The sequence below is a fragment of the Tamandua tetradactyla genome, chromosome 20, assembly GCF_023851605.1.
Source record: "Tamandua tetradactyla isolate mTamTet1 chromosome 20, mTamTet1.pri, whole genome shotgun sequence".
NCBI lineage: Eukaryota > Metazoa > Chordata > Mammalia > Pilosa > Myrmecophagidae > Tamandua > Tamandua tetradactyla.
This window is the reverse complement of record NC_135346.1, coordinates 55,953,446-56,097,624: the sequence shown is the minus strand read 5'-3', so window position 1 is coordinate 56,097,624 and position 144,179 is coordinate 55,953,446. Positions and strand designations below refer to the sequence as shown.

Here is a 144,179-nt window from a genome sequence, read left to right as displayed (position 1 = left end):
TCGTTGGCTTAGTATGAGGATTTAAGAAGATGACACAGGCAAAGGGTTTGATGTTCAGCGAGCCCTGTATAAAAAATGTTCACTCTCTTACTGATGGAAAACACACAATAAGCTAGACTTTCCAAAGTCTTCAGCATGCTTCTCTGCTTTCCTTTTCCCTCTCTGCCCTGCCCTGGTTCTGGAATGCCCACCTGCACCTACTTCTCTTCCCTTGCTGCAATGGTAGACAACGTAGGTGGTTTTGTTGTTGTTGTTGTGTTTTGTTTTGTTTTGTTTTAAATCAGGGTGAAATGGTTATATTTAACTGAGTCTAATTTATTAAAATAATTGCCCTAATGAAAACTAACTATTAAATGTTTGTTGAGTTATGTGCTTCCCTTTGCTCGTACATGTACTTCATATTAGTCATTGTGAAACAAGACGTGCAGCAAACTGTGTAATTACAGACAAAGCATTTGAGACACAAACCAATAAAAATCAAAGGTAGGAGAAAAATGCTTTGAAGAGAGCTGGGGAATAGCTGGAACTTCCTGTGTCCTGCCAAGGACCTGCGGCAGAAGGCGGGGGCCGGGGGTGGGTGTTGGGCGATGGTCCCACAATCCGTGGCTGGGCCCTCCATCCGTCCCAGAGAGGAAATGAGCAGATGTTTATAGAAAAGACCAAGGCGCCACCATGTCACGTCTTCAAACAAGTCGAAAGAGATGAAACCCAGGCCCGACCGAGCCCTTCTGGCAGGAAGAGCTCACTGGGGTGCAGCATGGAGGCAAGTCAGGGGTGGGATAGGCTCCTGCCTTCTCCAAGCTAATAATTTGCTGGGTATCCTTGAGCAAGTGTCTTGCCTCTCCTGAGCTCAGTCGATCTGTCTGCGGCGAAATGTGATGTGGTTAGATACCCACAAAGGCTTTTGCAGTCCTTAGGTACTGGGATACAGGTAGGCCAAACAGATCCCAGCCCCTTGTCCCAAATGTTGTAGAAAACATTCAAATAATATGCAAAGTATGCAATGATTCCCCAAATCTGGGTGACCAAGGACTCGGCAGAGATGGGCAGAATGGACCAGGAGCTGGTCACCCAATCACCAGGGTGACATAGGCTGAGCAGGAGCCTCTGGGAAGTGGAATTAGGTCACCTCCCTTTCCACTGAGGTCATCAAAAAGGCCTTGGATGGACAATAGCTTTAATCACTGGCACTCAGAGGGACACAATTCAAGCCAGAGGCCAAAGGGGGAGGAAGGGAGGTCCTATCTGTGCTGCAATTCCTTGATTCATTCAGTTTCACCCGCACTGATTCCCATCATATTGTCCTGGTAACAACCATAATCTTATCTCAGATGCTGAACTCCTGCAAACATGATGGGAGACGGGAGAAGCCTGGTGCCAAGCTTACAAAGGTTTGCACACCAAGCTCACATGTGCACATGAAAAATGCAGCAACTCCGATGGATAAAAATACGAGACATTTTGTGTGAGCAGGAGCAGTAGGATATGCAGGTAAACTGAGGGGGTGCATTTTAAGTATAGGATGTTTCTTTTCAAAGATGGAGAGTGTAGAGTTAGCTGGGCACAGAGTCTGTGCCTGGGGAAGCCACTGGGCTCGGTCAAGCCAGGTCATTGGTGAGGGTCCTTCGTGCAGCAGCAGCACATCTCAAGGTCAAGTCCATGCCTTTCAGCCCAAACATCGCAGTCCAGTACCACCTGTGCTGCCTCCCTATCCTGCCTGTTGACACATAATGACCTGCTCCTACACTAGGGCGAGAAACTTGTCCTGATTTGCCAGGGACATTCATTGGTTTTAGCACTGAGAATCCCCTTTTCAGAGAACCCCCTTCTCCCACTCAGTCCCAAGCAAATCCTATTCCTAGCCCTAGCCTGTAGCAGTCCTGGACAAACCCTGCCCCTAGCCTCGTCCACACACAAACACATACACGCACACACACACCAAGTCTTTCAAAGCAAGTCTAAAAAGCCACCTGTGGTTTTTAAAACTGCCTGATTCCAAGATTTTGCACCTTGTTTCCCTGCCTGAACAACCCTCAGCCATCCTTTAATAAGATGCTCCCTCTGGGAAGAACCCCTCCCCACTCCCTACCCCAGGGCCTTGCTCTGAAGATTCCCCTTTATCTGCTTTATCTGCTCTCCGGATCCTAAACTGCTCGCCAAATTCAAAGTTCCTCCAGGGCAGGGGTCTGAACAAGACTGGATGCCGGGACTGCTGGATGAAGGAAGGAACCGGGAGGGACGGATGCCAAGGCAGCAGGGACAGACCCACCTTAGAGCTATCTGCCAGTTTGGCTTGCAGAGACAGGGCAAGCATTAAGCAAAAGGTTTGCATTGAATGCACGTGGTAAAAAGCAACTCAAATGGCACCTAAGAAAATATTAAGTACCCCTTCTACTCCTTTATCTATTTCCAAGACATAGCCCCTGTTAGCCAGTTTCTTATTCGTCCTTCCAGAAATAGACTGTACACATATAAACATGAACTAAAAACCACAAACCAGAACATAATGTATGCATTCTTCTGTACTTTACTTTTTTTTTTCTTAGCCATATATCTTGGCTGCTATGTGCTATCAGTGCATACAGAGCCTTATCTTTCTTTTTTATTAATCTCGTTTCCTAAGGGTCACTTGTCTGGAAAGTCCTGCTCCATTCACCTTACCCAGGGACTCCCCCAACCCCCTGTACCTTCTGCCTGCCTTTATCACCATTTCAATTAATTAAATAATGTGTGGGGATGTTTAATTAGGCGAGTCTCCCACTAGATCAATGGAGTGTGCTTCAGAAGCATCTGGAAGTCTTCTTAAAATACAGATTGCCTGCCCCAGCCACAGATTTCCTGATTCAGTAAATCTGAAGAATGGACCCAGGAATTTGCTTTTCTAACATGCTCTCAGGCAATGCTGATGTTTCTGGTCTGGAGAATCCACTGTGAAAACGACTAGAAAGTATGCTATATAAGGGAAGAAATGGGGATGATTTATTCCCTAAACTATATCCTTGGTGCCTGACATATTATAGATGGGCATTCAATAACTATTTATGGGATGAAAGAATAAATGAACGAATGCCTGAATCCTGGATGTGACACCTCCTAGGAAAGCATAGGTTGTCTTCCCAAAGGGAATCTGAAAAAATTCTGCAGAGTTCATCAGAGACAGGGCCTCTGGTTCAGCTGGTGGGTCAGGTTAGTCCGGGCTAACTTCTCCCCAGCCTGGGGGTCTAACCTCTGGTTCTACAAGGTCTATTCTTTATACTCTTAGATCATTGTTCGTAGAGCTGGAAAGAGTGTCAGACGTGACCCTGCTTTCTTCTTCATCGTATCTGTGAGCAAACAGCTTCCCGAGAGGCTGAGTAGCATGGTCCCACAGATGGCAGAACAAAGCAAACCTCACCATCCAGCAGGAGAAACTTAGAGTACCAGGACAATTCATCCCAGGGACAAAGCCTGAATGAGACTCTCCCTCCTGAAACTTTTCGTTCTTACGTGAGGTTTCATACAATTTCGTCATTCGCTCATTCATTCAAGAAGAATGTATTGAACAAGTATGTCAAGAATTGTTTTGGGTATTGGGGATACTGGAATGAAGAAAACGTAGTTCCTGTCTCCACAGAACTTCCACTTGGGGTGGGGGTATGGAGAGGCCAGCAATAAACATGTAAAGAAATAAATCACTTCAGATCATCATGATAAAGGCAAAGAAAGTAAAACAACCCCAAATTACAATGTTCATGACCATCTCATGGTGAACAGAGCTGTAGAGCTTTTACCCTGGTGAGTAGGGCAAAAAAGAGCTTCTGGAAAGCTCCTAAGTAGAGAAGTTTCCTCATGTGGAAGGAACAAGCTTCCACTTCACCAGGTATATGCCATTAGGTGTTGGACTTTGAGCCATGCCTTTGGAGCCACATGACTCTGGATTTAAATTCTGATCATTCATTGCCCAGCTGTGTGGCTTTGAGCTAGTCATTTCACCTCTCTGAGCTTAAATTTCCCCATGTGCAAAATGGGCAGTGATTACCATAACTATTTCATTGGGCAGTTATGAGGACGGAGGTGATGATACATGTGAAATGCTGAGCACAGTAACCTAAGCATGACAAAATCAATGCATTTTAGTTATCAGAACTATGATGCATCAGAGAAGCAGCGTTCGAATCCGAGTTTTGCTACATTCAAATAGTGAGTCTGGGAAAATGACTTGGTTTTTTTTGAATCTTCCCAAAATTTGCTCTTTCATTCACTCAAATCAGAAAAATTGATCCTAAAAATAGATATTTCATTGGGATGATGTAAAGATAACCCAAATCCGTATATGGGAACTTTATTTCCCATATATGCCCATAAGCTAGCTGTTCTTGTATTTAAAATTATCAAAAGGAGGAAGCAGTCCCATACCCCAAATTTCTCAAATCTTTTACTTCTTCACATGTCCCTCTTCTGGCTTCTGCTCAAAGCCACTCAGGCAGCTGGATCCCAAAGTAAAAAAAAATTCATGTGAGAGGGGAAAGTGACAAGGCCAAGGGCCCTTAGAAGTCAAAAGAGAAATGGTAGCTGTCAGCATCCAAGACTGAGATAGTGGAAATATCACCAACCTTGGCGGTGGACACCCCTGACAGGAGATCCCGGGTCTCCCGTCAAGAGCCATGTGGCCTTGGGAGAGGACTGTCACCCTCTGAGCCTCCATTTCCTCATCTGAAAAACAGAAAACCCAATCCCCAAATCCTAACTAGCATGATCATCATGCTGATTTTAGGAGTTAATGAAGGCTTTGATAATAACCAATGCTAATTATTACCCACATTTATCAAACGTTGGTTCTGCACCAGGCCCTGAGCTGCTTAATTTATGCTGCCTTATTCTCATAATGACCTCATGAGCTAGTAAGTAGTATGGCCCCATTTACAGGCGAGGAAACAGATAAAGAGAGGTCTCTAAGCTGGCCAAAGCTCCAAGCTGGGCAGGGCAGAGTCTAGAGATCTTGGGTTCTGGAGCCCATTCATTGCACCACGACACTGCATTGGGGAACACACTCGAAAACATCCAGAACCAAAGCCTGGCACATCTAAGGTGCCCTGGACCAGGTAGCTGGGATTAAGATTATCACGATTATCACTTCTCAGCCCACAGATAAGGCTCTCCCTTCCTTCGTTGCCAAGGCATGCTGACAGGAGACTGGGAACACCGTGTGGGGTGGCCCCAGTACCGGCGACCAGCAGCGGAATTTGGTCCTATCTGCTTGGCCTTAGAGGTCAGCCTTCACATTTACTTGGGGACCTAGATTTTTTTTTCTTAATGTAATTTTATCAAGATAAACTCAAGTACCATACAATCCCTCCAAAGTATACCATCAGTGGTTCACAGTATCAACATATAGTTGTACTCATCACCATGATCATTTTTAGAACATTTGCATTACTCCAGAAAAAGAAATAAAAGGAAAAAAAGAAAAACCCAACCATCCCATACTCATTATCCCTCCTTCTTATTGACTACTAGTATTTGTAATCTACCCATTTTTAAGACTTTCAATAGAGGTAGATTAATTAAGACAGTGTAGTATTTTTATATATATATGTATATGTATATCAGTGGGACCTAGATTTTAAAGGCAAGCTTGGGTAGCAGGATTTTCTTAGGTGTGCAGTTTACAGCTTCAACTTGCTTTATTAAACAGGGAAGCTCATTCTATGAATCAAGAAGGCACTATGGGTTTTCTGACTAATTGTAAACTCTCCCTTGTTTTCAGTTTCTGGAAGGACAGGGTAAGTTGGTTAGGTGAACGAATGCTGTGGTTATCTGCTGCTGATGTTGTCTCCTCTATAGACTATAGTTTCCAAATTGTTTGTATTAAATAAAATGTTTTTAGCACAGAAATGGATATAAATATAGCTATATATTTTTCTTTTTCTTTTCTTATGCATATTTTCCAGGAAAATATTTCAGCATCTCAGGCATCAAGAAACCTTGAATCCTCAGTGGGCAGAGCTGTGCCAGGTAAAAATGTTGAACTGCTGTGTGGTCTCTGCCAGCCACTTTATTCACCCAGGAAGATAGTTTGGGGGAAGTTCATGAGTGGGATAAGAAGGTCACTTTGGAGTCCGACATGCTTCATTCATTACATCCTTAGTCTCATTCATTTTCTCCATGCTCATTCATCATCCCTCATTCATTACATGCTTATTGACTTTGAACCTCAGTATCCTTGCATTAGTTATCTACTGCTGAGTAACAAAGTATCCCAAAACTTAGTCTCTTGAAACATTGACATTTATTATCTCTCAGTTTCTGTGGGTCAGAAATTGGTGCCCAGCTTGTTTCTGTTTTCTGCTTGAGGGTCAGTTTTCTCAGACTCTCTCTCTCTCTCCTGCATTCATGGTGCTGGACAGAACTGTAGTCATTTCAAGGCTTGAATGGGGGAAGGATCTGCTTCCAAGTTCCCTTCTGTGACTGTCGGCACATTGAGTTCTTAGTGGGTTGTTAGCCTGGAGTTCCAGTTTCTTGGTCTCTGTTGTCTGGAGCCCACCCCCAGTTCCTTAGCACGTGGCCTCTGTATGGCAGCTGGCTTCCCCAGAGCAAGCAAGCGAGAAGGCAAGAGAAAGACAGAGAGAGCCTATGAGTAAGAAGGAAGTCATAGGTTTTTATAACCTAACCTTGCAACTGACATCCCATCACTTTTGCCATGTTCAGTTGGTTAGGGGTAAGTCACCAGACCTGACCCATGTTTACGAGGAGAGGATCAGCAAGAAGTATGAATACCAGGGGGAGGGGTGATGGGGACCATTTCTGAAGGCTCCCTAACATGGCCCTTCTCTGAAAAATGGGGCTATTTCCCATCCACAGATTAAACAAGGTGATGTGTAAAGCTCCCACCGTGTGCCTGGGACCTCAGAGGTACTTGGTGAAAGGACTGGCCCTCCATCTTGGCTTGTACCATGGTGTGTGTGCCTTTTGACTCTTCTGACAGTCTAGACTGCTGGCCAGTGGGAACTTTTTTGGCATCTTTGTACATGATTTCCACTTCGATGCAAGATCCCAGTTCCCTCAGCTCAATGCAATTTCAGAGAAATTTCAGCTGTACTCAAGTGTTTATGTTCTCGGTCTCAAGCAATTAACAGGATAAACATCCCGGCCATGGTTTATGATTGTGATTTTCCTGTCAGCTGTCATCTCTGACCCTTTAAACCTGGGTAGATCCCCTCTTACAGGGTCCCTATTAAGGTGAGCTTCTTCTCATATTTCATTTGTCAAACAGCGCTGGATTTGCCTGTCCCACTCTCTTTTGCTGGATGGAAAAAATGTTCGTGGTGGTGTTGGGCACAACATACACCCTCAAGAGAGATTTGATACATGGTAAAAATGAAAGAAGGAAGAAGTGGTTGCTGCAGCTGCCTCTGCATGCACCTGTCTCCCCTACTGGCCTGGAAGCCTCTGATTCACTCTGCATGCCCATTGCCCAGTCCAGCACCGGCCTCAGCACAGAAGCTCAATGAACATCATGGACTGAAGAAGAGAATAGCATGTCAGCATCTCCTTGCCTTGGCCACGGTCAGCTGTTGTAACCATGGGACAAAAATGGAAACACCATTTTTAGTCTATTCAAAGGAGCGACATCCTTGAGATAGCATCCCTCTAATCTTTTTGCAAGGGAGTGAGAATCTCAAAGCAAGGGACTCCTTCAATCATTTTAGCATAATTTTTTTTAAAAAGTTGTTTTTAGCAGACCCCAAGAAAAGGATTTGGGTGTAAATAGCTTTTTTTGAGAGAGGACACCAGTTGGGGAGTGGAGAAAAGAGCCAAAGAAGGGAAGAAATCCAGAACGGATGCCTCAATGCACAGGTGACTGCAGTGGGCAGGGAACCTCTGGGAGAGACTGTAGAACGTGCCTCAGATGCTTCTGTGCTATTCCCATCCTCTTTGCTTTAGGTCTGCACTCCCTGGCACCTCTGATCCACCCTATGAGTAGACCGCCATGTTTCTGCATGCAGGAACACCAGAGGAAGAGGGTCCTATGTGCTTGAAGAAGAAGTTATCTCAAGGTGCTGCTGAGTGCCGAGGGGATTTGGGAGGGATACTGAAAGCACCTACTGTAAATGTAGGGAATTAAGTTTAAATATGGGGACCTGACAGCAGTGTTTGTGATTCGCAATGGATGGAGGTGGCCTGAGAGTACAATGACTGAGGAATGGAAGGGGAAACTGTGGCGTTCATGTACAATGAACTATTGATAGGCAGCAAGAAAGAATGAAGCTGTGAGGCGTGCAACTAGGTGAATGAACATTAAGGACAGCATGCTGAATAAAATGTCAGAAACAAGAGGACAAATATTATCATGCCTCATTCATATGGATTAAATATACTATACAAACTCAGAGAACTGAAGTCATGAATATGGGTTATCAGTTTGGGGCCTTTTGTAAAGGGTCTTAAATTGTAAGCTCTTACAGCAGCCACATATATTTCAGAGTTATCATTGATATTTCTCAATTCTGAGGTACTGAGCTATATGTATATAACCTGGTCGTTCCCTGAATCTTCTGGTATTTATGTGACACCTGAGACTCAAAGTTAGAACACTGAAGCTATGAAAGTCAACATTACCCCACTCAGCAACTGTTTAAAAAACTGAAAAAGTGATCAGACTTTTTGTTTAGAGTTATGAATAAAACTGATACAAATAAGACTAAGGTAAATCAGAATACTGGGTAAAGGATGCTATGGCCCATGTTTTCAAATTTCAACCTCTGTGCGAGACTAAAGGGATGTTTATTTGGTACAAAATTTGTATTTTGGGTACTGCATTATCTAATTTAACTTGCATGGTCAATTTATGTGCGCACCATAATTACATGGAATCTTGCACAGGATATGAGATATTGTTGCTTTGTACATGTCAGTGTGATGTCCTGATATATCCCGGAGTTATTTGGGCACAGAATAAAAAAGCATTTGCAAAGTCCCCTTGGGGGACTGGGGAGAAAGGAGGAAATATTCAACTTCCCTATTTTGGAGAATTCTTGATATTCTTCAAGCAATGGGGACAACCAAATTAATAGGTTGAGCCCTCAGTTCTGGTGCTCGCCCCTATGAAACTTAATCCTACAAAGGAGAAGCTAAGCCTACTTATAATTATGTCTAAGAGTCACCCCCAGAGAGCCTCTTTTACTGCTCAGATATGGCCTCTGTCTCTAAGTCAACTTGGCAGATGAACTCACTGCCCTCCCCCCTACGTGAAACATGATCAAGGGTGTAAATCTCCCTGGCAATGTAGGAAATGATTCTCTGGGATGAGTTGGGGCCCGGCATCATGGGATTGAGAAAGCCTACTTGACCAAATAGGGGAAGAGAGAAATGAGACAAATAAAGTCTCAGTGGCTGAGAGATTTCAAGCAGAGCCAAGAGGCTATCCTGGAGGTTATTCTTATCCATCATATAAATATTCCTTTTAAGCTTAAAGTGTATTGGAGTGGCTAGAGGGAACTACCGGAAGCTGTTGAACTGTGTTCCAGTAGCCTTGATTCTTGAAGAAGACTTGTAACTGCATAGCTTTTACAATGTGATGTGACTGTGTGATTGTGAAAACCTTGTGTCTGATCCTTCTTTTATCTAAAGTATGGACAGATAGGTTAAAAAAAAAACAAAAAACAAATAAACAGACAAAAAAAACAGAGCACAAAAATAAATAAATAAATAATAGGAGGAATAAAGAGTAAAAATTGGGTAGATTCAAATACTGCATGTCAATCAGAGGGAAGGGTAAAGGGTATGGGATGTATGAGTTCTTTTTTCTTCTTTTTATTTCTTTTTCTGGAGTGATGCAAATGTTCTAAAAATGATCATGGTGATGAATACACAGCTATGTGATGATATCGTGAGCCACTGATTGTATAATATGGTTGCACTGTATGTGTGTGGAGATTGCTCAATAAAAGTATTTTTTGAAAAATGAGGACCTGAGATCTGGTTTTGTCCGTTACTAGCAAAGTGAGACCCTTCAAATCCCTCAAGCCTCAGCTGGCCTATCTAGAATGCCCTCTTCTGCTCTGAAAGCTCCAAGATTTCATTTTTCTAAGAAGATGGATGACTTGGGATTGCTGACCAATATTCTTCTGCTTTAAAGCTGTTTGTAGAACTCCCGTGAAGGCGGGTTTGCTTCCATTTTTCTGTCCACGTTTCACATCAGTCATTCTAACTGACATTTCGTGGTATCAGGCTGTCCTTTGCAGGTGATCTCTGTATGTCTAAGCACAAGTCTGATTCACACACTTGATTGTTGGATGACTTTGTTCAATGTGACATCATTTGTTTACGAGTATTTAAAACACCAGCCCTGCCGAAGTCTCTCCTATCCTAATCTGTGGTCTATTAACCCTGTGGACAGAGTTAAATCCCCTGTTACTGGGATAATCTAGAGTGGCTAAAATAAGAATCTTATCAACGAGTCAGTAATTTGTTCTTTTGAACACACACCCAGAATATAAGACAGGCATAAACAAAAGAAAAACTATCCTTATTAGTAATTACTGATACGGATTTAGGTCTACAGAGACTCTGCTTTACAACAATAATCTTTGTCTTCTGGCTGTTATCTCATGTCCCTCTGTCCACTGCTTCATCTCCACTGTTTTAGGACCAGACAACTGCCTCCTAAATGTTCCTTGGGATGTGAATAAGTGTATCAGTAAAAATAGAGTTCCCTAATCACATGAATTTTGAGGATGTCCGGATTCACCAAAGTAAAAAGGTGTTTTTGCTGCTGGACTTCTCAGAGCCTTGAAAATTCTCTGTGCTAAAGTACTCTGTGACCCTTAGGACAGAGTGAACAGCATTTTCCAAACTAATGTGACCACAGAACACTCTCTGAAAGCTGGAGAACATTCTGCAGGACAACATTCTTGAAATGCACTCCTGCATCACACGTTTGTGATCAGAGCTAAAAAAGACTGGTCATTCATATAACAGCTACGGCAATCTGCAGTGGTTTCATGGGTGCACAAGGAGGCTGACACAACTACCAGAGTCCCCTTGTCTCCTCTCATTTACTGAGTAGCTACTATGTGCTGGCTGCTGTTCCAGAGGAAAACAGCTTTGCCAGGGAAGATGGAAGTGAAGATGCTCTTCCCCAAGGAAAACAAGCCTTCCTGGCAGGGCATTTGGTGAATCAAGGAAGAGTAGGGTCAACCCTGGGGCATCCTTTATCGGAGCTGGATAATACTGGCACCCTCAGCACCAGGACCAGCTACATAATTTGTGGGGCCCAGTGCAAAATGAAAATGCAGCTCCCTTGTTTGAAAATTAAGAATTTCAAGATGGCAGCAGTACCAAGGGCAGGACCTTTCTAAGGACAGGTTGCACAGTCCTGAAGTTGCCCCCACTCAGCATGTACTTGTGGAAGGAGCAGCTGCCCTGCCCGCACCCCCTCCCCCATCACACTGCAAATCCAATCAGGTTGGCTTACCAGCCACCTTCCCCTCCCTTTCCTGCAGTGAGCTGCTCCAAGGCAGAGTTTCTCGCTCTCTCCACCTCTGCAGAATGCTAGTCCTGTCAGCTCTTGATGATTCAGCCACTGACAACGTAATGTGCTTTACCCAGAGGCAGCATGAAATCATGGCAAGAAATTTGGGGGGTTGAATCTGGACTTTGCTTTTAATGTTGAGCTATTCCTTTCCTGAACCTCAGATCCCTCTTTTGAAAAAAAATGCCTGCTCAAGAGAATGGATGGTGAGGACACAGTCAGTGTCGTTAAATGCCTGTAAACCTTTTGCAAAGGGGGTCAGCACTTCCCAAGCATCAAGATGCTAGATTTACCGTTCTGGAGACTCCTGGCCATTTCTCTTTTGGACTTTTTTGGTCACCGTTTGGAGAATGGATAGAATGAACTAGGTGCAGGGGAAACCATTCCAACAGGGGAAACAGTGTTTGCTCACAGCAGGGAAATGAGCCAGGTTCTATAGCAAGCCAGCTTCCCACGCATCTCGCCGCCTCACCTGTCTGGAGCAGCTTGGCTGACTGAGAAGACAGAAGCTAATGGTAAACAAGGACCATTTGGTTGTCTGCAGAATTGAATCATCCTTGGCTCCTCATTGAGCAGTAGCCCAAATAATTGACGACTGACCACCACCCAGCTTCAGAAGCCCCCATCCTCCCAGCACCGCCGTCAGCTATCACCAGCAATTAGGCTCAGCGTGACAGTTGTTTCTGAAACAACTGAGAAGCCGAATGAATGGAATTACTCTCCCTGATTTAAATCCATTAGTGCCTGTGATATACTGGCGCAGGCATTTGAGAGTAACTTGGCTTCACTAGGTCATGCCCACAGGGTCACAGGCTGACTCATAGCTAATACTACGAGAGACTTTAATGGAGGGGGAGGCTTTGAAGAAGGGCAGGGCGTGCTCAGAAGCTTGGAGGTTTAATGCATTTTTAATTAAATGCGCTTTAATAGGATTCAGCACCAACTATCATGTCAGCGCAGATAGATTCATTATATTTGTTCAGTTAATTACACACATGTGCGATTACTCAAGTGTAAACTTTGATGACCTGGAAAGAAGTTTGAGTTTCAGGGACACCCAAGAGCTCTGCTAGCATGCCCCGCCCCCACCCTCCCCGCAGCCCTCCCATCCCCGTCTGTACTCTAGGGCACCCATCCACACAGCCACACGTACGCACGCATGTGCACACACCCAGGGGTGCTAGAAGACGTTGGAGTCAGGGAAAGAGTTCCAGAATGGGCTCTATCCATTTTTTTTTTTTTTTCATCTGGATGTTCTTCAGACAGACAAGGCACCGAATGTTCTCGTGCCTCATCTATAAAATAATAAGAGTAATGATATTTCCCAGGGGTGTTACAGGCTCCAATGAGCCAATACCTGGGAAGCACTCTGAAATGCCAAGACCCCCAGACAGCGGGTGGCTGTAGCCGAGCCACTGAGAAGACACCCAGTTGGGACAGTTGTAAACTCTCAGGGAGCAAGATCCTTGCTCTACCCTGAGTGTTTGCATGCTGGAGCAGGACGTCCCTGTCTCGCTTAGCAACACTCACTGAACACGTTCAAAACAACTTCTCGTGCACCCCTCAAGTGTCCCACTCAGACCCTGGGCTTCTGTGTGGTTCTCATTTGTTCACCAGGAACCACCAGGTGAGAATCTACTCATTACAGATGGGAAACAGAGGCCTAGGTATTCAATTAGTTCCGTTAACTGTCTACTGAATTCTTATTGTGTGTCTGGCCTTAGGCCAGGAGTGGGGGTAAAGAGGAAAATGAAACAGGTGTGGTCTCTGCTGCCATCAACTTGATCTTCTTGTGGGGAGTTTTAGAGAGCTCATGAGCGAGGGCTCAATGTCCCTGGGTCTTTAGTGCTGTGTTGGGCACATCACTATTGTCCCTTCCCCAACTGGTCTGATCCAACTTTGGGACACAGGGTGGGGATGTGGGGGCTTGGGAAGGGAATACATCATATTCAGAGGTGGATCATCAGAGATATCTTGGATGAGCCTTAAAGGAAGTACTTTTCAGACTTTAAGCATGCTTGCATAGCTCCTGGGGAGCTTGTTAAAATGAAGATTCGGATTCAATAGGATCGTGGTGGGCGGGCAAATTCCAAGATTCTGAATGTCTTACAAGCCCCCAGGAGATGTGAATTCTGCTGATCTGTGAGCCACACTCCGAGTAAGGATGACAGAAAAAAGGTGATGTTTACAAATAGAATTTGAATCATATGAAAATCCAGAGCAAATCTTTAAGATTGATTTAGAAAAGACCTTCAGAGGCTGCTAGCAGGCTAGTTTTGGTTGGAAACACTTTTACTCTGTTCCCTCCAGCAATTCCTTTCTACCTGCTCATCTGAATGCAACAGCTTGTCCAAGCTGGCCAGCCACCAGAGTCTCTAAAAACATGCCTCCGACTACTTTCAAAATCTCATGTTTTTCAGTTGTATAAACACAACTTCTATCACACACTCTCAAGTAAGCAAAGGCAGCGAGTACCCAGTGCCAAACAGCTGGCTGGGAGCTGAAAAGAGAAGAAGTCAGAGTTGTCGCAAATGTTTTCCAGCAGCCCAGATGTCTGGCATCTTGCAAACACCAACACAGGCCTTCAACTTTCCTGCCTGCCTTTCCTGACACCTTTTGAAGGTCAGCCCGAGTTGGGTGTCCGCGAGAGTGCAAGATAAAAATAATGAGAGCATAATTGGCAGGCACTGCATGTGTAATAGGGGGAAACAGGGGGTTGTAAGTGCGCTTCTCGGCTTGGGAGTGGAGGCACACCAGCAAACCCAAATTAAAAAGGGAGGTGATGATGGGGAAGGAAGAAGGATCTCATTGGCCAATGACCTTTCTCTTCTTCTCCCTCAGCTCTGACTGTAGCAAAGTGAGGTGTGGAGGAGGATGAGGGGAGGGGAAGGGGAAGGAGCTGCCCAGGGCTTTGCTTTGCCGTGAATCTGGTGGAAGAAGGAAGCGGTGATGATATGGGCCGTGGCAGCACTGTCTGGTAGAAGCAGAAGACAAGACCCATGTGCAAGTGTCAATTTTCTAGTAGCCCTGTTAAGAGAGTAAAAAGAAGTAGATGAGCTTAATTGCAGTAATATGTTTTAATTTAATAGAAACATCTAAATAGTTGTTATTTCAATGTGTCATCACTACAGAAACTTGTGAATGAGATTGTTTAGTCCTTTTGTTTTTGTACGGAGTCTTTGAAGTCCGGAGTGCTCACCGCACATCTCAATTGGAACGAGCCACATTTCAAGCGCTCAACAGCCACGCGTGGCTGGCTAGTGGCTCCCATATTGGAAAGGGCACTGTAGGACCTTTGATGACCAGCACAGAGCTGGGGAAGGTCCTTAAATTGGTATTTGCCCAAAAACAGAAAAAAGAGAAGTATGGGGGGGGGGGGATGACCTTTCAATAATTAAAGAAGCCAAACTAATCCTGTCAACTTGGCAGTCAAGTAAATTAAGAACAGCAGTTCCACTCTAGTAGGCACCAAATAAGCGGACATTCTTTAAATAAACAGAAATTGAGTATATTTCAGGAATGTATTTACTCTCTGGGTCACAGAGGAGGTTAAACAAAAATTTGTTTTAAAGACTTCTCCTATGGGACACCTCTGCTGAGCTCCTGCCTTGGGTTATTGGAATTGGGCAAGGAGTGGGGCTTGGTGGGCGCCATGGCCTTGGGACTCCTCCATTGACCATCGTGAGCCTGGCATTTCCAGATCCTTTAGTCAAGTGCCAACCCTGTGGGAGAGTGAGATTCCCTACTTCAGGAGGCTATAGGAGTCAGGCGGTTTCTGATGGGGGTTTCTGGCAGACACTGTGCAAACCTTCAGGGTGCAGATTCGAAGGGGGGCTGTGTCCCACCCATGAGAGTTGTGCCTTTATTCACTGTGTTACTCATTCATTCATTCAGTTTTCATCCATCCATTTTGTGTATTCATTCATTCATCCATTCTGTGCAGGTACGCATTCATTTCTTTCAGACAGGAAGTTCATTGGGGAATTTGATTTGCTTTGATTTCTCACCTATGGAAAGGAAGCAAGATTGGGCTAAAGGAGAAGTCAAACTGCAATATAGGCTCCATGGAGCCCTCAGCTGACCCTGGGGGAGTTGTAAAGGTGGGATGATCCTCAGAGTTCTCCAAGCAAGGTGGGAGGGCCAGATCGGTCATCAGAGGTGGGTCACCTTGGGAAGGGGCTGTGATGGTGGTGGTGGGGGTGGTTTGCTTCAGTCTACATGGTACAGAAGGGTACTGAGGGCTGAGGGCAGTTTGCCAGCAACCCTGCCGGCAGTGGAGGGCATAAGTCCTTTATCCATGAAGGGGGATCTGGGCACAAAAGTATATGATCGCTCATTTATGCACTTTTGACATGGGGCTTCACTTAAGGAGTCCCTCATTCATTCACTTATTTCATTCATTCACTCATTTACTTAATTTGTTCATGCCATTTCTCTACCCAGTACCCTCCAGGAACTTCTCTTGGCACTTTGAGCCCCACACAAACTGGCTCTTGGTTCCCCTGAGCTCTTACTGGAAGTTATCTCACCCTCTCTTACTGTACTGGAATTCAGGGAATGGGAAGGGGTCCTTTCCTTCGAACACACCAAGTTTAGTCCTCCTTTAGTAACCATCACCCGTATTTTTGTCTCAATCTGAAATCCTACCACCTTGGATTTCTGCATAACTAGTTCCCTTTCAGCTAAAAGGTCTCTTCCTTAGAGAATCTTTTGCAAACCACCTCGTTCACAGATATTCACTTTCTGCCACCAACTCACACTCTTTACTTCTCTTCCCTGGTTGATTTTTCTTTACACTGTGTATTGCTATCTGAAATCATCTTGTTCATTTATCTATTTGTTCATTCTCACCCCCAACTCCATTGGAATATAAGCTCTATGAAGACAGGGTCCTTGTCTGAGTGTTTTTTCTTATATCCCTAGGGTCTCCCAAATGCCTAGAACACAGTAGATGCTTGAATATTTGTAGAAAGATATTTCTGCAATCGTTGATTAATTCATTTCATTCATTCATTTATTTAAACACTGATTCTCATTCATCTGTTAATCTGTTCATTCATTCATTTATTCATTCACCAAGTAAGCATAGATAGACAGACAGACAAACAGACAGATAGATAGATAAATAGATAGAGAAATAGGTAGATAAGAGACATACAACACCTACTGGGGGTTCAATAAAGATAGTCCTTGGCAACATTATTGAAAACAGCAAAACCAAAATTACACTTAAAAATAAACAAACTTGAGATTGTCCAATTTGAGGGGATGGCCATGGAATTTGCAGTACATCACGAGGGGAAATGAAGAACACTTTGGGAACAATGCTTTATTTTGACTTCATAGAAGTGCAACACTGAATAGGGCTGACATGGCTGTGAGAAGAGGGGAACAAAGAAATTTTGATGAAAAAACACGTAAGATGTGTTTGCAGCTGCGTAAAAAAATACCTGTTCTTGGGTGCGGACTAGAAGAGTGCAGGTAACAGTACACTGAGTTACTGTCTTTCAGGTAGTAAGATGTGTGCGCGTGTGTGTGCGTGTGTGTGGCCCACCAGGCTGGGCAAGATGCATAATCGTGAAGTCTGTTAATACATCCTATTTCTAAAGTTTTTACCGCATGCTTCGTGCAGAACATGTATTTTTCTCATCTAACACTCCCAAAGATCCTATGAGGCAGGTGATTATATATATATATTCCATAGTCGGTTAACTCAATTCCATAAATTGAAGCTCAGAAGGATACAATAGCTTGTCCAAGGTATGGCACAGTTTGTACTCAATTCACATGTCATAACATTTTAACCCTTTGATGCCTCCCATCCCCACCTCTCTACAGGGTATAACTGAAGCTGGAATACTTTGAAATGAATTATCCACAAGGTTTTAGATCCTTGCAGATACCGAGTTGCTGCCTTAATCTTTAAGAGTTTAATTCTAAAGATTTGGCAAACACACATGTAAATTTCCCTTCCTACTTCCTTCATTCCTTCCTCTTTACTTTCTTTCTTTTCTCATATTTATTAAGCACTTGCTATGTTCCAGGCTCTGTACCAGGCTCTAAGAATACATTAGGAGAAAGATGGACCAAGCACCTCCCCTTCGGTGTTAATGTTGAAATTTTGCCCAGATTCTGAAAATATCAAGAATTTTGTAGGTAATTTGTACTAAGGTTTCCAATTTCATCTTCAGTCCCATAGAGAGATAAGGAAGTATTAACAGGTTCAAGGGGAGAATCCTGGAGAATAATGAAACTGTGCTTCAAGGCCATCTAGATTTTTCCTTCAACTTCTTTCCAAGCACTGCTGCCTTTCAGTCTCTCCAAGGAGGTTTCTGTCTTGGTTTGAGAATGACTCTAGGCTCATCTGCTCAGGATGTCCCAGGGGAACAAGCACAGGAAAGAAAAGAAGCAAACCCTTCATGTCAGGAAGTGGGAAAACATGAACACAGAGTGGCATGGGAGAAAGAGCACTGGACCGGGAGTCTGGAGTTTGAATTCTGTCTCTACCTCTCATTTCCCATTTGACCTTGAGTTGGTCAGTGTACCACTTTGAACCTCAGGCTCCTCTTCTGTCCAATGGGGAGAACTATATTACATAAATCCTTCCTGTTCCAAGGTTAAGGATACAAATGAACCAATGTATGTAAAGGAGCCTGGTGCAGTGGAGAAGTTTCCACTTTTGTGGTGAAAGTGAGCAGACACATGGAAATACTTATAGCCAGTTGCAGCTTTAGAGATTATGTGGATAAAGATCACTCTCTACTATGCACAGCTGTAAATATGAGTATGTAGAGCATTGGTTCTTTATTGGATTGTACCACCTTCACATACACACACACACATACTACACACATATACACGCACAGTGGTATAATGGAAAAAAAATACACAATATAGGAAACCCAAGACCTAAGTTCTAATTCTTCTCTCTGGACCTCAGTGTTCCCATCAATAAAATGATCAGTGCTTATGAGCTGGAAGCTATTTTACAACATCAAAATTTTTTTTTTTAAAATACTGGCTTACATTAAAAAAAGGAGAGATTTTGCCTGGAATATTTGGTTTGCTGGATGCTCTTGAAATTCCTTTCCACATCTGCTTGGAGTCAAGTAGCAGCTGTCCCCTCGCGACCTAGCATGCTGTTGCCAGCAAACCACAGTTCCTGCCACTCCCAAATACAGCACACCCCACTGGCTTCTCTGCTTTCCTGTGCATTCTACCTGCCTGGCCCCTGCCACTGACTTGTAACCCCCAACCCCATATGAGAAAACATTTCAATTCTCAGAAGCCTCGGTTCAGGCAGAGCTGTTGGATCTGATGGACAAACAGATCTACAGGGAGAGAGAAAAGTTGCCATAACTCTAGATTAAAAGTGGCAGGTGAATAATGCCAGAAAAGTCTCCCTCCTTTCTAAGACTAAGGAACAGACCTCAGAGGAGCCAGATCCAGGGCAGGTCCTGTATTTCATTTTGGTCCTCAATTTTCCCATCTGTAAAACAAGGTGGGTAAACTAGATGATCCCCAAGATTCTTTTCAGTTCTTGTGTCCTTTGGCTCCTCTTGTCCCCCCTACCCCCCATACATTAGAATGTACACAGTCTGTTGTCTCAGTACAACCAGACACATTTATATACAGCTCACTGAATTTTTTTCCATCTACCCATTGGAAAACCCTGATCTCAACTTCAATTTCTCCCACTCTGACATCAATCGCTCTGCAGGGCTCCTTCATGATGAAACCAGCCATTAAGCTTCAAATGAGTTAGCTGCTGGCATTGCATAAGGGTAGGATACAGAATTAGTCACCTAATCTCCTCTCTTATCAGTGTTCTCTCCTGGCAGTAGACAACAACTCCAGATGGTTCAGCAGGACCCTGGAGCTGAGCTGGAGGTGAGGGCTGGCGGCGGGGCAGGGTGCCTGGGCCAGGCTTTGATCTCTTCTCTGTCTGGATTCGCTGAAGTTTAAGTAAGAGATCTCAAGATGGTTGGAATGATGGAAGGGAGGGTAAGTTCCAATCCTGGACCTCGATCAGCTCTCTGACCCGGGATGAGCCTCTTTCCATTTGGGTCTCTGCTCCTCCCTCTGTAAAATGCATCCTGGTTTCCCACTCCAAGACTCAGAAGGGCTGGAAGCTGGCATCCTGAATGACTTCATATTCAGCATTGCCTTTTTCCTTTGAGTCTCTCAAAATGGAGCAAGGCTCAGGTCATCCATGATTTTTGAGAGTAAAATGTAGAGAAAATGCTAAATCAGGGTGACAAATAAGATGGCATTTATTTACCTTGAACTATTCACACTGCTAGCCAAGGATGTTGTGGTGTGATATAAGTGTGTGGTTCATATGAGGATGAGTGGATTTATTGAAGAAATATTGGGTGGTCCAGAAATGGACCAGAAGTTTGAAGCTGTGAAATGAGCATTGTCTTCTTACATTCCCACCAGGTTTAGGGACGGGACGGTACCTTGTTTGCTGATGAGTCTAAATTGGAGTCCCTTGGTAAATAAGCAGCCAACATTTCACTGCCCCAACCATGGGCATGAATGGAGTAAACCTCAGTGGCCTCCAGGTAATCATGTCCTTTTTGGAGTCTGCTTCATTCAGGCCAGGCTTACACTGGATGGTGGCAGGCAAGGAGAGCATCGGCTTGTATTGGTGTCTGTGCTGCTTCTCTCACCATTTGCTAAAATGCAAGGACCGCTGGCGAGGGCCATAGAAAAGTGGTCACCAGTCAGTCAATCACCTTTTAGTGTAAATTTGTCAGTCAGCTCTATTGCAATGTGACAATTAGTTGAAAGGTTCTCCATGAAACAGAAGCCCAGGGCACAAGACAATGGACACCCAGGAGGCTTGGTTCTGTTGAGTGGAAAAGGCTACATGTTTAGTAACCTGAAGCTCATGTGTATTCTTCTTGTTTTACTAGGTATTAGCCCTGGGATCATGGGTGAGCCACCTCACTACTCTTTCTTCACAAATAAGAATGATGATAATGTCACCCTCAAAGGGAGATAGTCTAATGAGATATTCTAAGCTTTGGATTTAGAAGACAAATAGGTCTCTAATCTCACAGTTTCCTCGGGAAGGGAGACAATCAAGAAGTAAATTATTAACAGTAAACAATGGTGCATGCAATAAAGATAATAAACACTCACTTGAATAGACAGAGGTTGGAGGTGGAAAAGCAACATAATTTTGGGGGCAAGGAAACTTGGAAGAAACAAACGTAGTTGGAATAAGGATTATAGGCATAAGGAACTGCATAGCCAAAGGCTCTGAGGTGTACAAGGGGCTGGTGTGAGAAACAGCAAGGCTGCCAGCATGTGGGGGGAGCAGCGTGAGTATTGGGGTAGGGAGGAGAGAGGGGAAGAAGGAGACGGGGAGGAGGGAGAGGTGTTAGATGAGTGGAGCCTGCATCCTACAGACCTCATCTGTTCTGATGAGAAATTACATTTTATTCTGAATGAGCCAGGATGCTGCTGGAGAGTTTTTAATATATGTGAAGCATTTTAATATGGGTGAAAGTGTTTTGACAGTGCTAAAGTGCAAAAGCAAAGTATTATTATCATATGTGTGTCTGACAACTTTCCATTGTAGTTAAAAATATGAAAGTGGCAGCTTGATCCTTCACTTTCCCTGGTAAAACCTTGAAGGCTCAGGGGGGTCAGGACTCAGGCCATGAGAGGCTGGGGTGTCCAGGGCCCATAACCAGGAAGTCTGTTTTCCTGATCACCAGGCCAGATGCTGCCCTTGCTGCTACCTTGTTTCCTCACTCTAGGGGGAGGGAGATCCAGAAGTGTGTGGGACATGGGAGAAAGGCTTTGAATGGAGGTTTGAAGTCTTAGGTGTTGCTGCCAAAGGAGAACCTACCATCTCTTTTGGGAGCTTTTGCTCAAATTTTACTGTTTTGATTCCTCAATAGCAGCACAGTAGCCCCTCTTGTTTACTATGAAGATACTACGTGTTTATTACAGTTTGTAACTCCCCAGTTTTTGTTTTTTGATCATCTCACTAATATCTGACTTCCCCATTTGGTGGTCCATTCTGTAAGCTTTGCAACCACGTTTGAGTCTGCTTATCTTTTCAGACAGTCAGGATTAGGCCAAGCTATGCTGCAACAACAAACAACCCCAGTTCCAGGTGACTTAAAGCAATGAGGGTATGTTTCTTGTTCAAGTATTTTCATCCCAAGCTGGTGGGGTGTTCTGCTCAGTGTAATCAATGGCTGATGGATGTGCCTTCATCTTGCATGGCTTTTTGACATGAGGCTCCAGGCTCACCAAGGCATGGGAGGAGAGGGCTGGAGAGTACAGCCCCGGCAATGACATGCTTTGGAGTGAAGTAACAAATGTCACTCCTGCTGGCATTTTATTGGCCAGAACCAGTCATGTGCCCATGCCAAATTTCAAGGGCTGGCTGTATAACGTTGACCGTTGGCCACGTCCTTTTGTCCTGGCCCAGGCCTCAGGCAGTCAGTAAATGACTTTTTAAGGTGCTGTGAACTGGCGGAAGGGAAGCTAATTTGATGACTCACCAGTTGTCAGTTTCTTTTGTTAATCCTGGTAGGGGTTCAGGGGAGGAGCTATAGAGGTAGGAGCTATATTTATCTTCCTCCACAATGTCACTCCTGGGTAGATGATAGAATGAAAAAAAAGAGTTATTTTGTTGTATGCACATCTTTCTTCAGTAATTGGGGTGGGGTGGGGTGAGGAGTCATCTGATGGCAAACAAAAACAGATAGCCAGTTCCCATAAAAGAAGTGAAGTGTTAGCTCTCTGTCCTTAAATATTCTGACAAGTACTTTTCAGGCAGAATCTCACTCCAAGGCAGATTCTGCAATTTGCTCGTGGTAGAGTTAGGCAAGCTTCTATTTGAATCAAGTGGCAGAGCCCATGCTCAAGAGGCGGGACACAAGATCAAAGAGAACCTCAGTGCCTCTATGACCTCTAGCTCTCCAAGTTTCCTGAGCAGCACTCATTGTTTTTTTCACCAAAAGAAAAATTATCTCCAACATCTCTTAATTCTAAATTCTAAATCTGGTGCATGTATTGATAAGAATATTTAAAGCAACTCTGGAGTGTAATTCCTGATAAAAGTTGCTCAATTATCAACTATCTTCCCTTGGGTGTAGACAAAAATTAACTCACCTATCATAGACAGGCGGAATGTGAAATATTCACAAAATAAATTGTATTCAGTAATAAAAAGGAATAAATTACCAGCACATACTATGACATGGATGAAACTCAAAAACATCATGTGCAGTGAAAGAAATCAGACACAAGAGACCACTCCATTTAAATGGGATGCCCCCAAAAGGCAAATTTATCTGGGGCGGGGGGAGACAAAATTAGTGGTTGTCTGGGAGGAGGGAGGCAGGCAGGAGGCACAGATCAACAGTAAATGGACATGTGAGATCTTACTGAAGTGAAGAAAATGCTCTAAAACTGATTTATGGTGAGAGTGGTGCAAACATGTAGATTTACTTAAACATCACTGAAATGTATATTTGAGCTAATTATGGGATATGTAAAACATGCTTGAAAAAGATATTTTAAAAAATCAACTCACATGTATACTCATCACACTCTTTACAGCACATTTAGAAATAAGTTATGAAGACCTAAATAAATGGAAGGACATACCGTGTTCATGGATTGGAAGACTAAATATAGTTAAGATGTTTATTCTGCCTAAATTGGTTAATGCAATACCAATTAAAATCCCAAAAGCTTACATTGCAGAAATAGAAACACCAATAGCCAAATCTATCTGGAAGGGCAGGGTGCCCCGAATAGCTAAAAATATCCTGAGAAAGAAAAAAGATGTTGGAGGTCTCACACTACTTGACTTTAAGGTGTATTACAAAGCTACAGTGGGCAAAACAGCATGGTACTTGGCATAAAGATAGTTATATTGGCCAATGGAATAGAATAGAGTGTTCAGATATAGACCTTCTCATCTATGGACAAGTGATCTTTGATAAGGCCATCAAGCCAACTCACCTGGGAGAGAACAGTCTTTCAATAAATGGTGCTTTGGGAACTGGATATCCACATGTAAAAGAATGAAAGAGGATCCATATCTCATACCCTATACAAAGATTAACTCAAAATGGATCAAAGCACCTAAACATTAGATTTAAGATCATAAAACTTTTAGAAGAAAATGTAGGGAAATATCTTATGAATCTTATAATAGGAGGCAGTTTCCTAGGTCTTACACCTAAAGCATGAGCATTGAAGAAAGAAATAGATAAATGGGAACTCCTCAAAATTAAACACTTTTGTGCATCAAAGAACTTTGTCAAGAAAGTAGAAAGACAGCCTACATTATGGGAGACAACATTTGGAAACAACATATCAGAAAGGGGTCTAGTATCCAGAATATATAAAGAGATTATTCAACTCAGAAACAAAAAGACAAACAACCCATTCACAAATGGGCAAAAGACATGAATAGACACTTCTCAAAAGAAGAAATACAAATGACTAAAAGGCACATGAAAAGATGCTCAACTTCTTTGGCTATTAGGGAAATGCAAATCAAAACCACAATGAAATATCATTTCACACCCACCAGAATGGCCATTATCAATAAAACAGAAAACAACAAGTGCTGGAGAGGATGTGGAGAAAGAGGCACACATCCACTGTTGGTGGAAATGTAAAATGGTACAACCACTGTGGAAGGCAGTATGGCAATTCTTCAGGAAGCTAAATATAGAATTGTCATATGATCCGGCAATACCATTGCCAAGTATCTATTCAGAGGACATGAGGGCAAGGACACAAACAGACATTTGCACACCAATGTTTGCAGGAGAATTATTTAGTTGCCAAGGGATGGAAACAGCTCAAATGTCCATCAACAGACAAGTGGCTAAAAAGTTGTGGTATATACATACAATAGAATATTATGCAGCCATTAAGACAGAATAAAGTCACAAAGCATGTAACAACATGGATGGACCTTGAAGACATTGTACTGAATGAGATTAGCCAGAAACAAAAGGACAAGTACTATGTGGTCTCACTGATATGAACTAACAATTAATGAAATTGGAGAATTTCAGTTAAGAACAGAGGTCATCAGGAGATGGAGGTAGAGATTGGGTAATTGGAGCTGAAGGGATACAGATTGTGCAACAGTACTGATTGTAAAAATTCAGAAATGGATAGCACAATACTACTTGATCATAGTGCAATAATGTAAGTACACTGAATGAAGCTGAATACACAGAGGGAGGAAGGCTGGGGGCACAAGTGAAAGCAGAAAGAAAGATAGACAATAAAGACTGAGATGGTATAATCTAGGAATGCCTATAGAGTGTACAATGGAAATGGCTAAATGTACAAATTAAAAAAATGTTTTTGCATGAGGAAGAAAAAAGGAATGTCAACACTGCAGGGTCTTGAAAATAGATGGTCGTTCATATTTTAAAACTTCAACTTTTGTGTGAGACTAAAGCAAAAAATCTTTATTTGGTACAAAATTTATATTTTGGCTAGTGCGTACCTTAATATAACTTATATGGACATGCTGATTGAACACCATAAGTACATGGAACCTTGAATAGGGCATGAGATTTTGTAGGTGTGTCCAGTGTGATGTCCCAATAAATTCCAGAGTGATTTGAACAATGAATAAAAAAGTATTTGCAAAGTCCTCTTGGGGGAATGGTGAGAAAGGGGGAAAATTCAACTTCCCAATTTGGAGAATTCCTGATATTCTCACAAGCAGTGGGGACAACCAAATCAATAAGGGGAGCCATCAATGTTGGGGTTTGTTCCTATGAAACTTATCCCCACAAAGGATAGGCTAATCCTACTTAAAATTAGTCCTAAGAGTCATCCCAGAGAACCTCTTTTGTTGCTCAAATATGGCCTATCTCTCTCTCAGCCAACATGGCAAGCAAACTCACCACCCTCCCCCTCTCTACATGGGAAATGACTCCCAGGAGTGTAAACCTCCCTGGAAATGTGGGACAGAAATCCTAGAATGAGCTGGGACTCAACATCAAGGGATTGAGAAAATCTTCTCGACTGAAAGGGGGAAGAGAGAAATGAGACAAAGTAAAGTGTCAATGACTGAGAGATTCCAAACAGAGTCGAGAGGTTATCCTGGAGGTTATTCTTATGCATTATATACATATCACCTTTTTAGTTTAAGGTGTAATGGAGAGGCTGGAGGGAACTGCCTGAAAATGTGGAGCTGTGTTCCAGTAGCCATGTTTCTTGAAGATGATTGTATAATGATATAGCTTTCACAATGTGACTGTGTGATTGTGAAAACCTTGTGTCTGATGCTCCCTTTATCTACAGTATGGACAGATGAGTTAAAAATATGGATTAAAAAAATAAAATTAATAAAGTAAAAATAAGTTATGGACCCCTGCTCCAAGGAACAGCTTGTCCTTGACACCCTACTCCCACGTTCACACACTCCATGCGCCCACCCACATCCTGCCCATGTACCCCCCCCAGCACATCTGTTCAGCCCCCTGTTCACCTCCTGCTGCGACCTACCTCCGTGTCCCCCATGCCTCACCCTGCTTCTGCACTCCAAGGCCTGCCTGAGCTGAACCTAACTCCCAGGGCCCCCACACTTCACCTCCACAACCCTGTGACCTGCACCCCACACTCACAAGTACCAGCGTAGCATCCATGACCTATGACCCTACTTGCACTGCAACCTATCACTGCTCTGTGGTGTCCTGCCCTATGCCATGCATCCTGCTCCACACCCATCCTGCAAATACAGAGCTTTAGACTACCAAAGGAATTCAACTTCCAAAGTAACCCTATCGAGATATTTACATGACATAAAGAAAGCAGAAGATCACTAACTGTATGAAGATGCAGACAGATATAGACTGGTCTAATGACCAAATTATAACACCAGAGAACAGACTTTGGAAAAACTAATCATAGATGTTCATACAACTCTACGAAACAAAGTCAGTGGGGTGGCTAATGACTTAACAGAGATCAAGAAGCCACTAGAAGAGCATAAAGAGGAATTTGAGAGAATAAATAGAAAAATAGCAGATATCACAGAGATTAAACAAGCTGTAGACCAAATAAAAAATATACTGAAGACGCACAAGAGCATATGTGAAGAGGCAAAAGAAAGAATAAGCAAGCTAGAGGACAGGACAACTGATTTTGAACACAGAAAAGGGAAAATGGCAAAAAAGATGGAAAAATTTGAATTGGATCTCAGGGAAATGATTTACAAAACAAAGCACACAAATATAAGAGTGATCGTTGTCCCAGAAGGAGAAGAAAAGAGCAAAGGGCTAGGAAGATTAGTGGAAGATAAAATGGAGGGAAACTTGCCAACTTTTACAAAAGATATAAATATGCAAATCAAAGAAGACCAATGAACTCTAAATAGAGTAAGTCCAAATAAGCCTTCCCCAAGACACATACTAATCAGTCTGCCAAATGTTGAAGGGAAGCAGAAAATCCTGAAAGTGGCAAGAGAAAAACAATCTACTGAGTACAAGGTAAACTATATAAGACTGTTTGGACTACTCAACTGGCACTATGGAGGCAAGAAGGCAGTGGTATGATATATTTAAGATCCTGAAAGAGAAAGACTTCCAGCCAAGAATTCTATACCCAGCCAAATTATCCTTCAAAACTGAGGGAGAGGGTGGTGCAATGGTGGTTCAGTGGCAGAAATCTCGCCGGCCATGCCAGAGACCCGGGTTTGATTCCTGGTACCTGTCCATGCAAAAAAAAAAAAAAAACCAGAGAGGATTAAAATTTTCATAGACAAACAAAAGCTGAGAGAATATGTCAACAAGAGATCAGCTCTACATGAAACACTAAATGGAATTCTGCCAGCTGAAAAAAAAGACAGAAGAGGGAGGTCTAGAGGAGAACAAAGAATTGAAGAGTACTAATAAGAGTAACTTGAAGGATAAAAAGTGAAAGAGCAAAAAGAATATATAGATCTGACAAATAAATTCAAGCCATAAGATGGCGGATTCAAGAAATGCCTTTACAGTAATAACTCTGAATGTTAATGGACTCAATTTCCCAATTAAAAGATACAGACTGACTTTTGGAAGATCAAATTCATTCAGAACTGATATCCAAGGGGTCTGGGGTGCTCCTTGAAAGGCTTCAGAACAAATCAGCTGGAAAATACAACAATTTATAGCTGAGATTTCACATGACCATCTCCTATATATACACATGCCATAGGGAAAGGGATTGTGGAGGCCTTGATTTGAATTTTCTAGTCATTTTTCCAGCCTCAGTTTCCCCAATGGTAAAATGGGGATAATCTCACCTTCATATAGGGCAAAGCACCCCCCATGGAAGTTGACTTATGGCAGAAGCTGCTACTACTCAAGTTCTCTGCAGAAAGCCATGGTTTATCTAAAATGGCAGAATCAATGATATCTTCAGACACAAACTTGGGGCTACATTGAGAGTATCATCTAGCAATTATTCTCAAATTGGGGGTCATGGTATAATGCAGGTTCTGATTCCGCAGGCCCCAGGCAAGGCAGTAGTTGCTGGGCTGTGCCCACACTTTGAGTTGCAAGGAGAAATAGCAACCTTTGTCCCCCAAGGACTTTAAACTTTCTACCAGCTCTGACTTGTCCCACGTGTAGTTCCCCATATCTAGGTGATCATTGGAATTACTTGGAAAGCACAGATCCCTCAGTTTGAGGGACTGAGAAAGGATCACGGAATCTGAGTTTTCAAAGTTTCTACAGAGTTGCGAATCTCTGGCTGGGAGGTCTACACAGAAACTGAGGAAACCTATTGGATGAGGAGACAGGAACCTGGGTTCTGATCCCTTCTCTGCCACTGTATGACCTTGGGAGAGCCTTTTTCATTCTCTGGGCCTCAATTTCCCCAATGGACTAAAGGGACATGGTTACCTGGACCATAGTTACCTGGTCCGCCCAGGCCAGCCCTGTCCACCCACCTCTTGCTCAGTGTGAGCCTGGGCTTCTGGCCTGTTCCTAGTTTCCGGCTGGCATTTCTGGGGTTCGGGGTGGGGCACAGAGGGCGGGATGCCAGGCTTTCTGCCCCGCTGCCCCTGGAGCCAGGCGCCCAGCTCCAGCTATTGTACTCATGGGAGGTCTTAGCTGGCGAGGCCGCCGACCCGACTGCTCAGGCGCCAGGGCTATTTCATTATTTCATCAGAGTTCATTATGCTGGGGGAGAGAGCAGTAATAAAACATGATTACAAGTGTCTCCAACGAGCACTTAAAGACATAATTTGGGGTGTACCGTCTGCCGCATCCCTGTTTGTGGTCACAGAAGGCACGGAGATTTGCACCTCTGATATACACCCGGCTTCACTTTAACTCAAGGGAGAGCCTCCCTGAGAACTTGGTTTGGTTTGTCTTGGGACCGAGTTTATTGTTTTATTCAGGGGCATAATTTACCATTCTGGAAACACACAGTCAATTATGTGTGTAAAAGGCAGGTACAGTGACACAGGAGACACCCAGGAAGTTAATTTCAGCCAAGCGTATCAGATGTCAATGGCAAAGCACCAAGGGGAAAAATTGCTTTTCTTTCTCTCCCTTCACCCTCCCGCCCCCGGGGCCCCTCCTCCCCACCCCCACCTTTCTTGCAGTGAAATCGCTGCCCGTGATGAATGCAAAGTTAATAACAGATCAGACTTCACATACCAGATCTTCTGCTCAGTCCCATGTTATCTGGGGTGATTGCCAGGGGTTCCTGTGACCCAGCCATCAGCTGGGAATAAAGTCTTAATTAATTAAGCATTATGTCTTAATTGATAGTGGCTCGGGGGTTTAAGCCCGGTTGCTGAGGATGTGGGGTGGAGACCAAGGGGTGAAGCAGTGTGGAGAAGCCCTCTTGTGGGGGCTCCATTGGATGGGAGAATTCCCCTGTGCCCTGGCCCTGTGGGTCCGGCTGGCTCTGAACTCTTTTTGGGTCTCAGTTCCCATTTCTAGGCCACACCTGGGCTCTCTGCCTGTCCCAGAAGGAGTGGGAGTCCTGCTTCTTTTCTCACCTTGCCCTTAACACACCATGTGCCCTGGAGTGGAAACCATCTTCCTTGTTGGGCCTTTCTTTTTAGTCCTTGTAAAAGAGGAAGGCTGGGTACGTGGTGCCACCCAAATTCGCCCAATCTTAAGAATCCTCCAGGAAACTTGTTAAAGACAGATTTTCCCCAGACTTGCACTAAGGATGTTAATGCAGAATCTCCCCAGGGAGAAGTCTGGGAGTCAGTATTGAATAACTTTCCTGGGTAATCCATTATATTTTTTCACCTTAATTTTTTTGCATGTATAAGACATTCTCATTAGTGATTATTGTTTTGGTATACATAGCAATAGGCATGTGAAGATGGCAGCTCTGGCCGTGGACCACCCTTTCCTGTTGCTACCATGACTCTTGGCCATCAAAAATAAGGATTGGGTGGGCCACTGTGGTTCAGCAGGTAGAGTTTTTGCCTGCCATGCTGGGGACCCAGGTTCAGTTCCCAGTGCCTGCTGGGAATGCAAAAAAAGAAAGAAAGAAAAAAATATAAGGATTAATTTATAAGATAGTGTACAATACATATCTGTGAGAAAAGCTCTAAAAGTAAAGAGACCTTGCTTTGATGCATCACTAGTTTATTTAACTCAAAAGTGTATGGATCTTATCAGATCTGCTCCTGGGTTTTATTTTTTTTTTTTTCAGTGCATGGTTCTTAATTTGAACCTGGGTTTTCTGTCTGGTGGGTGAGCACTCTACCACTGAGCTTGCAAGAAAGCCAGGAGTGCAAAAACAAAGAGTACATGACAGCAACAATGTCTTAGATGGAATCAACCTGTTCTTAAAAAAACAGGTCTGAGACTTATATTCAATGGATAGAATCTGAGCTCAGTGATTTTGGAGCAATAACCTAGCAAAAGTAGCTACGGGAGGAACTTTCTGCCTTATAAGCAGTGGAAGATGCCTTGGATGAGTTAAAGAATGTGCTCAGCAGTTGTTTGAATTGACCTATGACAAGGAAAATGAAAGCAGTGTATGTGACGTGTCAAGATATCTGTCAATTCAAGCCTTCACGAACAGCTTGGTATTGCAACTGAAGCTCCAGTAGAAACCAGAGTAGATGTCCTGGGTCCCAGGGAAGACTGCAACAGTGCATAGAAGGAGCATCACCGTGAGGTTTATGTGTGTGAAACGGAGCACAGGTCACAAAATACCTGAAGATGGGGAGGGCTCCTTCATCTCAAAGCACATCTCCAAAACGTTCTGAAGGAGAAAATCCTCCTCAGCAAAGTGAAGAATTACTTGAAGGGAGCACCCAACTGCCTGTAGCATTCGAGAATTCATATATTAATATTTGGGGAGGAGAGGCCACCCTAAGTGCATCCCATTTGATTCTCAGAGCAATAAATCATTTCTGAAGTTGTCTTGTTCCCAGTTAGTAGCATCGTTAAGGACGGTAGTGCCTCCTTCCTAGCTTAGATTAATGGATAATTATGGCTTATGCCTTTGCAAGCAACTCTTTATAATTATTCACTGCTTTTTTGTCAGTGTAATAGATACTTTGCCTACTGAAATAACTTCATTGCAAAGAGTATCACTGAAACGGTGATCAAACATGAAATGTATAGCTCTTGGTGGGATCTACCCTTTTTCTTCAAGGATTATGTGCAGCATACTAAAAAAAAAAATTTTTGTACAGTACTTTTTTCCTATAGCACCTAGGATAATTTCTATCTCCTTTACTTTCACTTGTAAATGAATATTTTGACTTAATTTTTAATACATTTGGGCTAGCTTAGTTTAAATCATTGAAGTCTCCCAGGTATAAATAGGGTGGAAAAAAATAAATTAAAAAAAAATTGGTCTGACACTAGCTCATGTTTACATTTAAGACTTTTAAAAAAATTTTTTGGGCACATGGTCTGGGAATACAAACTAGGGTCTCTCACATGGAAGGTGGGTATTCTAACCACTGACCCACCAGAGCACCCTCGCGTTTACATTTAATGATTGTGAATTGAATAGGTGTACACAATGACTCTGAATGTGATGTCTTTGTGTATATTTGTATGATGTTTAGATTACTTACGAAAATGTCTAAGTGGAACGTCACCATTCTACAGTCAAAACAACGTATATAGAGAAAGTAACTGACCAGTTCTCTAATTTCCAGGGTGTGTGTAATTTACTTGAATCCTCTGAATAAGGGTCAGAGGAGACTTTTCAAACTCCTACATGTAGAAGTATTGTAAATGTGCTACACATTTAAAGCTTATGAATATAATTACAGTATTTTAATATGATTCCCAGTGCTAAAATTGGAGTCTGATACTTTTGGGTTGCAAGCTGCCTACAGATTATGGTGTCCTACCAGACTGATGTCATGTCCCAAGGCTTTACAGCCAAGTACAGAAACGTCATTAGGTAATGACTTAACTAGGTAATGACTCATTGAGAGAAATGAATTCAATGATGTTGAAAATTGGAGACTATTTTACAACTCTTCCCAAGCAGATTTTTGCAGTGTATTTCTGTAAGCTTGCAACTTTGTTCTTCAATTCAAGAGATTTTACTTATCATGAGCTGTACCCTGCCCTCCTCCTGGCTCTGTTCCCACATTTCCAGGTGTCTACCTATTTTTACATCATTTACCACCCCATGCCTCAGTTTACTCAGTAGTTTTCCATTAGACTGTGAGCTGCTTGAGGGACTTTGTTATGTCCCAGTGTCTTCTACCAGGTGTGAAACATAAAATGTGCCCAATAAATATTTGAAAAATAACAACAAAATAGTAATAGGGAAGAGTTTCCTTTCACTCTGTCCCTCAACCACTGGGGTCCTGCTCCCAGTTGTAATTCAAGTTAAGGATTCTGTATGTATGTGAGTGTGTGTGAGAAAGAGATTGTGTGTGTGTGTGAAAATGTGTAGCCTTCCAGAGAAATCTGTGATATACAAGCTGATATGTACATATGTCTATACTCTTTAGTCTCTTCCTTTAAAAACACACACACATATTGATAGCCTAAAGCATACCATGCACACAGTTCTGCATCATGCATTTTCCATTGAATTCATCCAGGAGATCTTTTCATATCGGTTGATAAAGGCAATGGTGTGCCACAGACTACAAGCACCTGCTCCCTAAATCTCTTCCCAGCTCTGAGCTCTGAGAGCTCATGTTGATGGTTTGAAATTGACTATGGTGGAAAGGTTTACATCGTGGAAATCGATAAATGCTGCCATCAGAGTTTTGCTTTCCTTCCCCCAGCTGGAAAACTGGTTGGTATACATTTACCAGCACAGCACTGGATAACGTGCACTCTTATTTTTTCTTTCAGTGGCTGCATAATAATTTAGTGCATGGATGAACTACAGTTTATTTAACCAATCTCTTGTGGATGGTCACTTAGGTTGTTTCTGATCATCTGCCAATGCAAGCAATGCTGAAGTAAATGACTTTGTACATACATCATTCAAACATATAGAAGATTAGGAAACATTCCTAGGCATGACCTTCCTGGTTTAAAACTGTGAGCCTTTGCTGTACCTGTAAATGTTGCCACACTGCCCCAAGAAGCTGTGGCAGTCTTCCTTCTGTCAGTAATATATGAGGACCCCATTTCTTCACACCTTCCACATCTGCACCTTTTAAATAGTTCCATGTTGGATTATTGCGTATACCCTCATGATGAGTGTGATTGAGCATCTTTCACATATTTCAGAACTATTTGTACCAGCGATCCTTTTGATCAGGAAGGCTTGGAAAGATCAGTCTAGTCCACTCTTTCTTCACAAATGGGGACCCTGAGGTCCTGAGGGGAATGAGAACCTACCCAAGACCCCACAATGAGTAATGACAGAACAGGGTTTAGAATGAGAAGTCATGGTCCCTTATAATCAAATGGTGGCACTAGCAATAAGCAAGCAATCCAATGGATGTGTAATTGCAAATTGGGTAAGTGCTATGAAGTCAATCAGGGATTGCAAACTGGTGTCCCATAGGCTAGAACCAGCTGGCCGATGGGCATTATTTATTTTGGCCTGCATAGTACTTTCTTTTCCTCTTTAATTTTTAATTTAAAATAGTTGTCAAATTGGAAACACTTGTCAAACAGGGACACTTGACATAAAACTTTTATTTCAGGTTTCTCTTGAGAAGAAACAAAAACAAAACAAAAGCCCTGGCACTCCTGGACTGAATATTCCAGCAGCACCAATCATCTCCATGAGGATAACAGCTGCCTCTCTCGAGCGGACGCACAAGTTCAGTTTACCACTGTCCTCACCACTCCTTAGTGTTCCCCAGTGCTGCCACCACATATCATTTGTCACGTGTCATCATACTCCTGTTATCTTTTTCTTATGATGAGGAGAGAAGTGACATTTTTCTTATATCCATTTCCCTATCAAAATGCAATGGTGAAAGGGTTCATATTAAAAGACAAATATGAGGAGTATGTTTTTAATTGAAGAATATCCCTACATGTTTAACATGTGGAAATGAATGAAATAAGCATATGTTTAGACTATACCTTAGGAGCATGTGAAATAACTATGTTAATAACCTATCAGCTTTCCCATTAATACAATCTGCCGGATCATGGAAATATTTGGTTTTGGGCAGGGGCGGGGGTTGTATGCTGGTCTCAAAAACCATCAAAGGTCTTTCCACAGAGATGGACTTAAAATTTCTACCCAGGAGGGTTCAGAGATAACCCGTTCATTGGAAGTGGGTCCTTGGGGAATTGTCTTGTGCTTGATGATTTTATTTAGATTTTCTTTCTCTGAAAGATGGCTTGGAGAAGATTTAAGAGCTGGTAGAGGGGGTCTTATAACTGAGCATCCCATGTATTAAATGGGGTTTTCCTCCAAAATCTATGAACCCATGTCCTTGACCAGACTCTTGCAGAGAGAGACCTTTCACAGACCGGATGCTTCAAAGCTGCCCTCTCAGTTCTCCAGGGAGTCCCAAATGCTCTCTCACCAGCTGTCTGTGCTGGTTTGAATCTATTATATACCCCAGAAAAGCTCCTATTCTTTTAATCCATCCCTGTGGGTACAGGTCTGTTGTGGGTGAGATCTTCTGCTTGGGTTATTTCCATGGAGACGTGACCCAGCCCATTTAAGGTGAGTCTTAACCCCCTTGTTGGAGTTCTTTATGAGATAAAGGATAAAAGGCAGGAACATTTTGGAGAGAGCTCAGAGAAGCTAAGGGAGAAACACCCAGAGATATTTTGGAGAGAAGGACCAACAGACATCACCATGTGCCTTCCCATGTGACAGAGGAACCCCAGATGCCGGCAACCTTTGCTCAGAGAAGGTGTCTTCCTCTTGAGGCCTTAATTTGGACATTTTCATGGCCTTAGAACTGTCAATTTGTAACCCAATAAATCCCCTTTGTAAAAGTCAACCCATTTCTGATATATTGCATTCTGGCAGCTTTAGCAAACCAAAATACTGTCAACACCGAGCCTATAATCATGCATGGCAAATATAGGTCGAGTTTAGTAGGAGAGAGCCATGGCCCAGTTCACCACAAACCCCACTATTCCTTGCTGTCTCACCCAAGGGTTCCTAATTCACCTTTCTTCCCAACATTATGAATATTTTCAAACATATGGAGAAGTTGAAATACTGCACAGTGAACACCCCAAGTATAACCAAAACATAGAGTCTACCATTAACATTTTACTCTTTCTTTATCACGTATCTACCCGTCTATCCATCCCTCATTCCTTCATCAGTCCATTCTCTCTTTGATGCATTTCAGAGTAAGTTGCAGGCATCAGTATACTCCTAAACTTGTCAGCAGGCAAATCATTAACTAGAGTTCAATATTTATTTATACTTCTTTATTTAAAAAGCATTTTATAGCGGTATCTTCATATGTCATACATGTCCATCCATAGTATACAGTCAATGGCTCACAATGCCATCACATAGTTGTGATTTCGTCACCATGATCATTTTTACAACATTTGCTTCACTCCAGAAAAAAAGAAATAAAAAGAAAAGAGAAAAAATCCATACATCCCATACCCCTTACCTCTCCCTTTCATTGACGCTAATATTGCAATTTACCCAATGTTTTTTCACCCCTTATCACCCCCCTTATTATTTATTTAATTTTTGTATTTATTTTTGTACTTATCTGTCCATACCTTGGATAAAAGAAGTGTCAGCCACAAGGGCACACTGTAAAAGCTGTAATTGCTTTCAAGAATCAAGGCAACTGCTTCAGGTACTTCCTTCAAGCCACTCCAACACAACCAAAAGGGATATCTATATATTGCTAAAAGAATAACCTCCAAAATAACCTCTCAACTCTGAAATCTCTCAGCCACTGAAACTTTATTTTGTCTCATTTCTCTTTCCTCTTTTGGTCAAGAAGGCTTTCTCAAGCTCACGATGCCAGGTTCGGCTCATCCCTAGGAGTCCTGTCCCACATTGCCAGGGAGATTTACAACCCTGGGAATCATGTCCCATGCAGGGCAATGAGTTCATCTGCTGAGTTGACAGGTCCCTTTTTTTTGAGGTAAGATTTATATGCACAAATCTCAACTGCACTATTCTGTAAGTGTCAACAAGTGTATATGCCCATAAACCCAAACCCTACAAGACGCAGAACATTTTTATCTCCCCTGGAATTTCCTCATATCCCTTCTTCTTCTTCACTTTGAATATTACCAGCCTGCAGGCATTTTGATTTGGGGGTCTTGGCATATAACAAAGAAAGAAGAGGAAGGGAGAGAGGATACCCTTAGGAGTGAAAAGGGACAAAGGAAAACTTCCCTCATGGACCCATCTTTCCCAACCCAATCCTTAACTGCCCTCTATATGCTGCTCCCTGAAACCCAAGGATACCCTCCTACTGCTTTATCCCACCACGCTTTTGTACTCGTGGCCATTTCTTTGCTTTCTTTAAGGTCAAATTCTTGGCTTCTTGAATCATGAAAAGAAGTGGCGCTGAACTTGAAATTAAACAGAACTACGTCTGCATTCCAGATATGACTCTTCTTTGCTCTCTGTGAACTTGGATAATCCATTTCCCCTTCTGAACCCTCAGTTTCCTCATCTGCAGATGGGGACAATGAGACCTCAAGGACTTAATGTGATCCAGTGAAAGCATGGATGTGAAAATTGGAGTGGTTGTTAAAGTAACCTGTCCAAGATATGCTTTATCTGTTTGTTTGTTTAAAAGCAGATCATTAAAGGAGCCACCATTTGTTATGTTACTTTAGCAAGCCATCTTCTGAGCCTATAGTTAGAATAAGACATTCTACATTTGAAGCTTAACTCAGGTGTGAGCCATGGGCGTCTCTTAACCCCCATGCACCTAAACTTCCTCTCTAGCAAATGAGGCATAATAATCCTTTCTTTACAGAGTTAACACAGAAATTAATAGGATAATGTGTTTGAAAGCACACTGTGTACCAAAAAGTATATCGATATAAGGGATTATTAAAACAGCTATTTCCTCCCCTTCATTGCTTTGCCTTAGTTCAAGCCACCTTTGTCTCTTATCTGGGTTCCTGCAACAGCCCCTTCCTGCTCTTTCTACCTCCACTTTTATCCCTTTCTAATCTGTCCTCCCATTTGAGCCAGAAGGATCCAAGGATGTTACCTCCATGCTGAAAAGCCTTCAGAGGCTCCCTTGGCTTTCAGGAAAGGCTCTAACTTCATACCATGTTTTGAAAGGCGACTCTAACTTGAAACTCTCCCTAGCCTGGAGAACCAGGACTGTGTCTTGTGACTGCTGTATGGCCCCACCCAAAGCCTAGCACTGTGCCTACCATGTAGAAACCTTTCAATAAACTTTCATTCAGTGAATGACTTGAAGGTTGATTTATCATTTACAATGGGTCAGGCTCAGTGCTAAGGACATTCCACACGGCATCTCAATGAATAGATGTGTCCATTGTCTTCTTTCTCATTTTTATTTGCAACATAAAAAACTAACAAACTCTCTTTGGCTGTAAGAAACAAGCACTTTTTTCATTTCATTTTATAGAAGTCTGACACGTCTACCAATATTTCCCTTGTGATTGGATGGAAAATTATATGAAAAAATTTTTGATAGTTCTGTCATCTGTTTTACAAACAGGCATGAATGCAGTCACCATTTTTGTATGTTTTCTTTTTGAGAGGAGAGGGGGCTGCACCTCTGAGCCAATGTGTCTTTGTGAATTGCATGCCACACACCTACCAGAAACCTACCAGGAAGAAGTCAAAACTTTAGGTCAGTGGAATAAAGCTCCAGAACCCTGTTGACCAATTCAGAGAAAGTGCTTCCAATTTCACTGCTTCTCTCCCCACCCAAATAACTTGCAAGTTCATTCTTTGGATGAGGAAACATATATATACTAAGTTCATCCTAGGTAACATATCAGCAAGCTAATTAACATAATTTTCAAAGCATTTCTTCCTTTCCTTCCATGCAGAGGGTTAAACTGATTACCACAGAGCATCCCACTCTTATACAGACCCTTCTAAGATATCTTAGGGGAGGGATGGTTGGTATCTGTGCATTTAAAGCAATATTAGATTGACACATGAATTCCATCTCTCTCATTTGCTGCCTGTGTGATCTCAAGCAAGTCATTTTGACCTCTATATGTTTCTGGTTCCTGATGTACAAAGCAGGGTACATTTCATCTTTGGGGGCACTATGAGGGATGGATGCAGTAACATGTTCCAAATGTCTAAAATTGTGCCAGGGATGGGGCAGGTGTTTGGGGCTTTTGTGCATCTCCTGGCTTCTGGAAGTGGTGGGAAGGAGGATGCACCCCAAGGCCCAACTCTGGTGGATTGAGGGTTTTTGCTTGAAACACTCTCCTGAGTTTTCTGAGATCACATCTGGGCTTATGAGGAAGGAGGGCTGTGAGCTCTCTGCCAAGATGGAGAAGAAGGACTGGCAACAAGTGCTAAGTATATACTGTTTCCAACTTTCTGACAAGTCACCATTTGAAGACCTTTCATGATGCCTTTAGAGAAGGCATTTTTCTCATTTTGAATTCCTTTAAGGGTCTGGGATGAGTGACGGTCACTTCTTGAAAGAATGTTCCTTAGTCAAAGGCCAAGCAGCAATGGTGGGTCAAGGAGACTGGCTACCAGGGCAAACCAACGTGCCAAGTTGCCGATCAAGATGGAACTAGAAATGATATAGCTTTCACAATGTGACCGTGTGATTGTGAAAACCTTGTGTCTGATGCTCCTTTTATCTACCTTGTCAACAGATGAGTAGAACATACGGAATAAAAATAAATAATAGGGGGAACAAATGTTAAAGTAAATTCAGTTTGAAATGCTAGTGATCAATGAAAGGGAGGGGCAAGGGGTACGGTATGTAAAATTTTTTTTTCTTTTTCTGTTTTTGTTTTATTTTTCTGTTGTTTTTTAATTTCTTTTTCTGAATTGATGCAAATGTTCTAAGAAATGATCATGATGATGAACACGCAACTATCTGATGATATTGTGAATTACTGATTATAGATGTAGAACGGAATGAGCATATATTAAGCATGTTTGCGTTTCTTTCTTGTAATTTTTTTTAATTAATAAAAAATTATAAAAAGAAAAAAAGATGGAACTAGATGGAGGAGCCAGATCATGTCTTCACTGGGCAAGTTCCACGCATGGGGCCTGTGGCTTACCTGAATTTCATGGCCACTGACACCATTTTCCCAGGTGTCCTGTGGCTTACCTTGTCCAGATGTGAGTCTTGTGGGGTGGGGGTGGGGTGTTGTCCCAGACTTCGTGGGTGCTCTTCTAGATGAGATGAGATCACTTCCAGGAGAGAGGACGAAAAACTGATGCCTCATTAAGCCTCTATCATAGCATTCCCCACCTTGAGTTCAGCAGAGACATGGGTATTCTTTTCACTCCTAACTTCCTCTGAGATTATAGACCACAAGTTCTAGATGTTTCTGATTCATGTACCGTTGAGTCAGTTAAATGGGCACTGGTTGGGAGGAGACCTTAGGATGTTATATAAGCCTCCTTATGGAACCAGGTTTCTTCATTTTGACCAAGTATAACTAAATCAGCTAGGCTGCACTTTGATCCTAAAGATAGAGAAAGTAATAAGGGTCTAGGGGATCCCTTCTCCATACCCACATCAACCTTTCTGGCCTTAATTACACAGATCCTACCCCTTACTCCTGCATTCCGGAAACAGAAATTTTCCAATTAATAGTAACTGAAGGAAGACCACAAGAGATATTCCAGTATGCTTTATCTTGGTAATTTCAGAAGACAAGTGAAAAAATATGGATTCTGAACAAGTATTTGTCTAACAAACAGCCCTTCCCTCCCCCTCTTCATTTCCTGTAAAGAAAGCTCTGTTGCAGCTAATCCATCTTGGCTCCATTCGGAGCACGTTATCATCTTTATCAGCCTCGTAAATCGCCTTTCCAGATTACACAAAAATATACATTGCTCGACTATAATTATTCCAGACCTCCTCCCCATTCTCCTTTTCCGTTTTGATCCCAGGTAAACCCCTTCATTACCCAGCCTCAGTGTGGCTTCCCAAAACATCAAGATTAAAACGGGCTACGGAGACTTAGGCAAGAGTGAGTCAGCCGAGCAATTTGAACCAATAAATATCAAAGTCGTGTCTAAGCAAAGAACAATTCATTTGATACCACATCTGTCAACAAGCCTGTGGAGGATTTTCCTTCCTGGGGCTCTGCCCTGGCGGCCCCCCTCACTTGCGCTCCATCCTGGAGCGGTAGAGAAGCTGAATTTGGCCTCCCCACCTGGTGCTTGGACTGGGGCGGTGGGGGTCAGAGGCTGAGCTGCCTGGATTCCACCCCCCCCCCATCAAAAAGGCCCATTCCAATGCCTCAGCTGGACTAGTGCATTCTGCAATTAGCAATCCTTTTTTATTGGTTGATATGGGCCTCTGGCCAAGAGGAGCTGGGATTGAATCAATATTCCTTTTATTATGTCATCGTAGGCAAATGAATTATGAAAACAAAAGCTCCATATGAAGCTGCCAATGCTAAATACTAGGTAGGTTGTGGAGGCACAATCCACAAAAATGGCTCTGTCCAGGTGGGCATCGGGGAACAGCTGTCTTGCTCGGTCTAGGGCCTCTGAGGCATGCTGTCCTCTCTCCCTTCAAGTCTTGGGCTTCCAGAGGGGAGCTGGAAAGGATCTAGCCCAATCCCCATGGGCCGAGCCATCTCCAATGCCAATGTTTAAACCAACTGTGTCCAATTCAATGCAAGAAGCATTTATTGAGCAACTGCTGAATACCAGGCACTGTGCTTTTCACACACAACCACTGTCTCTAGAGTCTGGGAATAGAATGGGCATGTTTAGAAGTAGACATACCTGGCTTGCAATCTTGGCTCAGATGTTATTTTCTGTGAAACTTGACCTCTCTGAGCTTCATTTTCCTCACTGTAAAATTGAGATAATAATATTCATGTCACAGAGTTCCAGGAGGATCACCTGAGGAAATATGTGCCAAATGGTTGGCACTAAGTAGATACTCAATAAATATTCGCTCCTTTTCCTCCTCCACCTCTTCCTCCTCATTGCCTCTTTCTTCTCCTTGTCCTTCTTCTTTTCCTTCATATCTCCTCCTCCTTCTCTTTCTTCTTCTTCTTTTCATCTCCCTCCTCCTCCTCCTCTTTCTCCTTCTTCCTATCGTTGTCATCACCATTATTATTGTTCAATGAGCAGCCCTGGTGCCCCAAGAAGGGTTCATATAAATCCATTAGTTGATCCTATAAATGAATGATAGAAGGAAGGCAATTGGTCCTGGCAATGGGGAGTTGATAAAAACAGTTCACATCAGGATCTCGGATTCCAGAGCTCACAGCCCAATGGGGAGGCAGACAGTCATCCGGTTAAGTGCAGTACGGAGTGGAGGGAAGCATGTGTTGTGTTGTAATGGTGAAGCCCGAACCCACCCACCCCCTGCTTGGATCTTTGAGGACAAAGTGGACTAAATCAAAGCCCTCCCTTTCTGAGAAAGCCCCTGCCTTCTCCTTAAGTGTGGAATCGCAGTAGCATCTTGCAGTTCGGCCTGCTATCTCCGAGTTGAATATCAGATGGTAGCAGATGGGGTGGCAGATAGGGGTCCAGAGGGTGGGGAATAAACCATGGGGGTTGCCCTGTGCCAAGCACATTGTTCACACCACCTCACAAGACCTTTGTGCAGTTCTGTAAGGTCCCTCGCTGCATCCTAGGCTACAGAGAGTTAAAGGGACTCCCCAGGATCATACAACACAAGATAGGGCCTGGGCACAGTCCCTGCTCAGCCATGTGCCACCTGCATGAGTTTAGAACTTCATCTACCTTCTCAAAGACACAGCCTCCTTGGCTGGAAGATGGGGGTGTAACAGTGCCACATGCCAGCACTCATGAATTCTTAATAGAGTGTGTGCATTGAGATTAGATCACAATGTGATAGAAGAGGTGGGTTTTGATGGCAAAACCCATACTCTTTATGCATTTTTCCAGTGGCATCTAGAATCCAAGATTATTACCCATCTATATGTACTATTATACCTGATGACTCCTCAGGGCTGGGTACAGCAAAGGCAGTGCTGAGGGGACATTTATAGGGAAGGCCGTGGTGGCTCAGCAGGCAGAGTGCTCGCCTGCCATGTTGGAGATCCGGGTTCGATTCCTAGTGCCTGCCCATGCAAAGAAAAAAAGGGGCCTAATCTTACATATGGAGGGAACTAGAAAATAAAAGAACAAACTAAAGGCAACGTGAGCAGAAGGAAGGAAATAACAAAGATTACTGCAGGGATGACAGAAATTAAAATAAAAAACAATGGTGAGATTCATCAAAACCAAAGTTGATTCTTTGAAAAGATCAATAAAATCCACAAAACTTTAGCTAGACTTCTAGACGGACAAAGAAAAAAAAAAGAGAGGACTCAAATAACTAATCCTGCAGAAATAAATAGGATTTATTTATTTATTTATTATTTATTAAAATAATAGGATTTTAAGAAGATGCTATGAACAATTGTATGCCTACAAATCAGATAACCTAGATGATATAACAAATTCCTAAAAACACACAGGCTACTTCCACTGACTTAAGATTAAACAGAAGATCTCTATGGACCAATAATAAGTAAAGAGATTGACTCAGTTATTAAAATCCAATAAAGAAAAAAATCTAGGGCCAGATGGCTTAATTTGTCAATTTTAACAGACATTCCAAGAAGAATTAACACCAGTCTTGCTCAAACGCTTCCAAAAAATTTAAGAGTCTGTGGGGGTGGGGAGAACTCTTTTTCTTTTTAATGAGTTAGATATCATCCTAAAACCAAAGCCAGATAACAATATCAGAAGAAAAGAAAATTATCAACCAACATCCTACGAATATAAATGCAAATATCGTCAATAAAATTCTAACAAACCAAATCCAACAACGCATTAAAAGAATTATACACCATGATCAAGTCGCATTTATCCCAGGGATGCAAAGGTAGTTTAACATAAGAAAATCAATTCCAATTAACACAATATACCACATTAGGAGAATGAAGGAAAAAAGCACATGATCATTTCAATTGAGACAAAAAAAGGCTTTGACAAAATATGGCACCCTTTCATGATAAAAGCACTCATAAAACTAAGAATAGAAGGAAACGGTCTCAACACAATAAATGGCACATATGGGAGACCCAGAGCTAACATCATCTCAGTGGCGAAAGATTGAAATCCTTCCCCCAAAGACCAGGAACAAGACTGTCACCACTGGTAGTCAATATTATACTGATCGTTCTAGCCAGAGCAATTAGACAAGAAAAAGATAAAAAAAAAAAAAAGCATCAAAATTGGAAAGGAAGATGTAAAACTTTCCCTATTTGCATATGGCAAGATCCTACATAGAGAAAATCCTGAAAAATCTACAGCAAAGCTACTTGAGTTAATAAACGAAGTCAGCAAAGTGGCTGAGTGTAAAGTCAGCTTGTACAATCTGAAGAGGAAATCAAGTAAAACATTCCATTTACAATAGCAATGGAAAGAATAAAATAAAATAATAACCAAATTATTATTATTGTTAAAGAACTTGTACATGGAAAACCAGAAAACATTGCTGTTATAAATTGTAACAAAGATACCACACTAATGCAAAAGATTAATAATAGGAAAACAGTGAGGTGGGGGGAGTGTATGTGGATACTTTGTACTTCCTGCATGATTTTTCTGTGAATGTACAACTTCTTTAATTTAAAACAAAATGTGGAAATCATTAACATGTAAAGGATCTGAGAAGTCCTTTAAATTTTCAATTGCTGAGAAGCAATTGAAAGCAGAATGTTTAATGTTACTAAACCCAAGATTTTCAAAATTTCTTTGATCATTGGTCCTTTTTCCATGTAACATCCTCTGACCACTTCTGGGGAATTGCTAGTCTTGAGGCATCCAAAGGCGAAACTAGTTCTCTCTGTTCCTAAGGACCCCAAAGCATGGAAACAGACGCACCCACAGTTCCATAGTTTCTTGCCTTCACCTACTGCATCAGTCTAAGTCCAGTTAAGTTTCCTGTATACAACCAACTTATTGATTTTATTTATTCAGTTACTCATGCATGCAGCAAAACTTTATTGTGGGCCTGCTCAGTCCAGGCTCTGGTAAAAAGAGAGGGCACCAAGACCACAGCTTTCATGGCACTCACGGCCCAAGAGGAAAATCAGAGCAGGCCAGCCTTTGAGTTCCAGGATACAAGGGACTATTCTGGAAACTGGTACACACGGGATTGCAGGAATCCAAAACGGGGAGCATCTGGAGTAGAGTACCCTTTCTGCCAAGATCCAATAGAGCAGGAAAAAAAATACATGAGGCATTCCAGCCACTAGAAATATGATTGCTTCTTGTATATTTATTTCCCCTGGGACCTATGGAAGTGGTGCCCCCAGATGGAACTTCTAGGTTTTGAGAGCCAATGCCTCAAACCTGCAAACCTCAGGTCACTTTTTAAAAAAACGTACACATCTAAAAAAAAAAAAATTAGTCATTTTAATAAAGAATGGAAATTTTCACATTAAAATTTGGATTTTTCTTTTTGAAGGGCTAGATGATGTGACATCTCTGTACCCACATAGCAAATGCTACAATTGTTTGGGACTTGCTGGTTCTCCTCAGTTCCCCCCAGTTTCCATCAGTCTGCTTCACTTATCAATGCTTTAATCATAACATTTTTTATCTGGATTAGGTAGGCATTTTGTGTTGACAGTCCCTGTTAAAGATACGGCCCCTCTCCCAAACTGATTTTACAACATTACAACGATGTCCTTGTTGATTTTTCTCTGTTCTGATTTCAAAGAGTAACATGTGCTTCTGATAAAAAATTGAAACAGTACAAAAATTTACATTGTAGAATGTCATCCTTAATTCCTGGGTTCCCAATTTCCTTGCCATTGTCTCCAGTTTGTTGTATAGTTTTCTCCGCCTCTAATACAGCCAATTATTTTGAAAACAACCAGTTACTGCTACCAAATGTTTTTTATAAAATCTGGTGGTAATTTGTACAGAAGCTTTCTGTGTGTGACACATACCTCTTGCTTTCCAAAAATCAGCTGTGACAGAAATCAGATATTTTTCAAAATAGCTGGTTGTTTCACTGAATTTGCCCTTTATTTGGCACTTGACAATGTTTGTAGATCTTTTGTCAGTGGTAATGTGGTTGGGGTTTTTCCCTCCAGGAACTGGCAAGATCAGTAGGGAAGAGAAGAGAGAGAGAGAGGAGGAAGGAAGGAAGGGACTGAAGGTTGGTCCCTTAGAGTGTGCCAGGATTTGGTTTTCTCATTTTTACTATGAGGTTAGGAAGGATGATATGGCCTGTGGGTCCTACTGACCTTGTGTGTTTGGGAAAACTGAGGCACAGAGAAGTTATGGGACTTGACAATGGCCACACAGCAGGGGAAAAGGGCCTAAGGCTCCATTCTCTTATTTCCCCATCAGTGTTTCTTCCCTTCACTTTTTATTTTCCAGACATCAGTTATTCAAGTACCACTTCCATAATTTCTGCTGTATCTTCATACCATTCATAAAATTATAAACTTGGTAGTATTTTTTTTAACCAACTTTCTATTTTTACAGAAAATTTTATCTCATCGCCATAGATGGAAAACCATGATCACTTTCCATGAACAGAAAGTAATTGAATACATTAAAGCAAATAAAAAGTTGTTATTAAATTCTAACTTGGTACTGTTGTCTGCCTGGCTTCTGTTAGAAAAAGGAGGATCAGCAATCACTTTAGTGGGTTAAAGGTAGGCTAGCACTTAACTGGAAACTTCCCCTTGATCTAACCAGAAGAGTTGGAAGAAAACTTAAAGAAGACTAGCTTTCTTTTGGGTGCTCTGAGGTTCTTCAATGTCCCATCTGTGCACCCTGGCACCCATACCATCGTACTTGTACCCGACAGTGAGCCCACTGCCGTTACTTTCAGCACTGACCCCATTTTCCCCCAGACTGGATCTGCAGACACATGAGAGCATATGCCCAAATATGGCAAGCTCTTTGCTGATGAGACAATTCATACCATCACATTCTACAGCCGGCTCCAGGGCTGGCTCCCTCAACTTCTCCCAAAGGGTGAACTGGCTGTCTGAATCAAATGTACTCATTCGTGCAGCACTATTAGGGCTCAGAAGGAAAATGAGAAACAAAAACACACAACGATAAATAAAATCACCCTCCTCATGGTCCACCCTCGTAATGTATTGTGAACCCAGAGCTCTTTCCCCAAATTCCAAAGGCGGAGTCTTGGAAACCATGACCGGGTCTAAAGACACCTGTGGACAGCCAGTTTCCCCACTCTCATTGTTCTCCTCGCGTCCTTTCCTCACTGTGAACTTTCTGTCCTACCCAGTAATTAGTGCTGGCAGCCTCAGCTTGGCGCTTTTGTTTTCATAATTCATTTACTTTTGATGATATCATAAACAGTGTATGAATTTCATCCCCCTCCCCTGAACGCTCTGGCCCGGAGCCCACATCCACTAATACAAAGCTACTAATTGCTCCGTGCTCGTGTGCCAGGCGCTTTGAAAACATCTTTGGCTAATGGATGGAATTAACCTTGTTTAACGTACAAATCAGCAGTCTAATTTGCCATGAATCCCGACTCTATGGCTCCAAGTCTCATGGCTGGGAGGAAACGATTTCCCACTTTCCTGGGCCACACTGGGAGGGAAAACTAGTGCTGCCAGCAGTATGCACGCCTTTATTTGGGGCGCTCCACCACCCTCCGTGGTGGAATTGGCTGCTTATGGCTGTGGGTCTTTTGCCCACCTCCAGACCCAAAGTCCTTAGGGCGGGCGACGGCTTTATTATGATTGCACCTTCAAACCTAAGACAGCCATGACGCACGAGAGGTGCTTAGATGATCCTTGATGAATTCACTTAGTTGGCATTTCTAAATGGAACACCTTCTGCAGGCCAGGCTGGGTTCTGGGCTCTGTGGACACAGCAGTGGCAAGAGGAACCTCTTGCTCTTGGGCAAGAGAGTGTTTTGGTAGGTAACAAGTCGGCAAAGACATACATAGATAAACAAGATGCTAGTGGGTGGTCTGTGTTAGAAAGAAAATTAAAAGCATGGCAATGGGACAGTTGGGTGGGGGGATGTGGAGGGCATCTTGAGCTAGATAGGTTGGAGGAGACCTCACTGAAGAGGTCTGGGGGAAGCTCTTTGATACAATGGTAACGTTCAAGTATTCTCGCTGGCTGGCAGGGTCTCCCAGAGGCCACCAGACGTCAGGCTCAGGTAATAAATGAAGACGTTCGAGCCACAGGGTCTATGAAATCAATTGAAAGCATAAAGTGAGAAGCAAAGAGAAGGAGATGGGGTTGGGTAACACACTTAGGACAGGGTACTAGGGTAAGGGAAGGGACGGCAGTAATGTTTCATGCCTGCCTCTCTCTTTTGTCATCTCAGTACCCCTCCATCTCCCCCATTGATGGGCCTCTGTTTTCAAGCCACAGGCATGTCCTTGGGTTGATTATAAGTAACATGGACCCATTCTCTTTCTTTTCCTCTGTGGTTACCTCTGCTCCCTCTTTCCTACCTGCTGCCTGTACAATGTTTGTGACAAGGAGGTAGAAGGGTCGCTCCTCATGTCGTATGACTCTCATCAGTATCCAACACTGGGAATAGCTGGTTTTGAATCCTGGCTCAGAGTGACTTTGATAAGTCATCTAACTCATTCATTCATTGGTTCATTCATCCAACAAATGTTTAGTGACCTCTTCCTGTTTTCTAGGCACTGAGGACATAACAGTGATCAAAGCAAAGTACTGCCCTCACAAAGCTTACATTCTAGGAGGTGGATACAGATGACAATCCAATGAACAAGAAAATGTATGATGTGGCTCAGGGCAAGAGATGATAGGGTTATAATAAACAGGATAAGAGACTGGAGATGACAGCAGGGAAGAGGGCACTGTTTTATCTAAGATGGTCAGGAAAGCTCACATTGCATTGATAAGATATTATCTGAACAGCTACCGGAAGGAACTGAAGAAGGGAATTGCTTGCTATCTTGGAAGAGAATATTTCAGGCAGAGAAAGCAGCAAGTGCAAAGGCCCTGGGGTTAGGATGGGGTGTAGCCTGGATGGGTTTGAGGCCAGTGTGTCTGGAGCAGAGGGAAGGAGGGAGAGTCCAATCCCACAGGGTTTTAACAGTGCTTTGGCTTTTACTCTGAGTGAGACAGAAAGGTCATTAGATGTTTCCTGCAGAAGCATGTCACCTCAGACAGACAGTCTAGAAGGGTTCTTGCAGCGGGGTGGAGAATGGGCGTGAGCTGAGAAGAGCAGTGTGAAGACAGCCAAGATATTCCAATCACCAGACATTTAGGTCAGCATGACTGCAGTCAGCCCAGTTCATATTGGCCTCTCATGGTCTTTGAGGAAAATGAGGGGAAGGTGTACATAAGAGCAAGCCCAAAACCTGAGTCTGTTCAATAGGGTCCCGCCCTGATCATGTTGATGCAAGAGAAGAATGCTCAGGGAGAGACAGTGTGCTAAGCATTCCTGAGCGAATCAGAGGCAGGCCTCTTGACTTCCCAACACATTGTTTCTTTTGGAGAACCCACCTCGAATATGTGTCTTAATGATTGAAGGTCAGGTTAGTTTTATGTTGTGTTCTTTTTTTGTTCATATAAAAATTCCAAATTTTATTTCGTATTTAAAATAAAATACTGGGGTCCTAAATTGTCCTTGGTTGAAGAGATTTGAAGTTTTAAGAGATCCTGGGTGAGGGACATGGCATATGGGTTCAGGAGTCAGACAGACATGAGTTGAGCTTTGCCCAGTTCAAAGTCATGTGCCTTGGGTCTGAATTTCCTAGTCCAACAACACCTTTTGATGTGGATGAAATGAAACTATACCTGAGAGGTGTGACTACCAGGGATGGATGATATTTCACAATATTTGGTGGCTGACCCAAACCTGGCAGTGATTGACACACAGTAGATGCCATTGAGAAATGTGGTGTTAATGTAAGCCTGGGATATAACATATCACCCTGTCATAGAGACCCCAGGCTACGTGTTTTAGTTTGTTAATGCTGTCAGAAATGCAATATACCAGAAATAGGTTATAAAGGGAATTTATTAAGTTACAAGTATATAGTTCTAAGACCATAAAAATGTTCAAACTAAGATACCTTGACTCAAGAAAGGGTCAATGACATTTGGGGTTTCTCTGTCAGCCTGGAAGGCACATGGTGATGACTGCTAGCTTTCTCTCAGGGCTTCTTTCAAATGGCCTCCCCAGGGGCATTTTCTCTCTGCATCTCCAAAGTCTCTGTCTGTGTCAGCTCTAAAGCTTTTTCCAAAATGTTTCCCTCTTAAAGAATTCCAGTAAGTGACCCACCTTGAATGGGTGGAGACAGATCTCCATGGAAACCACCTAATCAAAAGTTCTACCCACAATTGGGTGGGTCACATCTCCATGGAAACAATTTATTCAAAAAGATCCCACCCTACAACATTAAATCAGTATTAAAAAACATGGTTTTTCTGGGGTACACAATAGTTTCAAACTGGCACACTATCTTTGTCTTTACAAAAGCAGAAATGGAGGATTCATATGCGAAGGGTCATTTGCAAATTGTTTGGGAAGTTCTAGAGAGGCACTGGCAACAAGACAGCCATTAAACTCTGCTCAGCTTCGGGTCAGCCACCTAATGTTTGCAGTATCGTCCATCCCTGGCTCATACCTTTCTTTGCAATAACTTCCTATAGCTCAGGGATAACATTCAACCTGGCACTAAGATGGTGGAACTGCAATTCCAAGTAAAGGAACATTGAGGGCCTTTCCCCCAAGTTCTGAGAGAAATTTCCTCCATAGACTCTTTTCCTAGTACTTGCTGGCTTACCAACCCAGACCTGATAAAAGCACAGCTCGCTGTGAAGTCATCCTGAGCAGTTCATGACTATGGCTTGAGCAAGACAGGCTCATAGTACACAGGAGGCAGTCAATAACCATTAGATTTGCCTTATTTATGATGACAACTGACAGTTTTGAGGAGGGTTGGGCAGGCATTTTGTACAATGTCTCTCAACTGGGATATATATCTTATGCTTTTCTCATGAATAGACAGAGGTAATGCATTTTTCTGAGTACGAACACAGTGGTAAAGTACCATCCTCACCACATCATGTTGAAGGTACATGCTGAGTTTTGTACCCCAGTTTGGACATGTTTTTGGTCTACATTGCAAATAAGATCTCTTGAAGATGTGACTTCAGTTAAGGTGTACTGTACTGAATCAGGATGGTCCTTTATGGGCAGGGTGAAAGAAAAATGGAGAGAGAAGCTGGGAGAGGCCAACATATGCATTGCCACGTGACAGAAAATCCAAGGACCAAGGATCACTGGTAGCCAACCTCAGAACACCACATTCTTTGAAGAGAAAACATTGCTTTGCTGACATCTCAATTTTAGACTTAGCCTTAAAAGCACGAGCCAATAAATTTCCATTGTTTAAACCAACCCATTGTATAGCGTTTGTTTTAGCAACCAGGAAATTAAAACAGGTACACATGACTTATTGACTATTGAATAATTGAATGAATGCCCTTGAACAACTCATAGATAAGAGAGCTTAATTTAAAGAGTCCAAATCACTCCTCCATTCCCCTCTTTCTTACCACCTCTTCTCACCAATTCAGGTTGAAAGCCTGCCAAGGGGCAGCAAGGAGTCCCAGTGTAGACAGTCATAGAATGTCTTTGCAGCACACCCAGGATTTCTGGGAGCTGGCTGGGAAGCTGCACCGCAGCCTGGCAAGTAGCAAGATGGATGCATACAGGGAAAGGAAGGGAAGCCAATGCAAATCCTGAGGTATGAGGTTATTTGAAACTCATTTGCAAGGTTGGCTGAGGCTGAGGCTGAAGATGAGTGCTGGCTTTACAAACATGGCGGTCAGCCAGAGGCAGGCAGCATGCTGTGGGTGAAGGGAGTGGACCCACTACCATTACTGGTTTCAAATCCAGGTACTGCTGCTTACTAGCTGTGTAGCCTTGCAATCTACTGCCTCTCCTCATACCTCAGTTTTCTCATCTGTATAGTATACAATCTCTACCTTGAGATAGTGGAGGTAACATGTCAATTTTAAGAACTAGTTCCTGGGGAGGCTTCCTGAGGCTGATGTATCAATTCTTCTTATTATTATTATTTATTTTTTACTTTTTGTTTCAGTGTGCTAAAGTGGTTGGAATGCAATTTTCCAGAAATGGATTGGCTTTTAGGATGGGGATTTCTTAACTTACAATTTTACAGTTCTTAGGGCATGAAATGTCCCAATCAAGGCATCAGTAGGATGATACCTGGACTCTGAAGAAAGGCAGCTGGCATCTGGGACACCTCTGTCACATGGGAAGGCACATGGCCAGCAACTGCTGGTCCTTCTCTCCCAGGTTTCATTTTTCTCAGTTCCTTGTTCCAGTGACCTCCTGTCTGAGCTTCTGTGGGTCTTCTCTTAGCATCTCCAGGGCTTTTCTCTATCAGCTCTCTCCAAACTTCTCTGGGTATTTCTTTCTCTGAGCTTTCTAGGCTTTTTTCTCTCTTTTATCCTCATTAAGGACTCCAATAACAGATGATGACCCACCTTGAATGGGTTGGATCACAACTCAACTAAAGCAACCTAACCAAAGAGTTCCACATACATATTGGTCTACAACCACAAGAATGGATTAAAGAACATGGGATTTTCAGGGGTACTTAACAGCTTCAAACTACCACACTTTTTAAATGAATTTTTAATTTTAGATTAGGTTGAAATGTGCATAAAAATTGTGAGGATAGTACAGATTTTACCCCTTACCAGTTTCCCCTATTAGTGACATTTGATGTTAATGGGGTGCGTTTGTCACAATTAATGAATGGATATTGATATATTTTTATTAAGTGAAATCCATACTTTATTCTGAGTTCCTTATTTTTTTCTTTTTTAACTTCATATCCTTTATGTGTTTTAGGATCTGCATTCATTTCCTAGAACTGCAGTAACAAAAGTGTCACAAACTGGCTTGCTGAAAGCCACAGAAATCTGTTTTCTCACTGTTCTGGAGGCTCAAAATCTGAAATCAGGGGGTCAGAAAGGCCATACTCACTCTGAAGGCTCTAGGGAAGAATATTTCCTGGCTTCTTCCCGCTTCAGGTGGTTCCCAGCAATCTTTCGTGTTCCTTGGCTTGTGCATACATGAGTCAACTCCCTGCCTCCATCCTCATGTGGCCTTGTCCTCTCGGTATCCTCTCCTTAGAAGGACAACATTCGTATTGGATTGGGGTTCACCCGAATCTAGCATGACCTCATCTTAATTTAATCACATCTGCAAGACCTATTTTCAAATAAGGTCACATTCACAGGAACCAGGGGTTAAGACTTGAACATATATCTTTTGGAAGAACACCATTTAACCCACAGCAGGATCTCATCCAGGGTACCACTTTCCATTTAGTCAGCATGTCTCCTTAGACTTCTCTCGGCTGGGACAGTTCTTCAGACTTTTATTGTTTCTGATGATCTTGACAGTGTTGAGAAATACTGGTCAGGTATTTTGTAGAATGTCCTTCGACTGAGATTTATTTGATGCTTTCCTTATGATTTGGCTGGGATTATGGGATTTTAGGAGGAAGAGACAGAGTTCTAGTGCCACTCTCATCACATCATGTCACAGGCACACACTATACACTGTGTGTGCTATGGATGCCAATCCTGCTCACCTGGCCTAGGAGGGGTTAGTCAGGTTCTTCTGCTGAAGGGTATTCTTCCCTCACACCCTTTCCAAACTCTGAGGGCTGGAAACTCATCTAAAAGTGATGCTAGAATACTTGGTCTGAACTTCTTGGAGGAAGTTGGCTGGCTGGAAATTCTGGCAAGAGTCATTATTGTGAAGTTGAGGCAGGAATTCTTCTGACCTATAAAATCCTCAATTTTGACATTTTATATGTCCAGCTGATAGGATGAGAAGACTCTTCACATTGCAAAAGGCAACCTCTTTGTTGATGGTAGATGTGACTTACTGATTCTAGACACAATCCCTTCTGTGTATGAAATATCCTGAAAGTAACAAGCAAGCTGGTGCTTGATCAAACAGCTGGACACCATCTCCCAGCCAAGTTGACACAGAAAAGGTTCACAGTCTACCCCTTGTTCACTTGGCACCCGTACACATCATCTCAACATGTACTTAATCTCCAAGTAAGACAATAACATAGTCCTAACATAATCCGACTGTCTCGTATACAACTGGAAACATACTAACACTTTCCCCAGAAGAGGATACAAGTATTGGGTAATATTCACTCTTAAACTTGATAGCTTGTAACTTGAATTCTATGACATAAAATTAATACAGCATTTTATATGACAAGGGGATAAATAAGGAAGAAGACAAAGATACTTTATTTAAGCATACAAGCACATTTGTAACAAAATAAAAGAATACTCAATCGTTATAGTCCTTGTTTCTGCAACTGGTCATGTGGACATAGCTCATATTTATCACTACCTTCTTCTACTACCCATTCTATATTCTCTTCACCATCTGCAAGCACCTCAGCTGGCTGCAGTTCTTTGCCTAGTGGGGTGACCCACATCTTCATTCCTGAAGAGCGTGGGCCATACGAGCCCTGCCTGGATTGGCTTGTGGCAGTTTTCCATTGACTTTAACCACATGGTAATATTAAGAGACACCCCAAGGGATCTACTGTATTCCAGGCAAACTCTTCTTTGCCTCCATTGTGCAGTAGTAGTTCAATTTTCCCTTGATAATCAGAATCAATCACTTCATCTAACACAGTAACTCTCTTCTTTTTCTATTAATTCAGAACCATGGGGTGTCCAAAGTGACTGCTAAGGATTGCTGTCTTAACTTCCAGCTCAGTGGAATCATGGTTGTGTCTCCTGGTGGAAGCACTCTTTGGAACTAAGACCTATAGACCAGGACAGCAAAAGTTCATGAGGACAGGAAGCAAACATTTTGCTAGTAGATCACTAGGGTTAATAGGGAGTGGTGCCAATCCCATTTCTACCCCTTGATTCTTGTGCCTGTGTATCCTAGCTATGGGAGAAACATAGATTGGATGTTGATTTCAATGTATTGTCATCCAGTTGCCATGGTAATTGAGTTTTCAAACGGCCATTCAGGATTATGGGGAACACCATACAATCAGTGAATTATCTAAGCATGGGCCTATTGCCGCACTTCATTTGCTATGAAGTGAGTTCCTTGATCAGGAGCAATGTAGAATGCCATGACAGTGGCTAAAACATTCTTGGTGGTGGTGGTTTTGGGTGGAGAATTGCATGCAGGGAAGGCAAATTGTATCCAGGGTAGGTGTTTATTCCAGTAAGAACAAAACACTGCTGCTTCCATGATGGAAGTTGTATTGGTTTGGAGCTGTATGTACCCCAGAAAAACATGTTCTTAAATTTTATTCATCCCTGTGGGTGTGAATCCTTTGTAAATAGGACCTTCTGATGATGTTACTTAAGGTGTGGCCCACCTAAATCAGGATAAGTCTTATCCTATGACTGGAGTCCTTTATAAGAGAGAAAAATTCAGAGAGAGAGAGAAAGCTACAAAAAAAAAGGAGGTTGAAAATCAGTGGAACCCAGAAGAAAAGCGAGAGACCTGGAGACACCATCATGTGCCTTGCCACGTGAGAGAGGAGCCAAGGAAGACAGTCTCAGAATTCCAGGATGCTTTGATGATGCCTTGATTTGAACTTTTCCCAACCTTCAACTATGAGCAAAAAAGTTCCCATGGTTTAACCTGACACATGTTATGATATTTGTTTGAGCAGCCTAGGAAACTAAAGCAGAAGTGGTCCAATGTAATCAACCTGCTACCAGAAGGTGGCTGATGACCTAAGGAATGGTGTCATATTAGGGGCGGAGCTCTTTTCTCTGTTGCTGGCAAATTGGGCACTCTGCAGTGGCTGTAGCTAGATTGACCTTGGTGAGTGGAAGTCCATATTGCTGAGTCCATGCTTTATTTCCATCCCTACCAGCACAGCCACTTTGCTCATGAGACCTTTAGACAAGGAAAGTGTCCAAGTGGTACCTAGAGAACTGGTCATCTTATCTACTTGATTATTAAAATTTTCCTCTGCTAAGGTTTCCCTCTGGTAAGTACTCACGTGGGACACAAATATCTTCCTTTTTTTTCTTGTTCTGAAAGTTCTGTCCACATACCTCTCCACCAAACCTCCTTGTCATCAATTTTCCAATCATGTTTCGTTCCAAGTTCTCAACCAGCCAGCCAAACCACTGCCCACAGCCCATGAATTGGTACACCATATACTTTCAGCCATTTTTCTTTCCAAGAAGAATGAGCAATCAGGTTCACTGTTGTGCCCACCAGCAGGATTTCCCTTCACCACTGTCTTTCAGGGGTGTCCCAGAAAAAGGCTGTAATGCTGCAGCTGTCTATTTTTGGGTGGTGCCAACACATCGCGCAGAACCATTTGCAAACCAGGCCTGAGTTTTCTCTTCCTCTGTCAGTTGATCATAGTGAACTCCTTAAGAGACCATGGCTCTGGGTTGATAAAGAAAAGGTAATATGGCAAGAGTGGGGGCCATGGGCATTTGGACCTCCCTCATGTAACTTACTTGTGCCTTCAGGACCTGCTCAAGCCTAATCTTGTATATACCACTTCTTTACAGAAGATGGAGTGTTACTGTTCATGCCCAACTTTACGACTTGGTTGGTCAGACAGCACTCAGCTCATGATAGGCAACTGAGGTCTCATGGCAACTTGGTGGTCCATGGTTGTGTTCAGTCTCTAGTAAGGTCCAGTAGCAGTCAAAAGCTGTTCCTCAAAGGGAGAGCAGTTATCTGCAGAAGACAGCAGGTCTTTTCTCCAAAATCCCAAGGGTCTGTGTGGTGATTCTCCTTTAGGGTCATGACAAAGGTCCCAGATAGCTTCCCTACCTGCCACTGACGCTTCGAGACCTATTGGATTTACTGGATCATATGGCCCAAGTGGCAGAGCAGCTTGTAGGGCAGCTTAGACCTGTTGTAGAGCCTCTTCTTGTTCCAGTCTCCACTTAGAACCAGCAACTTGATGTCACTGGGCAAATAGGTCAGAGTAGTATACCCAGATTAGGAGTATGTTGTCTCTAAAACCCAAAAAGTCAACTAGATGTGAGACCTCTTTTTTGTTTGTTTGTTTTTGGTTGTAGAAGTGGCCAGGTGCACCAGCTTCTCCCTTACTTTAGAAGAATTTGTCAATATACCTCACACCACTGAACATCTAGGAATTTCACTGAGGTAGAAGCCTCCTGAATTTTCATTGGATTTATCTCTCACTTTGTGACATACAAAGATCTTACCAATAGTCTGACACACAAATGTCTTACCATTAAGTCTAGTAGCTCTACTTCTTGCTCACTAAGTGCAATCAGCTAAATGTCGTCAATGTAATAGACCAATGCTTTGCTTTATTGAAGGGAAAGAAATCAAGTTTCCTGCAGCTTTTGATTATGACCTGAAGTTGAAGAGTTGATATGCCTCTGAGCTAGGACTGCGAAGATATATTGCTGGCTTTGCCAGCTGAAAGCATAATTCTGGTGCTTTATTAGCAAGTATCAAGAAAAAAACATTTTCCCAGGGTGCACGGGTGATTTGGTGATCGAATGCTTGCTATGTGAGAGAGCCGGGTTTGATTCCAAGCCCACAAAATAGTCTAGCTTCACTGAAGGGGAGCCACTATGCATGTATCCTGGAACTGAACAATTAAGTAGTGGGTGGCCAAGTTTCTTACTAGTGGGATGAAGAGTTACAGACAAGCAAGGGAAGAAGTCTAGAATGGCCCATGGGATGGTGGATTAGAGTTGAAGACATCAATATGAGCTCACGCTTGCCTTAATATAGGTACAGATGGATATAAAGAGAGAGAAATACATATAGATTTGTGAGCATGCACAGTTTAGTATGCACACACATATGTACATGCTCTATCAGCTGAGAGGGCCTAGAAGCAATGACATGTCATTGCTTCTGAAAAAGGATTTTCCAGATCAATAGCTACATACAGGTTCCAGGGTGCGTGCTGATTTTGCTCAAATAATGATGCTGCATCTGGAAAAGCAGTAGCAATTGGATTTACCACCTGGTTGAATTTATGATAATCTGCTGCCATCCTCCAGGATCTATTCATTTTCTGCACAGGCCAAATAGGAGAGGTAAATGAGGATGTGGTGGGAATCACCACCACTGCATCCTTCAAATCCTTGTGGGTGACAATAATCCTTCTAGGAATTGATATTGCAGTTTAAATGGCTTCCACAGCTCAAGGGAACCAATGTGGGGATTTTGCCAGTTGCTGATTATGTCTAACCCAACTACACATTCCCGAACTGGGGAAATAACTACAGGATGGGTTCAGGGACCCTGTGAGATGAACCTGAGCTAAAACTCCTCCATAAGCCCTTGACTGGTGGGTCACAGTGATGTTTCAGATCTCCCAGAATTAGTACCAGTGTCCAGTAGTCCCTGAAAAGTCTGATTATTTCCTGTTCCCCAGTACGCAGTTACTGTAGTAATAAGTCCCTTAGGGGGAGGATGGGAGGAAGATTAACAGTATAAATTTTGGGCGGAAGAACAGGGGTCTTTCCTCTAGCCTTCTTTTCACTCAAGAGAACCTAAGTCTGTAAAGTGGCTCCAGTCTGGAAACTGATTGAGGTGCCATGACTCTCCATTTTTGTGATTTAAGTTAGAATTTGAAATGCTTAGAATTCTTCTGCACGGTGTTTTGGCTCTTCTCCACCACGCATTTATTTCTTAAATCATTTCTTTATGTCAGTATGGACTCATGGGTATTCATTTTATACTTTAGAGTATAATCTAATTTTTGTTTTTCGTCCTGTTCCACTTGGGTCATTGGGAGCTCTTTCAGTTAGATCCTGTGTCCCAGCATTGTGTTTTTCTGGTACTACAAGATGCTATAAGCTCATCTTCTCCCTGTTCCAGCCCTAGTATCAGCCATTTCTGGTTTGTTTTATGGATGGATGGATGAATAGTATTAGAAACTAACATCTGGGCATGAGGTGTGCTTGTTGCTATGACATGTCATTGCTTCTAGGCCCTTTCAGCTCATAGAGCATGTAAATATGTGTGTGCATACTAAACTGTGCATGCTCACAAATCTATATGTATTTCTCTCTCTTTATATCCATCTGTACCTATATTAAGGCAAGCGTGAGCTCATATTGATGTCTTCAACTCTAATCCACCATCCCATGGGCCATTCTAGACTTCTTCCCTTGCTTGTCTGTAACTCTTCATCCCACTAGTAAGAAACTTGGCCACCCACTACTTAATTGTTCAATTCCAGGATACATGCATAGTGGCTCCCCTTCAGTGAAGCTAGATTATTTTGTCAGAGTCTACATTCTATCCTGGGATCTCCTAACTTTCTAAGTCATTTTTTAAAATTTGCATCATTAGGGTTCTGCTATAAATATCTATAGATTTCAGCATAAGCATAGTATTATCTATTCACCTTTGCAGTACCATACAAAATAGTTTCACTTCCCTAAAAAGTATCCCCTTTTCTTCACCTCTTCGACTCTCCCTCTAAAACCAGAGCCCTGGAGAACCAGTCTGTATACTGTCTCTATATTTTACCTTTTCCAGAGTGTCATGTGATTGGAAACTGTGCCATTTGAAAACTGGCATATATCCCAGAAAATCCGTGCATTTTAATCTTCATTCAATATTGCTGGATGACATCTTTTTTATTGTTTCCATGGAGATGTGAGTCATCTAATTTTGGGTAGTAACTTTTAATTAGATGGTTTACATGGAGATGTGTCTCTACCCATTCAAAGTAGGTTTGCTTGGCTGGAGCCCTTTAAGAGGGAACCATTTTGGAAAAAGCTTTAGACCCAACAGATTCCACACAGCCAGAGACCTTTGGAGATGCAGAAGGGAAATGTCCCTGAGGAAGCCTGATGAAATGAGAAAAAGCTAGCAGACATCACCATGTGCCCTCCCAGTTGAGTGAGAATCCCCAGATTTCATCAGCTGTTTCTTTGGAGTTAAGGTGTCTTTCTCTGGATGCCTTAATTTGGACATTTTCATGGCCTTAGAACTGAAAACTTGCAGCTTAATAAATTCCCATTTTAAAAGTCTTTCTGTTTCTGATCTATTGCATACCAGTAGCTTGCAAACGAAAACAGAATCATACAGCATATAGACTTTTCAGACTGGCCTCTGTCACTTATCAATGGGCATTTAAGATTCAACCATATCTTTGCATGACTTTTCATACCAGGTACCAGGGGATGTGTTAATTTGCTCAACTGATAGCACATCTGGAACAGCTGCTGAAATTGGAGCCACTGCTTGGTTAAGTTGAGAATAATTCACTGCCATCCAGCTATTTTCTGCACAGGCCAGATCAGAGAGCAATTCTATTATTGCTGAATAGTATTCCATTGTATGGATTTGCCACACTTTGTTTATACATTCACCTTTTAAAGGACATCTTGACTATTCCCATTTTTTGGCTATTATGAATAGAGCTGCCATAAACATGTGTGTAGGTTTCAGCGTGAGCATGAGATTTCAAACCACTTGGGTGAATACCTAAGGCTGAGATTGCTGGAAGCTGTGCTAACTTTTAACTCATTTGCCCTTGAATAACATTTAAGTGCACAAAGCACTTCCTCCTCCCATCTCTCATTTGATTTCATCTACCCATGAGCTCTATCAGGTAGGTGATTCCAGCAGGGTTCTTGGGCCCCAGTTCAGAAACTGACCCTGTTAAACTCAAACAGACAAGGAAACAGAAGGCTGTTCTTGGGAGCTCACTCACAGGATCAATAAACAGCTCGGAGAACCTGACCTGGAAAATGGGTGAGTCAAGGGAAACCAGTGGTGTCAGGACTCCAAGGTTTTTAACAGATTCTGATTAAGACGTCGCTACTGCGGGCCACTTGGTAGTACCGCTGATACTGCCAGAATTGATCTTAAAGGATCCAGTAGCTTTGGGTCACTCCTTTAAAATTCAAAGTCCTAGGCAGGGACAGATGATTGATCAAACCTGACCTCTAAGGACTGACCTCAGCTGTCTTAAAATTACGTGCAGAGAGAGCAAATACACACCATTCATATCCCTACTCGCTCTTCTAGGAGGTGGTGGAGACACAACATGGAAGACGTACAGTCCCTGAGAGACCATGTGGAGGAGAGTTAGTATCCACCTCAGGACAGTTGTGCAACAGGGAAACTTCTACAGTGATGAGCCATTATGCACTGGGTTCTATTTGTTATAATAGCTTATCCTGCCCTGTCTAAACAGGGAGGCAGATCATATAGAACCTTGAAACCGGGTCTAGGGGCTTGCACCCCTGCATGGATGCAGTAGGAAGTTAGAGGAGTGCTTTAAGACTCCAAATGGGGGCAGAAATACCTGGTGGAGGTTTGGTCTTCAGAGGAAAGATCAAAGTCCAGTGACTGAGCCTGCAGTATAAAATCTGAGCAAGGACAAAAAAAATTTTTAAGGGCAGTACAAGGGTGGCTCAGTGGCAGAATTCTCGCCTGCCATGCCAGAGACCTGGGTTCAGCTCCTGGGGCCTGCCCACATAAAAAAATAATATAAAAAATACAAAAACTGAGCAAGGTGAGAAGTAAAAGTGATTTACTATTTTTAATTTAAGGATTTCTTACAATATTACCTTTCTAGGATAGAATAAGACCTTAGGTAGATGTTAAGTGGCTCAACTGAAAAATTGATGAGAATAAGGATATAAAAACTAGCATGGGAAGCTGAAAAGTGACCTCCACCCCAATGACTTCAGGTACTAATCCTTGAAACCTGTGTTACCTTATAAGGAAAAGGGTCTTTACTGATGTGATTAAGTTAAGTATTTCAAGATGGAGAGATTATTGTAGATTATCCAGGTGGGCCCTAAATGCAATCACAACTGTCCTTATTAGAGAGACACAAAGGGAGATGTGACACACACACAGAGGAGAAGGCAATGTGACCACATAGGCAGAGATTGGAGTGACAAGGCCACAAGCCAAGGAATGTCAGCACCCTAGGAAAAGGCAAGGAACGTAGTTCCCCTAGAACATCTGCAGTGAGTGCAATCCTGCCGACGTTTTGATTTCAGCTCAAAGTTGCTGATTTTGGAGTCCTGGCCTCTAGACTGTATGAGAATAAATTTCTGTTGTTTTAAGTCACCTAGTTTGTGCTGCTTTGTTATAGCAGCTATGAGAAACTAGTACACTCTTGAAACTAGTATACTCTTCAAATTACTACTGGGAAAGGGTAAAGTGGAATCTAGTAAAGAATGGGTGTGTCTTTGGATAAAAGTAGACCTAGAATCAAATCCCACCTGTTAAAACCTTGGACAATAATATTAAAACAAACCTGGGAAATACATGATACATATACAGCCATTCCCCTTTCCATGCCTAGGCAGACATGACCAATCAATCTCAGAATTCCTTCTCTATCAAGTCCAGACATGGGCTCCAAATACATTTCAATCCAATTCTCTTGGCAACCTTCAGAAGTGATGGGAGAAATTAAACTAGAGTACCATTTTTGTACCCATTTGGTAATAACTATGTGCCAGATATTTTAATAACTACCCCTATTTAGTTCTCCCAACCAACTTAGGAGACCATTCTCCTCTTTACCTTGGTTTACAGACAAGGAAAATGCATTGCATGGAGTTAAAGTGCTACTCAAAGGCACAGAGGTATAAAGTTAAGAGATCTGGCACTCAAAACAGGTCCTCCTGACTCCAAATCCCTTTCCACTATGAAGCACAGCCAGTTTCTTAGATTTTCCGAACTTCAGGCTCCTCCTCTATGAAATGGATATGTTACTCTCCAGCTCAGGGGCACGTGGGAGGATTCAAAGAGATCACTAACAGAGACCCTGGGAACTGCAGCTCCCACAGAGCTCACACTGGACCAATCTTGGTCATCCAGGTCCCTTTGCTTCAGCGCAACAGGGAGAGGGTCACGTGAGTGACGGGGCCATGGTCATCCAGCCTGAGGCCCTGGCTTGGGCAATGACTGGGAGCCTCAGGCCACTCGGCAACATGCCTGAACTCCATAGCTCAGCCTTTCCCATTGAAAGAACTGCACCTGGAGCAGGGGAGCCCCAGGTCACCGTGACCTAGGACAGAGCACTCTGTAAAGTCAACACAGTCTACTTGTCCTGGCCAGGCCAAGCCATCACAATGACAAAACCAACAGTGTTTTAACTGAGTTCAAGGTGAGGAGGCCCCAAAAGGGCCGGAACTGAATAGCATTCTGACCTTTCCCCTGGGAGCCTCTGAGGGCTCTTCTTCCCATGAGGGGGTGGGGGTGGGGGGGTCCAGATTGAAGTAGAGGAAAGAGCAGGGATTTGAGTTCTGGACAGACCTGGTTTCCAATCCTGACCTTCCCACCTATTGGCTGTGTTGTCTTGGGTGAGTTCCTTCAGCTCTCTGAATTTTCATTTCCCCATCTGTCAAATGGGGATTCTGCTCCCTACATCATAACATGCCCCAGGGATCAAATGGATTAGTGCAGATAGAGGCGCCAGCGAGTATTTGGGATGAAGATGGTACTCAATAAATTATCAGTTGCCTTCATCTTATCTTTTCCCCCAAGCCCATGTCGGAGTTCACCCGCATTGCACAGAAATGCTCCCACCAGATCTGGTCTCAAGTTCACGTGCCCTGGGAAGGATGCTAATATCCTGGGCAGACATATTGCTGTTCCAGAAGGAAGGAAAGGTGGAGTCAGCAGGGCCATCTAGCTACAAGTTCAGGCACTCACAGCTCTCTCCGTAGCATGAGGGTGGGAAAGAAGTCAGACAGGGCCCTGGGAAATGGAGAGTCAAGCAGAGAAGACGTAAATTGCATCTTCTAAGGAATAACAACAAAAAAAGTGCCTTCATTGGAGAAAATAATCCCTTTTTATTTTGGTATCAACAAGTTCTGAAGGGCAGGCTCCGGGCACAATGAGAAAATTGCACTTGCATTGCTCCTTTATCGCAATTCATCACTCAGCAAATAATTACCTTCCCTCTCGGGTACCCTCATCTGAACCTTCTAATTATACTATTGTTGAGTTTCATGTCAATTGAACAATAAATCAAATGTGGGACAGGATGTCTAATTGAAAAGGTGCTGGGAGTAAATTGTGGGAAACACTGGGTATTAGGGACCATAAGGGGAACGGGTACTTGGTCACCCACGTGCTGCCCTTTTCTCTAACTCTGTTGGCTAAGGAATAGTGGCCTGGGTCCCTAGTGACCACAATCCTCCTACCTTGAAAACAGAGAGAACTGGGTTCCTTATCCTTTCCTCCAAGGATCATTGAGAGATTTGATAAAGGTGTGAAATTCTAGCAAATATATGGAGAACAACCAATTTCTCATCAACTTTTCCTAAATGGCATTTAGCCGTCTTCTCTGGAAGAAGTTTTGCTACCATGAAAAGTCAAGTTCCCCAGTAGGAAGAGAAAAGAGGGTATTGTTTATTTTAATGTTTTATTTTACTTCAATTCTGTTTGAATCCATTTCATCCCAACTCATGCCATCCCATTCAATTTCACTTTCTGTTACTGAAGAAGGGGGGTGGGAATGAATGGCTCTGGGAGGTGAAGGAAGGCTCTGGCCTGGATTCTCAGGTCCTGCAAGACAAATTCTAATTCCAATGCTCCCTGTCTTGTTCATTTCAGTTTATTTCTTGCTCAGCTATCCTGGCAGCGGATGAAAGAGGAGGTCAAGAAAGTCTTCAGTGACATCTGCATCCACCATAAACTCTGGCCTCAGCCACCTCATGGAGCTGGGATGAACCCTCTTCAGCCCATTCAGAAGTAAAGTTGAAGTTCTATCCCTCCGTGCTTAACATCTCATAGCAAAGGGAGCCTAAGCTTGCTTTGGGGACTTGCTGTTCTCTGACCAGGAATAAGTTTTCTGGGTCTTTGGCTGGGCAGAGGTGTGGACACAGGCTCAAGACAAACATGCTGGCTAGTTGGGGTCCTGTTCATTCACTCACATTTACCAGCCTGCACTGGCCCAAGCCTTTTGTGAACACTGGGGGCAAGGAGATGATTCACTATCGGTGTTCATACCCTAGCAGGAGAAACCTGAGCTTGCCTTCATCTGTTAGAGCAACACAGGCAGTAACAGAAGTTGTGAAGTATGCAGAGGGTACTCGGGACAGTGACCAGCTCTGCAGGCCACATGTTACTTTCTTTGGCTAATTATTCCTCAACTTGAATCTATGCTCTGGGCCCAAATCCAGGAGAGGGTAGCTTGTTTGATACTTTCAATTTGGTTTTAAAAATAAGCCTTGGCACCTGTCGGGTGTGATACCCTCTACCAGGAGCTGGGGATGTGCATACACATAGGTACACCTGAAGTAGAGCAGACAGGCACAAAAACAGATAGTCATGATGTAAACCGATGAGTGCTATATTTGGGGTGTGTAAAGGGAATTTGGCAATTATGCTTGGGGCCTGAAAGGGTATTTGGCAAGAGCATTGACTTGTGGGAAGCAGTCACAGGCCCCAAATTGGCCCTGTTTCCATTAGACCCAGGAAACAAGGTGACTCAACAAACCAGGTCAATCATGGCACTTTTCTTTGAAACCTACAATTTATCAAACAATTGTTACCCATGCGGTAATAAAAAAGAACAGGAAAATAAAATGCAACAATGTTTCCTGTGTGCTGAGGGCTCTCTATGAACTGGGTTAAGTACTTTGGACTCACAATAAACCTTGGAAGCAGTTACTGTGAGTATCATCTCCTCTACACAGATGGGGCAGGTGAGGCTTTCACGGATTTGAAAAGAACTTGCCCTAGTTCTTCCAGGAGGAACTGGATTTAATGATTTGACCCAGACCCCAGCACACTTACTCACTGTATTAGACTCTTCCTCTGGAGTCTAGACATTCTGGGTACAGTCTGCGGCTGGTCTATAAAACACTGGCAGAACTACAGATTTCATTCATTCACTCATTCGTTCATTCATTCATTTGCCGCCTTGGTCAACAGGTGCTCCACCTCCACAGCAGTCCTGAAGCCATGCATTGGCATGTTCCTTTCCATTGTCCTGAGAGGGCAGTGCCTCGAAATACCTGTTCTGCTCCCCGTGGCTCCAGGCACATGGAGAGGGTCAGATGTGAAGCACTGGGATTCTACCCAGCACGATGAGTTACCCACTGCACAAGCCTTTACTGGGACATTTGAACGTGTGGCCAAGTCCCCTTAGTAAAATGGTATGGCAGCCAGAAACACTAGGAAATTCAAAATATGAAGCAGCGCCCAGTATGGTTCAAACCAAATGAACCATCAATTCTAAATGAAACTGCACGGTTGCCCTAAGGGCCTGGTCCCAGGTTGAGTCATGCCAAGTTTTGGAGAAGGGATGACACTGCAGGATAGAGGAAATCCTTTTCCCACAATAGGCCAGCTCTAGTTTCCAATTCTCCCTTCATTTTGGCTAGCGAGATGCAGTTGACTGACTAACTTTGGCTTGTAGTTATAAAACAGCGTCATTTGTATAGACAGATGACTATATAATCAAAGAGCTGAGAAACTGACCAAAGTCCACTATATCTTGGGTGGCAGTTTAGACTTATTTGAAGAGTAATACTTAACTCTTCCTTTCTCCATATCATGGACAGTTTACTTCCTAGCACCAACATACCCAGACCACCTAGCTTCAAATGAACTTTATTACTTCCTTGCTGTGTGATCTGAGGTGAATTACTTAACCACCCTGGGCCTCATGATCTCATCAGTAAAATGAGGATAACAAGGACCCCAGTAGGGTCACTGCAAGGATTCAATAACTAATAAAGTACCTAGATTATTATCACTACTATTATACTGGGAAGAAACAGATGAAGTATCTACATTTTTGCTCCTGAGGGCCCCAAGAGAGAAGAGAGAAGTCCAAGCTTGGAACAGCTATGTAGGAACCGGGGTGCAGCCAGCTGTCATGATTATATGTGTGGGTTAACTGAGAGTGGGGCAAAAATAATTTCATTGGTCTGATTGTTCCAGTTTGCTTTGCTTGCCAGTATAATGAGCTCCAAAAGGTAGGGATCATGGCTGATTCACCTTCCTTTCCCCAGATTCTAATAGAGGGCTCTGTCCATAGTAGGTGCTCAACAAAAATCTGAAATTAGTTCCTCAGCATCACCATAACATCTGGCAATTCCACTTCTAGGTATATATCCAGAGAGAGTGAAAATGGGGTCACAAATACTTGTATACCAGTTGTGGTAGTTAGGTTCAGGTGTCAACTTGGCCAGGTGAAGGTGCCTAGTTCTGTTGCTGTGGACATGAGCCAATGGTACATGAACCTCATCTGTTGTTCATTACATCTGCAGTTGGCTAGGAAGCGTGCCTGCTGTAATGAATGATGTTTGATTTAATTGGCTGGTGCTTAAATGAGAGAGCTCAAAGTAGTACAGCCCAAGCAACTCAGCATACTTCATCCAAGCACTCCCAGCTCAGCCCAGGCCTTTGGAGATACAGAAAGGAATCACCCCAGGGAAAGTTGTTGGAACCCAGAGGCCTGGAGAGAAGGCCAGCAGAGATCACCCTGAGCCTTTCCACATAAGAAAGAACCTCAGTCAAAAGTTAGCTGCCTTTCCGCTGAAGAACTATATGTTAACTAAATAAATCCCGTTTTATTGAAAGCCAATCTGTCTCTGGTATGTTGCATTCCAGCAGCTAACAAACTAGAATACCAGTGTTCGCAGCAGCATTATTCATGATATTCCAAAGCTGGAAACAACCCAAGTGTGCATCAACAGATGACTGGCTAAATAATGTGTGGTACATTCACACAGTGGAATATTATTCAGCCTTCAGAAAGGATAAAATTCTGAGACATGCTACAACATGAAAGTACCTTGAAAACACTATGCTGGCGAAATTAGGAAGGCACCCACAAAAAGTGTATACTATCACTTATAAGAGCTGACTAGAAATTGCGACCTTGCAGAGGTAGAAAGCAGATCGGAGGTTAATGGGAAATAGACAGAGGCAGAAAGAGAAAGTGTCTGTTTATAAAAAAGCAAAGCAAAACAAAACAAAACAAAAACAAATAGAGGAAGGCTATGCCCCTCCCCCCCCAAAATCTGAAATTAAATTGAATTCCATTGTAGACTTTAATTTCTTGAGGCATAGACCATATCTGGGTTACCTGCAGGGCTTTTCCACAGTAAGAGGTAATCACGTGATTGCTGAAGCAACAAAGCTCTCACTTGCAAGACAGATCCTATGGCCTTCAGGGGAACCTGAGGCAAAAATAATACAAGTTAAGAACACATCATCCCCTAGAGAGCAAGTCACTTTCTTTGGTAAGCACTTGTACGGAGTGCATGTTTCCTAAAATCTGGGCGATGGTTTGCTGCTCAGCAGAAAGAGGCAGGAATGCAGTTAGATGCGGGTTTCAGAGATGGACACATTGCATCTAAATGCAGGTTCTCCTGCCCCCTCCAACAGGACCCATAGCTTTTGTGTGACTCTGCAGTCCCTCAACTGCAAAGTGAGGACAATAATACATGTTTCATAGGATCAAATAAGACCCTCCTTGAAATCCTAAAGCATTTTTAGTTCCAGGTAAAATGCATTCAGTCAGAGGCCCCAGAAGCCAAGCCATCGTGCACAGAACCAAGCAAAACCACCCCAAGAAGCTCACTCAAAGGATTCATTCTCATACCCATCAAGATGCAGGGCTGTTTGTCCTCAATTCTCTGACCTAGTAATTTTATCAGGTGCCATTGATTTAATGACAGCATCTTATGGGGAAAAAATTACTATATGACTTGTTCACAATCTTATTTCAGAGAGGATGACATATGAAAACAAAGTTTTATCAGCATTGAAGAGAAATATACTGTGTCTTACAATACATGTACAAGGGTCTGAGGAAACAGAGAGAAAGTTCTCCCAACTTTGAGGTTGGGGAGTGGTCAGAGAACAAGACCACTGCCCTGGATCTGGAAGGGTGCCTTAGAAATCAACAGACAGAAAAGGGGGCAGTGAGTGGCAGAGGGGACGGCAAAACCCAGGCTTGGAAGTGGGAGCAGACAGGAAATCCAGGGAGGGGATGGACAGTCGCTGGTGGATAATACTCTGTGCACCCTAAGTTCACTTTATAGTTCCCTGCTTGCTGAACCCCAAGACTATGCCTTCAAAGGAGAACCAGAAATCCCTGGGTTCACATCCCAGCCCTGCGATTCACTGGCAAAGGTGGGTTAGCCATTTCGTGTTCTTTGAGCTTCTGTCTCTCCCTCCAAAACAGGAATAGAAATAGTTACTTCTCTGGCTGGTGGTGAGGATGAGATGAACAAAAAAATGTATGACTGTATGTATCCAGGACTGGGCTTGGCACATTGGAGTTGGGAAACTGGCATGAGTCCAGCAGAAATTTTCAAAATCTCAGTGCAAGGGTCTGAGCTGTGGAAGGTGGAGGTAGCCAGCCTAATAAGAAGTGGGAGGGGACACTTTATAGTTCCCTGCTTGCTGAACCCCAAGACTGTGCCTTCAAAGGAGGGCCTTGGGGCAGGGGCAGGGCATATCCCCAAGCCTTGGCATAAAGGGACGCCTTTGGAATCAACAGCCCTCTGCCTTATTTTCCCTCATTTTCAAGCCTCCTGTTTTCCCCTCCCTTCCCCCTGCTCTTTGTCTCCTGGGTCCCAGGCACCTTTCCACCCCACCTCGCCTTGCCAAAACCATCACCATCAGATATCGCTGTCATGTGAACCAGGCAGCCCGCCAACCGGTCAGCACTTACACAATTGGTGGCGCCTGCTCAAAGTGTCTGGGAGACTCACCACTCAGTCAGGACCTGGGGGCAGAGAGTAATTATCACTCCCTCTTTTTGTCTTCTTTTCTTGCAAAAGTACAGTAGGAATTGGTATTTTCTTCCATGTTTCCCTTCCCTCCTCCTCGTGCCTTAAAGGGACAGAAAAAAAAATTAGTGTCATTCAGGCCGGAGTCCATCTAACCAGTGCAAAGAGGTGGGGAAAGATAAGACAAAGGGCAGGACTCCTATCTCAAGAAAGTTTTGCACAAAGGTTACACCTGTGGGGTGGGGGCAGGGGGGAGAGTGAGGGGAGTTGCAGGGGAGACCCCAGGGATGGGTTGTAATTTTTATCCCTGAATGATTTCTGTGTGATGCATTTTGCATAGTATGGGGTAAAAGATGATAAACCGGCAATGCTCTGCTGAAGTTACAAACTGAGCCTGTTTTCCGGACCCACATCTATTCTGCCCAGTATTGTCCTGGCAAAGGTGACCAGGATGCCACTTGCCCTTGAGGAGCTTGCTGTCTCGTAGCGTCCACATGTCTTATTTCCTGAGCTTCACAAACACTTATGTGGGTGAGGGTGGGTGGGGGAGGGGAAGGGTTGTTTGGGAAGCTCAATCCATTTTTTTTTAATCAGGATTATGAATTTAGATTGAGTTGAAACGGTGGGAAAGACCCACTCACCATTCAGAATTTAGAAGGTGGTGGGGATGGAACATGCCCCCCCAAAAGACCCATTCAGATCTTCATCTGTGTTCCTATGGGTGTGAGTCTATTCTAAATAGGACCTTTGATGACATTACTAGTTAAGGTGTGGACTCATTTGTGAATAGGATCTTTAGATGAGGTCAAATAGAATCAGGGTCGGCCTCAATCCCTAGGATTGGAGTCCTTAGAAACAAAAGAAATTTGACATGGAAGAGGGGAAGCCAGGAGCCAGCAGAAATCGAAGGAGCTGACACAAGTAGAGAAAGAAAGCATCTCGTGAGGGAGGACAACTGGAATGCTTGCAGACTGGGGGAACGCCAGCCCTGCCAACACCTTGATGTTGATATCCAGCCTCTAAAACGAAAAACACAATCAAATACTGCTGCTTAAGCCAACCCACAGTGTGGCATTAACACTGCCTAGTATTCAAGTGCTATTATGGCAGGAGGCTAGGACATATTTCCCATTTTTTTGGGTGGTGACGTGCCTAGAATGGTTAATGTGACTCATGGTTTTTCAGAGGTTAATTGCCTGTAGGTGACTGTTCAGTTCTCCATGTCTGCTGTAACAAAGAACCACAGATGGGGGGGGCCTTAGAACAACAGAAAGGTGTGCTCTCACCATCTGCAGGCTGGAGGTCCAAACTCAAGCTGTCTGCATAGGTAGCTCTCTTGAAGGGTTTAGGAGAGGATCATGGTTGCCTCTTTTCCAGCTCCAGGTGGTCCCAGGTGCTCCTTGGTTTTTGGCAGTGCCCCACCCCCATCCCCAGTCTCTGCCTCTGCCATCACCGGATTATCTTCTTTCTGTGTCTGTCTGTCTCTTCTCCTCTTCATATAAGGACACCCATGATTTGGTTTATGGCTGACTTTACTCCAGGATGACCTCATCTCAACTATCCTGATCTGCAAACACCTTACCTCTGAGTAAGGACACTTCGGGAGGTCCTGGGGTTAAGACTTCAACACGTCTTTTTAGCGGACACAACTCAACCCATAATAGTGACCATATAACTTACCATCCACACTGGGACACTTTTGAGAATGAAAGCGGGCAATGCTAGTAATTATGTTGGGACAATAAGGTACAAAGCTGGATGAGGCATGGCAAACAAGGACATTGGGTCACTACACATCTGGCATCATCATATAGCAGCCATAAGGAAAAAAGAGGCTTGTGGGGAGCTGATGTCCCAAAATTCACACATCATCTCAGAGTTCCTCCTTTCTTAGACTCACTTGCTGTTAGTTTTCTCAAGCAGCAAATCAGAAAGGTGCTGAGGGTTGCTGAGTCCGGGCAACCAGAAGCAACACATAACTTTATAGGACTGCATTGCCCTCAAATGCAGAGTTGAGAGACAGCTCTAAGTGTGGAGGAAAATGTATGAGCGCCACACATTTCAGATGACTCTATATTATCAAGAAATTATGAATTCATCTGGCAGTCCCTTGTCAAACATCTTCACTAGATATTAAAGGTGATTGAGAAGCGAAGATGTGAGCACAGTCCCTGCCTTTGAGGAGCTTGTAGGCTGGAACAGCAAACAGATGAGGAAACAGAGAACCATAATGCACTGAGATATGAGTGATCCTAGTAGAGTGGTCATGTGGATGTGGTAATATAGATGGGGGAACATTATTTGGCCTGAGATGACCTAGAAGGCTTCTTGGAGGAGGCATCATTTGAGCTGGGTCTTGAGGTATGGTTAGGAGTTCTAAAGGTGGAGAATGGACAGAAGGTGCCTTCCAGGAGGCAGTGAGAGTAGGAGAACCAAGGTATTGGGGAAGTAACAAGATACTCGGGGAGGAGCCACTATCAGGTCAGTAGAAGACCTTTATGTTTGCAAGATCTGGAACCCAAGACAGAAGGCTGCTTACGGCAAGTCTAAATGTTTAAATGTTATTTATCAAGCCAACAGACTATTAAATAAAATGTTCCTATTCCAAGTATACAAAATGACAGTATATTTTATCAAAAATGTAAAATAGATAAAAAATTGAACTGACATTATTTCTTACATGTTTTTTCCTAAAATATTTTTAAATTATCTACTAGGATTAAAATATGAATAGAAATCGTTTTTAAAAAGCAGAGTCTTTAAACATTTGCAAACATTTAAAATACCTTTAAGTTAAACATTTTCAAAAATGTTTGCATTGTCCACCCAGCTACTAATATAAAGAATCAATATTATGCTACAGCCACATGACATCGAGACATCCATTTGTGCAAATTTGAGAGTAAAAGCAGTTGGTCAATGTTGCAAAATGTTGGGCAGTTCCTCGTGCAGCTGTTGCAAATGCAATGCCAGTTCATGCTTTGGATGTCAAATGAGGTAATAAAATGGGAAACTTGGCACTTTTGGGAATCCATACCTTCATAAGAACCACGATGAATGATTAGGCAAGCTAATGTATTTATCTTTTCTCTCACTCAAGCACGTCCCATGTGCTCCACTCTCCGAAGCAGCAGTGTCTCCAGCATGGCTAGTGATACACACACACTTTCCCAGCATTTGGATGTGGCTGTGCTTTTTTTTTCCCCAAGGGTATGGATTGTGCCATGCACCAGATACACATGCCATTTAACGTTTTTGGGGTGTGTTTTTGATGGGCAGGACCCTGGATCTGCGGGCATTACCCACTGGAAGCACCAAGGGTTGGCTTGGGGGCAGGGGGGCTGTATGGTTGATGCTGCTCCTGACCTCTGTCAGCCCCTCCAGCCATAGCAAAAAAAGCACAGGATCCAAGGAGAAGAATGTGTTTACTGTGCAGATGTGGCTTTAGGATAAGTCCTTCATATTCCTCTTAGCTAATAGCTCATTCCTATATCATGTGAAGATAATGAGGTGTTTTGAGGATAGACAATTTATAAGTGAGCTAGATATCCTTGCTTCTGAAAACCAGGTAGATTTTGTTTCAGTTTCTGACCTTCTAGAAATTGAAGTCCAGAAGTCTCCCAAGCTTTGTCTCTAGGGGTTTATGTCCTCATTGTGTTACTTTTACCTCTTAGGTATTCATTTGCTTGGGTTTTTACCTCCTTGAGTGCTGGTGAGTATGATGTCCTACCAATCTGAAACTTTTGTGTTCCTCAAAAAAAAAAAAAACTCATATAAATACAAAGTCAGGGTGAGAATTGTAGACCAGGAGAATTTATCAAAAATTCTATTTGCCTCATGGTTGGTATACGGAGTTGGGAAAGGATGAAGAAGAGGGATTTATATTACAAAAGTGCCAATGACCTCAAATGTGGCAGTAGAGTTCATGCCTCTAGAAAGGTCCTTTGGCCACTTTGTTCTTTGGGGGTGTTTCTGGGTGTTTTCACCCCAGTGAGTCCCTGATATTTTCAGTATTATTGGCTCAGAGGGTACCTTCCCAATTCTTTCTCCTTTCTTTGCTTATCCATCTGCTCTTCCCTTCTGGAGCAAACTAATCCTTTCCTTTGTCTTATGCAGAACAGCTCCCTGCCTTTTCTTACCCCCAACACACACTTGTCTCTGAAATGTTGAGCCAGCTAGTACTCTGATTCAAGACACCAACTTCTTCCTATAGACACTGAAGATAGTATGATGGTATCTTTTCTAAATTGAGTTCCTGCCCTTAGAAGAATTCTGATGTCAAATGTTAGGAACATAATATTATTTTTCTATCCTCATCAGAGAAAGATGGATGGAGATTTTTTTTAACTACCCAAACACCTGTGTTAGAAAAGGCAAAAGTTATATGCCACCGGCTATGGACTACAAGCATCGCTGGCTGCCAACGGTCCCCACAGCATCTTAGTTGGAATGAAACACATCAGCCCACACCAAATGGGAAGCTCTTTGGAGATTTCTCTACTGCTCCAATTACAAAGGTTCCAAGTTTAGAAGCATGTGAGAAAGTTGAAAACCAAATACATTTAACTTTCTCTCACTTGTTGCCATTACTTGAGAGTTGGTGATAAACAACTCAAGGGGATAAAAATAAGAAATCATTATGAACCTATCCTCGGGGGATCTGCCACCTACACCAGAAGGACCAGGTGTTAATTTGTGGACTGTCAGAGCTGGAAGGAAACTGAGGGATTATCTAGTCCAGTGGTTGAATGTCAAAATAATTTTGGCAACAGAACTCTTTCCTTTTCCTCAGAAAGACTCATCTCCAGATGCCCAGTCCATCAAACAGAAAAAAAAACAGAAATTCTCTGGCTGAGACAGGTTTTAGGGGCCTGGCATCCTATGTTCAGCCCCCATTGTTTTCTTTCCCTCCTGCCATGACCCTGAGCCAGCTCTGCAAAGCTTGAACTTATGCAAAGGAAATATTTTTAGGACGCTTCTGTGTGCCAGACTCTGGGTTAAGCTCAGGGTCACAGCAACAAACAAGACAGATGTGGCTTCGTGGAGTGGTGAGCAGAGTGACAAGGACATTTTCTCACTTTCTTTTCAAGATCTGGGAGGTCTTTTTAAATGACTAAAGAATACCCATTGACTAAGACTATGGACAACCAAATGACCTGGAAGAGATTATTTATCTTGTGAAGAAAGTTCAAAGACTCTTAATGACAGAGTCTTTCCCAAGGTGTTGAATAAAACATTTAGAATTTGGGCTGGCCACATGCAGATAGGGGTAAGTTTGCTTGGTAGGTTGGGGTCTGTTGGGGATTGAATCTTGCCCCCATAAAAGGCAGGTTCAGGTCCCAAACCCTGGCCCTGTAACGTGAACCCATTTGTAAATAGGAACTTTGAAGATGTCATTAGTCAAGGTTTACCCTAACTGAATGATGGTGGGTCTTACTTCAGTATGGCTGAAGTCCTATCAGCAAAAGAAATTGGACAGAGAAAGAAAACTTTGGGGAGGAGCCAGAAGACAGAAGTCAACGGGATCCAGAAGAGAACAGAGAAGACACCACCCTTGTATGGTTTTTGTTTTAGCAACCAGAAAACTAATACTGGTTCACTAAAGAAGTTTGACACCTTGTCACTTTAACACCCAGGCAAAGAAGTTAAGTTGCCCACTCAACTCAGACCTGGCCCTCTGTTCTCTGTTGTTCATAAAGAGTCTTTGCATTTTGCACTCTCCATCTTGATTAATTTGAAAAGCTTGTTTTTCATCTCAGTTGAGGGCATAACTTCCAGATTGAGAAAGACCTGGAAATTCCAGGGCCACGTGAGTCCTGTCCATGGCTATATTGGCAAACCCTGGAAGCATCTGGGAGGCTGGGGTAATGCTGGTGGCATGTATCATTGCAGGATCAACTTGGACAAATGTCCCCCAGGTTACTTCGGGAAGGTTGGTATGAGACGTTCTCACTTGAAGAGGAACCAGAGTTTCTGTGCAACTCTTAACCTTGATAAATTGTGGACCTTAGTTGGTGAACAGACATGGGTAAATGCTGTGAAAAGATAAGACCAGAGCTGCTTCATCACCGATGTGGTGGGACAGGGCTACTACAAAGTTCTGGGGATGGGAAAGCTCCCAAAGCAGTCTGTCATCGTGAAGGCTAAGTTCTTCAGCAGAAAAGCTACAGGGAAGATTAAGGGTGTGGGGGGAGCCTGTGTCCTGGCGGCTTGAAGCCATATAGAGGGAGGGTCATTACACGCTCACATATGCTTTTCCCTTGTGGTCTGAGTGTGGGTTCTTTGGTGGCACCTCTACCTCTTACCTGTGCATCTAATGCAGAACATAATCAGCATCAGAAATCCAACTTAACGAGGTTCTTCTAAGAAGAAATGTGGCGCCTTAGTTCATTTGCAAACTTGAACCATACTTTCATTTATAAAATGAGAATGATACCTGTTGATAAAATTCCTGTTGGGAAAGAAAAAAAAGCCCTTGAGGTTAATTACTTGGCCATGCCTTTCAGCTTAGTCATGTCACCGCAGGGACGAAGTTCAGGCCCCTGGAGAGTGGCTGGTGTCCAAGTGAAATGACCTCACACAGGACAGGGAGAAGAATGTCAAAATCTCTTGAACGTGACCTTAGTCGAGTCCATTTCCAAAGGGAGGGGGCTTGGCTCGCCTCTGGTGGTGGGGTACCCCTGTTAACTGAGTTACACTGGGTCAATCTCTTCACCTCTCTGTGGCTCGGATTTGCACCGTCTCCATTCCCTTTCCCCCCACATCTGTCTCTTTCCCTGTGTCTTAAAAGATGGTTCCATTGAAAACTATCATGAATTTAGCATGGAATAATTAATTTCCCCCAAATGTTATTAGGCAGAGATCTGTGCACTTGATGGTAAGGATAAAATACCCAGAGCAACCAACCACTCTGAGTTAAGTCCGGTCTGTAATAGAGATGCCTAACGATTTCATGACCCTGGAAACACGTGCAGCTTCCAGTGAAAAATGAAAATGAGCCTTTGATCAATGTCTTTTAGGACACTTATGGATCTGGGGGAGTCTCAGAAAAGACAAAGGTAATCCCAACCACTGTATTAATGGAAGAGGAAACTGAGGCCCAGAGAACTGGTGGTGAAGCTACCAGTGGAGAATCTGAGAACCCAGCCCAGTGACCTTAGCTCTTTAACTCACAGTCTTTCTCTCTTCTTCTCACTCCTCTCTGTGTACTGGAAGCGCATTCTTCCTGGAGGAGGGTTTGTTGAATGGAAGGCAAAAGACACTGGATTGTGCAATCTGTTCCTGTATTTTAAAGACACAAATACTGTAAAAGTTAGCACTTCTGCAGCTTTGATTATTTTCATTAGATCCAATTGGAAAGGAAGATGCTTGATGAAAATAATGTTTATATTCTGCATCCCTAAACACTGCCCAGAGGGCTAGAGGCAGACATCTGTTGTTTGACCTGCCCAGCCCTCTTGTCTCTTCTGGGGAAAGCACAGCCTAACAGTTCAGGAATTTTCTCCCTCTACAGTTAGTGAAGTTTTCCAATACAACGCTCACTTCATCACGTCCCAGCATGGGTGGAGCAGGTACGTGACTCTAGCCTGACCTATCAGAATCTTGCCCTGGGAGGTTTTGAGCTATTGCCAAGGGGAAAAGGCAGTGCTGCTTGGACAAAAATATGAGCCCTAAAGCTGTGTCATTTTTGGATTGAGAAAGCCAGTCTGCAGTGGGAGATAATGCCTTCTGCCCTCAGAGAAAGGCAGGGGAGAATTCCAAAGATTTTGGAGTCTCTGGTTTTATTTTCTCTGAGATTCAGTTATACACTTGCCTTTCAACAGCTGCAGGAACTTTCCAATAAATTCTCAAACCAAACTAATCAGTCTGTGGCTCTGTTCTTTGCAACCTAGCAGGCCTGACCAGTATACAACCCAGTAAGTGCAAATGGTGTTTCTTTTTCCTTTAAACTAGTGGTGCTGACCACCTACAATGAGCTGGACATGTTCTTATGTGGAATTTCCTCTTAGCAACAGCTTTGTGAGATCAGAGATCCTGAGATGCCCTTTACAGAAAGGAAATGGAAGCTCAGATCCATTCAGTATTTGCTCACTCTCATTGTATTAGTGCCATGTAGCTGTTGTAACAAATTACCCCAACTTGATGGCTATAAAACAACAGAAATGTATTCTGCCACAGTTCTGAAGGCCAGAAGTATGAAATCAAGGTTTGGGCAGAGCTATGCTACCTCCAGAGGCCCTAGGGGAGACATTGTTCCCTGCCATCAAAACCCAACAAGGGTTTCCTAAGAGATTTGTTTTCCAGTTACTGGTGGTGCCAGCAGTCATTGGTTTGTGGTTTGTGTCATTCCAGCGTCTGCCTCTTTCATCACGTGTCCTCCCACTCTTGCATGCCAGTTTCCCTCTTCTTCCCTCTTGGAACAACACAGTATAACGTTCACATCTCAATGTCTTTCAAGTAATCATATCTGTAAAGCCCCGTTTTCTGAGGAAAGTGACCTTCACTGGATCAGAGGATTTGTGTGTGAGCATATATTTCTTTAAGGGGTCACCATTCAAGCCACTATACTCGCATCATTAGGATCCGGCAAAGCCAACAACAAACTCAATCCCATGCCCAGGGCCGTGACCAACTAAATGCCACAGGTTCTGCCAGTAAGAGGGGCTAAGGGTCACAGACTTGGGGATTACCCAGACATCCATCCTTTTATCATCGCTTCTCCTTTAATTGACAGTTGGTGAAACTGAGACCCGGACAGAGCACGTGGTTTGCATTAAATCTCATAATCCATCATTTGCCAGAATCATGTGCAATGTAGGCATGCCATCGGAAAGATTCAACATACTTCCTAGAAGCTCCTGAACTCTCTTTCTTCAAGAGGGTGACCTGGAGCCAGATCCCTCATTCATTCCAGAAAGGATTCCAGTATTATTACTATATTTTTTTAGTGGAGGATGAAGAGAACCTTTGCAGAGAATCAAAATTGCTCACGTTGGGAGGAGATCTGCTCTGTGCTAGATAGATTGCCCATAACACTTTATTAAAGGCCACTACAATTTCCAGCATTTGTCATATGAAAATGCCTTCTAATATATGCCAGCTTGTTAGAGGCTGGCTGTTCGGAGAAGGGGTTGACCATGTTTGGCTCCTGCCATCAACTCCAACCCCAGCACCCAATCAAATTTTGACCATCCAAACCCCAAAGGGCTTCCTAAGAGATGCAAAATAGCCCAAGACATCATGGTCCACTGCAGTAGCATTTAGAGAACATGAAATATATCAAAATTCATTTCCCCAGCACAGACTTGCTCTCCCATTTAGAACACTGGAAAAGAAGCAGAGCTAAATGAACCATCTCTTTCTGTGCAAGCCATTACCAGCTAAATGATTAAGGAAAAAAAATAAAAAATCAGAACAGCTCATGTTGAGCTCACATAATAATGAAAAGCAGTCGGGTTGAAGTGTTTGTGGTTACACGGGACCTGGCGCAGAAATCTTGATCAAAGCCTCTCGGCGTCTGAAGTCATCAGTAACTCGACAGCCTGTTTGGGTGAAAAGAGCTCCTTTCTGGCTGTCCCACTTCAGGCCCACCCCAGAGAGGGGCAAGACTCAAGCAAACAGGGCAGCTGGCAAATCAAGACGCCTCTTCTCAAGATGTGACACAAAACACAAGTCAGCGGTGGCAGCCAGATGGCGCGATCACGTTTCACTGGGGAGAGCCTGTGTGTGTACATTACACACGCTATTTGCATGTATGTCATGTGTTCTGGCAAAGGCAGCACAGATTTCACAGTGTCCTGAGCGGTGGCCTTTGACTGGTAAAACTGTGAAGCTCTCCCAAGAGGCTGCTGCCCATCCAGGAAAGGAGATGTGAGAGCTCCAGCAATTGGGAGAGTTTTGCCCTAAGCTTCAATCTGTCTAATTAAGAGTTCATGAAATATTTTCTGATACCTTCTTATGCAGACACTCTGCAGGTTACGGGGGCTGCAGAGATGAATATTCATGATCCCTGCCCTTCCAGAGTTCACGATCTAGTGGAAAAGAGGAAATAGCGTCAACACATACTTACACTTCAGAGGGGGAAGTGTGCGGAAAGGGGGAACCCAGGGTTATGAGAATAAAACAGCACCTGACTTCGTGTTGGAGAAACAGAAAACTTCTCTGCAATAGTTGTCTTGTAGCAACTTAGAAGGGTAACAGGAGGAGATCAAAACCCATACTCTTCCCAAGCATATTCGTGAAAGTGGTTCTTTTTATGATTTTAAAAGGTAGTATTTACTGACAAAATTATTAAGACTATGATGAAAAAGATGGCAGTGGAAAAAGTATAGAGTGTGAGATGACATGTAAGTAGTCAGACTGTAGGATGCACAGAGAAGGTGGTGGAAGGCTGGAGCAATATTGTTATGGTTGTTTTTCCACCAACGAATGGCACAGCTCTATCTATGCCTTCTAGTCCTATAAACGGATGCTGGAATCAGATTATGCTTTGGTTTCCCAAATAAGGAAGTTAGCAGGTGAGGAATGGAGAAAGGCGCGAAAGAGGAGAGGGCTGTTCAGGCTGTCGGAACAGCATGTGCAAAGGCACTGGGGTGGGAAGGCAAAAGGTAGGCATAGGGAATCCCCAACACACCACTTTGGCTGGAACGAAAGTTTTGTTTAAGAGAATGCTGAGAGAGAATGTAGGGAGGACCTATTGAGCTCAGTTGCAGAGGTGCTTTGGTATCAAGCCAAGGAATTTGGGATTTTCTTTGGTAAGCAATGGGAAACACAGCTTATGGGCAAGCAGGTGACAAACTCCAGCCTGTGCTTTATGAACTTGACACTGAATTCAACTCTGTTCTAGATTTTGGGAGGGGCACAAAATTCAAATACATTTTCATATCCTTGGAGGAGCTAATAGTGCCGATTACGGGAGACAAAGCATACATATAGCAGCAACCAGAAAATGATTACAAGCTCATATTTTCAAAGTATGAGAGTCATGCCTGGTACTGGCAGTTGGCCATGGGCAAATCACTTTTCCTTCCGGAGCCTCAGTTTCCTGCTCTATTCAATGGGCTTTACCATCTCTTCCTCATGGGGTCAATTTAAGGAATAAAAAGGGCAATCTATGTAAAAGCATCTAATAGTGTCTGCTGAGTGGTAGATTTGGGGGCAAATGGAGCTTTGGTATTAGAAGGCAAGATGATAATCTTTGTCAGGTCGAAGAATTATATCCAGGCATAGGATAGATCTCATCTTATAATTTTACACAGTTAAGGTTTCAGAGTAAAACAAATGAGATAGAAGAAATACTATGGAAAATGGAATAATTCTGGAGAAAAGGGAAAGCAAGCATGGATTTGTTTGACCTAGAGAAAGGGACCTCAGTTAAACTAAGAATTTTTGCCTTATAGGCACTTTTGCATTCTATGGTAGAGAGAGTTCAAATCAAATTCAGGTTAGGTGCAGGGAACCAAATAGGCTGAGAGAAAATTACAGGTGACCCCTCAGCTATTCAAAGGCAAATTCCAATATAAGCCAACTAGGATGCAAACCATTCTTGGTTTATTCCCAAATCAATAATCTTCAGAGTCAGGTCTCTGTTTATGCCCTTAAAGCACCAGAGGGAAACTGACTCCCAGAGATGGAAATACACCAAATGTCTGTGCAGCCCTTTGTTGACATATCTATGGAATGCACATGTCTTAATAACAGGTCTTTACTCAAGTGCACCCAAGTGAGAAGTTTTATGAGCCCCTTGAAGACCCAAGGACGGTGACATTTATTGCAGGGTAGCTTTATCCTAGGCACCATGTTGAGTGCTGGCCAGTGGAGGCAAAGGGTGCAAAGTTGAGTAACTTTGTCTTGGCCTTAAAGAAGGCAACAATTCAGTGGTGGATGAAGTCAGAACCATAATTGTAAACAAGTAATCATAATGCAAGGTGGTATGTTGAGAAAGAGATGGAACTATTTAGTTTTTATTTTATTTTATTTTTCCCTTGTGCTAGCTGTAATTTCAGAATCCAAACCAGGGGACACAAATGAGGTACATATCCCTTTTGGTTCAGAGAGGCAGTTTGAGTAGTAAAATATTGTTGGGCTCTCTAAAGACATAGCTTAGGTTTATTGGCATAATGGAACAAAATATTTTAAATTCGGACAGTTCCATCAAGTCATTTGGAATAAAACAGAAACATGTAAGGGAGATGGAGAAAATTTTATTGAACACAGTTATTCTTACAGAAAGCATTGGATTTGTTTGGAAGAAATGCCCTGATATTTTGTTTAGAGCAGAGTGGGCAACTGCAGGGGAACATTGAAACAACAAATTTGAAGCTCCTCAGGGGAGACCCAAAGGGGAGAGAGAGGGACAGGGAGAGGGATGGAAGAGGGAGAAGGAGAGAGGAGACAGCAAGTTGGATTGGATGCGGTACATGAGAAAAGTCAGAGAGAGAGAGAATCTTCATGGGGAGCAGATATAACTTTGGAGTAGAGGGAATCTGGAGGTGTGGGGATAACTAATAGCTGCAAAGGGAGGGTAGCAGATAGGGTGGGGTAAATGTGATTCCTTATCAGAATTCACCGGAGCTTCAGGAAATTCTGCAGGGATGGGGGAAATGCTTGACGTACAGAACTTTTCTGGGGAGACCAGCCAAGCAAGACCTGCCCAGAGTGACACAATGGCAGAAGCTGAGTATGAGAGTAAGTCCTAGAACTCTAAGCTCCTTGTTTTTCTAAAGTTCAGCAAAACAAGAAGCTGGGAGTTTGATGCAATCTCACTGGAACTCAGGAGTTGGGACCAGCCTAGCTGACCTCTGAACTATGGGGAAAACATGCATGATGTGAAATTAGCAAAAGGAAGAGATGGAGTCCAACTGAGATACAGCACCCCCTTTTCAGGGGTGGGGATGGGTGGGTATAAATTCAGATTCATCTTCTAGAGTTCTGTCTTTGGGCAGAATACAGTTATCTCATGGATCCCACTTCCTGAAAAATCTTTTTGAAAAGTCTTTGCATTTGGGTGTCCCAGGAGCAGAGCCATTTAAGTCCATGGCTTCTTTTTCAATGCAGTTTTATTGAGATATATTCACAAATCCTACAAACCATCCGAAGTATACAATTGCTGGCTCATGGTATCATCATATATGTGTATATATCCATTCCCTGATCAATTTTAGAACATTTTCCATGGCTTTGCAAAGCACGCAATGCTTTAAATGCAGCAATACTCATCCTTAGAATTTAATATAAGGAACTAACTAAGAATGCTACAAACACTTCAGCCATACGGCTGTTCATCCCTGCTCTGTTTGTAAACAGGAAAAGATGGAAATAACCTGAACAAGTGACAACGGGCGAATGCTTAAACAAATTGTGACATGTGCGTAAAATGAAACATTGCGTGGTCATTAAAAACCATAAAGTAGGGCTCTATTTATTGACATGGGAGAATGCCCGCAATATAATATTACAGAAATAATAACTATTTGAAAACTTCAAGTACGGTTCTATTTTTCCAAAAAAAAAAAAAGATGTAGTGTATATACATTATCCTACAAAGAGAGAGAGGCTGAGAAGTATATATACAAGAAGGTGAGCTGTGGGGACTTCAGGCTGGTGAGGTTGGGGTGAGTTTTTTACTTTATTCTTCATTTCCACATGTATATTTTTTTCAATGACTATCGATAATCACATCGATTCATAAAGCTATTTCCATTTTCTGCACCAAATATCAAAACAAAAGTTTATGTATCATGTATTGCTGTGTTTGTCAGCTATTTATAAGCACATATTTGTGTACAAAGAAAGATGTCTGGACTAATTGATGCTCATTGAGAGTTTGAATGGGTAGGATCAGGGATGGTTTATCATTTATTCTGACAACTATATTTGAAAAAAGTTTTTCTACAATGGAAAAGTGTTGTTTATACAATGGTGGGGTGGGGGGAGGAGTGATTCTCCTCCATGGTTCTTATGTGGATGGGCCAGTCTTCTGTCGGACCCCCTTGCCTCTGAGATTCTCAGAAGCAGAGGGACGAAACCAAATAATCCTACGAGGGTCCAATGACCCAGTTAAGATTCAGCCTTGGAAAGGGAAAAGGAAAGGAGTGAGCACTTGGAGTCAGTTGACCTGGTTTGAATCACGGACATGTTAATTCATCTCTCTGTGCCTCAGCTTTCTTATCTGGGAAATGGGGCTGACAATAGTTTCCACAGAGAGATTTCTGTGCAGGTCACATGAATTAAAATATCTAAAGGTGGGCAGGCCACAGAGGCTCAGCAGGCAGAGTTTTCACCTGCCATGCCGGAGACCCAGGTTCGCTTCCCAGTGCCTGCCGATGCAAAAAAGAAAAAGAAAAAGAAAACAAAATCTAAATTTCTTAGACCAGTGCCCGGTGCTCATTGAGTTTCATGCTAGTGTCAGTTTACACTTTCTCAGCATCACCTACCATTAGGAGGCAGCACAGAGGACGGGTAAAGCTTGGCTTCTAAACCCAGCCCTGTTCTGTTCTCTAAGCTGTGATCCCTTAGGCTCGGTGGCTTGATGTGCCACAGGAGACTAGGGGGAAGGTTAGCGTGGGGACTCCAGGAGACCCAGGGAAAGTGGCACACACCATGGACTGGTTTTCCCAAGGGTGGTTCTTCTTAACACATCGGTCCAGGAGCTGTAAGGAGCACTCTCCCATCACCTTCACCCACCCAGGCCATAAAGGAGGATGCAACCAGTCCTGGTCTGCCTGCTCCCATTCCACAGGGGAGGCTGCAAAAAATCAAGCCTGTTGCCTAAGGTCACACAGCTACGTGACAGAGCTGGGATTTTAAACGACTTTCAATTCAAGTTCTTGCACTACAACCCCCACCCCTGTTGCTCTCCTTTCTCAGCGATGAATCTTTTGAAATGACATCCACAGGTCCTTCTCAGTCATATATTTATTATGAAAACCAGATTCCACTGAGGCCAGCAGAAAAGTCTGGGAGACATCTCTCCCAGTGGCATAGTGGCATCTGAGACACAGTATGTAAATTTGGAGCTCCAGTGCTCCTCTACTCAGTTCTGCCAACTCGCATTCTCTCTCTGCTTTGGTTCCTTGAGGAGGCTGGACAAGGTCTCTTAAATTGGGGAGAATTTGACCAAAAGGGGGAGGAGGAGGAGAAATGAGAAGAGAAGGAAAGAGAGGAGAAAAGAGGAGAGGAGGGGAAAAGGGAAAAGAGAAGAGAAATCTTGAGATGTTGTCTGGGTGGTGTCTCTTATGACTCGTCCGGTCCAAGCGTGGAGACTGCAGTGAGACAGAGCAAAGTTGGCAGTTCTGCAAGGAGCTGACCACTCTCACCTGACCTGGTAGTACCAAGGTGGAGCCATAAAATCTGCCTCAGTGCTTAGGAAGCACCTTTCTCCCCAGCCCTTTCTGAAAACCCTGGGCAATTTCTCACTCACCTCTCGGGTTGTTTCTCATGGGGAAGGAGGAAGCTAGGAGGGACAACCAACAAGGGGCTTTGTTTTCACAATGATCTCTTAGATCTGAATGGAGAAACAAATGAGAGCTGTCCCAGTGGACCCAGGAACAGCAGGCGAACCTGAACCCATGCTACACTGGGCGTTGCATTGTGTTTAGCCCCAGGTCACGTTATCCTGCTTCTGGAGGATGGACACGCACACGCGACGTGGATGCCAGCTGCAGTGGTGGTCGTGGGGGTAACGGAAGGAACACAGGCCCTGAGAGAACCGGTTGCCTTCCGACCCCAACTCCACCTCCCTGCCACCGAGCCCTGTGCCATGAGCTGTGGTTAAGAGCTCGGATTTTGGTGTGATAATCTCCTGGGCTGGAATCCTTGTTCCTCCACTTTTCAACTAAGATCTGTCTCAAGCCTTAGAGACCTCATCTGTAAAAACAGAATGATGCTAATCTTCTTTGCAACCTAATGGCTGCAAAGCCAGAAAGAGTTTGTGCCCATAAAACCACTTCACAGTTCTAAGTCCCCAAAGAAATTACTCACTTAAGTTCTCTGCGCCTCATTTCCTTATCTCTAAAACTGCTCCATTAATTTGTCCTAAGGGTCGTAAAGGTAAGTGAGGCTCCCTAAAGAACACATTTCTCTTCTGCTAACCAGGTTTCTCTCAAGAAATCGCTCCCATTTGTAGTCTGAGACCAGCCTCAGTAAAAGTGCCTGGCACACAGTAAGTGCTTAATTAAGAAAACATCGGCAACTTCTTGGCTGTGTTGGTTCAGGCCAGAGAAGCAGTAGGACCCTGAGCGGCTTTTTGTAAATGTGTCATTTAGGCAGAACAAACAAGCAACAGCACTGAGGGCCCCAAATTATCCAGATAATCACCGCAAATCTCTGTCCCCCTTGGTTTATGTTGATTCAAACTAAAGCTAAGTCTACCCAGCACAGGAAAAAACAGCCATTTCAGGGGCAAGTCTCTGCCAGCTGTGACGGAGGAAGGAAGCACCGTGTGGATCCCAGAGCTAGCAGATAAGCCAGCAAGGAACTTTGTAGCTGCCTCGTGCACTTATTATTCCAAAGGGAATTAAAGAGAGACCCCCAGGTGCTGACCTCTTGTGCTATCCCCGTCTAGACCTGGGGAAAGCACTTCTGTGGGAAGCTCTGCTGCAGGAGGTAGGTGCCGGCGGCCCGAAGCAGCCTTGCAGTGTCTCTGCATTCCCCCGGGGCTACGTGGAGGCTGCTGGTGTTTCCTCCAGGGACTCGGAGAGGTAGAGTAGGTGGAATGGGGTAGGGGAGTATCTCGACTTCATTTGGAGGCATTGACTGAGCTCCTTCCTCCCCTGGGAGGACCCTGGGAATAATAAAAAAATAAGAGCAAACATTAATCTCTACCATTTCCCAGGTTCTGTGCTGAGGCTTTACATTCTGCAGTCTTCTCACTTCCCAGACAGTCCTGGGCGAGGGGCTGGGCTGAGCGAGCTCTCTTTTACAGAAAGGAAGACAAGCCCAGACACAGCACCCCCCAATTGCTCAAGGACCATGATTGAGGCAAAATTTCTGAGCATGCCATTCAACGTCCCTGCCTGCCTTGCTGGTCTCGCTTGTCATTTCATGGATGTTGTGTCTACAGAACAATTCGTGGGTCCCACAAGCTGTTGGCTCTCTCCCCCTTTGCCTTTGTGCATTGGCTCTCCCTGCCTGGAATGCTCCCCAAACTCCCCTACTTTCCCCAGGTCTTCTATTTGGATGACTGAAAGCAATAAGAGTTAGTACGTGAGGGCATATTCCAAAGGCCACACACTTATCCACATTATTACACCCAGTTTAAAGCATGAGAAACTGAGGCACAGGATGGTGAAGTAGCCAGCATCACAGAGTCAGGAGGAGGCAGAGCCCAGATGTGAACCCAAAGGAGTTGGAATTTCGAAGACTATTCTGTTCTCTGTGCCATGGTACTTCTCCTTGGCTCAAGAATCTCCTCCTTCAGGAAGCCCTCCTTGACTTCTCATGCTAGGTTAGGTGCAGGAATGTGCCAGAACCTGCTTTTACCAGTTTGTGACAGTCTATTATTACGTTGTCAGGAATTTTGCAAGGCAGTTGTTAAACACGGCCCTTATTAAGAATTAAATAATAAAAATTTACAATTAAATAAATTATATTTGTTAAAAACAAAAGTGATAAATGCTCAAAACTCATCACGTCCTAATTATTTTATTATGTTTTACATTATCTATGCACTTAAGATTATTTGTGTCTGTTGTGTCTGTTGTGTCTGTATAATGGAAAAACTTTATAATGGTGAGCTATTATACACCTCTCAGAGATAGCACATGGATGATCATGAAATTAGCCATGGTAGAAGTATTTTACTCCATGGCAATTGTCAAACTCTACAAACAAAGGCTTGGTTTATCGTTCTGTTGATTGCCTAGACTTAAGAAAGTGAGGAAGCAAACATTAATGATGAAGTTAAAAACATAAGTTTGTCACGTCAGTAGCCATTACATGGTGTCTCGGCCCCCCAAATTGAAGAAATGTCCTTCCAGTATATGAGAACTCATATTCCATTCCGGAAGGACTTTGCTTAAGTCCTGATCTGACACAGATCTTTGTGGTTTTATTTTCAGCTTACTTGTTAATACAAATGAAAATGTCAGCCAGCATTCATGTCCAAACCCTACTCCATCAGAAGGCCAGCTGATAAACACGCAGCCACATGCCAAAGGTCCTGCTGCCACCAGAATAGGCTGTAATTTCTCTCCATAACACTCCTAACCCCAAGACTCTGAAACCTGCTGCCTACATCTGCCTTCCCTAGGTGGAGTCTTTTTTCTTCCTTGTGTCCCTGGTCGTTGGAGTAGGCACTCAGTAATTGTTGAGTAAATGAATGAGTATGTGCATGAGTGAATAAAGAATCAACCCTATCTCCAGCCAACCCTGCTCAGAAAAAATTCCTTAAAATATTCATTTATGCATATTTTATTCCTCTGTTTCTCCTCTCTTTGTGGACCTATTCTGTACCAGTCATAGTGATACCAACTCTTCTGCCCTGGGTATATTGTAATGAAGGACAATATAAGGGACAGGATAAGAATTTCTAGACTCAAGGACTCTCTTCTGTGTTATGTTCGAAAGAGCACCCCAGCTCAAATATTACTTAAAAAAGAGCAAAGTCACTGACCCCACAATCATTCTCACCCTCCAGAGACCCCAAATCACTCTCAGCTCCTTCTATTTAGTGATGTCTCCAGGTCTAGGCTGAGGGACTAGAGTTCACAGAGAAACACTGTCATGATTTCATTTTCCACCAGTGTCTTCAAAGGCAGACACCCCCAGTGACAAGAGGGGGGCAATTTTCCTACGAGCGAAAACCTCATCTCTGGTGTTTATACTAAGAAACACTGGGAGTGTCACCTTAGCCCTTGTCAAGGCAGAAAGAAGAAAGAGAGGCTCAAAATAACTTAGAATACAAGGCTTCGAGGATCAGAAGGGGCCGCCCATCTTCTTTTTGACAGAGACCCACCATAAAACCTCACTTCTCTTTTCCGCTCCCTAGTTTCCTGCCACTCAAACTTCAAGACCATCTTAGCAGACAAACGATATAATACATCTCCCATTATAGTATCAATGCGAAGATAGGTGGTCTTCAATTTACTAAGCAAATAATTGGCCATAATGAATAAAAGAAAAGAGCTCCCATTCACACATTGAGTGACCTGTCAAAGGCAGTTGTGTTTATATTTTGAGTGGGGCAGGGGCCACAGCCAAATGGGAGTGATTTTGTTTGCAGCAGCCTTGGGCCCTCCTCTCCCAGTATATTTTACTTTCCCTTAAAAGAAAAAAAAAAAAAGAGCCAGGGAAAAGTTTTCAGTTGCTTTAACTTGGAAGCTGGCACTAAAGGAGGCATTAGAAAAAGGCTTTCTTGTGGCTCAGAGCCGGGCTAACCACAATTAAAGTCCGAGGTGTGGTACTGTTCGCTCAGCGTGCTCTGACACATGAAAGAAAATGAGTCAGGCAAGGAAAATAATTACACATTAATTTGTGTTTGGCAACCGTGTTTTATTCCCTGGGCCCACAAAGTGAAGATAAAAGGTGATATTGTTGAAAGTGTTTTATCTGCCTTCAATGGGTTGCATTTAGGGACAGGTTTTTTTGCATGGGCAGGCTCCGGGAATCGAACCCTGGTCTCCAGCATGGCAGGTGAGAATCCTGCCACTGAGCCACCGTTGCATCGCCTGAATTGGGTCTATTTGACTAGGTATTTTCCTGGCAACCTGGGAGGCTGCCTTCGCTGTTTGCTGGCCAGGAGGAGCAGAGGGAAGGGACATTTGTAGCTGCCAACTGCCCCAGGCATCCCGTGGTGTTGGTGGGGCTCTGCTGGATTCAACTAACTGGAGAAGCAAAGAGTCCCATTTCCCATCCTGGGGATGCTCACCCCACATCACGGTATTGCATTTTGCCCTGAAAAAAAAAAGGCAGCCCAGGAACGGTCACAATCCCAAGTGCCTACAGAGACAGACAGGGGATGTCCATGAGTAAAGCTGCACAGGTAGGCAGGGGAGTGACCCCGGAGCTGTTCCTGGTTGGGCCAGGAAGGAACGTGGGTCCTGTGCAACCAAACGTCCTGATATTTAAACAAGCAAACAAACAAAAAAGCACAGGAAATCTGTATTTGCCAAAGTGAAGCCTCTCAATGTTTGAATATTGGCTGAATTAAAAATAAAAATAAAATAAAGCATGTCTATGGGCTACCCCTGGTCTGTGGGCTGCCAGGTCAAATCTCTGCAACCCAGTCCAGCAGATGCATGCTAGCTTCTGGAGTCAGAAGGACCCAGGTTCTGAGCTCAGCTCCATCCCTTTGTGGCCAGGTGGCTTTGGGCAAGTTACTTAATCCTTCTAAGCCTCAGTTTCCTGTTTGTAAACTGGAGACAATAGCAATTATACCTCCCTCTGAGAGAGATGGTGGGGATTAAATGAGAAAATGCAGACAAGCTCCTTGCATAGTCCCTGCCAAACAGTAGGCACAGAAGAAACGTCAGTGATTATAATTATTAATAATTGAACTCTTGGGTGAAGGATCATGGGAGGGAAAAAAAAATCACAGCTTCATGCACGTTCACCCTGCTGTGGGGAGGTTTTCCATTAAATGGGCAGCCTCAATGCAGCAGCTGCTCTATAAATAATTAATCACTGAATGAATAAATGAATGAATGAATGAAGGTACCTGCGAGAGTCCAGAAGGAGCAATTCATGCTTTATCTTCTCTTGCTGGGTGATGTCTCTTGCCATGTCTGTGCCAATGGCTTAGCCTCCTTGGACCTCAACTTCTTCCTCTGTAAAATGGACAGGATGTCCCTGCCTGGCGAGCTCAGAAAGAGGCTTTATTGAATACTGACAAGACAGTTCAAGGTGTCTTAGCAAAGGAGGAGTGCTTGCCAAAAGGTAGATTACCCCCTTGGCTCTGGGAGAGGAGGTGTCCTTACTACTGGGATGATTTATAATTGGAAGCAGACTGATGTCCTCCTATTGTCCCCACCCCATGTCCACACTCTACTTCTCTCCATTCTGCTGTGGTCCAAGAGACTAGCCTGAAAAATAAGCTTTCCTGCCCTCTGTATTTTAGGATGATTTGGCCAACAGAGCACCCACTGGATATACAAGAGAGGGAGAAGAGTGAGGTCGGGGCATTTATTTCCCAATCGCCAAAACCTGCAGGCTGTGTCTCTCTCCTGGTGGTTACAGTTCTTCCTAAGGGAATGCTTGCTGCAGAGAACTGTGCATCCAGGTTCCAGGCACTGCTACCTCCCCTCATCCCTTTAGCTCTAGGCGTAGTAGCCATCCCGGGTACTGCAACTGCCTTTGCTTTCCCTGACCTCACACACACCTTTGGAAAGAGGCCCTTTGTGAAGCTCCCCCTGCCCCCAAAATGATCCTCAGGTGAGGGTGCTGGCTGTTTCCTGCTGGGACTGGCACTGACATGGAGGGAATGCTCTCCACCCTCCAACCAGTGCAAAAATGCCTCTTCTAGTGAGGAAGTCTTGCAAATGCTCTCTAGTCAAGACCACGGGCTTGGGGGTCAGACAAGCTGGAGCTCAAATCCCTGCTGACCATTTCCTGGCTCTATGAACTGGGACGAGTCCTGTCACGACTCCAAGCCTGTTCTTATCTGCAGGACGAGATCTCTGCCATGTCATCTCGTGAGGCTGGGGGGCCACCGTGGGCCCCGATGTCACGGCAGCCCCATCTCTGCGCCGACTATATCACTCCATCTTTTCTTACTTCTTTCCTATTTCACCATCTTTTTATCCTTCTTAGAGGTAAAACGGATTTTTTTTAAACCTTCTTTACTCTTGCTAGACTGCGCCAAACAGAAATTTACTGTCACTGGTGGAGTTGCTTGCCAGGTGCCCTGTGCTCAGCACTTCACATCTGATTTTCTAACCACGAAAAGCTATTATGGTGGAACTATGTTCCAGCTCCAAATCAGAATTTAAGGCAAAAATTGAGTGTAGGTCAATTTTCCTTGAAGATTTCTCCCTTTTAAAATTCAGACATCAATTCTGGCATGCCTGGATATGGGTGCATACTATAAACCTCAGATACATACGTATATAATGCAAACAATGTACAGTATATTTAAGGCTACAGATGCAAAATATAATTTTTACAGTATTTTCAGTTACATCAAAGAGTGAGCACCCATAGCCAACTTTGGGACAAGCCAACGGCACCTAAATTGCAGCTCTACCAGTTACACAGAAGAAAACATCGAAGTTGAGAAACGTAAAGCAATTTGTCTAAGGACACAGCAAATAAACAACAGAGACACGATTCTAGTCCAGGTGTGTCTCCCTCCAACATCTGTGTTCTTGTGCTCGGGCCATAATGTTGGGATTTATTTGAGTTGGAATAAATAGAGACAGAAACTCAAAGCCACCATCCCAAAGACGACATCCAGATGGCTGAGTGCGAAACCACAAGCTGTGGGCCTGCTACCTTTTTCACTCTTGGTCTCTTGGCCCCGGGTTGACCCAGCTGCTCCGAGAGGGGAGACCCAGGACCCTGGGTCTGGCCCCAGGGATCTTCTGTGCAGCTCTCTTCCTCAACCCATGGGGTGGCAGCCCGGGATGCCAAGGCCAGCCAGGTTGAGATTGTTTTTTGTTGTTGTTGGCCACTGATGAATGGTGATAATCGTTGGAAGATTAAGATGCTCAGATGAAAGATACTCAACAGTGCCAGCGCGGAGAAAGAAGGAGAGCCCTGCCTTCTCCGGCGTGGTCCTTTGCTGACTCAGACCCTGACCCTGGGCAAGTCATTTAACCTCTTTATCCCGTTCTCCCTCATGTAAAATCAGCCTAATGATGGCTTCTCTTCCCAACCACTTTGATTCCCAGATGAAAGCTTCCATAAAAGTGCATAGGATTGCTATTAATTGGGCTATTATTTTTTTATTATTAAATAGATTAAGTACACTAAACCTGAGCTGTGCTTTGACTTCCACCTGACAGGCAGGATGAGCGGTTAAACATCAGATGACAGGCCTCTCTGAAGTCGCCCTTTGTAAGGAAGCTGGGAGAAGGGGTGGCTCTTTTCGTCCGACTGTGAGTGCGCCGGCAGGGGCCGCCTGCACTGGGCATGCTCAGTTACCTCCTCTTCCACCTTTAAATAGAAATGCATCCGACCAGCTGTCAGCAGCACTCGTAGCAATTAAGAACTAGAGACAGAAGTGTCTGGGTTCTTGGCCTCCCATGTGTGATTTTATGGGCAAACCGTGGAAGCTCTTTGCATCTCGGCTTCCGCAGCTGGATAATGGGAACTGACATCATCCCAGCCACCTCCCAGGGAGGGCTCAGCGGAATAACAGCTGTGAAGATGCTAAATCAGGTCAACATCTCTAAAATACCCAGCTACCCCCAGACAAGAATTCAGTGTAGGAGAGTGATCCTTGAGGTCGGATTGCTTACCAAGGCTGTTGGAAGACACAGATAATAATATCTACCAGACAAGCTTGGGAGAGTTAAATTATTTGAACAGAGACTTAACACGGTCCCCTGGCGCCAAGTGCATGCTCAATAAATTGTAACCAGCACTGTCATCAGAAAGTAAGCGCATTACAAATGGCCAACAACGCAAATTTCTCCCCTAGTTTAAAGGGTGATGGATTTATGGGGCAAAAATATTATAAACACTTATAAATATTATAAATGCTTTTAAAAAAACTTTCCTTTCCTTTTAACTCCACAACCAAAAATTATATAAGCAATATGCATCCAGTGGGAAAATACTGATAAACAAAAGAGGAGAAATTGAAGTCTTCCCCTAGCCCATCAACACAAGGTGTATACCGGGAAGTGTGTGTGTGTGTGTGTGTGTGTGTGTGTGTGTGTGCACGCGCACGCTGTGTTTTACATTCTGATATTTTTGTCCCATCCCACTCAAGGTAGTAATGTTCTGAATCTTCAGGTCAAAGAGGGGACGCAGTTAGTGGCAAAGAACCCCAGATTCTACGGCGGGGGGAACCTGAGCGCAGGATGCTCTGAGCCCCTAAATATGCATGTGATGTTGGGAAAGCTACTCTTCTGCTTTGATGCTGACCTTTCTCCTTTAGTCTAATGGAGGCATTGGACTGGATCAGAGTCCCCAGAAAGGTAGAAGATATACATTTTAAAAAAATATCCTGATCACAAAGTATTTATTAGAAAGACATGAATTGGATTATATGATGTGTTATAAAAAACAATACCTCCTAAATCACACCCATGATTTCATGACTATTACACTGAATGACGTTCACGTAAATTAAAAAGGGAGTTGATTCAAAGAAACATATGAGTAAACAGCAGCGCAGGGGCATTCAGATGTGGCAGCTTATCTGGCCAAGGCCTGAGAATTCATAACTGCTGGACCCCATCACCTCTGGATTATTGTCAGATTCCCTGAAGGCACGGTAGGGTCAGTGAAGCAGCCCCCTTCAGGCCTGTCCCGCGATCTCTGGCAATGTTCATCCCGCAATCTCGAGCTTCTCACTGGATGGTCTGCACTGTCCCCAAATTTCTCTCGGTGCCCCCGATGAAAGCCACCCCATGCCACACAGCGGCAGGTCCCGCCCCTGGGGGAGGAGTGATCAGTTAAGGCCCTGGCAACCTTTTCGAACTCACCAGGACGCAGAAGGCATGTACTGAATGTCGGCACATGCCAGTGGGCGCACTGATTCCTCGCCTGTGGCTTGTCTCTTTTTATCTTTCCAACAACCCTGTGAAATTTTACCTCCTCCTTGATCACCCGTGGGAGCTTCTGCCCAGTCACTTAGCTTCATACTGGGGCCCATTTATCTTCAGTAAAATGGGGATCATGAAATTTTCCCTGTACACCTCCTTGAATTAGCATCAGAGTCCAAAGGAGCTCGGTAAGTGAAGAATCTTGGAAAGGATAAAGTTCTGCCCAGAGAGACAGGAAGCAAGGAAGGGAGGGAGGAAGGAAGAAAGGAAGGAAGGAAAACAGTAAACCTTTCTTCCCTCTCTCTCCCCTTCTCTTTCTTCAGCAAAACTCACTCCCCACCATTAGATTAGCTATGAGGACCTGAAACATCATTTATGGTGTCAGAAGTCTTGTTTTTCCCTGTACAAACTCCAACTTGTCACACCTCCTCTCGGATATAATTAGCTTTCACCGACTCCTTCCACGACCAGTTAGGAGATGGGGAGGCACTGAGCTCTGTGACTGAGCTCCCGCTCCAGCTAAACACACATTTGAGTCCTGCCTCAAGATGGGAGTGTCCCCTCGGGGAAGTTGCTTGACCCCTCTGGGTTTCTCTCTCCTCCGTGGTAAATTGGAGCCTAACAGCGGTAGCTGCAGCATCTGCTGGGAAGATGCAATGGGCTGAAATGTGTAAAACAGTGAGCATGAGACTTAGCTCTTAGAATGCTGATAAACGTGTGCAGTAATGTTATCATCCCCCGTTTAGGGTTCGACGATGATTATTCCCACTTCAGAGATAAAGAAACTGAGGCTCAGACACGTGAAGCTACTTGTCCACAGCTGTGCAACTAGCAAGCAGTGTAGGGGAGATTTGGACCCACTCTGACTCAGTCCTTGTTTGCTTGTGGTGAGCCATGGCACCTCCTCCTGGAAAGGGGGAAGGTGTTCTAATATGAGAGAATGAAGGAGAGGGAGAGGGAAAGAGAGAGTAGCTTTTGATTCGGATTTCATATAACCATCCCTTTCTTTCATACGGCTCTTTCCGCTTTCAATAGCCTTTTCATTCATTATCTCATAAAATGCAGCTGATGTGGGTCCTGCCAAGCCCAGATTATACTTTAGCTTCCTCTATCTAGAGCCTCAGTGCTGCCTGAAATGGTTTTAGATTTTCATAACTTCCAGACCGCAGGTCAGCGTGCCTCATTCAACCCATCCTTTGGGCTTCATCAGCCCACAGATATTTCAGAATATCAGAATCTAGACCATCCCAGAGAACCTCTTTTATTTGGTTTCTGCACAAAACTCTTTCATCAGAGCGAAAATCATGCCCTCTGTCTCCCACCGAATCCCCGAAACCCTAAGCTGACCATTGCCCTTTTATGATGCCTGCTGTCTGCAGGGGTTGGCAGTGATGACCAATGACCAGTGGCCAGGCCACCTGCTGTTGCTGCCTAGGTGAGAGCAAAAGTAGAAAGAACAGGCAGTCAGGGCTGAAGCCATCGGAGCATGCCGTGTGCTCCCCAGGCATTGTCAGACAAACCTGTACTCTCAGCCTGTGTCCCCACTCGCCACCTGCTCTGGCTCTCCTCCGCCTTTCTGAGCCTTTGTTTCTATATGTAGCTGTAAAAACAATCTCTATCTTTGAGCGTTTGCGTGAAGATGAAATGAAACAATCCACATAAATCATGTAGCTCACTTAGCACAATGCCTGGCGTAGAGTAAGTGCTCAATAAAGAGTAGCTATTATCGCTTGGCTTCACCTCAAGTGGGAAGGTCAGGCTCCTTTGTTGATAGCCAGCCTGAAGTCAAGTAAAATCTTGTCTGCAGCTATTTATGAGCACTTGGAATTTCCTAATTGGTACATGAGTCCCTGCAATGGGGCTGACTTGCAAATAAACCACAGCAGAGATCCTTGACTTAGTGATTGCACCACATTTTATTGTTTTCAAGGTACGCATTTCCTCCCCCCCCCCCGCCCAATTTTTTGAACTTGCCTCAAATCGGAATAGGTCTTAGCATCTATCGGTATTTTTAACATAAATAATAAATCTTTTTACTGCTTGTCCTCCAGAAAAGCTGTCGAAACGTCTATGCGGAGGCACTAAACCAATCCCCTTTTCCCGGGTCGCTTTCAACCCTGGGTCTGTCGGGTGAGGTTGGGGGGTGGGGCGTGGAAAAGAAGCAGAGGCGGGACTCAAAGCGGCTGTGGGTGCTCAGCCCGGGTCTGAGTCTCCGGGAATGAGTCGGAGCTGCAGCGCCCTCTGGTGTCCAAATGACTTCTGCTGGGATGTGCAAGGGGCTGTGTGGAAGGCAGCAAGGGAGGGTTTTTAATCATTTGCTTAACTTTCCTTCCTCCCCCGAATAAGGAAACAGCAGGTAATGTGGACATACTCATGCATGCTTAGCGTGCCGCAGCGTGGGCGGCTGGCTTGACCTCCCACGCGCAGATAACTCGGCAACCAGGATCCAAAAGGTGACTCCTGACCTGGGGCAGCTGACTCAGGTAGCTCCGGGAGAACCTTATTCTTTCAGCAGTTTCTTTGCTAAAGCCATCCCGAGCTCTGCTTTCTGGAATAGTGTAAGCCCCGGGTACTCCGCTCACCTCAGTGTCTGCCAGAGGTGGAGAAGAAGGTATGCTGAGTCCGGAGCTCGGCTCCTTGGAGATAAGGCAGGGGAGGACAGTGGGACTCAAGCAAGGGATGGCTTCCTCAAGCATCCGGGCCTTCCTCATACGTTTCCAGGACCCCGGTACGGCCCTCGCAACTGTTTCTGCATTTTGATCTCTCGGTGGCCAGGTTCACCCTTCATCAGACTGGGCGGCTCCAGCGGTTTGACTCTGAGGCTGACCCCAGTCAGGCTGGCTCTGCTTTCACTCCAAGAACCAGGATCCAGCATCCAGCATCCAGACTCTGACATTGGTCAGACTACCAATCAGATCTCATAGCAGATCGCTGGGAGGAAGCAACACTGATCACGCAACCTGCCCGATCCAGGATGGAATGGGAATCAAGGGGTCAGAAGAAAACTGTGAAGGGACTCCCAAGTCTCCACCACTCCGATAGAGCCAACTCTAGACCACGCCTAAGCATAATGGGCAGTTAGTACAGAAAATATTTCAGTGTGTGCTTGTGACTATTTATGTTCTGCCTTTTTGGATTTACTGCTCAAGAAGGAGCACCTGAATCTGAACTCTATTTCTAGAACATCATTTCAGGCAGTGGTTCTCCAAGTGTGGTCCCCAGACCAACAGCATTAGCTTCAGCTAAGGACTTGTTAGAAATGCAAATACTTGGGCTTCAGCCCAGACCTACTGAATTAGAAACTCTGGGCCCAATGAGCTGTGTTTTCCAAAGCTTACCAGGTGGTTCTGATGCTTGCTGGAATCTGAAAACCAATATTTTAATGGAAAATGGAAAGTGAGCCCATTATGTCCCATGTGCCTTGCTTGGCATGGCATTTTCCAGTCTATATTTATGTAGGTATGGCTGGTTAGGGGTTGGCTTGCAATCATCTGAGATGATTCTGAGCCTGGAAGAGGGAGACTTACTGGAAAGCTTTCTAACTGTTCTCAGATAAATGCCACTGCTTTGTTTGAAATGAGTTCCCATAACTTGTGACACACACAACACTTGATCATAAATACCTATTGCCAAGTAAAACTTAATGGAAGCCTTGGGTTGCTGCCATTTTGAATTTTGTATGCTTACTTCTATCCCTTTTTTGATGGGCCATGCGATCTTTGGGTTCATATGTCAACTTGGCCAGGTATTGGTGCCTGGTTGTCTGGTTGTTGCAAGTGCTGGCCTGTCTGTTGCTATGAGGATATTTCATGGGCTTAAATCATGACCACGTTTGTAATCAGCTAAGGGAAGCATCTTCTACACTGAGTGATGCTTAATCTACTCACCAGAAGGCATTTAAGGAGGATTCAGAAGAGATAATCACTCTTCCTGCTTTAGCCAGCCACCCTCTCCTGAGGACCTTCATTGGAGCTGCCAGCTCATGGCCTACCCTACAGATCTTGAACTCTTATATCCACAAGGTTGCTTGGGACACTTCTACGAACTTTATATTTACAGAAATCTCCTGCTGATTCTGTTTCTCTAGAGAACCCTCGCTAATCCTGTCCAAGAAATGACATTCTATCCAAATGTGCAATTATTGCTTTATCCAATTTCTTCTTTTCCACCAGTTTGCTATCCTCTGAGGTTTGCTTTTGTATACTTTTAGCCCAATGGGAAATGATCGAACATCCACAATCCCACTTCTGGAGGGGAAGCTGATTGAGGCTCTTCCCCTGCTTGCAACAGTAGTAGCTCCCCTCTGCCAGGAGGAGAGGTCTGTGCTCCTCCGTCAGGTTTCTTAAGTCTGCACATATTGGTACCTTGACCAGCCTTCCCAGCCCCTTTGCCTATACTTTTACCAACAGGTTCAAGTCCCACCAAGCCATTCATAGTTCCCAGCACTGCCTCAGCTTTTCTAACTTAGTGAGAAAGTCTACATCAATGAAAGACCCTGCTGAGAGGCCAGTTACTCCAAGAGCTCTTTCTTATGCCCCCAGGCAGAATTAGCCCCATCTTTCTCCCCACTCAAGACAACAAACTTGCATACACTGGGATTTCAGTAAGTTTTACTGTAGGAGTATAATTATTTATCCCTGTCTGTTTTTCTCTCCAGAAGGTTGTTCTTCAAAGGCTGAGGCCTTCTTTTAGTCACCTTGGTCAGTGCCTAGCACAAAGCAAGGACTCAATAAAAGCTTCTTGAATGAATGAATGAATGAGCCAAAAGTAAGGGGATGACTCAGAAAATATTTTCTGGCAAAGTTTACCAGTTGGGACAACTTATCTGCCACCACTCTTAAGTTAGTAGCACATTCAGAAATCCCAGTGGGAGGCCTGGGTTGGGGGTTGGGGGGGGCTCTCATCACTACCTCTATTCTGAAATAACCTTCAGAGAGGGGCCCCCTACTTCTTCCCTCTGAGAACCAGGGAATAACCAAAGACGCTACTCATGGAAATGTGTTGGCTTATGTGTGATGTGAGGGGAGAAAAATAATGGTTGAAGACTAGCATTTTCAGGGTTTTGTTGAGATGAAAAGAGCTTACACCCTTTTATGAATGTAAAAGGGTACTTGTACATATAATATTCACCGGAGATTTACTCAAGACAGATCCTATGACCAGCTAGTGCTTTTTATCCTGCTGACCTGACACCCTTGGACTACATTTTTACTTGGCATGGTTCTCACCTGGTGGCATGATCATTAAAGGGTATCTACCTCCAGTAAAATCGAATTAGCCAAAAGGTGAAGAACAAATGAATCCAATGAAACACAACTTTTGTCTTCAGGTTGTTGGCTACCTTTGGGGTTTATTGAATTTTCTTTTCTTTATTTTTTTCAAGGAGGAATAGCCAGTTTCTTCTTTTGGTTTTCATCTTGCTTCCCTAATTGGTCGATGACATACCCAGAAGCTTGACTTAATTTATGGAACTAATTCATATCTACAGTTAGAATTTCCATAAAATGAAAGGCTTATCAGTTTACATCTGTAAAATGCAGAGCAAAAACCTTCATTGGGTTGTTCAAGCTCCAGTGCCAGCCTCCCCCCCCCCCTTTTTTTTTTCCAGAAGTAAATGAAAATCCAGAAGGAATTTACAAGCAATTCAAATAGTAAAGCAACAATAGACACCATTTGTTACACTCTCATTGTGTGGCAAGGACTTTTAAAACACTATCTCATTTAATCCTTGCAACAGCCCTGTAGGGGAGGTATTTACAGACATGGAAACTAGCTCAGAGAGGTTAAGACACTTTCCTAACATCACACAGCTGCTAATTGCAGACCTGATTTCTATTGGGAGCTAATTGATCCCAAAGCCTGTTTCTGAATTATTATGAATTTGGCCAAGAGTGGCTGGCAGTTACAATTTAAAACTCCATGAAGTATTTATGACACATCTGATTTGTGCAGCATCAGCTGAGGTCCTTGTCATGACTACCTCACATTTTCCCTCTTTTCAGTCCTACCTCCTTCCCTCTCTCACTGTGTTGATTTTTTTAATGTCTTTTTTTTTTTAACCATGTTGATTTTGAGAACACTTTCTGCACTCTATTTATTTTTTATCTCTGAGTCCATTTCTCTGTGAATGTAACCTGTTACACAAACGAGGAGGGAAAGTCTGAATTTCTGAGCATTTTACCTGGAAGAGACAGACAGACCTAAAGATCTAAATTATTGAACCACACTGAATTATCTGGCTGACATTTAATTTATTGCCCTCTTCCTCCTCTTGTCCCCAAGGATATCCAGCAAAGCAGAGGCTTATGAGGAAGATTCAATTTGTTATGCATAAATAAGGAAGTTCTATGCATACAACTAAATTAGCAACTCTGTTATAGCTGCTTTTAGAAGTCTTAACCTAAAATGTCAGTGAACAGTGGTGTTTAATAACTGGCAACCTGGGGTGGGGGAGGCGTGATTTGTAACATTACCCATTCCCAGGGTGTAAATACTCCCACTATGGCTAATTTCAAGTTACCTATACGAGGCCCCTGAATGCAGAGTTAGAACCCAGGAGCAGATGTAAGTCCGCTGCAGCCCGTCCCTGCCTGCAAACATCTCACAAGTCAGCAGTGGCTTCAGCACCTGGTTGTGCAAATGCAATACTCCTGGAACACCTCGTAAGTTCAAGATGGTATGCTAGTTCCTGTAAGATGTGGAAAGAGAAAGAGTCTAGACTCTGACAGAAACGTCACAGAGATTCTGGAGAGTGAATTCCTCCTCTGAAGGGAAGCTGGGCATGACCACTGCTTCTTTCTTTTGTTTCCCTTCAACTTTTTATTTTGAAATACGTTCAAATTTACAGGACAGTTGCAAAAATAATACACAACTCATACAGGGAACTTCAACTTACCCTCCTGATCGCTAGATCCACCAGTTTTAACATTTTGCCCCCTTTGCTGTAGTAGTCTATCGATCAAGTAATACATTGGCCTATCTATCCATTTATCCATCCATCTTGATCTATTTATCTTTATCTATTTTCTAAACATTTGAGAGTAGGTTGTACATAACCTGCTCCTTGAACACATAATACTTCCATGTACATTTCCTAAAAACAACAGTATTCACTTTATAGCAGTGGTTCTTATTTCTATTTCTCTTGGGACCCACACACCAGAGACAGTAATATCTACAGTTTCTGGTTCTCTGGTTCTCAATATTTGCCTCTGTTGTCTTTCACTCATAGTCACATAATCTGGGGGTTGTAAACCCAAACGTATAAAGGACACAGATGAAATACTGCAGCAGTTCCAGATGATATCTCTCTCCAGACAGGATTACTGTTGTTTCTGGAAGGTGGTCACAACAGGGGCAAATCAAGTTTTTCGGGGTTTTCCAGGGATTGAGCTTTTGTGAGGCTGGGTTCCAGTTTTTGTAAAACCCTTTTCCTTAGTGGGTCCTAATTCCATTTAAAAATTTTCCCTTTATCCATGAGACTCCCAGAAACTCTGCTCAGCTCCTCTGCCTCCAGGACCCACACAGCTTTTGACCTGGCAAATGACTCAAGAATGTCAGGTTCATTTGGAAGCATTTTCCTTCTCTCTGAGAACTTGGCCCCTCAAGTTGTGACATTCCTTAGTAGCTCTTCAATATCATCAGCTCGACTCTTTCAAAAGTTCAGCTTGTCTAGTTCTTAGTGGGAGGGTTCGTCTTTGAGACAAGCGAGTCCGTCATACTAGAAGCAAAAGGCTCAACCCCTGATTTTTCAATGTTGGCATCAAATTCTAATTTTTAAAATATGCTGTGTGAGCCAACACTTAAGAGCCAAACAAAACAGATGTTTAGGCCAGTTTTGGCCCACAGCCTGCCAATTTGTGACCTCTGGTGCATTGGAATGCAAGCAAGTGAAAGTTATGCTATGAGAGTAAGACCTTGACTCTGCTGAAATATAGGTTTTTAGATAAACAGAGGCCAGCTTTGAAGAGGTCAGGGGAGCAAAGGGAACCAAAGGCTCTTTCACCAGCTACCTCAGTACAGACAACTGAATCCAGCTTTTTCTCTCCCTCCCCCCACATTGGTTTTCCATTCCTGACTACCCAAAAGGAAAAGGTGATTGTCTGTGGCCCATGACAAAAGCATTGGGCCTAAAGCCACACCGACCAGGGTTCGAATCCTGGCTCTCAGATATTTGCTATGTGCATTTGTGTATATCTGTGAACCCACTTCGGGTCTGAGTTTCTTTGAATGTTTGAAATAGTTGGAATTAGATGAGATAATGGCATGACTGTGCCGGGTACATGGTTGATAACCAAAATGTATAATTGTAAAGCTGGCTCCTACCTCCCACTGAATCCTCGTCTCTCTGGCCTCTCTTTGCTTTTGCCCCTGTTCAGACCTGTAGGCCCTTTGATCTATTGTGTTTTCAACCCAGCGTCCTTTGGTCTTTCCAAACGGAGACAGAGAGGCAGCTCTTATTTACTCTCAACGCTTAACTCACTGTAATATACACTCCATAAGAGGCTGTGAGCTCCATCCCAAGGGACATCAGAACAGGGTAACTCCACCTTGGGTTGTATAATCTATTTCCAGAGAGACTGGGCCTGGGAGAGAGGTGACAGACGTTTAAGAATTAACTGCCCATCAACTTAGAAAAAAAAAAAAAAGAATACAGGGTCCCTTTAGACCCATTCGTTCTCCAACTTTAGGGGAAAAGAGAACACACTGAATTGTTAATCAGTGAAGGCTCTTAGATGTCCTAAGCACAAAAAAGTATTGTTTGTCAGTTTGCTACCAACTGCTCAGTGCTAATCACATATCTTGTTGTCCTAGTTGCTGTTGTAGTTGTTTTAAACAAACACAGAACTGTGAAGTAGAGGATAACGTGTGGAGAAACGTCCCTCGCCATTTCTTCTGGGGTCCAACAGTTTCTGAAGGCAAAGAACTCCAGTATGTTTTAGACATACTGCTCTTGGAAAACATCCTCAAAGCAAATAGGCCACATGCCTCAAGACTAAGAAGAGCTAAAGAAGCCAGCCAGAATACCTAAGCCCTCACGAAGAAATACTGAGCAAGAGAAGAGAGAGGAGGAAGCAAATTAAAGACTGCAAACCTGCGTGATTCAGGGGCATTGGACAGGCTCTGAGGTCTGCATGGTCCATGAAGCCATAGTGCAGAGTCCTGGATTTTCCTTTCAAAGGATACTTAAAAAGAAGAAGGAAAGAAAAAATTCATAGATTATTTTGAAGATGTCAGTGTTCATTTTTATTAAGAGTGGAAAGAGGCTGTTAATTTGGTGTAAGATTTTGCCAGGTACTGTTAACATAGAGTAATAGACAGAAAGGCTTATATAGATAGATGATGACAAATAATAGATGATAGTATGTGATAGAATGGTATAGCAAAGGTGGCAAAATATTAAAAGTTAGTGGATCCGGGTATCTGAGGAGGTTATGTATGGAGTTCTCTGTAGGGGTTTTGTATTATTTTTGCAACTGTCCTGTAAGTTTGCAATGATTTCAAAATAAAGAAATTGAAAGATAATAAAGAAAAAAAAACCCATAACCTCACTGGATGTTTACAGAAGCCCTGGGAGGTCAGCAGTTCTCATCTCATTGGTAAAAGCAATGTCAGAATTTGAACCCAGCTCTTTCCCTTGCACCTCCCTCCCGCCCCAGTCCAGCAAGTCTGGAAGAAAACATTCCAAAAAAGCACTTTGTGTGAGTGCTCCTGGATCCAGAAGCTCACACAGAGCTGTATGTGCAAATTTCCTTTGAGCTTTCGCTGGGGAGAATTATATAATAATATCATATGATTTTGCAAGAAGTTCACCAGGGCTGTTTTAGAGCCTGTCAGCCAAGACACTGTTCAGACAGGGAGGCGTCAGAGCGGCCACTACAAAGTGGATGTTAATTACCTAAAACAATGTGTGTAATAGGCAAAGAAACAAACAAGACCTGCTAGCTCAGCTCTAACCACTCTATTACAGTGCCAACTGCACAGCTATTGAGCCCAGAGGAGTTGCAATTAGCCGGTTTGCAAATTAATAAGGTCTTAAAAAAAGCAAAAGGATATGAGGGAAAAAGAATGGTGGGAAAGTTTATATCTCCGATTCTCGAGGAATATATTTAGCCTACAATTACCTTGTTAACTCCAGAAATTCAGTTAATATATGCCGGGTACATTCTGCCTGTTTGGGGTAGAGAAAGGAGACCGGGAAGAGTGACCCATCGTCCTGTTTCTTTCCTGAGCCGGAATTACTTGTCAGGTGTGAGTTTGCAAATGCTAAGTCCTGTGCTTAATTGTGCCAAAGAAATGGAAACATACCCAGGTGAACCAAATGCTAATTCTTGTTGGTCCTTAAAGAGCCAGGGAGTAACTCAGTCCTGGTAACAATGGATAATGCCAAACCCATGACACTGTAATTAGCTCTTTAATCCTATTGATAGACATAATGAATGGTTAGTGGGCTTTGTTTGGTGGAGGAGGTTTTCTCTCCCAATAGTGAAAACCTTTTTGTTTTTCTTTTTCCTGTTTTTTCCTAGTGCCACAGAAAATTTCAAGATGAAAGAAGTCTGAGGTAGAGGACTGAGTTATGGCACGCTTAGACCCTTCAGGGAGCCACTCCAAACTCAATTCCAACTTAAGGGTTTCCTACATCCAGGATACAACAACGACTACTATTTATAATAAATAAGTAGTAACAGCCATTAATTCAGCATTTACCATGCTTTAGTCCCACAAATTATTTTAATCTCCATACTAATTTTACAAAGGGGATATTATCAATCCCATATCATGGTGAGGAATTTGATGCTCGGATGGGTTAAGACGTTTGCTTAGGATCATGAGCGAGAGATAGGTTAGGATTTGCATTTTGATAGCCTGTTTCCAGAGTCCATTGCATCATGCTCCCTGACCACAGGAATCTCTTGTGAGGATTAAAATTAGGTCTATTCAGGGGACAACGAGTCACAATGAAATTATCTGAGCGTATCTTGCTGTAATTGGTCTACTCAGTGAGGGTTAGTTTTGCAGACCTACTAGGCAGCAGGCTAGAGAGTGCAGCTTTAGCTGCCCTACTTCCAAAGGCTCCTATTTTCCAAAGACACCTATTTTCTGGCTGATGCCTGGAAATCCACCAATCGTACTTTACTGACTTAGCCTACAGTTTTGAATGTTGGTAAAATTAAAATTGCAGTAAATGGTCCAAGTTTAACACCCTAGGCACTGGTAAGAATGGAAGGTGGGTGGGGTCAGGGTATGCGGGCCTTGGGAAAGAGGTATCAGTCCAGGAGGGAATGAGCTGGAAACAAGAAGGATGGGATTCTTCAGGTCCACATCAGCTGCTTGATAATTTTAGAGTCTCAGCCTAGTGTAGTGAGAGGACCCACCAACACGGATCAAAAGTGAGCATGATTGGGTAATGCTTATCTGTAAGCTCTAAGAGGGCAGGCTCTCCATCAGCTAAAACAGCACCTGGCAGATATTGGATACCCCAAAATATGTCTTGAATGAACGAACAAATGAGTAAATGAATGAATGCTCACCACCCCTCTCTCGATGAGACCATACTACTCATTGAAGAAAAGCAAGTCACTCAGAATGTTGGACTGGAGAATCCTATGCCTGTGTACATATTAGCTTCTCTATTAGGAATGGCTTTGCCACTGTTTTGCCCCTTGTAACTTTTTATTTAGCCTTCAAAACTCACCCCAAGCACTGGGCTCCATAACCTTCCAGGATCCCCTTGGAAAAGTATTTGTTCCTCCTCTGGGTTCCTATAGCATTCACATGGTTTTTTAGTTTGTTTTTTAACGGACAGTGCTCTTTAATGGGCACTTTTGTTTGAGCATCTACTTCTTTCATAGGAAATGGACCCAGGAAATGGAAAAAATAATTGTTTAGCTCAGTTTAATGGATATGTTTCAAATCTAGTACCTACACACTAGACTGTGTGCAATTTGAGGAAAGGATTAGGGCATGATTAAACAATGTCTTTCAGTAGAATGCTGTCAGCTGCAAGTAATAACTACCTCATTTCCCAAATGCCTTCAGCAATAAGGACAATTCTTCACAAAAGGATGTCTTGATGAGGATCGGCTTCAGCGATGGTTACTTCAGTGGTTTTATGATGTCATCACGTCCCCAGGTTCCTTTTTTTCTGTCTGCTCTGCCAACCTCAGTGGTGGTTTCATCCTCTGACAGAAAGATGGCTGCAGCCTTTGTAAGCCTCATAGGCAGATGTGACAACATTAGGGTGAGCGGCTTCCTTCCATGACCCTCTCTTGGGAATCAAGAAATCTTCCCAGAAGCACCTGAGCTGACTTTCTCTCACATCTCATTGGACAGAGTTGGGTCACATGACCTTTCCTTAGCCAATCACTGGGTGAGGGAACTTAAGTCATTCTTGGACCAGTCAGCCCCATCCCTAATGGCGGGGGTTGGGAACGACGCTTCAGTGTGGTCATGGCCGCATGGGGGTGCCTGGGTATTTGGGACAAAATTGGGGTGCTGTTAGGAAGATAGAGGGGGGAAGTGGATGCTGAAGAAATCACCAGCAGCCTTAGATAGGCAAAAAATGTAAAGGAAATTTCACGAATATTTAAGGGAATGAAGGAGCAGTCAGTAAAAATTTCAAGCTAATATAGGCAAAATTCTAACACATAAATTGGAAGCAGTTTGGGGTCTCTGTTACAGGTGATGTAGAGTGGTGCTGGTTGAGGGTCGTAGTTTTCAAGTCAGCTGCTGATTAGCTGACTTAATTGGTGAGGTAGGTTCTGGTTCAGTAAATTGCCCAAGGCACACAGTTTTACTTCCTTAGATTCAGCCCAGATCCAGAGACACTGGGTTGGGTGCCTCAGGTTTAGAGTTTGAAAAGAGATCAAATAATTTGCTCAAGGCTAAGACACTCAAATGCATCTACTTTCAGCATAAAATTGCATTCAACTTTTTATTATGCGGAAGACTTCTTTCAACATACTAAGTATTACTGTGGAATGAGAAAATATTGCATTAACAGTTGACATCAGAATGCCTGTTCAGAAATAACCTGCTTTCCTTAAGAAAAATACATTTAATTACAAGCAAGAGACAAGGAAAAAAAAACAAAACTTCTGACTGCCTTGAATTAGACATAATCAGAATTTGGGAGTGGAGGGAGGAGGGAGGGGGATGAGAGGGGGTAGTCAGAAATGGAGGTGAGATTTTTAAGAACAGATGTAGAGTATTAATTGTCAAGATATTGTGAGTAGGTGCTTGGGTTAAACCATTGTTGTGAATCTTCAGAATCTAGTAAAATCTGCTATACACTCGGTGATCTTCTGTAATTCTTTTTAATCATAAAAGGAGCCGAGTTTAAAGACCTGGGGCAAAGAATTTCAGATCAGGAATAGCAAGAGAAGCACATACCATTTTAGCTATATACTGATCAAAAGTGACAAATGTGTCCCTCAATTCATTACATCTTTAGGTCATTGGCTTTGCAAGATGAAAGGGGTTCCTGCTTTCTCTGAGAAAGGAGTTACCTTGGAACATCCTAAAGGGCAGAAAAGGAAGGAAGAAACATGGGACCGCAATTTGCAAATAGGGGCTGGGTGGAAGTACTTAATCAAACCAGCAAGGAGAGGGGACCAAGACATTTCTCCCTGACCCAAACTCCCTCAGCACATTATTTTGAGAATACAGCAAAAGTATAATATTTAACTGCAAAAAATTAAATGTGTCTGCATAGGAGATATACCATGAGCAGCATTCAAAATGAGCAACAAGTTTGGAAACTATTTATGACATACATGGCAGGGAGTTAGTCTCTTTAGCATAGAAAGAACACTTTCAAGTCAAGAAGGCAAACCTCTCACTAGAGAAATTGACTATCTCTAATTGACTAATGACACAATTAGAAGCTGCATTAACAAAAATATACTTACAGTGAATTCCAAAAAACAAAGACATGATACCCTCCCCTCCAAAATGAAAAAAAAAAAAAAAAACCGTGAAGGTCAGAAGAAAATGTTAGAAATGTAAGACAAAATCAGCAGAAACTGCAGACAGAGGAGATCATTAAGCAACCTTTCTTTTCTTTGAGAGTCAAACAAGCATGAAATAAGAACAGACAAAGGAAAAATGGATTAAATGATTGTTGAGCTCAGTTTAATGGATATGTATCAAACCTAGCACCCACAAACAAAGAATATGCATTCTTTTCAAGTTTCTCTGGGACAGTTTAAGAAAATGACCACTCTGATCCTTAAAGAAAAATCTCAGACAAAGCTCTTTCAAAATTAGAAAATTTATTGAGTGCATTCTTTGACCATGTAATAGCAATTTGAAACAAAACTGTACTCCTAAAATAACAATAAGAATAAATCTCTGGGAAATTGAAAACACTAATGTAAGTGACTCTTGAAAAGAGGAAATTAAAGCCTAACTGTGGGCTGTTAGGATGAAAACATACCAAATCTTAAAAGATGTGGTAAAAATTGAACTCAGAGAAAAAGAGCCTTGAATTCTTGAATGAATGAAAATAAATGAGCAGAGCATCCCATCAAATAAAGGGGGTGGGGGGAAGGGGCGGGGAGAGGGAATTATAAAGTAAGTCTTTACAAAGAAGGCATTCCTAAAACAAAAGTATGATTAATCAGTCAGACATAAAAAAAAACAAATAACCAGTAGAATTGACAAATCTGAGAACTGATTTTTTGAAGGACCAGATTAAGAGAAAATGTTCTGGAAATTCTAATTTTTGAAAAAGAAAAACACATACATGCCTTTAATATAATTCAAATATCTTGTTAACTGGTATAGTAGTAAACAATCAGATCAGTGGAATGCAGTACAAGGTCCTGAAACAGAAGTAAGCATAATACAAATGAAGTATTGAAAAACTAGGATAACACTTAAATCAGAGAATAAATAGAAATATTGGAAAATGAAACATGAATTTTAAAAATTTATTTCCCTAGCTTAGATGATCTTTTCCCTCCTTTCTAAACTGCCAGAAACTGAGTCTATTTAGATACATGGAGGGGACACCTTGAGCCAAGGATTGAAGACTGCTGGCTGGCAGGAATGTTTTATGTTATTAAATACTCAGCTCTCCTCACTTCTCCATGGCTTGTTGTTCAGGCAGCCCTGTCATCCACCCAAATGATTTTAAAAAATAAGAGGCCATAGGTCATGGAAACCCCAATTAAAATACATATGTATATATTTCCCTACCCAACATTATGCTAAAATGAATTCAAAATTATTTAAAATCCAAAGTGCACAAAATAAAACCATTATCTGGGAAGTTATATGACTGAATAATGAATACTCATGAGTAAAAAATTGCTTTCTGGCCATGACAACAAATTGCAGAAACCTAAAGGAAAGGACCCATGATTTTGACTATATATTTAAATGTATTCATTTATTTAGTCAATAAATAACGAATGTCTCCTATGTCCAAGCTCTGTTAGAGGCACTCAGGGAACATCATTGGACAAAAGCAACAAAAAATTGCTTTCACCCCGGATAGGCAGCAATAATAAATTTGAGAGGCCATTAAACATACTCTGTACCATTTCATCTCTTCAATCATTGGGCAAGCACAAAGTAAAAGAATCACAGGTGTTCCATCAGATGGGTCAAAATTAAAGAAGGATGATGGTGTGCTGGTTTGTGGGGTTTGGGAAACGTGGCACTTGATGTACCAATGGGGTGGACATAACTAAGTACACCAGGACAAACTTTAAATCTGTGCTGTGGTAGTTTGAAGGCTGTAGGTACCCCAGAAACCATGCTCTTACACCTAATCCATCCTTGTGGGTGTGAGCCCATTGTAGGCAGGACCTTTTGATGAGGTTACTTCAGTTTAAGGTGTGACCCACCTCAATCAGGATGGGTCTTATTCCTGTTACTGGAGTCATTTTTAAGCAGAATGAAATTCAGACCCACAGAGAGAAAGTCACAGGGGGAGCAGACAGAAGCTGAAAATCAGTGGAATGTGGAATAGAAGAGAGAGGCCGCCATGTGCCTTGCCATGTGACGAGCTAAGGACCGAGGATCCCCAGGAGACTGCCCTCAGATATCAGGGATTAAACATCCCCTTAGTGATGCCTTGATTTGACCCTCAAAACAAATCAGTCATTTCCCATTCTTTAAATTGAACCATTGCATTGATATTTGACTTGAGTAATCCAGGAAACTAAACATATGCCAATTGCAAGACAAATTTATGGTTTTAGAGAACCAGGAAACTCTAGAATACTAAGGTTCTCTTTCTTGATCTGGATGGTGGCACATGGGGGTGTTCGCTTTGTGCAGATTCATTGGAATGCATTTTTTTGCACATGTTTTTTACTTCAACATAAATTTCTAAAGAAAACACCTTCCATCTGGTACAGCAGTTCTCCTTCTATGGGCAATAGAAGCTGTGGTTAAGCAGGTACAGATAACAGTCGCTGAGACCCATCCTCTAGAGCCAAGAAGGGTGTGCCTGAGTTTTGATGTCCCAGGGATGCAGGAATAACTTGGGCTGCCCTTTTGGCACCGTAGTCAACAATGCATACCAAGGACCAGCAGTAGCGAGAGCAATTGGCAGAGGCTCTCTTGAGACTGTTGGGTTTCAGCCACCTATGGGCACTTTTCCTTAAAGAGCATGGGCTAAAAGGGGAACCAGCTTTCCCATTAAATGAAAAACTATCATGTGGGGTTGGTGGTTCCAGAAAATCCTATTCCACAAATAACCGATAGAACTGCCTACAGGAGATACCTAATGACAGGAGTTTAAGATTTCATCTTCGTATATAAGTAGAAGACTTTCAAGGACAGGAGAGAGGCTGCAGAAGCCAATACGGTCAGCCAATGTTTAATTTATCTGGATATCCCCTTAACGTGGTGATGGTAACATTCTCGCTCCATGGTACAGACGATGAAGCTGTGTCTTGGAGAGGTAAGGTCAGTTGCTTAGAACATTCACACCTGGTGGTCGTGTGCTGCTCCAAAGCCAGGGGTGTAGATTTGGGGTTCACTCCCCTCTGTCAATCCTGGGTGTCTCTGGCTAAATCTTTATATAAATTCAAGGTTGGGCTTTCATTAGGGGAGCTTATGGAACACCAACCACATTTTTACAAGAAACGGGATTAGCAACCAGAAAATGAGTTCTGTGGCTAAGGAAAAAAACAAAACATTGCTGGTAAAGGGAAGACAGTTTGCCTGGCTAGCTTTTTCTGCTCCTTCCAGTCCCAAGTTAAATGTCACCTCCCAGGAGAATTTTTTGCTGACCACTGCCCCCACTTCCCCAGCCAGTGCCCTGTTCCCCCTCCCCAGCACTGATTGCGATGGATGAGTGACTTTGTGTTTGTTTCATGGCACAATGATAATTTTATCACTGATGGGCCACCCATACTTAGAGCAGCCCCTTGCATATCGTAGATGCTCAGTGAAGTGTTAGGCTTAAATAAATGGGCAGTTTATTTATACTCTACTCCATTTTTCTATCCTTAAAAGAAGTGAGACATTCCATTTTAAAATTCCCTAAGAAGAATGCAACCGTTTGGATTGCATTAAATTCTCTTAGAAGAATGCAGCTATTCTAAATGTTTGCCTCTGGCCCCTAGGAAGGTAGATAGGTGGACACAGGTCAAGGAACTAAGGCCTTGGGAATTGAGAAACCCAGGTTCAATACAACTGTGTGACTTCGGACGTGTTTCCACATCTTTCTCAGCTTTAGCTTCCTTGTGCTTCGATTGGAGAGTGATAACACCCATCTGACAAGCAGGTGATCATACAATTTATCATCTAAATTGGGACATTTCTGAAAGGGGAAAGGTGCTCCATGAATAATGCTTCTGGGACAAATGTCAACTGGGACTGTCCCAGCCTGGGAACTCAAGATATACACTTAGCAATTGTCAAACTTGCTGGATGCCTAGAATGATATCAAGAGCTGGGCTTAGATTGGGGTTCAGGAAGTGGTCGTCTTCTTCTCAGTGCTTCTCTGTTGGCTCTGTTATGGGTGCCAGGGTTGTGTTTGGGCACCGCTTGGTTGCCCAAGTGTTTGGGCACTGCTCAAACTTGGTTGTGCAGTTAGAATCACCCAGGAGCTTAAAAGAGACAGATGCTTGTGTAATTGGTCGGGGGTGCAGCCAGGAATCAGTTTTTCAAACTCCCCAGGTGATTGCAATGCAAAGCCAGGTGAAGGAGCTCCAGGGGCACGTAATTAATGCCAGGTGAGGCTGCCCTCCACCTTGCCCTTCTCTTCTTAATCACCAACCCCCTCCCCTCTCCCCCCCCCCACCAAACACACACGCATACCTGTCTCAGTGTGCCTCAGCTGCTATGACAAATGCTACATAATGGGTTGGCTTAACCGGAATTTTTTAGCTCATGCTTTCAGAAACTAGGAGTCTGAAATCAAGTTCAAAATCCAGGTATCAACAAGGCTTGCTTTCTCCCCCAAATCTGTAGCATTCTGCTGCTGGCTGACAGCAAACCTTGGGGTTCCTTGGCTTGAATCCCTTCCTCCTGGCATGGTGATATCCTCTCCTTTCTCACTTCAGTGACTCTGGGGTTCCCTTTATAAGTCTCCCAGTGATCCAAATAAAGACTCACCCTCACCCCTTAACTGAAAATAACATCTTCAAGGGGTCCTGTTTACGATGGAGTTACACTCTCAGGGACGTGGGTTCAGACTGAGGACATGTGTTTGTTGGGGTACTTAATCCAACCTTCCACACTGCCCCAAATCTTTTTGTTTAAGAAAAATCCATTTACTCCTTATCTGAGTCATCCGAATCCACGTGAAGACTGGGCCAAAGAGAACTTGCCCAAAGGGAAGGAATGATTTTAAAATTAACAGCCTTTCAGCAGAGCAAAAATCGGTCACAGATTTGGAGAGTACCTGAAGCTCGAGGGTGCTAGTGCCTGCAGCGAAGGCTTTCGCTGATAAAGCACAGGTGCTGCAATGCCAAAACGCCAGGCGCCTTTTTGACCGATTCTGACATCAGATGATGGTTTCCTGTCTGAGCTTGTGGCTGGGATATCTCCAAGCCCTTGTTCCCCCAGGAGCTGAGCCCTCCTGATGCTGGGAGGTTGTGACACGACTGGGAGGAAATAGCTTTGCATTCGCCTTTTTCGTGATATAAGCATTAAACTGCGGGCTTTGCAGCAGGCCCTCCCGAGACCCTTTCTCCCTCTTGGCGCGATGCTTGCCTCGCACAGACTCAGGAGGATCCTTCTTCTCTGTTTTTAAGATCAATACAGCCCGTCAGAGGCCCACAGGACTGTGGTGTGGCATGCGTCACATTCCTGGAGTTCAATTTTGCTGTTTGCTCCCCAGTGGGGTCGAACTCCCGAGCACAGAAATTGAGTTTATTACTACATGAGGCAATGGCAGCCACCAAATATGGTAAAGATTAGCCGCCCCAGTCTCTGGAAGCCATGATTAAACTGGTTCCAAACTTCCTGTGACAGAACTGGTCATTCTTGAAATACAAGAGGAGAGAGTCAGGAAGTGAAACAAGATGCAAGGGAGGCCGCTCTCTCTTACATAGTTTCAGGAACTCAGGGTCTGTATCTCTTAAATGGTTGCATCTTTATCACAGTGACATTTTCCTGTGCACCAGCCATGGGACAGAATCTGCCCCAGGATATTCAGAGCTTGAGCTTGGGTTGGCACCACCCTGAGCTCTTAGCTGCCTGGAGTCACAGACACCTCCCTACTTGGAGCCTGTCTCCTTGATGGTAGAGGGAAAGAAGGGCCCATTTGATGTCAGCTGTGATGTTGTTTATCCTAATGAACAAACAGGAGCTCTGCTCCTAACAGCAGCCTGTGAAATCGAGTCAACCCTCCCCATTTTGCAGATGAGCACATGGGGCCCAGGGAAGTTAAAGATCACACTCTATTAGTTTCTTGTTGCTGCTATAACAAAGTGCCACAAGCCTAGTGGCTTACAACAATGCAAATGTATTCATTTACAATTCTAGAGGCCAAAAGTCCAAATTGGATTTCACTAGACAAAATCAAGGTGTCAACATGGCCACCGTCTCTCTGGAGGCTCCGTTTCCTTGTCTTTTCCAGTTTCTGGAGGCTGTCCTTGGTCCTCAGCTCATGGCCCTGTATTCCATCTCTCTTTCTCATCCTGCTTCCCTCATCACATCCCCTTCTCCTCCCTTTTATAAGGATACATATATAATGAGGATTACATACTCAGCTGGATAATCCAGGAAATCTCCCCATTTTAAATATCACAAGTACTTAATCACATCTGCAGAATCCCTTTTGCCAGATAAGGTAACCACTCCACAGGTTCCAGGGATCAGGTCCCGGATATCTCCAGGGACCACAGATCTGTCTACCACACTGGTCAAAGCCACAGAGCCGCAGCAGAGCCGGGATACACACCTCAATTTGCCTGAACACAAAACTCATGCTTTTGCTTCTTAAAGGGAAAAATTGAATGACCTAAGAAACCAAAAACATTTCTCATTAAAAACTTAAAACATCACAGGTCAAGTTGAAGCTTCTTTTGGCACCCCTTTCTCCGGCCCACCCTCTGCTTTTTCCCTTCTGCAGAGTCGACACGGAATAAGACAAGAGGGAAGAGTTTAGCAGCACCTGGCCCAGAGGTGGCAGCTAGGGGAGGGTAGAGAAAACGACGTTTGGGGGACCTCAGGGGCATTAGTGACGGCGTGTGGGCCAGGCGCAGCATCTCGTGGCACTTGTTGGAACCACACAGCGTTTACTTTCAAAATGGAAATAGTTACGATTTGAAAACAGGGGAGGTTTTAAGTACCCCCTCCAAAAAAAAAGATTCTGGTTCCTCTTGAAAAATCCCCTTGAAGATTTGGCACGCCTGAACCTGTGTTCTCTTACGGCCTGGATCAGGTAGAGTCATGTCCCTTTAGATGGGGTCTGCATACTTTGCGTCCCGCTCTTCCATTTTCCAGCTGCCTGCCCGACTCCCGACCCTTCCCGTGCTCAGCCTCAGAGATGTGTCCTGGAGAGGTTCGCCTTCGGGCGGAGCACCCCATTTGTCCCCTCTTTGCCCCCGTGCCCTGCACCCATCACTTTGCCTGACCCCCTTTTCAATCCCCTGAGTGCCTCAGAGACAAGAGTGGTGTGTTCTGATCTCTGTAACCCTCTGTTTGCAAATTGAAGTCTTTCAATTAAAAAAAAAATCCGTTTATTTCCCCCGGTCTCAGAAAAGACCAAAATATCCAGGGCACAAGAATTGTATCAGCATGACTGTGATTCTTAGGAATGCATGCAAAACCAGGGTCAAGCGGATAGCTGGCTAGCTATAGACTGATATGGAAAATTGTGGCAAAATGTTAAGAGTTGCTAGATCTGGGAATCTGGGTAGAGGTTCAATCAAGGTGTCAACATGGCCACCGTCTCTCTGGAGGCTCCGTTTCCTTGTCTTTTCCAGTTTCTGGAGGCTGTCCTTGGTCCTCAGCTCATGGCCCTGTATTCCATCTCTCTTTCTCATCCTGCTTCCCTCATCGTATCCCCTTCTCCTCCCTTTTATAAGGATACATATATAATGAGGATTACATACTCAGCTGGATAATCCAGGAAATCTCCCCATTTTAGATATCACAAGTACTTAATCACATCTGCAGAATCCCTTTTGCCAGATAAGGTAACCACTCCACAGGTTCCAGGGATCAGGTCCCAGATATCTCCGGGGACCACAGATCTGTCTACCACAAAATGTTGGAATTCTCCATTTGGAGTTGTATTATTTTGCAACTGTGCTATGAGTTTGAAATAATTTCCAAATGAAAACTTTGAAAACAGCAATGATGAAACAGGGTCAAGGGCAGAAAAGATGATGCCCTTCCCCCCAATATCATCTTCTACCTACTGTCCCCTCCCCCACAGCACCCCCCATTTGCCAGAATCTCCATTTACAGTGGCCCATAGCTCTTGTTCTAAATATCCATTCCCTTTTTCTAACCGGTGTGGTTGTTACTTACAGGGCAATAGGCAGTGTATTTAAATTAGAATAGTCCTAGAAAATCCAGAAGTAGCAGGTACTTTTGTTATTATTTTTTCTTAGAAAAGGAACGCTCATCAGATTGGCAAAAATTATGAAAGCTGGACAAAAATCAATTGTCGATGTGAAGCATTAGAACTTCTCATTTATAGGATGAGATAGGGGAAAGAATGGTTGTCTAAGCAATCCTTGAAATAGTGATAACTTAGAAATAGCCTAAAACTGTCCAGTGAGAGCTGCTAAATCATCTCTGTAAAGCTTATGCCATCAGTTCCTATTCACCAGGGACAACTAATGAACTCAGGATCCATGTATCTTAAAATCCATGTTGAACTATGTGATGATATTGTGAGCCAGACTGTACACCATAATGTTTGTATGTTAAGAATGTATGTGCTTGTACATTGTTTTATCATTAAAAATTTAAAGAAAAATCCGTGTTGAGTGTGAACAATAAGCTGCCGAACGATATAAATAGTATGATGGCATACTTAAAAACTTTTAAAACATGCAAAACTCAAAGCTATAGATATTTAGGGCCTTATCTATATATGGTAAACATGCCTAGGAATGATGAAGAGGAAACAAAATCTTAATCATCTACTATGTGCCAAGCTGTTTATATACATCTTTCAATTAATTAAAATATCCTGAAAAAAAAAATAGACAAAGGGCTTGAATAAGCATTTCTGCAAAAGTATCCACATGGCCAGTGAGCACATGAAAAAATGCTCAGCATCATTAGTCATCACGGAAATGCAAATCCAAACTGCACTGAGATACTGCTTCACGCTTACTGGAATGGGTCATTATTGAAAGAAATTGAAAATAACAAGCGCTGTTGAGGATGTGGAGAAATTGGACCTCATATATCATTGGTGGGAATGTAAAGTGGTGTAGTCACTGTGAAAAAGTTTAGGAGTTCTTTAAAAAGTTAAGTAGATCTACATTATGACCTGGCAATTCCACTCCTGTGTAATACCCAAAGTAATTGAAAACAGAGCCTCCAACAGACAATTGCATGCCAACGTTCATAGCAGCATTATCACCATAATTAAAAGGTGGAAACAACCTAAGCATCCATCAACCATGAATGAATGCACAAAATGTAGTGTGTGTATATCATGGAATAGTATTCAGTCATAAAAAAGAACACAATTCTGATACGTGCTACAATATGGATGAACCTTGAAAACATTCTGCTAAATGAAATAAGCCAGGCACAAAAGGACAAATATTGCATGATTCCGTTTTTAAGAAATATCTAGAATAAGCAAATCATTGAGACAGAAATTAGATTTGAGGTTACAAGGAGCTGGGGGGGGGGGAACGGGGGAGTTACTGCTTAATGGGTACACAGTTTCTGTTAGAGTGATGGAAATCTTGGAAATAAATAGTGGTGATGGTTGCACAACATTGCGAATATAAGTAATCCCACTGAGTTGTACTCTTAAAAACAGTTCAAGTGGTAAATATATAAATAAATATATATTACCACAACGTTAAAATTTTTAAAAACTGCACAATCAAATCTGTGCATTTCAATGCATGTGAATTTGACTAAAAATAAATAGAATGGAGAGTAGAAAGTGGTAGAGGTGTAGTGAAATAAGAATGGCAGAATATTGATGGTTAATAGGATGATAGGTACAGGGGGGTTCATAATACATGTTGCTTACTTTACATATATTTAGAATTCTCCCTTATAACATTAAAAAAAAAAACCCAAGTAAAACAATATTGATAATCCATGGGGTTGGGGATCCTATGAAGAAATTGTTACTATCTCTTATTTTGTAGGTAAGGAAATTGAGGCCCCCAGGCATTTCTTGACTTGCACAGGTCAACACAGCTGTTGAAGGGAGAGCTAGGTTTCCAGAGTTAGTGCGGCATTAGAATGCATGTTGTTTCCAAAGGCAGCCCGCAGGCACTAAAGGCAACCTGTTTTCTTGAACATGTCTCCCATGGCTAAGCAATCCTCCCAGTCCATCTTCATATCTCTCATCTCTCCCTGGCCCCTCGCCCCAGGTCCTGCCTTCCACTCAATATCCTTGTCATTTCCCTGGCATCTCTGACCCCAGCCCAGTCCCAAAGCAATCAGGGACCTCTGGTTTAAGAGAAGAGTCTGAACACATCTGGTTGTTTCCAGATTCCCTGTAAGCTATCAGCTATTGATGCTCCCTGCCGTAGGGACACTGGGTGCTGGGGGAGCTCCGGCAAAAACTCCATTGGCTGCTGGTAGGATCATTGACTGCTCTACCTGGGTCTGATTCTCTCTCTTTCTCAACTGCTCCTGGGAAACAGGCAACAGAATCCATTCTTCTTATGCCATCTGTCTGCCCCAAGTCCTGGTTCAGATCTCGTCCTTGCTCACTGGGCTATGTACTCATCAATTGTTGTCTCCAGTCTTACCATCTCAAGTCCACACCATGCACAGACAGCCAGAATGAGCATTCAGTCATTCAACTAGCTTTTGCTGAAGACCTGCTCAGTGCCAGACCCTGTTTAGGACATTGGGTTTCAGAGGTCGAGAAGATATAGTCAGTCCCTGCTCTTGAGCGGCTTAAAGAATAATAGATGATCAAAAATATACCTTGGAAGGAACATGATACTTCTTTTGTTAAAAATGCTCAGTTGACTTCCTGGGTCCACTGATCAGACCTTTTGTGGGAGGTGCCTGGGTATCGGCATTTCACAAGATCCCCAGATGATACCAGAAAAATATGGTTTGAGAACCCTTGATCTAGAGAGTAAAGTCCAAGCCTTTTGATTGAATTTGAAAGTTCTTAATTACCTGGCCCCATCAACTCCCGACGCTCCTCCTTAGCTGCCCCCCTTCTGTGCATCTACAGCTGCACTTACCTGCTGTAGATCATTTGCTCGGAATGTTCCAGACAGTCCTGCTCAGATTAGAAGTATTTCAGAAGTTTAAATATTTGATCTCTGGAAGAGCACAGTAATTAAAAAAAGAGGTGCCAAAATACATACCTATATCTATACATTGATTGATATGTATACATATACATCAATCATACATTTTTGCCCAACTGCAGTTCAACCTAATAAAACAATTGTTTTGCACTGAATTATATGAGCAGCTGAAGACACTGATGAGTTGTACATTTCCAATAAGACAGCCACATCATCACTGCAGCCACCCTTTACCTTCTGCACAACCTGATTTGGTCACACCACCATGTGCTGTTACAGTAGTGGGATGGAGGGCTTGTGAAATGGAATGTTATGAAAATCACTCAAATCAATTCCACCATTGGCTGTCTCCAGCATTTGGACATCTGGATCAATGATCTCCTCAGGATCCCCCAGATAGACTCCTCTGTCTCATGCCTCTGAGCCACTGCAGATGCTCATTCATCTGCCTAAAATGCGTGTTCTCCTCCTTTGCTTTTGTAACCCTCTATTCTTTATCAAAGTTATCTCCTCTGCACAGCAGCCCTCTTTGCTCTTTGCTCCCTCCCTTTTACCTCCATGACAGATTAGGACTTTAATTCTTATCTGATTTGCAGCCTGTGCTACAAGTTTACTACCTTAATAGGTATCCTGGAGTTCACTAGCTCCAGTCCCAGCTGTTCACGCAGGGATTCCAGTCCCTTCCCAGGACCCCCAGATGTTTTGGGGTGATCTGTTTCACGAGACCCTTGGTCAAATTCCCGCTTTTGAGTGAACAGCAGCCAGCAACGGCAGCCAGGAGAGGCACCACGGAGGCTGGCCTGGTTTCGGATCCCAGCGGCTGCATGGCCGAATCCTCTCTGCAGCGGACCCTCAATAGCCACCGCCTCACCCAAGAGAAAGAGGGTAAACCCGGCACCAGCTGCACGGCCCACCTAGCCACAAAGGCTGCCACAGCCAGAGTCCCAGGGGCTCCTTTAACTGCTTTGGTAACCAGGGTCCAGGGCCTCGGTGGTACCCCTGCTGCCCCTCACTGTCCTTCACCTGCAGATTCCAGGTGGGCGAGGGAATAGTCAGAGGGATCACAATTTTTCAGCTAATTTATCTTACCCTGATCATTGGTTGAATGTCGGAGAATAACTAATATCTAACAGTAAGAGGAGAATTGGCAATGACCAGTGCAGGCTCAGAGATGCCAAATACATTAAGTAGAAACAGCGACCGCCTCTACTCCAACCTCGCCAAGTGCAGTAAAGACGCTTTTGCAGTTCTCCTCTGGTTTGCCATGGGGACAGGTCTACATAGAACACATTTTTATTTGCTTCCTTAAGAACCTAAATGACAGAGCAGCCCTGCTCTGCACTTTCAGCTTTTCCAGCTTTGGGACTGGGAGGCAGGGCATGCCCTTGCTTTCAAGAGACCTGACACGTGCCTTGTGGACTAAATGTTTTGGCAAGAGGCTTCTGGGCAGGGGAGAAGGAGGGACAGCCCCGCCGCCTTAGAGCTTCACTGTTGTCTGCCAAGGAGAATGGAGATGACACCTCGGTGGCATTCATTTAAATGTCGTGCTTTGTAGGAGATGTTGTGACCAAGGGCTAGGCTGGTGAAAGGCTGACATGTCAGAATCGTTCATCTCTTCTGCATTTGCCTGCATGTTGTAATTGTGCAAATAAATGCCCACTCCAAAACAATTTCCCTTTTAGAGTATTAAAGCTTCCCTTAACACTAACCTTACATTCGATATTTTTTGCTTTATCCTTTGGGAAAAAAAGAAGGTAATAAATGCAAGTAGGACTACTAATGATTATTCTAAAGTAAGCCGCAGGAAGATAGGTATACATATTTTTCAGAAAGATAAATTCCCATCGTGCCCTACAATGTGTAGATTCTTGCAAGGTTCTTATGAGAAACGTTTGTTCAAAATCAGGCAGCTCCGATACATCCCAGAGTAATCTGGGCAGAAGATAAAAAAGTATTTGTAAAGTCCTCTTGGGGGAAAAAGGTGGAAATATTAAACTTTTCCACCTGGGGAAAACCTGATATTCTTGCAAGCATTGGGGACTGCCAAGGTGAGGGGCCAGACCCTTGATCTTGGGTCTTGCCCTTACGAAACTTATTCCTGCAAAGGAGAAGCTAAACCTACTTATGATTATGCTGAAGAGTCACCCCCAGTGAACCCTTTTGCTTTTCAGATAGGGCCTCTCTCTCTAAGCTAATTCCACAGGTAAATTCACTGCCCTCCCCTGTACATGGGACATGACTCCTAGGGGTGTAAATCTCCCTGACAATGTGGGACAAGACTCCAGGGGATGCGCCTGGCCCTGGCATTGTGGGATTGAGAAAGCCTTCTTGGCCAAAAGGGGCAAGAGAAATGAAACAAAATAAAGTTTCAGCAGCTGAGAAATTTAAAATAGAATTGAGAGGTCGTCTGGAGGTTATTCTTATGCAGTGTATAGATATTCCTTTCCAGTTTTTGGTGTATTGGAGTAGCCAGAGGGAAATACCTGAAATTGTTGAACTCTAATCCAGTAGCCTTGATTCTTGAAGTTGATTGTATAACCATATAGCTTTTAGGGTGTGACCGACTGATTGTGAAAACCTTGTAACTATCACTTCCTTTATCCAGTGTATGGACAGATGAGTAAGTAAATAAAGGTAATAAATAAATAAATAAATAATAGGGGAAGATGGGGGGTATGGGATGTTTTGGGTGTTCTTTTTTACTTTTATCTCATGTTTGTTCTTATTTTTATTTATTTATTTTTTGAGCAACAAAAATGTATAAAAATCAATTGTGATGATGGATGCACAGCTATATAATGATACTGTGAACCATTGATTGTATGCCTTGGATGATCATATGATATGTGAATATAATGTGTCAATAAACTTGCATTAAAACATCTGGCAGCTAACCCAAATGTCCATCAACAGATGAACAGATAAACAAATTGTGATCTATCCATACAATGGAATATTATTTGGCCATAGAAAGGAATGAAATTCGAAGTCATTAAGCTAAGTGAAATAAGCCAGACACGAAGGGACATATTACAGAATCCAGTTTCTATGGAATGTCCAGAATAGGCAGATCTATAGAGACAGAAACTAGGTCAATGGTTGCCAGGGGCTGGGTGGGGGGTGGGGAATGGAGAATGACTGTTAACCAGTACCGGGTCTTTTTTTGGGATATTGGGAATGTTCTGGATTTAAATCATGATGGTTGCCTAACTTTGGGAATATATTACAAAGTACAGAATTTCATACTTCGAAAAAGTGGATTTTTATGGTATGGGAATTTATCCCAATTGAAAAAATATCATGCCACTACTAAATTGCTGTAACAGAATAGAGACACTTGATTAAACTTGCCTGCACCGTGATGAGGTGTTAACTGAAGTTTCCATGTCACAGCTGGGAGAGGATACGAGAAGGTAAAGATCTCCTCCCCTTTTCAAAGCAGATACCTGATTGAGGGTGAAACCCAAAGGTCCACCCTCTAAAAGTTGAAAGGGTTTGAGTCCACTCAGAAATATGCAAAGAAGGGAACCTCAAAAGCAAAGCAATAAAGCCAGAATGATCTTTTGGCCTATTTGCCGAAGATTGGGGTCCCATCTCACACCTGCTCTCCCAGTGTAATTATTAATTCTCTTCCTCCAAACTACAGTCTTGGATGATAGATTATTTCGTTACCCTAACTAAAACCTGTGGGGAAATAGCTGGGTGTGATTCAATGCCATATTGAATATAAAATAAAGGGCAAGAAGGCAATTTGTGTCCTGCCCTCTAAGTCTCTGTGTGTTCTGAAACTTCTGTCTTGTAACTTATACCATAAGAACCAAAATTAGGCGAAGTCTTGAAAGACTTATTTCATTCAAGTTTCCAGGAGGGATCTTCCCTGCACCCAAAAATTAATACTGTCTCCATTTCTCAATGACTGTTGCCTCTGTGAGAAAGGCTTTTTTGCCTGATAATATATTTTGTATTTTGCCAAGTATGTGTTTATATATCTGTCCACTCCATTCAACCATGAGCCCTTCAAGGTCAGAGACCATATTCTCCATGCATCCACAACCCAGCAAAGAGTCTGGCATAGGAAGACATTAAGTAGTATTTGTTGAATGAATTAACTGAAATCTATGCATCTCGCTCTCTTCCACCAAACATGGATAACTGTGGATTTGATAAACGATGACAAAAATGATTTCACCTTCATTGGAAGTTGTGCTCAACTGTTGAAAGAGGGAAGGGTTGTGTTTTGTAATGTATTTTAATTCACAAAAGTCATTAAATTTCTTCTACAGAATTGGTTAAATTGGAGAGAATCCTAACAGTGGTATGCCTGGTCTGAAGAAGTCAACTCTAAATCCTGGTCATGGGTTGAACTAATGAGATACGGCATTTAACCCCATTCATCTATTAACCCAAAAATTTGGCCAAAAGCGGCAGAGTATGATATAGACCCTCACCTCTGCTCAATCTGGAAAGATATGGTTAGAAAGCTAAAAGTTAAGAAAGGGTAGTTTTGCTTTACTTTTATTTTTTTGAATGGATTTATTTTGTGCCAGATAAAGAGAGTTGAGATGCATTTTGCAATGGGAACTTATTGCTTTTGTTTCCTAACTAGCCCACCTTCTGTGAACAGTGCTTTTCTTTCTCTTAGGAGCCACTTCTCCCCCTACTCCAATCCTGTGGTTCCATCAGAGGCATCATATTCTCCTAGAACTCTGTCCCCTGATTGCCCCAGACACTCACTGTGCCAAGTGGACCTCTTCATCTGGATTAGAAAGAGTGGTAGAAATTGTTGGTGTGAAGCTTGAAAGAGATTGGGGTCACATTGTTCTTTTGTAGATGAAAGCCGGTTGATTAATGTTTGCATGGCCTCTCCTTTTCCATCCATTTGCTCTCCCATTTCATTGAGTTTGAAGTAAGTTTCTTATAAGCATCATAAGGTTGAGTCATGTTTTCTTTAATTTGCTCTACCAATCTCTGTCTTTTGATTGGTGCCTGTAGAATCTTGCTCACACATGGTTCAGTAGTCAAAGTCAGGTTTTGGAGGGGGATGTTGGACCTCTAAAAGAGGATTCCCCACAAAAGAGCTGGAAACCTGGAGTGGAAAACCAGATTCAACAGCAGGACAGACGGCCTTCATTGTTCTGTCTGGCAAGTCCAATATTTAAAGAAATTATTGATACATACATGCTTAGATCTGCTGTTTTCTTACTTTTTTTCCCTCTGATTCTCTTTCCCATCTCACTTTCTGTGGGTTACAGGAATGTATTTTAGAATCCATCTTGATATATTTAGTGTTTTTGAGTATCTCTGTGTAGTGGTGGCTTCTAGGTATTAGAATATGAACATGTAACTTAAATTGTCTACGGGTATCAACATTTTGCCCCTTCGAGTGAAGTGTAGAAATTTCATTTCCCTTTTGATGAAGGGTGTGACTAGTGTCCAACTAAAAAGTTTACCTTCCCCACTTTCAATATCATTGTCTCAGATATCAGACGGTATTATAATTTTTGTTTCAGTCCTTAAATATGTGATTTGCAAAACTTATGAGGAAAAAGATAGTCTGTCGTATATTTCCATTTTTTGCCCGTTCTGTTTTTACTTCTTCACTCTTGATGGCCCAAGATTCCTTCTTTTATCATTTCCTTTCTGTTTGAAGACTTTCCTTTAACCAATATTTAAGCTAGTGAAAATTCTTTTCCTTTTCTTTTGCCCGATAATGTTTTTATTTCTCCTTCATTCTTGAAGGATGGGTTCACCAGACATAGACTTCCATTGAAAGTTATTTTCTTTAAGCATTTGAAAATTGTGCCTGTTCCTTCTGGTCTCCATGGTTTCATACGAGAAATCTGCTGTAATTCAAATTGGCATTTTCTTATAGGGAAGGTGAATTTTTTATCTGGTTACTTTCAAGAATATTTTGTTTTTCTTCCATTTTCAGAAGATTAATTATGATGTATTTTTATTTGGGTTATCCTTTCTGGGGTTCGCTCAGCTTCTGTGATTTCTTGGTGTATCTCTTACAACAAATTTGGACATTTTCATCCATGATTTCTTTGAAGCTTTTTCAATTCACTCTCTTTCTCTTTCCTCCTCAGACTCAGATGATGCAAATGTTAGGTTGTTTATTATTCCACAGGTCCCCGAAGATCAATCCATTTTATTTCCAGTCTGTTTTCTCTCTGTTGTTCAAACTGGGTGAACTCTGTTGCTCTGTTCTCAAGTCCACTGAGTCTATCCTCTGTCATTTCCACTCTACTATTGAACCCATCCAGTGGGTTTTTTTATTTCTCTCATTGCATTTTTTTTAGTATTATTTTTAAGATGGGCAGGCTCTGGGAATCAAACCCGGGTCTCTGCCATGGCAGGTGAGAACTCTGCCACTGAGTCACTGTTGCACTGCCCTCTGTCATTGTACTTTAAGTTTGATAATTTCCTTTTTTTTTTCATAGCTTCTATTTCTTTGCTGAGATTTTCTATTTTTTCATTCATTTCAAGAGCTTGTATAATTGATTGTTGAAGCATTTTTTTAAAATCTTTGTCAAAATATAATGCCAACATTTGATTCATCTTGGTGTTGATATCAGTTTATTATCTTTCCTCACTTGCTTATGGTTCCTGGAATGTCAGATGATTTATGATTGTATCCTGGACATTTTGTCTGTTATGCTCTGAACAATAGATCCTATTTAAATCTTTTCTTTTAGAAAAACATACCCTGTTTAAAAAGTACATAGGCCTTGGCCTAATTTTTGTGGGCTGAGCTTTCAATAGCCATTAGTTTTCACAGCATTTGCAATGTTATTTTGGTCTGTTTAGTTTATCTGATGCCACTAGGGCTCTCAGTGGTCCCTGCTGGTGCCACCTGAGGGACTGGTTCACCTGGTGTCTCTCAGTAGGCTGGGAATGTGGTGGGATCACCCCTGCTGGTGCCTCCTGGCTGCTGTGGTGCCTCTGGGTGGGGGAAGAAAATCTCAGGCTCACAAGGCCAGAAGACTTCCTGGAGCAGGAGGCCTGCTATAGCTGAGCCTCTCTTGCCAGTTCCTCCCACCTGCCCTAGTATCTCTTGGTGGAAAGGAGGAGTCCCAAGCCTGGTAGAGATGGAGAATGCCACCCTCGGCTGCTTGTTTCTAGCAGGATTCCCAGTGGATCTCCCTTGCTGTCAGGCTATCCCGATATTGTCTGAGGGACTTCTCTGTTAGACACAGGGGAAGAATGAGTGTACCTGCGCTACCTTCTGTGGCTAGGTTGGGAGTTGGAAAACGCTGGGTCTGAGTGGACTTCTTGTGGCAAGACTCAAGATGCCACAAGATTTACAACAAATTTGGACATTTTCAGCCGTGATTTCTTCGAAGCTTTTTCAATTCAACTCTCTTTCTCTTTTCTTCTCCCACTCAGATGATACAAATGTTAGATTGTTTGTTATTATCCCACAGGTCCCTGAGGATCAAGTCATTTTATTTCCAGTCTGTTTTCTCTCTGTTGTTCAAATTGGGTGAATTTCTGTTGCTGTGTTCTCAAGTTCATTTTATTTAGAACTCTACACGCAGCTGCTTTGGGGAGACTCAAGATGCCCAGCTGCTATGCTATACCTCTAGTCCTGGGGGCCTGAACCGGCTTTCCTTCTTTTACCACCTTTCAAGGTTCTCCTTTGGTTGTCTCTTGTACTATTTCCAGCATTTAGAGTGATGTATACCAGGAAAAGCAGGCAAAAAACAGTTCTATCCAGTTTGGCCGGACTGTAAGTTTGATGAATAAATTAAAAGGAAATTCATTTTGTAGCAAGGGAGAATGAAGCTGACCCACAGACGAAAACAGAGATGAGTGTCTATTTGTGTTCCTGAGTTCAGGTGCTACCTACCCTTACTGAAATTTAGTCTTTCATCCTCTCCTTGGATTCCATTTGCTGATCAGCCCTTTTTTGTCTGTTTGTTTAACTAGTTTGATTTGGGTTTCTGTCACTTGCCAGCAGAGAGTCTAATGGGTTTGATCAAAAGAAATTGCTGTGCAATTTTTGCAATGGTCAGTGAGAGGGAGGGGTAAGAGTATGGGATACATGGTTTTTTGTTATGTCTTTATTTCTTTTTCTGGAGTGATGCAAATATTCTAAAAACAATCACAACAGTGAATACACAGCTATGTGATGATATTAGCCATTGATTGTATACTGTGGCTGAACTGTATGGTGCATGAAGATATCTTAATAAAATTTTTTTTTTTTTAATTTCCGGCTGGTCCAAAGCCTCAGCCATAGCAGCAGCCAGTTGTTTTCTTCCAATGCCAGCCCCGTTGCCTGTCACAGACAAGGGTAGATCCTGAGAAGAATCCCCTTGCTGTGCTGGGGATGTATTCTCAGCAATCGGGCTGGATGAGGGGCATTTTCAAAGGAGGAGCAGGAATGACATCTGAGGAAGAGGAACAATTGGGCTGGGAGAGCTGTTTCTGAGGTCCCATCTAATGACTAAATTGGGGTAGGGGCAGGAGATAATAATCAGAAATAAGCCAAGGTGTCTGCACAAAACAGCAGTGTGTAGAGTTCTAAATTGTACTTCCCTTGGGCTTGCTGGCTTATGAATAAAAATGCCTGGCCAGACTGTTGCAGTTGTAAGCTTATTGATGGATTCATAATATTCTCATTGTGGCCTCACTGAATGCATCATAAGAATTTAAAATATCTTCAACTTTGAACTTAAGGCTATTGGATTTCCTTTAACTCCAAAGCCAGTATCAGTCATTCTGCCCAAGAAGACCTATGCATGAGAAAATATCCCCAGACCAGTTGTGTCCTTATAACCAGGCTTACTTCTGGATGAGATGAAAAAACAGTTGGAATTGGAGCCCTTCAGACTGTGCTCAACAATTGAACCTTTACATTTCTGCTTAACACACCGAAGGGAAAAAGGAAAAGGGAGAAAAAAACCAGATGTCTTTCTCCGGTGGGGAGGTGGGGGGGTGAGAAGAAAGGAAAGAAAGAAAAGAAAAAACACACCACTCTAACCTCAACTTTATTTGCATTTTATACATTTTATATATTTCATTTTACAAAAACAGTCAAGCCCCAACCGCAAGATTTCACAGATAAGAGGAAAACCCTGGGCTGTGCTTAATTCAATATTTTTGCAAAATGCTCTTATGGGCAGTCGGCAAGCGGCATCCCAGCCAGACTGACTCTGCTGACGACTCTGAAAAATGTGATTGCGATTCACACTGGGACACCACATCTCAAAACACACCGTGTGTGCGAGGGGCTGTAATTACGAAATGTTTGCATTAAGTAACGTGGGTGCCTAAATACAGATGTTCCTCGTTGACACTAATTGGACCTGACGTGACTTTGGCCTGCTTTATAACAGTTGCCGGAACACGTAGCCTGCTGCAGCGTGCGTTCTCTGAAGGCCTCTGTTTCATATCGCCTGTGCTGGGGAGGGGCGGGGGGTGGGTGGGGAGGGGTGGCTGTGCATTAGCGCTGGGGCCCTCATGTGTCCTGGAGCTTGGTGAGAAATGCCTTTCAGCCTGCTGCGAGGGGTACCTTTCTTGGGGGCTTACCATGCACTTTCATTCAGCTCTTTCTCTTTTTATTTAAAAGGGAAGGTTGTCCCCTAGGAGTGCCCCCGCCCCTGAATGAAGACTGAGTGAAGGTGCCATTTGTTTTCCTGCTACTTCTTAATGTGTCCAAGATGTTCTGTTTCCCTGAAAACATCAGCAAAGAAAGCCCTTCTGTTGGTTGCACTGACGCTCTGCGCTCTCTTTACTCACGGACTTACCCTCCCACCCGAACCCACTGACACGCTGAGTCCTCAAATGCCACAGACTATTGCTTTGAAAGAGTTAACGATGGACAGGCATTTATTGAGCAGCTACTATGTATAAATTCTGCTTTGAATAGAAAACTAAGGTAGACACGTGAAGAGTTTTTGTTGCTGGATTTGTAGGAGCTTGTTTCCTGTTGTTTGGAAAGAGAGAGAGGTTCACTTATGGGACATCTCCTCAGGGCTCAGGCAATGTTCAAAGGGCTTTCAGATGGAAGCTAGGGGGTCAGGGGTTAAAAGGGTGGGCTCTGGAGTCACACTGGCAGGGGTCACCCAGCTTAACCACTACAACCTATGACCTGAACAACATGACTCTCCGTTTCCTCATCTGTAAAAATGGGACCCAAACAGTCTATAACTCCCAGGGTTTGGGAGATGATATAAATGAATTCATGCATATAAAGCCTTCAACACAACTCATCATATAGAAAATGAGTGCTCCATAAAGCTATAAAAACATCAGAACTTTATTCCCTCAAATGTGTTAAATGTCCTTAAAGGTATGGCTCTACCTATCATTTATCTATCTGTTATCTGTCTCTTGATCATCTGTTATCTATCTCTACCTTCTCTATCACCTCCCTATCATCTGCTATCATCATCATCACTTTTTATTGAGTCTCAAGGACTCAAAAGAGATTTGGCTATATTGCTAGTAGAAGAAATCAATGCTGATTTATTAATCTATTTTAAATTAATGAACCATTAGCTTAAAATAAAATTCTATTTAAGGTAATATGGATGCACATTTCTACAAAGAGAATGAACAAAGACTTTAATTGCATAAAAGAGAGATACAAAGATTAGAGTGAAAGTAGTAATAACGTGAACTCTGCTACAAGGAGAGGGATGGGCAGACCTACTTAGGTTTCCACCTGGATTTTTTTCCCCAGGCCCAACAATTATATATCTGTTGAACCTCCCTGTATCCCAGCCTGCCCTGAGGTGCTGCTCCTGGCCCACTGGCCAGTTGTTGGGTAATCACACCAAACTTAATTGTGCAGGACACCAACATTCATTTATTTTGCTCACAATCTGCAATTTGGGCAGGACTCAGGGGGGACAGCTGGTTTCTCCACCCCACAGCATCAACTGGGGCAGCTCAAAGGCTGAAGCAACTCAGAGACAGAGATCTGGAATCATCTGAAGACGCGCTCCCTCACTCATATGTCCGATGGGTCAGTGCTGGCCTGCCTGTGCGGGCACGTAGCTTCCTTACTTCATGGTGGCTGGATTCAATGTGCAGACATCACAAGAGAACACAGCAGAAGTGCATTTGCTTGTATGACTTAGCCTTGAAAGTAACCACTTCCACCATATTCTATTGTTTGAGAGTCACAGAAGCCCATCTAGATTCAAGGGGAGAAAACATAGACCCCACCCCCCACCCCTACCCCTGCCACATGCAATGACAGGACTGTCAAGTAGCACATTATAAGAAGAGCCTGTGGGATGGGTTCTTGAAAAATTATAACTTGTCATAGCTTCTTATTCTGGAAGAACTTTTATTTTTTAATCCCAAAGCATTAGTTCTGAATCTGCATGTTTCCAGGGCATCTGTATTTTGTTTGTGCTTTTCAAGAAACATTTATTGGAATTTTTTTTCCCTCAGGTTGCTCACAGTCTAGTGGAAGAAGCAAGGAAGTAAACATGACAGACTCAATGGGCTGCAAATGCTTTGTTAGAGGGAATCACGGGGTCTGTGGAAGCCAGAGAAGCCTGGAAAGTCTTCAAGGAAGAATGAGTAGAATGTTGAAGGAGAAGGGAGCTAGATGTAGGAATGATGGTGAAGGTGGAGTTATTCTGGAAAGAATAAACAAATATGAACAAAGGCGTAGTGGGGAAAGGTAGCATGGTGTGTTATGGGGAGGCACTGTAATTTCTGTGAAGTTTCATCTGATACACATCTAGATATACTCAGATGTGACAACAGCTTTACCAAGCTAATCTGGGGTCTGTCTGTCACAACAGGTCCTTGGGATGGGAGTATGTATGGTGGGTGGCAGGGATTCCTAAGTCCCATCCTAATAGTCCTAATGTTTTCTGTTTCAAGGATTTCCAACCCTCTGCAGTCTACGTGCCCTGTCTGATGCAACCAGGCCAACTCAGGAAAGTCAGTAACTCTTCTTGATCATCTTTCCAATCTGCACAAAATTAAATCTTGTAAATATTTCTATGGGCCTACTATGTGGAAAACAGTATGCTAGTCTTTATGGAGGGAGATAAAAAGACTAAGAAAAATCCCTGCTCTCAAATTAACCACATCATAGAAAAGTAAAAAAAAACACAACTCCACACGCAACTGGTAATTTTGCTCTATTGTTAATGCTCTATTGTTAAATATCATTTCTCCGATGCCAGACATATTTTCCTTTTCATTCTGTTTCATAAACATCACCATAGCCAAACAATTATTGAGTTCCAGACACAGGTGATGGATGGATGGATGGATAGATGGATGGATGGATGGATAGATGGATGGATGGATGGATGGATGGATGGATAGATGGATGGATGGATGGATGAATGGATGGATGGATGGATGGATGGATGGGTGGGTGGAAGGCTGGATGCATGGTTGGATGGCTGGATGGGTGGATGGGTATATGGATGGGTGGATATATAAATGGATCTGTGGAGGAATGAGGTGCTGACATTTTTGTTCTTTCAGGACAATGCTCACTTAGGAAAGGAGGAGAGAGAGGAAGAACACTTGCAGTGGCTGATATAAATACGGTCACATCTACTCTCTTTTATTGTTTTTTACACTTGGAAGTAAGTATTATCCTTATTTTAGGGATGCAAAATAATGTGGGTCAAGTTGTTAAAATTACTTGCCAGGAACCCCCTGCCGAAGTTATAGAGTTGTGATCTGGATGTGAGTCCATGGCTTTCCAGCTCTTGCCATTGCACTCAGCTGTCTTCACACATCATCCTCATGTAGGTTTGTTTTATGAACAGGAGTGTCTGTGTTTTGTTTTGTTTTGGTAAGCCACCTTCCCGGGTTTTTGTGTTTGTTGTTTGTTTGTTTGAGAATCAAACACTTTGCTAACACCATTAACTTGACTGACCAATGTAGAAGATATTTCTACTTTTAACAGAATTCCCATGGATTTGGGAGTTCAGTCCAGTGTTCAGATGTTGTAAATGCTTCTCATTGGTGAGTGCTACAATTACCAAAGGTGCCATTACTACAAATCACTACCATTAATTGAGTGCTTTCTATGTACCAGACTCTTTTCTTAGTTTTCTCTAGTTTGCATAGTAACTCTAAACAGGGGCAATAACCACCGAGAGGGATTCGGAAGTTCACTGAGGTTAGGTAACTTGCCCCAAATCACAAGCCTGGGAAGAGGAAGAGCCTGCATTTGAACAGAAGCACACTTTGGGGCTCTTTTTATTCATATTTTGACCAAATAACTTCATCAGGGAAATGTGACTGAGATGATTTGTATGATTATGACTGAACTACTTCACTGGGAGTCACCATTTGAAAATTCTGTATGTCTTGTGTGGACAAACCCTCCACCAACTATGAAACCTTTCTGACACTTAGAAAGTTAGCACAGTTTAGAAAGTTTGAGTTTGGAAAAGAAACTGGCCTTTATCGAACCCTCAGCATGTGGGTTCATCTCATTGAGTTCACGTAACCTTCTTTTTAGTAACAAGATCTGCACACATCATACCAGAGGCACAGAGAAACTGAGTGACTGGGCCAGGGTCACACATATGGCAAATGGCAGAGCCAAGGTTACAACTTGTTTGATATCAAATGCCAGTGTTATTAACACCACAAGCCAAGCAAATACTTCACTCCACCATCAGCTTCCAGACTCTGTGAGGCCTGATGAAATGCCATAGCAAAACTGTCTATGTTAGTGATGGGTGACAACCTATCTTCTGTCTCCTCCTTATCCCTACCTTCCCCAGTCTACCCTTAGTCAAGGAAACTAGGCTCTAGAAGCATCGCCACCTGAAAACCCAAAGGAAATTAGGTATGGCTTAGCTTCAGCTACCATGTTGCCTGTGGGTGAAGGGCTTGTTGGCAACAAAAATGTATATCCATTAATGCATGGATTTAACAAATATTTATGGAAAATCTAACTGTGTTCCTTAAAGCATTGCACTAGATGTTGAAGATTCAAATATAGAAAAGACACAGCATCTTCCTTGAAGATATTCACAATTTACTGAAGATATTGATGCCAGATACTGGTTATCTGTTCTCTACCCCTGTTTTTGTTTTTTTTTCCTTCTTTTTTTTTGTGAAAAGTAACATACATACAAAAAAGCTATTAATTTCAAAGCACAGCACCACAGTTAGTTGTAGAACATATTTCAGACTTTGACATGGGTTACAATTCCACAATTTTAGGTTTTTCTTCTAGCTGCTCTAAAATACTGGAGGCTAAAAGGTTTATCAATTTAATGATTCAGAGTTCATATTCATTTATTAAATCCTATCCTCTATGTATAACTCCACCATCACCTTTGATCTTTCCAAACCTCTCTTTAAGTTTGGTTGGGCTATGGCAATGCTAAATCTTTCATATTGGAAGTGTGTGTCACTTATATGGGGTAGGATGATCGAACTACTTGATGTTCTGGAGAGGCTGGGCTAGGTTTCAGGATTTATCTGGACCAGGGACCCATCTGGAGGTTGTAGGTTTCTGGAATTTACTCTAGTGCATGGAACACTTGTGGAATCTATATATTGCCCTAGGTGTTCTTTAGGATTAACTGGAATGGTCCTGGTTGGGGGTTGGCAGGTTATAATAGGTAGCAAAGTCTACCTGAAACTTGCATAACAGCAACCTCCAGAGTAGCTTCTCGACTCTATTTCTTTCTGCCACTGATACTTATTATTTACACTTCTTTTCTCCCTTTTGGTCAGGATGGAATTGTTGATCCCATGGTGCCAGGTCTGGATTCATCCCTGGTAGTCATCTCCCATGTCGCCAGGGAGACTTTCACCCTTGGATGTCATGTCCCACATAGTGGGGAGGACAATGATTTCACTTGCAGAGTTGGGCTTAGAGAGTCTGAGGCCACATCTGAGCAACAACAGAGGTCCTCCAGAAGTAACTCTCAGGCATGCCTATAGGTGGTCTAAGCTTCTCCACTACCTACATAAGCCTCACAAGAGTAAACCTCATGATTGAGGGCATGGCCTATTGATTTAGCTGTCTCTAAAGTTTGACACAGTATAAGGGGATTCCCTGATGTGTTCTCTAGACCTATTTTATTTTCTATTTTCCATTATTCCTTAAAGCTGGGTGAGGCCAGGTGACTGAGTTCTGTCAATGGAATGTGAGTACAAGTTATTTGTGTTGCTTCCCAGTCTGCCTAATAATCTTTGCTGCATGATTTTCTTCTTCCCTTTTTCCCTGCCTGCTGGCTGAGCATCTACACCCAGGAGGACGCCGGAAACCATGTTTTGGAGAAGGCAGGGCTTTTATAATTGCCTTCCCAGCCCTGGCTGCCAATAAAGGTTTGCATGAGTGAGAAATAATTTTCTATTGAGTAAAGTCACTGAGATTCTGGGATTCATTGTGGAAGCAGTTAGCATGACTTTTGTCAATACTCTGAAGAGTTACAAAGCAGTTAGAAAAGTGCTGTAATGAAAGTCTATGCTAGGTTCTGTAGAATATGGAAGGGTGAATTTACCTCCTACATAGACAAAAAAGATCTTATGGTTTGCCATCAAATTGGAGGAATCATTGGGCATTGAAGGGACAGATGGGTCAGACAAAACTTCAGAAAAGGAAAGTTGACATTTAACCTGTGCCATGAAAAGGGAATGGATTGCCCAATAAGTGAGTAAGGGAAGGATATTTTAGGGAGAGGAAACAGGTTGTGCGTGGACTTTGATCTAAGAGTACATGTCCTGTTTAGAGAAAGGCAAACTTTCTTGCATGACTGGAATTAAACCAGCATAGATAAGTTAGGAAAATGACAAGGTTAGGGAAATAAGTTGGGACAGTATGTTTCAGGGTTGTAAATGCCATGGTTTGAAGGTTTGGGAAACCAGTGTAAAATAAGAAGAAGAAAGTAAGTGAGATTGGGTGTCTGTACCATGGACTAAAGTAGGAGGAAATTGGAGACAAGGAGTTCAAATTATTGGGGTATTTTAAAGAAATTGAATTGTCTTATTTCAACACTTTACTTTCCCCATGTCTGCATATCTTTAAGACAGAAAATACTTTACAGTTAAGTTAAAGGGTGGGTGGGAATAGTCAATTCAAAATTTTAAACCAACAAAAATCGTTTGCCATAAAGTTTACAAATCATTTTGACTTGTGGGTTGTTAAATTTATCCCTCAATGTGTCAGTATTTTATTGACTCTTAAGCAAAGTCTGATTTCATATTTTTGAGAAAAATGGACCGCAAAACTTTCACATGAAATTGGATGATTTGCAGCAAATTGTTCTTGCTAACTTCATTTTCAATATTTTTATGTAAAAGAATCAAAAACATTTAAATCAAATTGCCTTTCAAGGAGGCATCAACTACAAAACGATGGGGGAAATGTACTGGCAAAATGTATTAAGGGGATGGTGGACAAAAATTATTTGGGAAAAGCAGGTATTTTAAGAGGTTCATAGTGAAAGCAAAATATAATGAAGTTCACTTAAGTCCCAATACAAAAGCCAAGAAATCTATCCCCGTAACCACTACCTCTTCTTTTATTTCCATATCATCTGGATCCCAAATGTAAGACCTAATGATTCATCTCTCCTGTTCTCATCTGTGGTGAGGACTAGCAACCAAGCAAAAGTCCCATTTGTTGAGATTCCATCTATAGTAAGCAACCTCCAAGATAGCTTCCAAATGACCCCTGCCTCGTAACGGTCACTTCTTGGTAGTAGTTCCCCAACGCCACCACACCCATCCTCCCAGGGTGGCCTGTGTGACCAACAACAGAGGTGATGACATGTTCCCTTCTGAGATTATAGCATAGAAGACTGTGGCTTCCATCTTGGACACTAGCTCTCTGGCTCTCAGACCGGGGAAAGCAAGGTGCCATGTAGTAGGCACCATTTGGAAAAGCCCGTGTGGCAAAGAATTGAAGTCTCTGGACAACAGTCAGTGAGGAACTTGTCAGCAATCATGTGATTCACCCTGGAAGTGAATCCTTCAGCCCTAGCTGAGTCTTCAAGTGACTGTAAACCCAGCCGATAGCTTCACCTCATGAGAAATCCGAAGCCAGAATCATCCAACTAAAGAGTTCCCGACCTTCAGACACTATGAGATAATAAATTTTTGTTGTTTGAAGTTGCTAAATTTGGGGGTAATTTGTTACACAGTAATAGGTAATGAATACACCTTTTGTCATGAGCATCTTATAATTAGTATGGTCTGACTTCTGTAGAGCTGTTCTAATTTGCCTTCGGAATCAGACCTCCTTTCTTTCGTGTACATTTATTGAATGTGAAACCACCTACCAGGCAACCAATTTAAAAATTATATATATACACACACACATAAAATTTGAAGAGTGGTCAATGGTGGCTCAGTGGCAGAATTCTCGCCTGCTATGCCAGAGACCTGGGTTCGATTCCTGGAGCCTGCACATGCAAAAAAAATTCCTGTTGTGTTCCAGTCTTAAACCAATGGGCTTTGTTTTCCTAACCTTTGAATTTGAAGATGCTCTTTCTATCTTCCTGTTTTCCAGTATGTATGTTTAAGTCTCTAAATATCTAAGTCCTACTTTAATTATAGGCCACATATTTCAGTAATAATGCTTTCATTGTAATTTTCATTATGATTTCTTCTTTGGCAAATTATTTGTAATTTTTTTTATTTCCTAAGTGTATGTTTTAATTTTTTCAGTTTATTACATTGTCGTTAGAGAGTGTAATCCCTATGATATTGATTCCTTAACATCTGTTGAAGCTTTCTTTAGTTCTTATCTGTACAATACTTGTAAATATTCCATGTAAACATGAAATACCTATATATTCTGTTTGTGGGATGCCAGATGCCATATCAGAGCAAGCTTGTGTGTGTACATACTGCCCCAAACTTCTACACCGTCCATGTTTATTTTCCTTCTCAATCTCTCCTTTTCTGAGAGTCATATCAAAATTTCATTTTGATGGTGAACTTGTCAATTCTTAATTGAATTTACTTTTTTCTCCGACTGAAAAAGTACATATTCATTCATTTACATTTGCCCATGTAAAAAATAATTATTCGAGGGCAGGTAGTTAAACATGATATTATGTAAAGAGTAGCTTGAGCAAGAATTTGATTATAGAGGAAAAATCTTCATTCCCAAAATTTTCTGGGGAGAGTACACTTTGTTCTGATTCCCTAAATCTCTCCTCATCTGATCAATTTTTTCACCAGCTTCCCACTATGGTAGCCAGCCTTATGCAAGTGAATGTTATTTGACTTAAATTGCCTAATCAGTAATATTTGGAACATGATCTGGAGGCCTATAATCATCATTTATTTTTAATAGTGATCTTCCCACAAAATACCAGAAAAATTTCATCTAGTCAAAACTGTATTCCCCAGGTGCTCTTGTTTCTTGTGACTGTATCATATAACAATGAGAAACAAATTTGTTTAACAAAAATAATTCTAGGTCCCAGTTATTAGTCACTCACTTTTAGTAATATGTTATACAGCAAATTCTAGTCGAATAACAAATAAACTTGGCATAGTCATCAGGGCTTACTGAAATAGAAGCTGACTTAATATTACGAGCACGATGGTGATTTTTAAATGATTTCTCTTCATATTGTCTCACTTTCTGAACACACTTTTATTTCTAAAATTCTTTTTATCCCTACGTGAGTCAAGCTTCTGATATCTTATTCTCTGTCTCCATAGCTACAATATAGGCTCCACGATGCAGCGTCTTCTTCTTTCTTTCCCTTGTCTATCCCCAGCACCTAAATCTATGTGTACTGAACCCACAGTAGGAGGCAAACATGTGTCTGCTAAAGATTTTGAATGAATGAATGAATTTTAAAAGGTCTCAACCTGCATCTTATATAGACTGCTTGCGCCAAATTTCAAAGGCTGTATTCGTGGCAGTTGTTTTGACAGCTCTCGGTAAAGGATAGTTACCCACAGTGCATTTCCAGACGTCATATACCTCACCGCAGGCTTCCTTGCGAGTCAGCTCCAGGGCTGGCAGGATGAGGACAAGAGAAAACAGAAAAGATTGTTTCAAGTTAAGAAAGTGAAGCTCTAATTATCCTGAAATAAGTCATCAAACAGACAATGAATGGTGATTATCCCCAAATAAGAGGCCAACTCTCCAGGCCTCTAATTTGCAAGGCCCATAATATAATCCAGTTTTCTACAGGGTCCTTGAAAAGATGCTTTGTTCACCTGGAGCAACATAACCCCAAGGGAAGGGCACCAAAGAATGAGCTAAAGCCAGTATGCATCAAAGAACTAAAGCAGAAAAGGAAAACTAAGAGATGAGGCCTTTGGAATTCACGGCAGGGTTACATTTTCCCTGGAGCAATAGAGACCTCAAGGGCCTGGCTGCTGGCTTCCAGGGATGGAACCCATCAAGGCTGGACTTTGTTCATCTGGTATACCTACTACATGCCTGGTGCTGCATGTTCAGTGCTGATTCGCAGTCTGGTGAAGTAGGAAAAGAGACACAAAGGCTGATCTTAAGAATATATAAATAATTCCAACCATTCAGTCAACAGGCATTCCTTGAACATATGAAGTACAGTCAATTCTCAGTAGTCATTATTCATTATTCACTGTAGTTACGTTCTATAAAATTGTCACAAACACCAAATGAGCAAGTATTGGACCACAGCTCCTGGGGGGAATACAGCTGCTAGTTCCTGAGAGCCTCTGGTCAGAACACTTTCATCAACTGATTAATATATTACTTTGTATTATGTGCATTTCAGATTGAAGACACATTATTTAATATGTATCAATGATCCATTAATACAGAGATCACAGCCAATAGCATTCTTACTATAACTCATGCCTAAATGAAACTTATTTTCTCCACAAGGCATGCCACCTCCTCCTTGAACCTGGGAACACTGGACAAGCATTTCAGTACTATGCGTGGGGCCATTTTAAACAGTGGTATCACCATTAAAAAGCAGAAAAAAATGTGAAAAACATGGCCCTAAATTGCAAAAAGAACACTTGTTTACAGTATGAGAGCTGGAACAAGAAGTCAGAGTGTCACCGTTTTTAGACTCAGCTGAGAGCCTACATGTCAAGTGACTCAAATTTTTCACCACTCATTGTCAAAGAAATATGAATATTAATTTGGGGGTTACAAGTAAATTTTAGCAGGTAGGTGAATTTGCAATGTGCAATCTATTGACTAAACAGGATTAGCTGTAATTGTAAGGAGACTGGACTATAGACTCAGATAGAACTAGGATCCTCAAATCCTGCCCTTGCTATCTTTGTGACCTCCCTGTGCCTCAGTTTCCTGAAATGTAAAACAGGGAGAACAGTAGTACTGATTTTATTGAATTGTAGTGAGGCTTTAAGAACTGGTGCATGAAAAGCCCTTAGCACAGTGCCCACTGGCACACAGCAGCAAATGGCAGGCAGCAGGCTGAGTTTTCCATCCTACCGTTTCTATACAGGAACTAGTTCAATACTTTCCTGATTCTTTAAGCAGCCCATGTAGAAGGGAAGTAGAGGAAAAGGGTTCTCAACTTCCCCTGCAAATAAATGTTATGGAAACTTGAAATCATTTTGAACCCATTCAGTGAAGATTTTCTAGGTTACCACCAACTGGAGGCCAAGTAATATCTTCTGTAGAGAGTTTAGCCCAAGGACATCAAGCCCCTCTATAGACAAAGGCTCTAATCCCAACTCAGTACTTTGCCAGCTCTGCCACCTTGGCAAGACAATGTGCCTTTCTGAGCCTTTATTTCCTCATCTGTAGAATGGGAATGATAACATTTATCTTTTGGTTTGGTAAGAATTGAACCAGATAATGGTTGATAAATGTCCAGTATAGTCTCTGATGCAGATTAAGGGATCAATTAATGTAAGATTCTTATACTAAAACACGAATGGATACAAACCCAAATCCAAGTTGAGGCTTGCTTAGTAAGAAGTAGGACCATAGAGACTGCCTGGTCAATAAGAAAACCCTATTTGACTTGTCCTTTGTATCTCAGATTCTGCAGCATGTAGAGCAGCTTAATAAATACTTGTCTTATCAATAAAATGAATTCTACAGTTGGCCCTCCTGCTAACTTAGGCCCATTCATTTCTTCCCTTGGCTTCAGTTTCCCCATCTTGCAGTGAGGTGGTGATCTCTATAAGGACTTTGGCTCTAAATGACCTTGATACTTTGATTTGATTCATCTGTAGGTAGACAGGTCCCCAGAACCATGACGTACCTGTTAAAAAATTTAACACTGGAGAACTGTCTGATCATCTCTGAACTACTAAGAAAAGAGCACTGAATCTTCTCCTGAAACTCAGATCTTAGGCTGATAATAATTGGCTTCCAGATGGAGCATTCTAGACCCAAATTCTTTACAGAGCCCTCCAGGGGAAATGGAAATGATAAACCTGAACAGGGGGTGGGGTGGGCGTGTGAGGATCTGTAAGAATTTTGCAAAATGAAAATTAGACCGTCAGTATCTAAGCTCTCAAAACAAGTTGAAACAGCTTTGACACTCCCCTTTTAGATCACATCTCCCTGGCTCCCTTGCTACAATTGCAACATGCAAATCTCCTGGCAATTGCCACCAAATCTAATGGAAAACTCAGTGACAGAGAGCGCTTCCAAAAGAAAAATGACAATGGCTATCTATTCTGATTCCTGGGACACACACATGCATTCTCAGTACCACTGAATCTGTGCTCTGCCCCTCCAAATCCTCCAGGCACTTTGACTGTGGCTAGTCCCCAAGTATCATGGGTAATATGAGAAGGTGGGGGAAATAAGCCTAACTCCTGACTTTCTAGAAGGCATCATGTCATGGTGGAAGGTAGATGAGATATGTTAGAGACAAACGTAGGTTCCAAACCTGGCTTGTACATAAGAATCCCTTCCCACATTCTCTCCTTCTTCAATCTATTCTCTTTGTGGTCTCCACAGCAAGCTTTCTAAATCATTTCACAATTTCAACCCCTCCAATGGCCTTACTGCCTTTAGGATCGAGTACATATTCCTTGGTCTGGTCCATATGACCCTCTATGATCTGCCTGATCCCCATCTCCCACTCTCCAACCTCATCAGTCATTGTGAGATCATTAGCTCTGAGCCAAGTGACAAGTTCATGGTAGATGCCCAATAAATATCTGTGGAATGAATGAATGAAACAGGATCCTGAGCAAGTGTCTTGCTTGGGCCTCAGACTCATCTCCTCTAAAACCAGAATCACCAACCAAGGCTGTATTGAGGATGAAATGAAATGATGGGGTAAAGTCACCAGTCCCAGGCCTGGCATGTGATGAGTACTCAGCTCATCATAGTTTCTCCCCATTTTTCCTCCTTTTCCTACATTGACTTTGGAGACCCCAGACTCACACATGAGACGTGAGTGCTAAACGGGATGAAATCAGATTGGAGATGATGTAGTCTTGACTCTACCTGGTTTAGGAAAGACTTTTTGGATCTGGTTGAGCTTATGGGGTGGAGGTGCAAAACCAGTACTGGAGCCTATTGGTGAGTACACCATAGCGTTTCCAACTTTTGAATGTATCACTTCAAAAGTACTCAAAACCACCCCTTGCATTCACCCATAAGTATTCACTTAACTCCCCCAATGTGCAAGCATTGTTCTAGTTGTGGGGATAAAGTAGTTAGTAAAGCAAAGCCCCTGTGCTCGCAGAGTTGGCGTTTTAATTGGGAGTGAGATGATAAGCGAATCTAAACAAATAGATACACATGTAACATGTCAGATGGTGATGGGCTCCATGAAGAAAAATAAAGTCCAGTGTAAGGGGACAAAGTGATGGCAGGCATGGGACAATGTGGTGTTATTTCAGATTCATTCACAAGGAAGGTATGACTCTATGAGAGATGGGTTTTTTACTCCATTTGAGAATTGAGGAAACTGAAGCTCAGAAGGACACGTGATATGTCAAATTTTGGCAGCTAAGGGGAGAACTCAACATCAGATGTGTCTTCGAGACAACTTAATGAGCAGTACACTTACTTGTGTACTTATCTGGATGTGTGCTATCCAATGAAAAGTTTATTAAAATATTGCATGCTTGGCTTTGGCTTCAGAATTTGTCATCTTTAAATGTTACCACACAGCCGCTTTCTTGTTCATCTGGGAAAGCTGAGGAGGTGATGTGTTGGGATCAATGGACAGAAGGATAAACATTTGAATCAAAATGTTTTGAAACCCCTGGATTACTTGATGAATGGTTTCCCAGAAAGGAGCCATGGATAGACCAGCAATGAGTTGGGAGCGTTCCATTTTATTGCTGGGTTCTGGGTCCAGGGACCAGCTCCCCATGTTTCACTTTGCTCTATAGAGCCTAGCAGAGGAAATATTTTTCTCACAGGCCACTCAGGAGACTGCCAGTAGTGAGGAGGGGTTTTTCCCCTTTCTCCTCTTCCAGTCCCACCCAGCATTCCTTACCCAATATCACTGGGCAAACCCAGGGGAGATACGGTTTCCCAAAGAGATGAATCATCATAAGCTGGAGTCAGGGCAGTCACTCAGAAGTTGCAATAAAGTTTGGAATCTGAAATAAAGACCTCCTCATGCTCAGGAAATCGAATGGCTGCCCACAAAGGTGTCTGTAGACAAACTCTCTGCGGGTCACCAGCCTGTGCATGCAATGACCAAATGACTCATTCTCTAAAGAGCACTTTTGGCGGCTGCAAATGATTTACTGCGTGTTTCAGTTTGCTAAAGCTGCCAGAATGCAATATACCAGAAATGGGTTGGCTTTTACAATGGGGATTTATTACCTTACAAATTTACAGTTCTAAGGCCATGAAAGTATACAAAATAAGGCATCAACTAGACGATACCTTTTCTAAAGAAAGTCCCCTGGCATTTGGGACACCTCTGTCACATGGGAAGACACATGGCTGGCATCTTCTGGTCCTTCTCTTCCAGGTTTCATTGCTTTCAGCTTTTGGCTTCAGTGGCTTCCTCTCTGAGCTCCTCTAGGGGCTTTCTTTCTGTATGCTTCTCTTAATTTTAAAGGACTTCACTAAATGGATTAAGACCCATCTTGCATGGGGTGGGTCACATCTCAATTGAAATAACTAACCAAAAGGTCTCATCTACAATAGGGCTGCACTCACAGAAATAGATAAGAAGAACTTGGCCTTTTGTGGTGTACATAACAGATTCAAACCAACACACTGTGGGTCCCCAAGGCTCTCATCATACGGAAAGATTGATGCAGTGGCAGAAGCCAACTTCAAGATAAGATCTAACGGTTGGGGTTGGTGGGGACAAAATATTTAGCCACATCTCCTCATCATAGAGCCAGCCAGAGTGCTAGACTGTATATTCACTCATCCATCATCCATCCATTCATTCATGGTTTATCAGTACTGACCATGCACTATTCATTGTGAATTCAGTGTTGGAAGAATATATGGTTCCAACTCCCCTTCCAGATGGGGAGACCAAGATTTTCAAAGGCCCCCATAACAGTGGGACAAGTATCACGATGGAGGGAAGCATATGGGGCTGGGGGTGCTGAAGAGAGGCTTGGGTATGTGAGGCTGAGAGAAGGGTATGGGTAAGATCTGGGGTAAATTTGGAGGAAATGTCATATGCGATCATAGTATGTTTGATGAGCCATAGGAGGGTAGTAGGGAGGGTGGAAGACAAGTTGGAAATGAAATTGGAGAGGAGAATCATGCCCATGTCATGGAAAACCATGGTGTTAAGCTAAGATTGAAAAATGAAAGTATCCTGAGTATGGAAGTCACATGGGGATATTTGTGTTTGATAGTGACAGGTGTGAAGGTGTATAGAAGAGGAGAGGCTGGAGGCAGGAAGACCAGTGAGGAGGCTGGTCCAGGAGGGGGATAGGGACTTGAATGGTGGGGACAGAAATGAAGGGAAGAGATAATGGATTCGAAGGTATCGAATTAGAGCTATCAATGACATTTGTTGATGATGGCTGAGATGTGGAAAGAAGGCAAAGAGGAGTCCAGGATGATTGGTGAGTTGGTAATGCCACCATTGGAGCTGTGAGGAGGTCAGGTTTGGGTAAAGGAGAATGGGCTATACCTCAATGACAGGTAGTGCCCATTTGCAGCAGCAAGAACATTGCCAGGTATTATGGGACTGGCATTCAGGGGCCTGTGATGCCTTGTAGGTGTAATATGTGGGGCACATGTGGAGGACCCGACCCATGTTCTAGAGATGACTACAGTGAAAGAGAAATTACAAAACCAAGTGCAATGAATGTGAGTTCTGATTTGTGCTGGCTTCTTCTCTTTTGATTTGGAGTAGATTTTCGTGGCCTATAGGGAAGAGAACTTTCTTAAAAGAATAGACTTCCTTTCTGCCCATTTAACAGATGAGAAAACTGGGGGTCAGAGTGGCAAAACTCTTTAAGTGAGAGGTCAAGCATCTGGGAGGTAGGATGTTGTAGAACCAGAATTTAAACTCAGCTTCATATGACTCCATATTTATTGCTTATAATACTGTCCCATGCAGTCTTCCACATCCCTCAGGGATTTTGTTTCCAAATTCTCCATGGTCTTGGCATTTGTTGATAAATCCTGGTATCATGAGGTATGCTGGTTAACAGGGAGTGGGGCAGTAAATTAGTTGTATAAGAAGAGAACATTCAGCATAAATGATGGAGGTGGAATTCTACCATTTATTGAGAGCTTACTATGTGCCATGAAATTTACATCTATCATTATACTTAATGATGATCATAGCTGGCATGCAGTGATATTAATGAGGTATGGAACACTGTGCTTGGCACTTTGTAGGCGCTAGCTCATCAAGACCTGATAATAAAGGAGGAAGCTAGTGCTGTTAATGCTTCCACCAAAGAAGAGTCGATGGCTATGGTTTGTTTACACTTCTGGCT

At 42.9% G+C, this 144,179-nt stretch overlaps 2 long non-coding RNA genes and 2 pseudogenes across 2 annotated transcripts; 3 read left to right on the top strand and 1 right to left on the bottom strand.

Annotated features, from left to right (window-relative positions):
• Positions 1–67,132: 67,132 nt before the first annotated feature.
• On the bottom strand, positions 67,133–105,789 carry LOC143664615 (uncharacterized). The gene is made up of 6 exons (XR_013166547.1): positions 105,489–105,789; positions 102,566–102,656; positions 75,995–76,102; positions 75,127–75,272; positions 68,804–68,924; positions 67,133–67,261 (listed from the first exon to the last, which is right to left on the bottom strand). It is a non-coding gene; the product is annotated as an uncharacterized LOC143664615 (long non-coding RNA).
• LOC143664737 (large ribosomal subunit protein uL15 pseudogene) lies at positions 69,316–75,035 on the top strand (annotated as a pseudogene).
• On the top strand, positions 105,632–130,894 carry LOC143664616 (uncharacterized). The gene is made up of 3 exons (XR_013166548.1): positions 105,632–105,712; positions 130,224–130,283; positions 130,842–130,894. It is a non-coding gene; the product is annotated as an uncharacterized LOC143664616 (long non-coding RNA).
• LOC143664736 (ornithine decarboxylase antizyme 1 pseudogene) lies at positions 119,195–119,851 on the top strand (annotated as a pseudogene).
• Positions 130,895–144,179: the final 13,285 nt, after the last annotated feature.